This window comes from Mytilus californianus, unplaced genomic scaffold, assembly GCF_021869535.1.
Source record: "Mytilus californianus isolate M0D057914Y unplaced genomic scaffold, xbMytCali1.0.p SCAF_7, whole genome shotgun sequence".
Taxonomy (NCBI): Eukaryota; Metazoa; Mollusca; class Bivalvia; order Mytilida; family Mytilidae; genus Mytilus; species Mytilus californianus.
The window spans coordinates 70,470,134-70,614,312 of NW_026262723.1; the positions used below are offsets into that span (position 1 = coordinate 70,470,134).

Genomic DNA, 144,179 nt, shown 5'->3' on the forward strand with positions numbered 1-144,179 from the left:
TCTCTGAAACTGGCATTTTTTTTTGTTTTTGTTTTTTTTATTGACAACTTATTTTTTTTGCGTTTGGAGAATGTTTTTCAACAATCAGACATTCCTATTGAACCAACTGTTCTTCTCTTGTCGATGTGTTCCTTTATTCATATGAGTCAGAATTCATACAGAAGCTTCTCAGGAAGAACGAGAAGCTAACATTATCCTTCAACTTTACGTTCAGAGTTTGGGGATTATGTTGAACGCATCTATCCCCTCAAACTTGAAATAAAGGATACAACAGATGACAGATATATTCAAGTCTGCCTCATATCTGTGAATTACATTTAAAAACTGACAATGAGTCTCGTATGAGAACAAAACTCTACAAAAAAAGGGATGAAACAACTTCCCAATTGTGAACTTTCCATTTCTATGTAGCATCATTCTAGCAGCACTTGATACGGAGTAAATCTAATAGTTGGTAAGATATTCTAGATGCTGCGTTTCGTCGATAGAGGGTTGCTGCTTTCAAGAAAGCTATTGAAACAGATCTTGATATCTTTCACTACTATTTTCTCCTATAAGGAGTCGAATGACAATATCAAATATGTTGATTTATTTGTATATCTTGAATTTCTAAGGATGAAGTTATGTCAGGTTTAGGAACGTTTGTCAGATGTTCGGACTCCTTGTGTTTTTTTCCTATGATACAGGATAAAATATTTTGCCCCATAGCACGCATGTTTCCTTTCATATAGGACTTCAATAGCTCATAAAAGGTCATTTACAGAAAATTTAAGCAGATTCTAGATTTCTTTTCTTCCGATTCGGGACTGAAATAATGCCAATTCAAATATAAGGTAAGTTTGAGTCAGCCTTTTCCCGCCATTTAAAAAAATATATATATCTCGAAAAGGAGTTCCATAACCAATATTGTTTGCCTATTTTGTTCCTTAACTAATGCTCTTCTGGCTCGTAGTATCAATTTTAAATTCCAGATTATTAAAATTTCACCTGACTTCATTCTAATTACTTGTTTGCCAAATATGAGAAATTGGTAAAATCATCATTATAGGGCAATCACTCGTTCAATGTGTCAAGTGATACTTTCGGCTGTTTGACTTATTTCTAGATCTTGTCTTTCTTGCAATTTTTTATTGTTGCTGTGATAATTTAGGGGAAAACGTCCTGTGGAGACTCGATTGAAAATCTTGATATGCTGTTTGCTGTTTAAATTTACCCTCCAGCTATCATTTTTGTTAAGCCAAAGGGCAATAAAATCCAAACAAATTTGTAAAAATCGTTATAAGAAGCAATAAATCCTCTGAGTAGCCGACTGACGATATCGGTCTTTCGACTTATTTATAGATCTCGTCTTGCTGTTGAAAGTTTCCCTCTATCTTGTGCAGTTTTTTAAATATCCTATCGTCGTTCCGGGACAAACTTTTTTGATTATTTCGTTTATAAGTTTTGATAATTGAACTTGCAATTTAAAGTTTCTCTATCTATTGTAATTTCCAAAATGATTTGCAATAACCAACTAAAATAAATTGAGAATGTGTCTATGGGCCCAAGATGCCCCGCTTATAAATATGCATTAGTCAATGTACTAATTATTGACATTTTCTTTTATTTTAAAGTTAATGACATATATTTCTACATGTTTTCATTAGAAATTGCTTGCAGGTTTGAGTGCTCTCATTGTTCAATAACATTTGGTGAGGCAAACTAAGTTAGAGAACGGAAACCAATTTTGGGGACGGACAAGTGTAATACTTATTGCCCCTCCGCTACGGCGGGGGCATAACAATAGTAAGGATCGTCATTAAAAGGGCAATAACTTCTAATAATCCGCAGACAGTTTTGTTCAAAATAGGCATAATGTAGATCTTGACAAATCGGAAAATTTTGCGTCTGAAATTCTCTACCTATACCGCTTTTCACAATAGAAAATACTTATATTTTACCACTATGTTCTTATCTAAGCCTTGGTGGCAATGTTGGTTGGACGGCGGATCATCGGACACATTTTTAAAACAAAATACACCAATGATTGAGGAGAAGTTTGGTTCAGTTTGGTTTCAGAGAAGATTTGTTTATAAGTTAACAGACGACGACGACAGAAGACATGAAAAACAGGTGCGGATCTCTAATTTTGAAAAATTGGGGCCCAGCAAGACGTTAGGATTGGGATTGTAAAAAGTCTATGCCTTAACCATACATATAGATACATAAGCCACCCCCCCCCCCCCCCCCCACTTTTTGGATTGGAAAATGTCTGTTGACCCAAGAAAATTTTGTATGTGCCTGTTCCAACTGTATGCTTTGTTTGCTGTCAATCATATTTGGTTTTTGATTTTCGTTTAATTGAAAAATGTTTCCGTGTGTTTTCTAGTAAGAATTGCTTTACATTTTGTTATGTGAAGCCCTCTTCTAGCTTACTATACGGTGTGAGTTTTGTCCATTGTTGAAGACCGTATAGTGATTTATACATGCAGTTAGGATTCTCTGGTGGATAGTTGTTTCGTTGGGAATGAAACCACATCTTCTTATTTATACATGTTTGGACAATGTATAGTAAGGCTTCTTTCTTTCTCTCAAGAATTTTGAATACATTTGAAATTAATGACTTAAAGAGATTGGACATCTAACTTCAAGAAATGTTCTTTTTTTAAACAAATTTGGTATAAGCCTCAACATTAGACCTGTCGTATGATTTTTTTTTTTCTCTATTGAACAATATTTATTTACAGTAACCCATGTGTCTCTTATGGTCATGTTGTTGTGTAACAAGAACAATAAGGCTTCAAATATTCTAATAACCTGACCATGCATAATTACTACATTCATTATGACCTGTTTTAAATAGAATGTTACATATTGAAAAGTAAAGATGAAAACTAACTGACTGCCATATAAAATATCATAGAACAGTTATCCTTTTCAGTGTTTCTTACATTTAAGTTTTGTCATTAATGTCTAGTGCTTATAGTATTTGAGAAACGGACCTAATCACGTAATTTTAACCTTGATCACTGATCCATGAAATGAGGTCGATGGACATGTAGATGTTGCAAGGAACCCATATACCAAATATTGTTGTCATAATAAGTGAGATATTCACATTAAAAAAACTCATTCTTTTTTTCAAGTAGTCGCTGAACCATAAAAACGAAGTCGAGGAAAATGAAAATATGGTAGACAGAAACTTCCTAACAAAAGGTATCTGCATACATGTACAAGATATAGTGTATCCAGGTCTTCTACCTTCTGAAATATAAAGCTTTATACAAATAGTTTACACCAACACCGCCGATGGATAGTAATCCTTATGTCCCGCAAACTTTGACTTTCTTCGCAGGCGATACAAAAATAGGGGGTGTACACAATTTGATGAATCTATTTTGGTCTCTCCAGAATAATTTGAGTTCATTCTCATGGAAAAATATGATTTTTTCACATGTTGCAGTCACTAACTTGAGTATGCCACAATTGATTTACATCAACCTTCATTACCAAATCAATAGAAATGGCGATATGACATTTATGTGTGAGGGTCTATATACCTTTTGGCAATTTTCACTTTTATCATACCAAACTTTATAATTCTTTTAATAAAAAAATTGCGGTCTGCAAGTGTCCTAGAGTTTGTTTACATTTTGATGATTTTCACTTTTATTGGATTATTTTAATTTCTAAAGTAAACAATTTATTACACATCGAAAATCAAGTTTGCCTAAATGAGTTATGCACTTAATTTAAACTCCACCAAACTATGAGGAATGGTAGTCTTAGGGTCTGAATACGTTTTATCTATATGTTCAGTTTATTTGTAATTTCGGAGTTTTGGAATTTAAATGGTCGAAATCTAAGCAATTTATCATGCATGTATGCCCCAAATTAACTAAAGTACGCTTTCCTCATCTTTTTTATTCAGAGTAGTTAGTGGTTGGTGTGGTAATTTTAACTGACAATATTGTTATGGTTTTTCTGTTTTTGTTTTTATGTAATTGTTTTAATGTATCTTCTTTTACTCCATAGAATCATCAAGCATCTGAAAAGAAATTTAGTATACTTCAAATTAGACAGAAAATCGACTATAAGGAAGTTGTTTAGAAACCTAAACATATCCCCTTTCTTCAACAATACATCTAACAAATTCCAATTATATAGTATATTTTTATAATTTTAATTCTAATCTCTTTGAACTCCAAAAATACAGATAACGAAAAACATTTTAAAAATTAAATTCAATCATTAAGTTTTGGAAATGCTATTTATGTATAGTTTAAATCTCTGTCAATTAAGTCATCATATGATTGAACACTTTCATCTGACTTCGCTGTAAAACTACCTCTAGATTGCAAAGAAGAGAAATCTGATTTACTAGTAGTTGATTTGTGAGTTATAGATAGTAAAGAATGTACCGAAACATTGTCATCTGAAGTATAGGATTTCATTCCTATATCATCATTAATTGATGCAGCTTTTTGTGGATATCCTGAAAAATCCTGTATAGACCTAATTTTTTCCATTGAAGATGGTACACTGCCTTGAGCTAAAGAAGATTTTGGTGGAGATCCATAAACATCCTGCATTGATCTTATTTTTTCTGTTGAAGATGGTACACTGCCTTGGGCTGAAGAAGATTTTGGTGGAGATTCATAAACATTCTGCATTGATCTTATTTTTTCCATTGAAGATGGTACACTGCCTTGAGCTAAAGAAGATTTTGGTGGAGATCCATAAACATCCTGTATAGACCTAATTTTTTCCTTTGAAGATGGTACACTGCCTTGAGCTGAAGAAAATTGTGGTGGAGATCCATAAACATTCTGCATTGATCTTATTTTTTCTGTTGAAGATGGAACACTGCCTTGGGCTGAAGAAGATTTTGGTGGAGATTCATAAACATTCTGCATTGATCTTATTTTTTCCATTGAAGATGGTACACTGCCTTGAGCTGAAGAAGATTTTTGTGGAGATCCATAAACATCCTGCATTGATCTTATTTTATCTGTTGAAGATGGTACACTGCCTTGGGCTGAAGAAGATTTTGGTGGAGACCCATAAACATTCTGCATTGATCTTATTTTTTCCATTGAAGATGGTACACTCCCTTGGGCTGAAGAAGATTTTGGTGGAGATCCATAAACATTCTGCATTGATCTTATTTTTTCTGTTGAAGATGGTTCGTGGCGTTGATAAGATTCAGCTTCTTGTTGAGATCCATAAACATCCTGTATAGATCGTATTTTGTCTGGTGAAGATGGTGCTTGTCGTGGAGCTGATGTTGCTTTTTGTGGGGATCCATAAATATCCTGTATAGACCTATTTGATTCCACTGAAGATGGTACACGGCTTGGATAAGATGCAGCTATTTTTGGAGATCCATAAACATCCTGTATAGACCTAATTGTTTCGGTTGAAGATGGTGCTTGGCGTGGAGCTGATGCTGCTTTTTGTGGAGATCCATAGACTTCCTGTATAGACCTAATTGTTTCTGTTGAAGATGGTGCATGGCGTGGAGCTGATGATTCTATTTGTGGAGATCCTAAAATGTCCTGTAAAGACTTTATATTTTCTTGGGAAGATGGTACACGACTTGGATAAGATGAAGCTTTTTGCAGAGATCCATAAACATCCTGAATAGACCTAATTGTTTCTGTTGAAGATGGTGCATGTTGTGGAGCTGATGCTGCTTTTTGTAGAGATCCTGAAACTTCCTGTACAGACCTTATAATGTTATAGTGCGGGGCTGATGCAGCTTTTTGTGGAGAACCATAAATATTCTGAAGAGACCTTATATTGTCCAGTGAAGATGGTACATTGAGTGGGGCTGATGCAGCTATTTGTGGAGATCCATAAACATCCTGTATAGACCTTATATTATCCGGTGAAGATAGTACATTGTGTGGGGCTGATGCAGCTATTTGTCCAGATACATTAACATCCTGTGTGGACCTAATTCTTTCATGGGAAGATGTTACATGGCGTTTTGAGGATGCAGCTTTTTGTGGGGATACATGAACATCCTGTACAGATCTTATTTTTTCCTGGGAAGATGGTATATAGCGTCGGGCTGATGCAGCTTTTTGTGGAGATACATAAACATCCTGTGTAGACCTTATTTTTTCATGTGAAGACGGTAAATGGTGTGGAGCTGATGCAGCATTTTGTTGAGATTCTGAATCATCTTGCATAGACCTTAATTTGTCTTGTGAAGACATTTCCTGATTAGAAAATGAGAGCATCCTTGATTGTGACCCAACACTTACATCATCTGGAAGAGACTCTGACCTTTCTGAAGAAATTTCTACTGTTGGAGACAATAACTTTCTTGGTGGAGATCTCAGAACTTTTGGCAGAGGCGAAGTATCAGAGGTCAATGATGCACGACGTTGAGGTGGCAAAATCCTTGGTGGCGATCTATGTAACATAGTTCTTTGACCAGATAATGGCCCTTCATATGGAATTGGTTTGCTGTTAAAGTCTTTTTTCAAAGGTGATGTTTCATTTCTACAATAAATAAGAGTACACTTCGTTACGGAAACATGATAAAGATCTTGGAAATTAAACTAACTATAGTCTTTTTTCCCACAATTCGTATCTATCAATTGATTAATTGATTGGATGGTGTTTAACGCCACTTTCACCTCTATTGTGCTCTTTCGTGACAGTCAGTTTTTCTTGGTGTAGCAAGCCAGACTGACCGGAGAGAACCGCAATCTTTGGAAGGAAAACTGACAATCCTAGTCAATTAAGATTGGAGCCCATCTTCCATGACCCTACGTGCAGGATTGGAACTCACAAAATCAGTATTGATAGGCCAGTGATACAGTACTTTGACTACTTAGACCACCGACGCCCCTAATTCATACTGAAACAATTTGCTAAAATCATTCTTTAATTTCTTTTTTTAATTGTATTTGAGCATATAGTATTCAACAATTATCTATAAATTTACCAAATCTGTTCACAGCTAACTGAACTAAAGGTGTATATTCAATAAGCCCACATTTCATATGGCCCTTATTTCTACTAAGTTTAATTTTCAAATAAGAATTTAATAGCCATTATAACAATACATCACAGCTTTAACAATGACAAGATAGGAAATAGGTATTTTTATTGAAAATTCATGCATCAGCGTTCTTTATCATAATTTTCAACCAAATTCAAGGAAAACATATATGCCGCCATGATGTACATTTCAATAGGATTTTGGGACAAGAAATGTATAGTGCACGCATTGACAACAACAAAAATTTGAACATTATGTTTGTAAAGTATCCGATTAGGCCTAATTGTAGTTGAAATCTAGAAAATTTTCACAAAAAAACTCATTTTTCAACCAAATTGTGGTGTAACTGGCAAAAGCCTTGTAAGAAATAACCAGACAAAATTCATTTCTTTTCATTTTCTCAGACAAATATGCATCATTGATCAACTTGAATCATTTTACATGATGGACTACTAGTAATTATTTAGGGCCAAAAAATGTCTTTAAAGTTCAGTGTTTCTGCTGTTCCTTTGTTTTTCTCTTATAGTTGATGTGTTTCCTTCGGTTTTGGTTTGTGATCCCGATTTGTTTTTGCTTAATCGATTTATGACTATTGAACAGCAGTATACTACTGTTGCCTTTATCTAATACCTTATTAACCATTTTCTTTAAAAAAAATCATAATATCATCCGCAATACACATGTTTTAAGAATAACCTTCATCAGGTCTGAGCATGAACAAAAGTTGTGAAAGCCAAAAAAATATGTATATAATTATATATATTTAAAAAACAAATACTTAATGAAATAAAATGCTCCGCTGGGCGCAGCTTGATACGACCGCAGAGGTCGAACCCTGAACAGTTGGGGCAAGTATGGACACAACATTCAAGCTTGATAAAGCACTGAATTTGGATTGTGATTAAATATTTGACCCAGCATAGGTTTCTGACACAGAATGAATGTGGTCTAAGAACTTAAAAATTTTTAATCTACCTTTTCAAACCATATCATTATTATTTGCTTTCATATATAAATCAGAAATAACCAATTTAAAATGGAAAATTTTAAAGAAAAAAAAGGAAAAAAAGGAAAAAAAAATCCCTCCCCCAAATTTTTGAACCCCCTTATGATTCATCACCCCCAAACTCAATCCCAGCCTTCCCTTTGTGGTATGGTACCTTGCAGTACAATTTCACAGAGATCCATACACTTGAATACAAGTTATTGTCTGGAAACTAGAAAAATGCTTGTTTTTAGGCCCCTTTTTGGCCCCAAATTCCTAAACATTTATGGCAATTACCCCCAAACTCAAACCCAGCTTTCCCTTTGTGATATGGAACCTTGTAGTACAATTTCATAAAGATCCATACACTAACACACAAGTTATTGTCCTGAAACTAGAAAAATGCTTATTTTTGCCCGATTTTTGGCCCCTAATTCCTAAAATTTTGAGGCAATTACCCCAAAAATCAATCCCAGCCCTTCCTTTGTGGTTTGGTACCTTGCAGTACAATTTCAGAGAGATCCATACACTTGAACACAAGTTATTGTCTGGAAACTAGAAAAATGCTTATTTTTGGCCCCTTATTCCTAAACGTTTTAGGCAATTACCCCCAAACTCAATTCCAGCTTTCCCTTCGTGATATGGAACCGTGTAGTACAATTTCATAAAGATCCATACACTTACACACAAGTAATGGTCATGAAACTAGAAAAATGCTTGTTTTTTTTATTTTTTGGCCCCTAAATCCTAAAATTTTGAGGCAATTACCCCCAAAATCAATCCCAGCCTTTCCTTTGTGGTTTGGTACCTTGCAGTACAATTTCAGAGAGATCCATACACTTGAACACAAGTTATTGTCTGGAAACTAGAAAACTAGAAAAATGCTTATTTTTGGCCCCTTATTCCTAAACGTTTTAGGCAATTACCCCCAAACTCAATTCCAGCTTTCCCTTTGTGATATGGAACCTTGTAGTACAATTTCAGAAAGATCCATACAGTTACACACAAGTTATTGTCATGAAACTAGAAAAATGCTTGTTTTTGCCCCTTTTTTGGCCCCTAATTCCTAAAATTTTGAGGCAATTACCCCCAAAATCAATCCCAGCATTCCCTTTGTGATATGAAAACTTGTGGTACAATGTCAGAGAGATCCATTCACTTAAACTAAAGTTAGAATGCGAAAACCAATGTGTCTTCAGACGACGAAGACAACGAAGCCAGACGACGACAACGCCAACGTCATACCAATATACAAGCGCAAAATTTTTTTGCGGTCAAATAAAAATCTGAAGTGCAAATAAGAATTATAGATATTTAAAAAAACAACATTTATAAACAAACAAAAACCAACATAAGTAATGTGGACTGAGAGTTGAACCGTAAGGTTTAACAACTCTTGTAGATTTGAACCTCTGTAAGTAGTTACTTTGTTCACAAATATCAAGAAAAAAATGTCTAAAGCAAGGTCTTGAATATTGCATCAAACTGTGGCAGTGCACTTTATAAGACACTGTTTCTTCAAAAACGGAGCTATTGAAAGTGAACAGAAAATCGGACAGGTGATGTAAGATTGATGTCAACCTGCCTGTTAAAGTCAAGGAACAGAGTTAATCTTAAAGTGTCTGTTACTGACATATCCTTAACTAAATGTCATTAGATAGACATGATCAAAAAGGTTCCTTTATTTTTAAAAGAAAGGCCTTCATCTATTCAGTCAAAAATAAAATTGTACTAGTTTTCATTTTACCTTATGCAAGACTTTTAATGCTTTAATCATGAAGCAAAAAACAAGTGAAAAGGAAGACTAATCTGTTTTCTAAGAATGCCAAAAGCATATTTCATGAAAATTTGTCACTATCTTAAATATACTATATATATCTTTGTAAAAATTTACTCTCTTTACATAAATCTGAAAAAATAGCTTAAAAAGGTTTACTTCTTTTTTTATTACGATATTTATTGCTGGCTTTACTGATTATCATAGGGATGTTAAGGAAGATCATAAGTATATACTTTTTGAGATAGAATTTTCTTATACTTTGCCAAAAGGAAGATTTTACTATATTTTTGAATAATAAAAAATAATAAAAGTATGGGTCACTGTGCTATTTTCCAAGCTATGAGTTGTTGAAAATTGCCTAAATTTGGTTAGATTGTTCATGAAAAAACACATTTGTGTGCATAAAAAAAATTCTATGAGATAGAATTTTGAAATAAATTGTAAGAAGATAGGTTTTATAATATGTTTTAAAAAAAAAAAAGAAAAAATGGTGTCACCGAACTTGTTTTCTTGCTACAAGTAAAAATAAAAAATTTCCCTATCAGTCCAGTATATATTTTATACTAAAAGAGTTACCTCCCCTTAAATGGCTTATTTGAAAAAAATTATTCTAAAAACTCAAAATTTGATATTTGTTTAAATATTTTGAATAATACAATAAATCACCAAATTTTCTTTATATAAATAAACAATCTAACCATTAAATTGCAAATCTGTCTCCAAATTTGCAGATATGGACAAATAACTAGACCAATTTTGTACTGAGATTGTACAATCCAAAATGACGGTATACCATGAATCTACCTTAAAAATACTGAATTTATCTGTAAACTTGGACTTCTATTTTTTTGTGGTCCTCTGAAATGGCAACATCTTTCCACACCAGTATCCCTATATTAATTTGTTCTGTAAGGATGTATGTTGCAGTATTGGTAATAATATTGTTATGTTTTGTTACCTGTACATATGCTAGCTATAGTATTCTTAAATGAAGTTTACATTACAAGTTATGCGTCATCAAGGGAGAGAAAATTTTAATATCCACAAACTGAAAGTACCGAGATAACAAGAAAGCAAAATATATATTTTCTATCGGAAGGTATAATCTCAGCTTTTTTCATTTCTTTAAATCAATAAATATATCAATTCTATTAAATTATACACATAGTACAAACCTTGAATCTTTAGAAACAAGCGTCCAGGTGGAAGGTGGTGGCGGGAAACTTTCATATGAAGAACTGCAATAAACCAAATTTATTTTAGGAATTGCATTTTCAGTTGTTTCTTATTTCAAAATCCTTGGTAACTCCTGTACGAAATATTCTGCCTAGAACAAGCACAGAATCTAGTAGGAATTCTAACATAATTCCTACTAAATAACATAATTCCTACTATAAATAAAACTAAAATCAAGTAGGATTCCTTCTAGGAAAGTGTTCATATTCTTGTCAAAATGTAGTAGGAATCCGCCTGGAAAATGGAAAGCTGAAAAATTTATCTTAGCAGGAATTTTTAGTAGGAACATTGGGATTTCTACCTGGAATATTCAAATTAGCATGAATAAATTGGGAGGAAAATAAGATTCTGACCAGAAAACCTGGTAGGATTTTTCATAATTCCTACAAGAAAAATTTATTTTCTAGCAGGAATCTAACTAGAGGCTCTTTAGAGCCTATGTCGCTCACCTTGGTCTATGTGCATATTCAACAAAGGACACTCTCAAACATTGTAGCTAAGAATAGAATTCTTGTTTTGTTGATCTTGGATTAAGTCTATTTAGTTTCTCTCTATCTTCTTTAGTTTTTGCTCAAAACACAAAAGAGAATAAAAAAATCCTCATTTATGGGCAATCACTCCTATAAAGAGTGACTGATTATAACTTTGACTATATCGGCAAAATTTGACTTGTTAGTAGATCTTGCCTTGCTGATCATTTTTGTGATTTAAAGTGTCTATTTATCTATTATATTTTTTATCATATAAGGCAAAAACGCAAAAAAATGGTAACAATCGTCATTAAAGGGCAATAACTCCAATAAGGGTCGTCTGACAATTCCTAGTTATTGTCTAAATTATAGATCTTGTCTTGCTGATCATTTTTGCTTATTTAAATTTCTGTCTATCTACTATAATTTTTAAGGTATAGAGCAAAATGCAAAAAATTGGTAAAAATTGTCATCAAAAGGCAATAACTCTAATAAGTAGTCGACTGACAATTTTGACCATGAGACTTATTTGTAGATCTTGTTTTGCTGATCATTTTTGCAATTTAAAAGTTTCTCCCTTTATATTATAGGTTTCAAGTTAATAGGCAAAAGTGAAAAAAATGGTAAAATTTGTCATTTAAGGGTTATAACTCCTATAAGAAGTCATCTGACAGTTTTGACGCATATCAACAATTGTTTGAGCTCAACATTCTGAACATTTTTGACGACGGACGCCAAGTGATGAGAAAAGCTCACTTGGCCCTCTGGGTCAATTAAGTTTGAATCTCACAACAAAGAACAAAGGAAATACATTTAACGATTAACTTCTTGATATAAATATTTACTATTGAATTTGATGAAGAAGCTGCAACAAAACTACTTGTTATAAATGTAGATCTGAACTTCTTCAAACAAAATATAATTGATATTAAATTGATTAATAAATATATATCAGGCTAGTCAGAATAAAAAGTTAAAATACAAAATGTATGCAAACTACATGACTTTTTTGTACCTTCAATCTACATGAACTAGTGATTTTTGCTTACATTTCAATATTTCCCTGTTTATCATATATCAACTATGCAGCATTGTGTTCCCAACAATCTTTTGCCTTCCAAATTTTGAATTTGAGACCTGAAACTTGGTTGCTATATTACAGTAAAATTAATGTTAATAGCAAACCGGAATCCAGTTTAAGATAATTAAATACAAATCAGTTCAGATAATAATCCTGCTACAATTAGAAAGATTCCTGGTTGAAAAATTTTCTAGTAGAAATAAAGTAATACTGTTCAACCTAATAGCAGAATTTGTAGCAGGAAAATGAAAATTCCAACTGTAAAAACTTGAAATTTTCCTAGTATGCCTAAAAAGTAGCAGGAATCTTAGATTCCATGATCATTCTAGCAGATACCTATTATAATCTAGTAGGAATCCTACTACTTATTTCGTACAGGTGAATCATGTCTGTCTTTATAAAAATAAGAAGTGGTATGATGACCAATGAGAACACTATCCACCAAAGCTCAAATGAAGTGGATGTGAGTAGTTGTTGGCAACCATACTGCCTTCAACATTGAGGAAACTCATACTGTATAGTCTACTATAAATGGCCTAGATATGAAACAATTCATTGAGAAAACTAATGGCTTAATTCATAACAAAACAATTCACAAAAAACAAATATGACAGATAAGAACCAACGACAACGACAACCACTGAACTGAACTGAACTTTTGATTGATTCATTGACTGATTGGTGTTTAAGGCCACTTTCAGCACTATTGTGCTATTTAGTGGCAGTCAGTTTTTGTTGGTGGAGGAAGCCAGAATGCCCAGAGAGAACCACTGACCTTCGGCAGGAAAACTGACAATCTTAGACAATAAGGATTGGAGTCGAGCACACTAATCTGGGACTCTAAGGAATATAAAGACAAAATTTCATTTATTTCATATACCGGTAACTATCATGTAAGTTGTCAAGATAAAAGTCAAATAAGCATACATGGGCAATAACTCCTATGAGGATATCAATTTATATTTGTTCTTATGGAAGGACCTATGAATTTATACCGTTATATAAAACAAGCACAAATTCAGGATGGCCCTGCCTATAAATGCTCAGTTGGATATCTACATTTGTATGTAACTGAAAAGTATGATATGCATGCCTTTAGTACTTCAAGGTCATAATTTAAACCAAAACTAACAGGATATTATAGCTCATATTAGGCCCATGAAAATAGAGTTTTTGAGAACTACCATAAATTTTGCTCATGATAAAGGGAATCCCTAAATCATGAAATATAAATGCACAGAATAAAGAAATATGAATGCATAAAATCAACAAATATAACTGAATTAGATATTTATTTACAAAGTAGTAAAGTCCTAATATGTGCATTTTTAATGAAAATGAAAAAAAATGCTGTTTCTTTTTACAGTTTTTCATACATATTTCCTTTTTGAATACATTTGACACATTCAAATAAATAAAATAATTTCAGTGCAGTCATCTTTCATCTTCATATTTTATTTTCATATCATCTTTTATCATGTATGGTAAATATTAAATTTAAACTTATTTTTGGGTCTACAAAGTATTCTAATTTGAAAAAAAAACTTACCGTCTATCCATATGGAGACTTTTTTGTGGAGAACGGGACACAGCATATGAATGTTTGCTGATATACTGAACATCCTCAGCTGATTCTCTTCTTTGTGATTCTAAGTGAGTCCATCTATGAGTAGGATCAGAAAGATGTCCTTTGGCAACATCCATTGAATTTCTTGAATTATATTGGATGTCTGGTGTTTTTTCTCCTTCATGACTTGTTTGTAAATTTGTAACAGCTGCCTTCTGCATAGGATCTGACAAACGTCTTGCCGCCATTTGTGATGATTTCCTTGTATGCAGATTATCTTTAAACCCCTGATGTATGAATGAAGTTTGTGTACCATGTAATATATGTCCTCCGGTCATCTGCATTGTATTACTAGCATGCTTACCATCTCTTGATTGTTGACTACTGATATAAGGTGCTGTGTCCAACATATTTTGGCGCTGAGGTGAAGTTGATGAATGCTGAGATGTCATCTGCTTTGGTTTGCTAACAAGTGACCCAGTTTTTGATTGATAACTGGGAGGAAGAGGTACTGAACTATTCAAGTCTTGTGTTGAATATTGGTCAACCATCTGGGTAGTCATACTTGCATTCTGAATATTTTGTACTTTTTGACTTCTGACCTTCTGAACTGTGTCTGACATTACTTGACCTTGGGATGAAATTGATGAACGCCGTTTCACCATCTGCGATGTTTTACTAGCAGGATGTTCAGATGGGTATAAAAGATCTTGGCCTTGATTTGGATATGATGGATGTTGTCTTAACATATTAGATGTTTGACTAGAATATTGAACATCTGATATCTGTCTCCTACCCATACGAGTCGTTGAAAGACCCTCACTTTCACTTGGATGTGACTTGAAACTTTCTGTCATCTGTAATGTTCTACTAGCACCTGCTTTGTGATGAGTCACTGATTGAGATGAAAGCCTTGCCCCCATCTGCAATCTAGCATACTGATTCTCTATTGATTGCTGTCTACTTAGATGAGGTGCTAACATATCCTGACTTTCAGTTTGGGGAGGTGGAAGTCTTTCCACACTCTGCCTCGCATCTTTAACATACTGTTCATTTACTAATTGCCGACTACCAGGTGGTAATGTGAAGTTGGACGGACCTTTCAATGATATCTTTGGTATTTTTCGAGAATGCTGATCACCTTCAAATTGTCGAGATGAATGTTTTGTTTCCATCTGCAATCTAGAATTACGATTCTCTATTGATTGCTGACTACTTGGATGAGGTGCTAACATATCCTGACTTTCAGTTTGGTAAGGTGGATATCTTTCCGCACTCTGCCTTGCGTTAACAGCAAACTGATCATTAACTGATTGTTGACTCCTAGGAGATGATGTGAAATCTGAAAGACCTTTCGATGAAATATGTGATATTTTTCTAGCATGCATATCACCTCCTGAGTGTTGAGATGGATGTTGTCCTTCGATCTGCAATCTAGAATTACGATTCTCTATTGACTGCTGTCTACTGAGATGAGGTGCTAACATATCCTGACTTTCAGTTTGGGGAGGTGGAAGTCTTTCCACACTCTGCCTCGCATCTTTAACATACTGTTCATTTACTGATTGCCTACTACCAGGTGGTAATGTGAAGTTGGACTGACCTTTCAATGATATCTGTGGTATTTTTCGAGAATGCTGATCACCTTCAAATTGTCGAGATGAATGTTTTGTTTCCATCTGCAATCTAGAATTACGATTCTCTATTGATTGCTGACTACTTAGATGAGGTGCTAACATATCCTGACTTTCAGTTTGGTAAGATGGACGTCTTTCTGCACTCTGCCTTGCGTTAACAGCAAACTGATCATTAACTGATTGTTGACTCCTAGGAGATGATGTGAAATCTGAAAGACCTTTTGATGAAATTTGTGATATTTTTCTTGCATGCATATCACCTCCCAATTGTTGTGATGAATGTTTTGCCGCCATCTGCAATCTAGCATAATGATCCTCTATTGACTGCTGACTACTTAGATGAGGTGCTGACATATCCTGATTTTCAGTTGGGGGAGGTGGAAATCTTTGAGCACTCAGTCTTGCATTACTAGCATTCTGATCATTTATTGATTGTCGACTTCTGTGATAAATTATGAAGTCTGAAATCTGTGATTTATTTCTAACTTGCTCATCACCTCCTAATTGTTGAGATGAAAGTTTTGCTGCCATCTGCATTCTAGCTTTATGATTATTTATTGACTGCTGACTTCTTAGATGAGGTGGTAATATATCCTGTCTTTGATGTTGGCGAGGTGGGGGAGGTGGAGGTGGTGGAGGTGGGTATGGTGGAAGGCTTCCCTCACTCTGCCATGCATTAAAATCATATTGATCATTTCTTGACTGTCGACTACCAGGGGAAAGTGGTGGAGGCGGAGTTAGGGGAAGTGGGGGTGGTGGAAGGCTTCCCTCACTCTGCCATGTAGTCAAAGCATATTGATCATTTCCTGATTGTTGACTACCAGGGGGAAGAATCGGGGGTGGTGGAAGGCTTCCCTCACTCTGCCATGTAGTCAAAGCATATTGATCATTTCCTGATTGTCGACTACCAGGGGGAAAAAGTGGGGGTGGTGGAAGGCTTCCCTCACTCTGCCATGTAGTCAAATCATATTGATCATTTCCTGATTGTCGACTACCAGGGGGAAGTGGTGTAGGCGGAGTATAGGGAAAAGGGGGTGGTGGAAGGCTTCCCTCACTCTGCCATGCATTCAAATCATATTGATCACTTCCTGATTGTCGACTACCAGGAGGAAACATCAAGTCTGATGGATCTCTCGTTGAAATCTGTGATATTCTTCTACCATGCTGATCACCTCCCAATTGTTGAGATGAATGTTTTGCCTCAATCTGTAATCTAGCATTACGATTATTCACTGACTGGTGACTACTTGGATGAAATGCTGACATATCCCAAGTTTTAGGTGGTATAGGAGGCGTGGGAGGCGGGGGAGGTGGTGGAGCTGGTGGAGGTTTAGGTCTTTCACCACTCTGCCTTGCAACAGTAGCATACAGATTCCTAGCTGATTGTTGGCTACTGGAAGATGACTTGAATTGTTTTCTGTATAACTGAGCTGCTGAATCTAACATTTCCTGACTAGGAATTGAATATGGTGGACGACCTGACACCATCTCAGATGACTGGTAAGTTTTTGATCTGTAAGAATGATATGGCATACTTTTGGACCGTGTGGGTCCAGATGAAGTTTCGGGATGATACTCATTCGTTAATGGTTGGTTTGGAGCTGAATGATGTTTTCTTATCATTTGTGATGATCTCGGAAAAGCCTCGGCTGAATGAATATCAGGAGTTGACCAACGGACAGAACCTTTTGACTCTTTTGACTGTGCTCTGAAATTAAAAAAAATAAAATGAATTCACAGTTGATACTTAGCTCTTCCTTTATTTGCAAAAGATTGGCTAACCAACAAGATGACAACTCTTCTATCATGCAACTTTGAACTAGACTGATTACCAGGCTTGTACTAACATGAGCAACACGACAGAATGCCACATGTGGAGCAGGATCTGCTTAACCTTCTGGAGCACCTGAGATCACCCCTAGTTTTTGGTGGGGTTCGTGTTGCTTAGTCTTTAGTTTTCTATGCTGTGTTTTGTGTACTATTGATTGTCTGTTGGTCTTTTTCTTTTTTAGCCATGGCCTTGTCAGTTTATTTTCGACTTATGAGTTTGAATGTCCCTTTGATATATTTTGCCTTGAACAAAGGTTATTGGAACTCAATTGTCATTACCATGATTACTGGCCATATGGTTACCTATAGTTACTTACATCCACTTCATTTGAACTTTAGTGGATAGTTGTCTCATTGGCAATCATACCACATCTCCATTTTTTTATATAGGCTTGACCACGTTATATAGTAGTTATTGAATAATCAATTTGGTATATATTAGTAAATACTGAATAGCTTAGGTGACCCTTCTTCACCTGAATGACGTCAGAAGTTCAGGTTAACAGGTCACTGAGCTGTGCAGTATAATTAACATACAATTTTTTTATTGGTCAATAACTGTTTTTAAACACTTATGAGGTCATCAATTGGCATAAACATTTTAGAGATTTTTTTTGAAGCATTTACATAATTTTATAAGCACACAACATTGGCAGTCCACAGTGAGATAAAAAGTTAAAGAGAATTGAACTTGATAAAACATAAATTTACATAAAATGACCATATCAATAGATATATTTCATTATAAATGTGTTAACTCCCTTTCTTTTTTTTTACTTTTTGTAAGATATTTAAAATCCTCTTGTTTTTATCCATGTTGTGCCATTACAAACTTTGCCCACTTTCTCCCTACTTTTCATATGTTTCACAAGGCAAATGTTGAAATCAAAATAGCAATACCTAAACAGGTAAGTTTTGCAAAATAATCAAAGTCAATGCACCATGACTGAAGGTACAGGGCCAAAAAAATATACATGGGAATGAGATGTGCCAATCCTTATACAAATGCATACCAAATATCATAAGTGGTTCCCCTTAAACTGACCTTTAAATCACAAACTTTAACAAAACAAACAAACAAACAAACAAACAAATATTTTATTTGCCAATCACGGCACCCAAAATGAGTAGAATAATTACAATATAATTTTCAAACATAATAATTATAAAAGTAAATTAAAAATAGGTTAAACAAAGTACATAACATGATTCGTTTTGATTTAATTGATTAATATATTATATCTAAGTAACTGAAATAAGTAATTTGTAATAATAAGAATATATAATATGACCCATTATTTGTTATTCTGGACCCTTTATGGGACAGCACACCTTATTAATTAAATGTAAATAATAACCATGATCGTAAATGCATATATGATCATATATATCTATAACTCTATACAAAGTAATCAAATTGAATGTTGTATTCCTGTTTTTATTTAAAACCTCTAATAATTGACAAATTATAATCAAAATGTGTTTATCTTCATTTCCCATTAACCAAATAAAAAGAGATTTGTTGGCAAGTTTTGAAATATTTTTATTTCTACTAAATATGTTGCTAAGAAAGGGATTTCTAACATTAACCAAAGCTTTACATGTTAAAAGAAAATGAATCTCATCTTCTATTTCCTCATTACAGAGTTTGCATATTCTATTTTCTAGTTTTATATTAAAGTATCACCCTTTTTCTATTTCAAGTTTGTGAGCTCCAATTCTAAATCTTGTTAAAACACATCTTTGAAGATATGGTAATTTCAATAAGTATGGCTCAAAATTAAAGTTTGGTTTGAATAATCGATAAGTTCTAAGTTTATTTCCAGAGGTCTATTTTGTCTTTTATCATTGAATAACTCTTTCTTCCATATGTTACAATATTTTAAGGTAAATATAATTTCTTTTTCATCATATTCTTAATGATTGTTTTAGATGAGAGTACTCGATACTCTTGTAAATCAAACAATTTCAGGTTAGCATTAATACAACTAGTCCAAGAATTCTTCCCAGCTTTTGATAATGTATTTGAGAGAGAGTATGCATTTGTTAATAAGATATTGTTTGTTATATGAATTCTTTTCCAATATAAGATCATGATAGTTAAAATATCTAACATTGAGAGGGTGGACAGGGGGATATTCAATTCCCGCTTCCTGCCCCTGACTCCGGCTATCCTCCCCCTGGACTCCCGCTTCCCTCCTTTAACTTATCATTTCGTTCAGATATGCCTCTTTTCCCCCTTCATACAAGAAAATCTAGAACTGTGAACATACCTCCGTTTCTCCAACCAGTCCTTGCTGGTGAAGGGGTTGATCTCAATGATCCTCAATGAACATGAACATCGTCACATGCACACAAGTAACCGAGCGAGTATCTAGCATACCATACCGGAGGAGTGACAATGACAAGATGCACAGGGATATAAAAAAAATCTAAGTTGAAGGGTTATAACTTTGGGAAAACTCGATGGATTGGGTCTTTCTATCGAAAAAATCTACTAATTTTCAATTGTATCCAAAATACCCTGTCATTGGAGTTGTGATGTCAACATAGATCAAGATGCATACTGGATAAGCTCAAAATTATTGTCCAAATGGGTATAACTCAGGGAAAACTACATCCAGGCACATCATGAAGTTCTAACAACCTACTGGATTTTATGTGTACCCAGAAAGCCATGTCAGAGGAGTTGCCATCACAAGGTGCATACTTGATAGGGTCAAACTTTCAAAGTTCAAATGTCCATAAACATGGGAAAACTAATTGAACCAGAACATCTTATCTATACTGAAGTTTGCATGTCATGGTCAACAGAAACATATAATGCAAGATATTGGAAAGTCCACTATACTGCTTGTTTTTTCACAATAAACAAGATACGATCCCCTCCTTACCTTTGAAACTTCTTTTTATCATGTAATATATTTCTGAACCAATAAATTTTAAGTGAATAATTTTTCTTAACTATTTCCTGATATAGTTAAAAAAATTTGAAAAAAAAATATTGAAAAACAAAAAAGATATTAGGGGGAAAATGGAAACTTGATATGAAAATATAGAAATTTTAAAACTACGAACTTGTTTGCTTTTGAAACTCCTTTTTTTATTTCTGTGAGCACAACTTTCTGGTTTTAAAAACTTATAAATCTGATAATTTGTTGATAGAGTTTAGAATATTTCATTTTGATCATTTCTTATGTTTTCAAAATATTAGCGATTTAATTTAGAAAATAAAATAAAATTTTCTAAACGCTCGATTTACAGATGACATAACAGAATACACAAATACACAGATGAAAAGACTTGCCGTAAAGTTTGGAAAGTGCCAACCAAATATTTAGCTAATTAATAGGCTGACTGTTCGGGCAGATTTTTTGAGGTATCAACTTATTATCAAATGAAAATTTTTATATTTTCTTATAGTTTATTGTTCAAACTTTACAATTAACACCAATAAAAAATAAAGATAAAAGTTTAAAATCTAAACGTAATAATCTACTGTACTGACAGATTTATATATAAATACATAGATTGATTTTCATATTTCCGAATGTAGAACTGAAAATAACAATTTCATTCCAGACAATTATTTTTAAGAAGATTTTGAACTTTGTATTTCGATTTGAAACAAATTTCTTCACAAGTTAAGACATAATAAGCTACTGTCCTGGCAGATTTGTTTTTACTTTAAAAGTGAAAAGTATTCAATTTCTTGATTTTTTTTTTATGATTGTGTCTGTAATTTATTATAATATCAAAATAGTATATACCAGACAATCGTATTAAAGAAACTATTTCATTTATAGTTAAAAATTGCATTGTTTATTTTTGCCATTTATACAGAAATTTTACGTAATAGGCTACTTATCCTAGCAGACTTTTTTTGTGTTAACGAAATGAAAGTCCATAAAATTTTATTTTTTCATAAAGCTTATATGTTAAACTTTCCAATGAACAAAAATTTGCTTACCAGACATTCATTTTGAAGAAGATATTCAACTTTATATTTTGATTTTGAGCAAATTTCAACAAAATTTCTACAATGTAATGTAATATGCTACTGTCCTGGCAGATTTTTTTACCTTTAAAAGATGAAAAAAATATCAAATTATAATTTTTTCAAATGATTATTCCCTTAACTTCATAATAGTACAAAAATTTTATGCCAGACAGTTGTTTTGGAGAAATTATTTCAATTGTAAGTAAACTTTTCTCAGCATTTTCCACCATATTTTTCTTAAAGTTTAACTGTCCTGGCATATTTTTTATTTACTTACAAATTTTTTATTTTAAAAACTTTACAAATAATGTAAGTAATTATCCTGTTCTTTATCATACGTTTTAAATTTTAACCATATGTTGAGTAAAACGAAAGTTACAGATGAAAACGTATCGAAAATAACTGTCCTGGTTTTTAGACCTGTCCGTTGGATACAGATATAATATGATACGGAAAGTCCGGAAACGATCTTTTTCGCATGCAATCTTCTGCAAAAATCTCCAAACCCAATAAGATGGTCATAAAGAATAACAACACCTTTTATCGTGTAAGATTTTTGTTTAATACAGCACTGAATCGGTTTCCCTGTTTCCTCGAATTCTTCATGTTCCCGCCCCGCTCGCTCCCGGTTCCCCTCCCCCTTATTCCCCGTTCCCGTCCCCTTACTCCCGGGTTCCCGCCCCCTGTCCATCTCCTCAACATTAGAGGATAACGGCCTAATTCACCGAATATGGCCAAATTTGTTGCGTGCTTATTCACTCCTAATATAAATATGCAGAATTTTAGGTGCACTTTCTCGTTTTTTAGATCTTCACAAAGTCTATAGAAATAATTTAGTTATGTGATATTCTTTAACTTCTTTGAATTAAAAAAAACCCATATTTCTGAACCATATAATAATACGCGTTTCATTGTGTGATAAAAAATGTGAGAGTGGAGATATTAGGTTTATAATTAGTAAAATATTTAGTATAATTAAAGAAAGCTTTTAAAGCTTCTGAAAAGCTGCCAGATGCACTAAAAGTTACGCCAAGATAAGTATAATGTTGGGTATTTTGCATGTATGTATCTTTATATGAAAGCTGTACATGTTTAATACGGCAAGATGTATTACAAACTATAGATTTCGTTTCTTTTTAAATTAACTTCTAAACCCCAATTTTCACATTAGAATTCCAGCTTATTTATGCAGTCAGACTGAGTGTAAGCCTTTTTTAGATTCAGAAAGCAGTACAAGATCATCAGCATGAAGAAGACAATTTAATGAAATATTTGATAGCCATACTGGGTCACAGGTTTCACCTAATAAATATTTAAAATCATTTATAAACAATCTCCATGGAATGAGATGTGCCAATGCTAATACAACTGCATACCAAATACCATTGACTTATTATAAGTTGTTCCCTTTAAACAAACCTAAACACAAACATTAACTTGTAAACTATGAAAAAGTTTCAAAGTCAATGAACCATGATCAGGGGTGGGGCTATATAATCTCCATGGAAACGATACTTGCAAATGCCAATACATTTGCATACCAAATATTATTGACTTAACATTAGCAGTTCATCTTAAACTGATCTAATCACTAACTAATACATGTAAACTAAGCAAAAGTTTCAAAGTCAATAGACCATGACTGAGGGGGCGGGGCCAAATATTCTCCATGGAAATTAGATGTGCTAATGCTTATACAACTGAACACCAATTAACATTGGCCTACCACTAATGGTTCCCCTTGAACTGACCTAATCTCAAACTAATACATGTTAACTTAGCAAAATTTTCAAAGTCTATAGACCATGACTAAGGGGGCGGAGCCAAATAATCTCCATGGAAATGAGATATGCCAATGCTTATACAACTGCATACCAAATATCATTAACCTACCACTATTGGTTCCCCCTAAATTGACCTAATCACAAACTAATACATGTAAACTGTGAAAAGTTTCAAAGTCAATAGACCTTGACTGAGGGGGCGGGGCCAAATAATCTCCAAGGTAATGAGATGTGCCAATGCTAATACAACTGCATACCAAATATCATTGACCTACCACTAGTGGTTCACCATGAACTATAGACCTGATCACAAACTAATACATTGTTGACGGCGCCGCCGCCAGAAACAGCATACCTATGTCTTGCTATTTGACTCCGTCAAGGCGAGACAAAAATGGGTTCCTACTCCAATGTTTATAGAACAGTCCTGTATGATTAACAGTATCAAAAGCTCTTGTAAAGTCAACAAAACATGTATGATTATAATGATTTAGAGCCTTTTTCTGTGTGTTTGTCTATTAGAGTTTTCAAGACAAAAAAATGATCACTTTTCATTTTACCTTTAGAGAAACCAATTTGTTCTTGGGATATAATGCTGTGTTTTTCTAAATATTTTTCAAGTCTGTTATTTAATATTCTAGTAAACAACTTATCAATATTACTACTTATAGCAATTCCCCTGTAATTACTAGGTTCTTTGGTGGTCCTTAACTTACGTATAGGAGTTAAAAAACTTTTACATGTAAACTAAGCAAAAGTATCAAACTCATAGACCATGACTATAGGGACGAGACCAAATAATCTCCATGGAAATGAGATATTCCAATGCTTAAATACAACTGCATATCAAATGTCATTGACCTACCACTATATAGTGATCCCCCATAAACTGACCTGATCACAGACTAATACATGCAAATTAAGGAACAGTTTCAAATTCAATAGACCATGACTGTGGGTGATGGGCCAAATAATCTCCATGGAAATAAGATGTGCCAATGCGTATAAAACTGCATACCAAATATCATTGACCTACCACTAGTGGTTCCCCATAAACTGACCTAATCACAAAAATACACTGTTGACGCTTGACAGAGCCTCACATTCATCTGTCTAAACCTTGTACTGTGGATTTATTTGTTTTATGGGTACTAATTATTGTGGATTGAGAAATTCTTGTATTTTTGTAGGCATTTGAATTTGTGGTTTTACTAAATATTTGCAATTCGTTGATTATTTAAATTCGTGGTTCACCTGTATCAATGAAAATTGGTATCCCACGAATAATAATGATCTAATCCACAGTATAAATAAATTTAATATTTTGTGACACTGTTTGGTTATTCTATTTGTGTTACACTTACTCTGCTGGTTTCTCAAAGATTGGTTTGCCCTCTGCTCTCAATTTATCTTTTTTATCTTGCCACTCGCTGATTTTTTCATCCCACTTTCTCTGAAATTCATTTCCTTGAAACTTTGACATAAAATCTTCCCTGTCAGGTCTACAAAACAAATATATATTAAAAATTAATGTCACAGAAAAATTTGATATGTGGAATTTGTTGATCAGCTAAACCCTATCTATCCACTTAATCACTTTTACCAGCTAAATCATATCAATCACCTAAATCATAAATATCAGCTAAATCATATCAAATTCATTTAATCTACATTTAAGAAATGATCATGAGGGGTTTATTTTCAGTCATTTCACAAGGGCACCATGCCCACTTGTAAAATTATTTGATATTCAGACTATAGCTATGAAATGGGAGGGGATCAAGTTCTTTTTATTTAGGCATATGGTCCGTGGGACACGGTTATTGTCCTTTGATTTTCTTTGTCTACAGTCCCTAATGTTTTACATGTAAACTATATAAGCAAAAGTTTCAAAGTCATAGACCATGACTATAGGGACAGGACCAAATAATCTCCATGGAAATGAGATATTCCAATGCTTAAATACAACTGCATATCAAATGTCATTGACCTACCACTAGTGATCCCCCATAAACTGACCTGATCACAGACTAATACATGCAAATTAAGGAACAGTTTCAAATTCAATAGACCATGACTGTGGGGGAGGGGCCAAATAATCTCCATGGAAATAAAATGTGCCAATGCTTATAAAACTGCATATCAAATATCATTGACCTACCACTAGTGGTTCCCCATAAACTGACCTAATCACAAAAAAATACATTGTTGACGCTTGGCAGAGCCTCACATTCATCTGTCTAAACCTTGTACTGTGGATTTATTTGTTTTTGTGGGTACTAATTATTGTGGATTGAGAAATTCTTGTATTTTTGTAGGCATTTGATTTTGTGGTTTTACTAAAGTCTACATACTATCCAATAGATATTTGCAATTTGTTGAACATTTAAATTCGTGGTTCAGCTGTATCAACGAAATCCACGAAAATTGGTATCCCACGAATAATAATGATCTAATCCACAGTATAAATAAATTTGATATTTTGTGACACTATTTGATTATTCTATTTGTGTTACACTTACTCTGCTGGTTTCTCAAAGATTGGTTTGCCCTCTGCTCTCAATTTATCTTTTTTATCTTTCCACTCGTTAATTTTTTCATCCCACTTTCTCTGAAATTCATTTCCTTGAAACTTTGACATAAAATCTTCCCCGTCAGGTCTACAAATCAAATATATATTAAAAATTAATGTCACAGAAAAATTTGATATGTGGAATTTGTTGATCAGCTAAATCCTATCTATCCACTTAATCACTTTTACCAGCTAAATCATATCAATCACCTAAATCATAAATATCAGCTAAATCATATCAAATTCATTTAATCTACATTAGAAATGATCATGAGGGGTTTATTTTCAGTCATTTCACAAGGACACCATGCCCACTTGCAAAATTATTTGATATTCAGACTATAGCTATGAAATGGAAGGGGATCAAGTTCTTTTTATTTAGACATATGGTCCGAGGGACACAGTTATTGTCCTTTGATTTTTCGTTGTCTACAGTCCCTAATATGGACAGTGTATAACTTCCAAATTTTTTTCATACACCTTCCAAATTTATTTTTTTATCTCTTATGCATAAAATAGTAAGTAGGGGATGAAATTACATGTAAACATTTAGTATTTCTGAAGCTGTCAAACTGAATTACAGACCCCCTTAACATTAAATTATCCATAGTTTGAGTTAGAGCCAAAAGACTTTTCTATATTTTTGATAGAGTTTGTCCCAAAAGTAGTATACTACACTGTAAAAATCTTTTCTGGATAGAGTAGGTGAAATTTTTTTAATTTACGTTTTTTCACTAAAAGAAATGCACTACGAAATAAATAACTGTGTTCTTGGGCCTATAATTAAGCATTTTTAAGCCATTTCTGTTTCTATGCCTGAGGAGCTAGATGTCTTTCTATCTGACAGGTTTTCATGTTTTGATATTTGTGTTTCTATGCTTGTTTCATGTTTCTATAATCATATGTGTACCCTGAATCTAGAACAAAAGTAGATTATCACAGAAAAATGTGCAAAATGTGTTGTATTTATGCATGGTTCTGGTCTAACGGCCTGTTTGAAGGAAGTTAAATGTAAGGAGCTATGTACATTATAAAGAGTTCACTAAATCTATATAAAAAGCACTTCACAACGATATGTTGTACCTGTTCCCTTCTATATGACACCTTTTGTTCTTCTGTAGGATAGTAAGTGGTTCAAATATATGCCTATTGAGACTAAAATTACACGCAAGTTTTCCACTGAAAAGTGAGAAACTTTGCATCAATCAGACTATACTGTCTGCACAAAAAGTTGAATGCAAGAGTCCTCAGAGTCCTGTAGCACTCAAATTTCTTGTATCATGTCATCTTAGCAAAGAAATGCCAAAAAGAAACAAATTTCTATTTCCTATAGCTTCTATATGCATTTTTATATGTAATTTATGTGTAATGGCCTAAATTATCCCTAAATTACTTTTAGTCTTACATGGCCTAGGGACATTTTATACTCATGTGGTACGCTATTTGTAACTTTTCTTATCATTTAAAGTACATTTTAAAAATATATATGAAAGAATTATTTATAGCAAAATTACTTCACAAATTTTAATTTGGTGGACAAAATTACAATTTTATATAAGCCTCTCTAGAATCATTGGAAAATCTCTATTTTTGGGCACATGCTCATATAAATTTGATGTTTGAAGAATTGTTATAAATCTGATACATCAAATGAGTGTTCAGCTGCTTTAAATACATGCTACATTATATATCAAGGCATTTAAAAAGTATTTTTTTGCAATATCTAAATTTTGTAGGCCCTAATTTTGATATTTGAAATTGTTTGATTTAAATGTAAAAAATAACCACCCAAAGTTCAAATATAAGAATGACCATTTGGTCTTTGATATAAATTCTATTGCCATGATACTTGGTATAAGCTGTCTTATAATTCCCTAATCTTTAGTTAGTTCATGCCAAGTTTAAATAAAATTTGTCAAGACTCTTCCTATCCTATTAGGTCCAGGGACACAGTTCTGGTTCTTTGATTTTTGTTGTCTACAAATAGAGTCCCTAGTGTGGACAGTGTATTACTTGCAAATTATTTTCATACACCTTCCAAATTAATGTCTTTATATTTTATGCATAAAATAGTAAGTTTGAGGATCCGATGAAATTTGGGGCATGAATTTTCATCCATGTCCAGTGCACAATGTTAAAACAATATTGTCAACGTCGCGATATTTACAATGTTAACACGATATCGTGTCAACATCGTTTACATTGTATGAACTATTATATACTGTTTACATCATTGACATCGTTAACATCGCGATGTATACAATGTTGTAAAAATATCGTGTTTACATCGTTTACATCGCGTTATCAACAATGTCAACACTATATTGTGTCAACATCGTTTACATTGTAATAACTGTTGTATACTGTTTACATCGTTTAAATCGTATACATCGCGACGAATATGATGTAGTGTTTACATCGTTTACATTGCGATATTAACAAGATATATTGTCAACATCGTTTACATTGGAACAACTCTTAAATACTATTAACATCGTTGACATTGTTAAAATAGCGATGTATACAATTTATTATCAATATCGTGTTTACATCGTTTACATTGTAATGTGCACGATATGGTGTCATATGATTTATAATGTTTGAAATGTAATAAAATATTTACATCGTTTACATCAAGATATTACAATTTATTAACGATATTTTATGGATTACAAATGTGTCAATTTTTGTAATTGGATAACAACGTGGAGATGTCAGTATATATTCAGGAAACTGCCAGGGTATATACTACATTTTTTACCCTAATTGTAGACTGATAAATATGTCTCAAATCATAAATATGTCTCAAATCTAGTCGATATAGCGTAGGTATCAAGCCAGAGGACAACACTCGTCAGTCTACCCTAATTGGAACATCAACAACATCATCATAGCAAACGTTACTAATTGACGTAGTCTTATTGCGAACCCAATGAAAGTTTTCCACAGTGCCATCTCTATCTTGACCAGGTATTTAAACTTTTGCAAGTTCACCTGTCCTATTGAATAAATACAATAGCTATTATTGTTCTCTGTGTAGTTTATTCTCTGGGACCTTTAAATTTCTTCTATGAGAAATCTATCACTCATTGATTAAATTACCTGAGTAAAAAAAAATTCTTATATATAGACAAAAATACTTTTTTTATACTCATTAATTGTGTGTGATGGTGTATTTATTCAATATTAATAATATATTTTCATTCAGTTTAATATAAACTTTGATTCAATCATAAAAAGTTGATTTCTAACAAAAGTTTTATCAATGTTCCTATTGAAATTTGATTTTTTTTTGTTTAGTTATAGAATACATTTAAGAAGATCTTAATTTGAAACATCATTATTTTCAAGTTCTTATTCATGTCAAACATTTTTTTTTTAAAAAGGAACACTGTTGAAAGTTTTGTCAGAAATCAACTTTTTATGATTGAATCAATGTTTATATTATTGCGAACCCTATGAAAGTTTTCCACAGTGCCATCTCTATCTTGACCAGGTATTTAAACTTTTGCAAGTTCACCTGTCCTATTGAAAGAATACAATAGCTATTTTTCTCTGTCACGGCTGGTAATCTACACACGCAGAATCTAAAAAAAAATAATCTAAAAACTGCCAATTTTCATTATTTCATGCGTGAGGGGATCTGTTCTGATTGAGGACATCGTGAATGCGTGAGGGGAAGTGCAAACATATCTTTATATCGAAAAATGCAACAATCACTTCAACGACAAAATTATTTTATATCTCTTACTGTGTGACGTTTACATTCTGCCGTCAAACACGCGACTCTACACTAGAGTTGATGTGAACCTTGCCATTCAGTCACAGGCCTTCAAATATTTCAATCCTTTATTGGTTGATTTAAAATACATATATAAGTAAGCAATGAATGTGGTTGTTAAATTTGATAGATACTTTTTTATGCTTCTTTGTTAAATATTTATTTGTTTTTGTTCTAATTGAGATTGTGACACGGTGATGACTGCTGACCCCTATTTTGACAACTTTACCTATTAAGTCTGTTTTCTTCACGCATCGTTGTAAATATAATGGAATTTGATGCGACTTACAGTCATACAAGTGAGAGGTATAGCGCTATAAAACCAGGTTCAATCCACCATTTTCTACATTTGAAAATACCTGTATCAAGTCAGAAATATGACAGTTGTTGTCCATTCGTTTGATGTGTTTTATCATTTGATTCTGCCATTTGATTAGGGACTTTTTTTAATTTTCCTCGGAGTTTTCAGTATTTTTGTGATTTTACTTTTTTCAAAGAAAGGCAAGTAACTTGCACAGTTTTATTGAAGTTCATACTAAATATAAATTGACAATGAATATGGAAATGGCTGCAATGTAAATATAAGTGGTTTAGATTTATGATTGACTATAATTGCACTTCCTCTCACGCATTCACGATGTCCTTAATCAGAACCGATCCCCTCACGCATGAAATAATGAAAATTGGCAGTTTCTAGATTAATTACGACGTCTTTCAACTTCGGACAGCGTACACGCCGCCCAAAACGACATTCAATCCTGTTGACAGAAAAAAAAACTAAATTTGAACTTGTTGGTCTGTTAATAGAACCATCTCAAAATTGAAATGTCACTGAATGAAAATATATTATTAATACTGAATAAATACATCATCACACGCAATTAATGAGTATAAAAAAAGTATTTTTGTCTATATATAAGAAATTTTTTTTACTCAGGTAATTTAATCAATGAATGATAGATTTCTCTTAGAAGAAATTTAAAGGTCCCAGAGAATAAACTACACAGAGAACAATAGCTATTGTATTTATTCAATAGGACAGGTGAACTTGCAAAAGTTTAAATACCTGGTCAAGATAGAGATGGCACTGTGGAAAACTTTCATTGGGTTCGCAATAAAAGCTTTACAGAACTATTTGAGAATGTAAGAGAAGAGGCTCTCAGAGGGAAAATAATGACGTGTATCCGTCAATAATATGTTTTTAATTTAAAACCATGCTATTTACACATCCAATACTTAAGTAATGTCTAAAAGTGCCATTACAAATTATTGCATATATGATAGGATTATTTTCACAGCAAGTTTTATAAAAATCAATCACATATGCGGAAAATATCAAGTTAATTTTTTCAGTATTTGTTGTTGTAAAAAAAGCATAAAAAATACAAACGGTGTACATGAAATCTAAAACAATTATTGAAAAATATTAATGTAAAAAAAAAAATATTCGAAAAGATGAAAACTTGTATTTAAAAGAATTACACAAACTATTAAGAAATACTAAACATGTACTGAATATATATACTATGTGGTGAATGTTTTGAACAAATACCTGGTATTGGTAAAAAAAATAGGCAGGGATAATCAGTAATATATGTGTAATTTGGGTTTCAGACAGGGTATATAATGTGGCATTCCCGGCTTAGGGTTTATACGTTGTGAACGATGTAAACAGAAAGGTATAGACTTTATATACAACATAAACACGATGTTGACACGATATTGTCAACATCCGGATGTGTACGATGTGAACGATGTAAACATAAAGGTATAGACTTTGTATACAATATAAACACGATATTGTTAACATTGCGATGTATATGATGTGAATGTGTAAACAGAAAGGTATAGACTCTATATACAACATAAACACGGTGTTGACACAATATTGTTAACATTGCGATGCATACGATGTGAATGATATAAACACAAAGGTACAGACTTGTTACACAACATTAATACGATGTTAACGATGTGAACGATGTTAATACGATATTGTCAAAATCACGATGTATACGATGTGAAAGATTTAAACAGAAAAGGTATAGACTCTATATACAACATAAACACAATGTTGATATGATATTGTCAACATTACGATGTATACGATGTGAACGATGTTAACACTAAAGTTTAGACTTGGTACACAACATTAATACGATGTTGACGATGTGAACGATGTAAACACGATATTGTCAACTTCACGATGTATTCGATGTAAACACAAAGGTATAGACTCGATATACAATATAAACACGATGTTGACACCATATTGTTAACATTGCGATGTATACGATGTGAACGATGTAAACAGAAAGGTATAGACTTTATATATACAACATAAACACGATGTTGTCACGATATTGTCAACATCACAATGTATACGATGTGAACGATGTAAACACAAAAGTACACAACATATACATGTATATAGATATGATACAATGTAAATACAATAATGACACGATAAAGTAGACTTTGCGATGTTGACAATATCGACAAAACATCGTGCACTGGACATCTGTCTTCCCTGGTGTCCTGTGTATAAGTTGATGAATATCAATTTGATTACATGTGTCCCACATGAAAAGTTCTGATTGTCCCACAATATTTCATGAAGTAAAAGATTCTTAAATAAACAAGGTAGCTATTGTTTGTTTTGCTAAATAATCAAGAATAATTATTTCATATTTAAACTATTTATTTCAAATTATTTCATATTCAAACTATTTATTTTTTGTAAACCATCTTTTGATTAAATAATATGACATTTGTGAATTATTTAAATATATCAATAATGTTACGTTTATTTATAAAACAAATATCATTACTGTAATTTTGATTACATTTTTTTCTAAAGTTTTTTAAATAAATTTAGAAATAATGCATGCAATATAAAGACAACTTTAAACTTATTTACAATGTGCTGCGGGCGGGCCACTAAACACGCACTTGTTGACGGGTGATGTTTCCATAAGTCTTTGCACTTTTACCAGGGAAGACAGATGCCATTTACACTTTATCACTACTGAAGACACCCTTACACCCACAGTCAGATTCACATAAACCCAACAAATTGCTTCATTGATAACAAAAGCTGCTATCAAGAATTCTGCCAAGTAATCCTTTCCAGGAATCACAAATTTTTTCACTTTACCCAGTGTATTTAGCGTAAAGTGCAGTCAACAGGACTTGTGACCAACTATAAAGGAGAACAAGATATTCATCAACTTATACACAGGACACCAGTTCTTTTTCGGGTACCATATGCATAAAAAGAAGACGTCTGGTTCCATGCACAAAATTAAAAGACCTGGAATATTGTGTTTCAACAGCAAATACTACTCCGTTTATGGAGCATGTCACAACATACTGGATTGAAAGCAAAATGCACTATGGAACCATTACCAAACCAAAGGATCAATGACGACAAACCCCTCAAAGGATGGCACAGTAACTTGAACAATGTGATCTAAGAACATATACATTGTACACGCTTAAAGAAGAGCAGACGGCAAACGAAGTGACCATCATTCAGTACCTAGGCGGGGGAGTACGAACAAAAAAGAGAAGAAAATACAGGTACAACTCAATCAACACCTACTTTAGAACTCAAAGATTATCTTCAGAATGGGGAAGTTAGTGTTTGTCAGTATGTTAACACGTTGCCTCTCATTTGTTACACTTGGACTAAATTTGTTGCAATTGTATGATGTGTTGTGTTGTGATGTTTATGTTATGTATTGTGTGTGCTTTATTGTTTTACTTATGTATTATGCATGCTTTATTGTTGAACTTATGAATTAAGCTGTTTATTATTTGGGCTTAAAAATCTAAGTGTATTCAGGCAGCTGTTTAGCATGTGTGCTGAATTGCAACTCTTTAGTACACATTAATGGAGAATTGAGTAGTGCTTGATATGTGACATTTTTTGACTTAATATAATATTATATGTTTGATAATACTTCAATTGTACCTATTCTTTACAAAAAAAAAATGTAAGTATTCATGATTATTTGTTCATCTTTATTTCATATTTTATAATACACTGATTATTTACCTGTAACTATACCGGCTACGCATTATAAAAACAAATTAATCACTATCAAAACAATTTCTGATTGTCCCAACATTTAAGCTAATCCCAATTGTCCCACAAAACATATTCTCGATTGTCCCACAAAATTTCATTTCTTTTTTACCAGTAATTTCAAAAAGTGGGACACCCATTAAATTATCCATAGTTTGAGTATGGGCCAATAGACCTTTCTATAATTTTCATATAATTTGTTCCAAAAGTAGTACACTGTACTGTAAAAATTCTTTTTTGAATAGAGCAGGTGCAATTTTTTTAATTAACATTTTTGTCTAAAAGAAATACACTATGAAATAACTGTGTTCTTGGGCCTAAAATTTAAATAGCTCACATCATAATAAACGTGTGAATACTAAGTTAAATTTAGATTGATATGACCACAACTTCCGGGTAAATTACCTTGACCAAAACCTGATATGGACAGACAAATACACAAACAGGGAAAAAAATTGGCAGGGCATACAAATTTGAGCTTGTTAGATCAAGGCAAGAATCAGGGATAGGAAAACAAAATTAACTTTAAATAATACAAGAGTGCACACGCTGGAATGTCTCGCCTGCTTTACTGACAATTGATTTTATGTTGAAAGTGTTCAAGATAACTAAAAAACGGACCTAATCACTTAATTTAAACCTTGATCACTGATTCATGAAATGAGGTCAAGGTCAGGTGAACCCTGTCTGACGGACATGTAGACGTTGCAAAGAACCCATATACCAAATATAGTTATCTTATTACTCATAACAGGTGAGAAATTCACATGACAAAATAACAATAATTTTTTTTCAAGCAGTAGCTGAACCATCAAAATGAGGTCAATGACAATGGATATATGACCGACGTAAACTTCATAACATAAGGTATCTGCATACAAGGTATGAAGCATTCAGGTCTTCTACCTTTTAATATATAAAGCTTTATACAAATAGTTTACATGAACGCCCATTTAATCAATTTAATTTTTGACCCTCAATTAACAATTACATGTCCACCAATATTAAAATTTATAATTTTGTTTAATAACAAATTTTGGTTGTTGTTCTTCTATTGACGTATATTCCTTTTAATTTACTCTTTCATCTAATGTCCTACCTCCAAGCGTGAATGTAGAATAGAAACATGGTTAATTATGTAGTTAAATCCTTGCCAAAGTTGGGCGTCCATTTGGCTGTGTGGGATGTAAAAGTACGCACTGCCAGTCATGTCCTCGTGTAGGAAGAGATAGATCTACCTTATGTATTTACTTATGTTGACGTTCTGAATGTGCATGAAATATTTGTAACTGGACTATAAGCATTCAACAATGAAGAGTAAATTCATATGTTGCAAATCAAACTTGCAATTATGCTAATATAAACAGCCGGCATTAAACAAACCAATGCTAACAAATTTAGGATTTTTTTCTTAAAACTCTGTTCCTTTTTTAATTTCCAGTTATTGTGCCAAAATACTTCAGCATTTATGTCTTTTGAATACGGCTTTAATTTATTTTATAGGATCTAATCGAAACCCGACATCTTAAATTGTGTCCCCGAGAAATTAATTGCCGTAGACATTATTAACGTCACTGAGAACATAATAGCGCTAAAAGTTTTGAGACGTTCATGCGTCTTTAAAGTGGACATGTTTTGGCAAATAACAATTATCGGACACGTTTGGGGATGTGAAAATGGACATGTTTGGGCGATTTCGGATTTTAAGGACACTTTTGGATGAAATAGACACGTTTGGGGGAATCGGACATGTTTAGGGGGATGGACACGTTTGGGAGTGTTTACATATATAAAATGGCAATTTTTTTTCTTCTGAAATTAGCTTTATATTTGAATTATTTAGTAATATCATACCCTGATTTTTTCTGTATTTTTGGTTCCTGCAATGATAATAAAAATCTTTTGAAATTAAGAAACATTCCAACAGTTATGTATGCAATGTAACATGTAAACAAGCTATACAAATTTACACCATTAGAAGTCCCATATTTCTTAAAAGAGAAAGATGCATTAAGTTTAAAACCTATGTGATTTTTTTCTAAACATATATATATATCTGCATGGAATGAATGGCTTTATAATAAAAAAAAAAAACCTCAACAAAATAACTAAGCGAAACAAAATGTAAACAGTGATCTCTTTCAACTGAAAACAAAATAGGTTTCGTTAAAGTATCTTAAAGGAGTAATTTTATGAAGGCTTAAGTTTGGCCCTAAGATTTTGATGTTTTTTAATCAGGCCAAAATTCTACAAATTCACATAGAAATAGTTGTGATAAAGCTATTAAAACAAACTAACTTCCTTTTGGCACATCACAATTAAAATGATGAAGAAATGAAGTACATTATTTGTGTTGTAAATGTCAGTTTTCGTAAAATTTTCAACAATTCTTAACATTTTCTATCATAATTTACTTTGGCCCCCACCCCTTATCCAGAAAGTTTTTGTGTCTAGGGATTCAATATCACCATTGGCAACTTTTGGCTACAGAAATAATATTTTAGATTTAATTTTTTTGTATTTGTTTTTTATCTTTTATTTGTTTTCCAATAGTCAGGATTTTACACACACCAATACACTACCTCCTAACAAAGGTATCAAGGGGTTAAATATAGAAAATAATTCAGTATACAATATGTATCACTGACTAATTGATTTTTACAATAACATTTTTTAAAGTTACATATAAATTATATATGATTTTATTTGATTACTCTTTCTCAATAATAAACTTTCATGTTTGCGACCAAGAAACACATTCCCTTTGTTGAAAACAAAGTTTACAAAAAAAAGTTTCACAATATTTGAAAAAGACTGCCATAATTGAAAAGTTATTTGGCATTAAAAAATAAACTGCTTCGCTGTGGACACAATATTCAAGCTTGATAACAGGTCTGAATTTTGATTGTAATTAAATATTTGACATATTATAGGTTTCTGAATAAATGTAGTCAACGAACTTGAAATTGGTTATATGAATTGAATTTATATTCAATTAAAGATTTCTTGCTGTTGTGCAATACACTGTGCTGTTGCGCAATACTTAGTAAATCTGTTGTCAGACTATAAACAAATAAAGTTCAATTAATTCTCAATGTCATATTAGAAATTTATGAAAATGTAAAGGGAGCTTACATCAATAGATATAAACAATTCACCAAAGTTTCATGAGAATTGCTGACAGCATTTTTGAGTTATTGTCCGAAAACTGGAAAATCCCCCCTTTTTTAATGAATAAACCCCCATAACTCAGAAATGATAAATGAAAAATTTATAAAATTCTAAATGGAGCTTACATCAATAGATATCAACAATTCACCAAAGTTTCATAAGAACTGCTGAAGTTATTGTCCAAAAACTGGAAAATCCCCCCTTTTTTAATGAATAAAACCCCATAACTCAGAAATGATAAATGAAAAATATATAAAATTCTAAACGGAGCTTACATCAATAGATATAAACATTCCACCAAAGTTTCATAAGAACTGCTGAAAGCTTTTTTGATTTTTTTTCAGAAAATTGGAAAATCCCCCTTTTTTTATAAATAAAACCCTGTAACTCAGAAACGTAAAATCGAAAATATATAAAAATCGAAAGGGAGCTCATGTCAATAGATATAAACAATTCACCACAATTTATTGCAAGTTGGTGAAAGCATTTTTGAGTTAATGTCCGACATGTTGACGACGGACAGACGGACGGACAGACGGACAACAGTATACCATAATACGTCCCATTAACGTGTTCAATGGTTTCTTTTCCAACTTTACAAAAAGTACATAACTTGGTATCTTTTAATTTAATTTGGAAAAAAAAGGTATTATAGTTGCTATAATTCTATGCATTTTGGAAACAAGGTTGTAGCCAAGGGTTTCCTCAAGCTTATAATTGTAGGTCGGAAAAATGCACAAAATCATCATTTTGACAATATATTCAAAATGTGCTGACTTTGAAGCCTAGAATGTACTCTAATGAAGAGACATGTTTAATCAAGAAATAAATGCTTTTGAAGTAGATCCATTTAGAACCAAATTATGGCAATTTTGAAATTTGTATGATAAAGTTGAAATTCAAGGCCATATTTAGCCTAAAGTGAACCTTGTCCTTTAATGCTTCAAAGTGAGGCTTTTGCACAATACATGTTTATCATTATTTAAAACACTTACTGTTTTTTTGGTAGTAAAAATTATTGTTTCATAGCCATCATCCATATCCTCGTCATCTATAGGTCCTGTTGTGTCAAACTCATTAGTTTTACTAGTCTTGTCTATGTCTATTTCGTCATATATGCCAGATGTTTCAAGGTCATCATGTTGTCTGGTTGTGTCCATTTCATCAGTTAAACCTAAATCATTTGGATCTTTGTCTGCCTGATCTAGGGCAACATTAATGTCATCTCCTGGCCCATCTTGTTCAGGTTTTTCAACAAGTGGTAATTTGCTCATTGAGTTTTGAAATTCATCTTTAAGCGTCTTTTGAATGATTTGCCTGAAAACATGATTACAACTGTTAATTGTGCTTCTGATTTTACTGTAACTGAAATCATGCAGGTTCTTTTAATATTCTATTAAACATCTGCCTGTTAACAATAATTGTTGGTCATTTTTCTTTTGTTTGATGTGTTTGAGCTTTTAATTTTGCCCTTTGATAAGCCACTATCCGTTTTGAATTTTCCCTCGAATTTGGTGTTTTTTGTTTCTTTTACTTTTTTGTCATTTGATGACATAAAAAAACAAGAAATGATTGTAACAGGATGCTGTTATGACGTCTCCCAAACAAGATCCCCATATTAAATCATAAACTCCTAAGGACTCGCTCTATTATTCATTCAATTCATCTTGCAGAAATTGTACTGTTTAGGGTGGGGATCTTAACCATTTATATTTCATTTCATTTATCTTTTCATGTCAAACCAGAAAAATATAGTTTAGGGGTGGGGATTGTGATCACTTACAACATATTCAATAGACAGGAGGTGGGGATGACCCCTTGGGACTAACCCTGAATATCATTCAAATCATCTTGGCATATTAAACCAGAATATATATAGTTTTTGGTTGAGGATCTTGACCACTTACAAGATATTTGTTCATATTCAAATGACAGGGGGTGGGAATAACCCTTGGGACTAACCCTGCATATCATTCAAATCATTCTGACTAGACGAACAGAAATATATTTGGTTTCGCGGCAGGGATCTCTATCACTTACAAGATATTTGAATATATTCAAATGACAGGGAGGAGCCTGGGTGGCAGAGTGGTCTAAGTAGTCGAGCTTCTGTATCTCTAGCCTGTCAACACTGAGGTTGTGAGTTCGAATCCCGCATGGGCCAGGTGCAATCGACTCCAATCTTAATTGACTAGGATTGTTAGTTTTCCTACCAATGGTCGGTGGTTCTCTCCCGGTACTTCGGCTTCCTCCCCAATTAAAACTGATCGCCACAAAATAGCACAATAGTGTTGAAAGTGGCTTTAAACACCAATCGATCAATCAATCAATCATATGACAGGGGGTGGGGATAACCCCTGGGGACTTGTCCTGTATATCAATCAAGTTATTTTGACATAAAGAACAGGAATATATGATTTAGGGGTGGGGATTTTGACCACTAACAAGATATTTGAACATTATATAAATAACACATAGCTGAGAGGGTGATAGAGCAGATTGTTACCCCGAGGCTTCGCCACGGTTGACAATGCTTTTTCGAGGGGTACCAATCTGCTCTATCACCCTCTCAGCTATGTGTTATTTAATTTATTATACTGAATGTCCTATCATTATTGTCTTTTACAGAATAATTTTATTTTAAAAGTATTTTCTATGACGTCACGTACATAACAACGTTACGGGTATTACAAAAAACAACAAAAGTGAGGCAAGATGTTTTATTTTTTTATTTTGACAGTCTAATAATAAAATCTGAGCCAAAACGTAGAACTTAAGCATTGTATTTAATTACTTGATGTAAATTCAATTCATTGTCCTTTAAATTATCGATTTTTGATTGGTCTGGGCGAGAGGGTGACATTAAAAAAAAATTGTCACCCACTCATCCATGTGATAGAGTACATTAACACCCTCATATTAGCCAATCAAAAAATGGCATTTTAACGTGAAGTATAATAAATTCAAATGACAGGGGATGGGGATGACCAATTGGATATAACCCTGTATATCATTCAAATCATTTTGACATGACAAACAGGAATATATATATGGTTTAGGGGTGGGGATCTCAACCATTTACAAGATAAAAGAACATTCTCAAATGGAAGAGGGTGGGGTGACCCCTGGGTACTAACCCTATATTTCATTCTCAAATTTTATCAAAATTTTTGTGTAAATTAAAAAGTAATGTTTAAGGGCAAAGGTCAATTACCTTTAACCTTAAAGTAGGCCATATGATCTTATGATTATTACTGAAGACCCCATGTTTCTATCACTAACAACTCTCAAGTTTGAAAATAAAATTTTTAAAAATCCCATAGTGTTCTATAGTAAACCCCTCCCTTCTTTTGGCCCTTCAAAGAACCCCTTAAGGATGTACTTCAGTGAAATTATAAAAATCTAGAATTTAAAATTGATACTATAAGTCAAAAGAGCGGTAGTTAAGGAACAAAATAAGCTAAAAGTATTGATAGGTTATGGAACTCCTTTTTGAGAAAAGGCTGACTTGGACTTTTACCTTATATTTAGCATTGGCATTATTTGGGTCCCAGAAAAAACCCAAGGAGTCGGAACATCTGACAAAAATTCCTAAAACTGACCTGACAATATACTCAATAGACCCGAATGCACAAACAAAACCCTGATTTCACCACAAGACATGTTAGTCTAACATATTGTGGAACCCGAAGTAAATTCGACGAATGGTTTTGGAGAACTGCAGCAGACAAATTCAAGTTTGAAAACTCTGTGGAAGAGGAAGAATAACTGAGCAAAACCAATGTCTCCGAACTTTGTTTGGGAGACTTAAAAATATCACTCTAAAATTGCACCAAAAAAATTGCCACTGGATGTTAGGCAATGAAAATTCCATGCAGCAGCATACCATGCATATTTTCTATGGAGGATATAAAGTTATATAATAAAACAAGGAATGTGTCCATAGTACACAGATGCCCCACTGGCACTATCATTTTCTATGTTCAGTGGACCGCAAAATTGGGGTCAAAACTCTAATTTGGCATAAAAATTAGAAAGATCGTATCATAGGGAACATGTGTACTAAGTTTAAAGTCAATTGGACTTCAACTTCATCAAAAACTATACCTTGACCAAAAACTTTAACCTAAAGCGGGACAGACGGAAAAACAGACGGATGGACGGACGAATGAACAGACGCACAGACCGAAAATCGTAATGCCCCACTACTATCGTAGGTGGGGCATAAAAATGAATAAAAGAATTGTGGGTTATTTAATGTCACAAACAATATTTATCATAAAATATACACATTAAACAAATGCTACATAAGAAATCTATCATTTTGTTTGGCAAATAACAATCACATGATTTAAAGTGATGTTTTATGTCCTAATAAAACACATTTATGACTACACATGCTCTCCATGACAAAATTAATACAATGCATAGGAACATTTAAAAACAACCCAAATCAAAAGCATGATTCACCATCTTATTTAAAATGTAATTATAAGAATTTAATGCTCCTTTTTTAGAACAATATGATTGTGATGACCATTGACAGTATGAATTAAGCTGAGATGCTGAGATTATTATTGCCCATCATACAGTATGTACTCATCTGTCAGTCATACAATATGTACTCATCTGTCAGTCATACAATATGTTCTCATTTGTCAGTCATACAATATGAATTGAAAACTTTTTTAATCTAAGATTGCATGGTTGCAATAAACTGGCAATAAAATAATTATAAAGTTGAAATGATTGAAGAAGTTTAAGAAGTTCACAATTCAAATGATCAGAAACGCACTAGCTTACCCAATAGTGCTAACACGTTGCACATAAGATGCTCACATTAGATCTAACATTAGAAATCAACATGATCGCACATGTCATGAGGTTTTCAACATGCAAATAAGGTGATCATTTTGTGAGCACAAAACATTGCACATATGAAACTATAACCTAATTTGCATCTTCAAAAAACTCACTTGGAAATGCTCTGACAGGTGAGCTTTTGTTTCACGTGTGCATTTTACCAGACTGCATAAGAGCAGCTGCTCACATTTTGCATATGTGAAAATTAGTTGACCCATTTGATTTTGTTATCTAATTATCTCCAGATGATGATCATCAGATTCAACTGTGCCTGAAGGTCAAAACAATACGACTGCTTAAAGAATAGGATAAATTTCAAAATTTTAAATGAAGATCTTGAACAGTCATATGTAAATAAAATAATGTATACTATACTTTTAATTAATTAACACAGCATGTTATCTATTATTCTTTATTACTGCATGAGTTTTGATTTTTATATGTTTTGCTTGTTATTAAAAAAAAAATGACTGAAAATATTACATTACATTATGAAATTATATAGCTTGTGTAGTCACTTTTAAGTACATGATGATTGTCTTTTATAGTGCTGTATTTCAGAATGTTTTATAAAACAGGATTTATCTACATAGTACTTTAATATTTGAAGCACATATTTCAACAAAAGACTTAAAATTGTAATAAATTTGATAATCTAAAAACAAAAACAACAAGTGAATCTTTGAGCTACTGCTCACTAATGATACCCCCGCCCTGCTAAAAGTATAAGGTCAACAGGAAGTTTTTGAGTGATGAATCTATAAAACGCATCACACAGTATAGCTGACTCATATAAACCCTGAAACCAAATTTCAGAAATTCTTGTTATGTAGTTCCTGAGAAAGATGCGACGAAAAATATTCATGGGACGGAAGGACTGACGGATGGACAGACAGAGGTAAAACAGTATAAACTTTTTTAAAGCGGGGGTATAAAAATGAAATAGAAATGATAGATTTTTTTGGGCATATATGAACTACCAAACAGCATATATGAGCCATATAATTTGCATACCATTCTTACTGATGCATCTTATGTGATTCACATATGCAACTTCATGTGCTTTTGTTAGCAATTTCTCTACCAGATTAATTAAATTTAATTTTAATTTGTGCCAGACAGCCACCTCCTTTACGTCTGACAACAATATCAACAACTCAAAATTCAATATATTACTGTACTTTAAAATCAAAGAACTTTTTGCAAGAATAGTCATGTTCAGAAACAAAACTTGAACAAAGTCAGTTAAGGATTTTAGTGAATAAAAAAATGTCTACTTTTATCAAATTTTGACCATGAAGTTTTGTTGAAATTTTTAAAATATACTATAATTGTCTATATTTTAACTCAATAGAGCTATTTTAATAATTTTAGTACTTTCATTTATAGACAAACAAGAAATTAGGGTAACTGCTAATAAACCAGTATTGAGAAAAAGGATAAATCAAATTATCTCCCTTGAATAAATTGAAGACACATAATTGTAAGATATCATTTCTTTAAACAGGGTGGGAAATATTTCAAATATAATATAAAATAGTGAGGAATTTAAACATATCATATGTAAGAAGTCAAACTTGAAGATGTAAAAGCACTACCTAACTAAAGAGCCAGGTGAGTGTGTTGCTTGGACACCTAGGTCTATGCATGTGCATCAACAATGGACACTTTCCAACATTGTAAAATTAGGAATGGAAATGGGGAATGTGTCAAATTGACAACAACCCAACAGAAGAGCAGAAAAGAGCCCAAGGCCACCAATAGGGCTTGAACACAGCAAGAAAATCCAGCACCCGGAGGTGGGCTTCAGCTGGCCCCTATTAAAACAAAAATGTGTACTGGTTCAGTGAAAATGGACGTCATACTAAACTCCAAAACATATAAATGAACTAAAATTAAAAAAGATACAAGACTAACAAAGACCTGAGAGGCTCCTGACTTGGGACAGTCGCAAAAATGCGGCGGGGTTAAACATGTTTTGTGAGATCTCAACTAGAAAAAAGTATTTATGACCAAAATCTCTATTCTGTTGATCTTTAATTGCTGATCATTTTTTCTGTTACACTTTCTTTCAATTTTTTTACTTTTTGCCCAATACACCAAAAAGGGTACAGAAAAATCATCATTTAAGGGTTATCACTCCTATAAAGAGTCTATTAACGATTTCAGCAAAATTTGACTCATTTGTAGATCTTGTCTTGCTGATCATTTTTGTTACTTAAAGTGTCTATCTATCTTTTACAATTTCAAGATAAAAGGAAAAAAATGCAAAAAATTGGTATAAATCATCATTTAAAGAAGAAAAACTCCAATAAGGAGTTGACTGACGATTTCGGCCATGTTCACAAGTTTAATTGTAGATCTTGTCTTGCTGATCATTTTACTATTTAAAGTGTCAAGCTATCTTTTATAGTTTTTAAGATAGTAGGCATAAACACTAAAAATTGGTAAAATTCTCCAAGAAAGAGCAATTAGTCCAATACAGAGTTGACTGATAACTTATTTGAAGATCTCGTCTTGCTGATCATTTTGGCTTTTCAAAATTTCTATCTTTCTATTATAGTTTTAAAGTTATACAACTAGAGGGTCTTTAGAGCCTGTGTCGCTCACCTTGGTCTATGTGCATATTAAACAAAGGACACAGATGGATTCATGACAAAATTGTGTTTTGGTGATGGTGATGTGTTTGTAGATCTTACTTTACTGAACATTCTTGCTCCTTACTATTATCTCTATCTATAATGAACTTGGCCCAGTAGTTACAGTGGAAAATATTTTGTAAAAATTTTCAAAAACTTACAAAATTTATGAAAATTGTAAAAAATTGACTATAAAGGGCAATAACTCCTTAAGGGGTCAATTGACAATTTTGGTCATGTGAACTTATTTGTAGATCTAACTTTGCTGTACATTATTGCTGTTTACAGTTTATCTCTATCTATAATAATATTCAAGATAATAACCAAAAGCTGCAAAATTTTCTTAAAATTACTAATTCAGGGGCAGCAACCATACAACGTGTTGCCTGATTGGTCTGAAAATTTCAGGGCAGATAGATCTTGACCTGATGAACAATTTTATCCTCATCAGATTTGCTCTAAATGCTTTGGTTTCAGAGATATAAACCAATAAAATGCTCCGCTGGGGCGCAGCTTGATACGACCGCAGAGGTCGAACCCTGAACAGTTGGGGCAAGTATGGACACAACATTCAAGCTTGATACAGCACTGAATTTGGATTGTAATTAAATATTTGACACAGCATAGGTTTCTCACACAGAATGAAAGTGGTCTAAGAACTTAAAAATTTTTAGTTTACCTATTCAAACCATATCATTATTATTTGCTTTTATATATAAATCAGAAATAACCAATTTAAAATGGAAAATTTTAAAGAAAAAAAAGGAAACCCCCCCTCCCCCCCGATTTTTTGAACCCCCTTATGATTCATCACCCCCAAACTCAATCCCACCTTTCCCTTTGTGGTATGGTACCTTGCAGTACAATTTCAGAGAGATCCATACACTTGAACACAAGTTATTGTCTGGAAACTAGAAAAATGCTTGTTTTTTGGCCCCTTTTTGGCCCCAAATTCCTAAACGTTTAGGGCAATTATCCCAAAACTCAAACCCAGCTTTCCCTTTGTGATATGGAACCTTGCAGTACAATTTCATAAAGATCCATACAATTACACACAAGTTATTGTCATGAAACTAGAAAAATGCTTGTTTTTGGCCCCTTTTTGGCCCCTAATTCCTAAAATTTGGAGGCAATTACCCCCAAAATCAATCCCAGCATTCCCTTTGTGATATGGAACCTTGTGATACAATGTCAGAGAGATCCATACACTTACACACAAGTTATTGTCATGAAACTAGAAAAATGCTTGTTTTTTGCCCCTTTTTGGCCCCTAATTCCTAAACTTTGGAGGCAATTACCCCCAAAATCAATCCCAGCATTCCCTTTGTGATATGGAACCTTGTGGTACAATGTCAGAGAGATCCATACACTTACACACAAGTTATGACTGCAAGTTACAAAAATGCTTATTTTTGGCCCCTTTTTGGCCCCTAATTCCTTAACTGTGGGTACCATAACCCCCAAAATCAATCCCCACCTTCCTTTTGTGGTATTGAACCTTACGGTAAAATTTCATTGAGATCCATTCACTTAAACTAAAGTTAGAGTGCGAAAACTAATGTGTCTTCGGACGACGACGACGCCAACGCCAACGTCATACCAATATACGACCACAAAAATTTTTTTGCGGTCGTATAAAAACTGCATTTTACCCTAAGTACTATTTTTTAGCCATGTCGGCCATCTTGGTTTGCGGGCGGGGTCATGGGACACATTTTATAACTAGATACCCTAATGATGATTGTGGACAAGTTTGGTTTAATTTGTCTTAGTAGTTTCAGAGGAGAAGATTTTTGTAAAAGATTACAAAAATTTACGAAAAATGGTTAAAAATTGACTATAAAGGGCAATAACTTCTTAAGGGGTCAACTGACCATTTTGGTCAAGTTGACTTATTTGTAGATCTTACTTTGCTGAACATTATTGCTGTTTACAGTTTATCTCTATCTATAATAATATTCAAGATAATAACCAAAAACGGCAAAATTTCCTTAAAATTACCAATTCAGGGGAAGCAACCCAACAACGGGTTGTCCGATTCATCTGAAAATTTCAGGGCAGATAGATCTTGACCTGATAAACAATTTTACCCCATGTCAGATTTGCTCAAATGCTTTGGTTTCAGAGATATAAGCCAAAATCTACATTTTACCCCTATGTTCTATTTTTAGCCATGGCGGCCATCTTGGTTGGTTGGCCGGGTCATCGGACACAATTTTTAAACTAGATACCCCAATGATGATTGTGGCCAAGTTTGGTCAAATATGGCCGAGTAGTTTCAGAGGAGAAGATTTTTGTAAAAGTTAACGACGACGGACGATGGACGCCAAGTGATGAGAAAAGCTCACTTGGCCCTGTGGGCCAGGTGAGCTAAAAATGCAAAAATAACGTCATTAAAGAGCAATAACTCCAATATCAAGGAGTCTGACGATTTAGGCCATGTTAACTTATTTGGAGATTTTGTCTCGCTAACCATTTTTGTAGATGAAGCTAGCTCACTTGGCCCTTTGTGCCAGGTGAGTAAAAAAACTAATGTTAAAAGGTGCTTACATTTTTTCTTTTTTCAATGATTTGAGACGATCCACAACTGCAGCAGCTATACATCCAATTAACAATATTGGTACAAATATCAGAAATATTTCCAATCCAAGTAGTTCTACTTCTTGAGGGAAATGTTCTGTATAATAAATATATAAACCAATGAATTTTAAGAAAGTAGTGAGTGAGAAAGGGTTTTATTCCTGGAAAAAAATGTATGGGAGGGTTGGAATCCATAAGACATTTTTTTCTGTGGGAAATAGGGATGGAAGCAAATAAATACAATTGTTTACTTTTTACACATTGTGACTTGGATGGATAGTTGTCATACTGGCACTCATACCACATCTTCTTATTTATAATAACTCTGTTTCAAATGAAAATAAAAATAATGGGTGGTGAGGTTTCAAAAAGCTGTTGCCTAGCTAGCCTCTCCTCCTCACCCTACATTTTCCCCTGGAATCACCCTTAATAGTAAACAACTGTTTACATTTAAAGTATACAGAATTATTACCAACTGTTATGGTATTTAGTGCAAAAGAACAATTGTGCTAACTTGCTTTTATACTTCATTAAAATAAGTAATGTATAATTTCTATATTTTTTCGACATCGAAATATTCCTGCCCATTACAATTGTAATAAGGCAACCCTTAACAAATTCCTGGTTTGATGTTGCCTACACATGCTTTATAGGGTTGGGTAGGTAGGTAGGGATTTTTTTTGTTTTTGTTTGGCCAACAACATAAGTTTCATGTTTTAGACAAGAAAACAACTTTAAGAGCATGAAAAAAACTTTAAAAAAAATTGAAACGATTTGAGTCATACAATTTTTCAGGTAGGCTGCTTTTTAGGTGGGTACGTAGGCAACATCAAACAATTCTAATTTTATGTTTGGCCTAACCTATTTTAACATCATGCCGTATAAGAATGAAAGAATGTAGTACTGTGTATACACCATCTTTACGAACTGCACATGAATATAATCCTGTTTGGTTATCTGATGGCAATAGAGTAAGTTCGCTCACATAACCCTCCCCTGGCATCTGTGATGAAAAAAATAATATATTAAATTGAAGTCGTTCCAGCTGGTACCTGTGATAAAAAAAATACATTCTTTTGAAAACAAATTTAAGATATATTTCTGACATCTCAAAATCTAAAGCCTCTTAAGATGTAATTTTATACAATTTCCGAGGAATATTTTAAAACTAATAAATAAAGAATAATGCTTTAGATGGTCCCATAGAATATTATAATGTTGAAATAGCATATTTTAGCATTTATTTTTACGAAACAAACTTATTAAGTGCAAGTTAGTTTCAAACAGGGTTGATATAGGAAGCACTTACTAGATGATTGCTTGCGGGTGGTTACATTTTCCTAAGAATTTTGTAAGAATTATAAGTAAAATTAAAATTTATTTTAGGGTAGTTGGGGTCTAAAAACAGTGTCTCCAATTGCTCCACATGTGTTTAATTCTAGAACAAGCCCAAGCTACATTTGCCAAAGATCACAATAGGTTTGTGCATAAATCAAATAAAAAATAAACAAACATGGAAATTTTTCTTTCTTTCATCAACCTCAATTTTTTCAGTCATGAATGCCAAGTTCAGTTATGTTAAAAACATTCAAGAGTTATATTTTTGGGGTTCTCTAGTTAAATAAGACTTTCATGCTTATACAGAAAAAATTCCCAATTTCGATTCCATAATCAGTTTAAAAACAATTTGATTCTGTAGGCTGAAACTTTAAGCCTATGGTTTAATACAAAGTTATGTACTCTACAATTTCCTTTATAATGAAACTGGAATCTCTGTTTGGAAACTATGTCTGAAAAGTTCTTAATAATAAAATTGAGAATGGAAATGGGGAATGTGTCAAAGAGACAACAACCCGACCATAGAGCAGACAACAGCCGAAGGCCACCAATGGGTCTTCAATGCAGCGAGAAACTCCCGCACCCGGAGGCGTCCTTCAGCTGGCTCCTAAACAAATATGTATACTAGTTCAGTGATAACGGACGTCATACTAAACTCCAAATTATACACAGGAAACTAAAATTAAAAATGATACAAGACTAACAAAGGCCAGAGGCTCCTGACTTGGGACAGGCGCAAAAATGCAGTGGGGTTAAACATGTTTTTAAATATGTTCCAAAAATATGAAAAATTCACATGTTAACAATACCTAGTGATATTGGTAAAACACAACTTTTGAACAATTGTAACTGAATTTAGAAAAAAAATACCCAGTATCTTTTTTACGTAATTTTTCTGAGAGAGATTTTGATTCCATAATGATACAAAATCTATTTCTTATAAAGGTTTTTTTATTCACTATCTTTAATTGGTAGTATTCTAGATACTTAACTTGTGATTAATTTTCACTAAATTGCTCAAGTCGACGAGAAAATCTTCTTTAAACCATTCCACCATCGAGTTACCACTCTCCTCCTTATAGTCTGTGTAATCACAGCGGAACTTTACTTCACTCTCCTGGTGTTCATATGCAACACTCACACGTTCTATTTAAAAATTGAATCACACTTATAACACAATCCTCTTGTGTAGAAAACTTAATTGTAAATGACAAAAAGCTGCTATTTTAGGACTTGAATTTCAACATAAAAATTAGGAAAAAAAAACCACATAAATGCTTAGATGCATGATTTTTTATTAGTTGTTATTGGCTTTGAACTAGCTGTCAGTATCTGTGAGTACTCGAAGATCTGTACTTAGTGTCTTTTTTGTTGTGGGGATGTATTAATACCCTGCCACTTCCTGTCTGTGTTTTAGTTAGATGTTTTTCTGTTTTGAATCGATCTGATGAGTTAAGCCCTTTTCAACTGATTTTTTAGTTTGTTCTCATGTTGTACTATTGCACCACTGTCCTAGGTTAGAGGGAGGGTTTGGCACCAACAAACAAGTTTAACCCTCAACATTCTGTATGTGTCTGTCCCAATCCCCAAGTCTGTAATTCAGTGGTTGTCGTTTGTTGCTGTATATCATATTTGTTTTTTATTCATTGTTTTGTACATAAATCAGGCCCTTAGTTTTGTCATTTGAATTGTTTTACATTTGTCATTTCTGGCCTTTTATAGATGGCTATGCTGTATGGGTTTTGCTCATTGTTGAAGGCTGTACTGTGACCTATAGTTGTAAACTTCCATATCATTTGGTGTTTGGTGGAGAGTTGTCTCATCGGCAATTGCAATCATACCAAATCGTCTTATTTTTATATTCCCTAAAACTTTGTATTGCCATCTGCATGAAATAGGTAGTTTACTAAGGCTTTTTTGTTGATATGAATTCAACATGATGTCAAATATAAAAAGACAATGTTACTGGTTTTTCCTACTTCTTTGTCTTTTATAGATACTGACTACATGCATATTTTTCATGTCAGGGCCTTTTATAACCGACTATACCGTATGGGTTTTTCTCATTGTTAAAGACCATACAGTTGCTTTTAATTACTTACATCCACTTCATTTGAATTTTAGTGGATAGTTGTCTCATTGGCAATCATACCACATCTCCTTATTTTTATATTTACACAATATAATTGCATTATTATACTCATTTGAATCTGACCCCCTCATAATATCTTGAAACTGAACTGTTTTTTTTTATTTATATTCAAGCTAATTCTGAGACTTAAAAAATTATGAATCAGAATTGTATAAACGTATATATAATATAATATTCAAATATAAAACTGTAACAATGACCGTGAGTTTACACAAAATAAGATAAAATAAAGAATCGAAAACTTAATTTAATGTCAAAACATTTTTTTTTGTTTTTGTTTTATTTTGTATCTATACATCTATGTCTTTTTGAATCTTAGGCTCTTGAGTTTTCCTGATAAAAAGTGCCTGAAATTCAATATTTTTTCGTTTAAATTATAAAATATTTAAGTAACAAAAGCCATTTTTGGTTTTCAGTGCCAGTCTTTGTATGAATCAGGCAATTTAGAAGAATTTCAAAACATAGCCCAAAAAATACCTGCCAACCTAACCATCCTTTTCTGAGTTATAAATGGTAGGTCTTTAATTACTGCTTGTCTGGTAATTTGAGAAAGATCTAGATATAACTTTTGGTAAAAATGATAGCAAATTATGGAGTTAGCTCCCCTTAATTATTAATTTCTTGTGCATTTCGACCAAATTGTATCTTGAAATACCAGAAAAGGAAAAGGAAACAAATGTTATTATTCATGGACCCTTATACATTCTGAACTAAACTAAATGTATACTTGAGTGGGATTTTGTTAGTCATATGTTTTAACCACTGCATGCCTGATTCCCAGACAGATTGGCACTTTCAAAATACATAAATACAAATTAGGGCTGTTCCATAAAAACATACATGGGACCTAGGGAAGGCAACTTAAATTTGCCACTATGGGTGGGTGTGAAATATTGTTGTACAGGTTTAAATGTATGCAGGACTCTAAAATTGCTTCTATGGGTGGTCACTCTGTTTTCAAAGTGCCTTACCTGGTCACCATGCATGTTTTAATGAAACAGCCTTTATATTCATACCTGGATTAGTTAATCCTATAGATGATATGATTCCCATGTCATTTAAGATAGGTTTTGCATGCATTTCAAAAGTCTTATCATTGACTGTTATTTCATGAATGACTCCTTGAAAGCCCTCTTTTATTCCAATGACCATTAAATACATGAAAAGATCTTCTTTTTCACCTCCCCCAATGCAAACTGGAGTAGCTGGGTAATACTCATGTTCAAGAAAAGACACTTGAAATGCACTACCCTCATTGACTCTTAATTCAAGTTTTTGTCCACTAACTAGAAGACTTATGGAATACCATTTATAAATCTGAAAAGATATTTATTCAATAGACTTCTATAAGTATAATGCGAAAGTATTGCCTTTCTGTATTAAGAGGGAAAATAAATAAAGTAATCTAAGTTTCGAAAGTCATTGATATCCTTCAACTTTATATTAAACAAAATACTTAACAATATTGTTATAGAAGGTACTGTAAATTCAGAAATAAATGCATGACCCATTGGTGGCCTTCAGCTGTTGTCTGCTCTATGGTCGGGTTGTTGTCTCTTTGACACATTCCCCATTTCCATTCTCAATTTTATGCATTAGTTAATGTGAATCACTGATTTTCTGATAAAAATGCAAAATTTAATAATGGAATTGCAAAAATTTGGTGAAGGAAAATCACAACTGAAATTATGAATGTGAGATTTTATTATTGCAAACCTAATATAGTTGCATTTTTCGCATTAATAAAAACCATTGCAATAATTTCTGAATTTACAGTATAATATTTGATTTTCTATTATTGCTATTTTCTGAAAGTTTGCTTTGATTTTTTTTGTGATAGTATTTCATAACATGCTTGAGTGATACAGGATTTTCTCAGTCAAGTAGAAAGAGAATATATGATGTCATAAGCCTAGATCATTGGTGTTCCTAGGAAAGCAATGATAAACAGATTATCAATGGTTTTTCAAAGTGGAGCATGTTTCTCGGCTGCATCTCATCTCAGGGCTAAATCTTAACCATGGATGGGTTTACCGGGATTCACGCTTCAGACAGCTGATGATGAGTCCCAGTTTCCCGGGATCGGAATACCTCTTGTACATTTCCCGCTAAAAAAACATTGCAAACACAAGTTATCTTTCTTTGTTTAATACCTGGATGAAAGTGCAAACATGGCGCTTCCGTTTGTTGAAAACCGTGTCAAAATCAAATGAAATTTACGGATTTTACTAGAATTTGAAATAAGGGAACATTTTTTTTGAAAGAATATGGAAGAATTGAAGTCAGACTAATATACTTTTTTGACATTAAATGCCGTTTTATGTACAAAAACACTTGGAATGGACATTGTTCAGTGTAAGGAATTTGTACAACATGGTTAAATTTTTCAAACTTTTGCCGTTTTGGGTTAAAAATTTACGTTTTTGGGTCAAAAAGTTGAATTTCGAGAATTTCATCTATTTAATGCCGAAAATTTGCAAATTTTGATTTTTTATAACGAAAAAAATTATCAAAATATGAACAAAACTGTGAACATGGTGTTAGTGAATAAAATAAAGACAAAAATAACTACAGACAAGTTTTTATTGATATTTAATATGAAGATCTCCCACTCGTGTCATAATAGCAAGGGAAGCCATGATCCTCTCAGAGTAGCTTCTGTCAGAGCGGCTATCGGTGAAAGGGTTAAGGGAACACCTCATACTACTAAAACTCAAATTTAATCATATTTCATGAATTTAAATTTTAATATGTAGATGACAATAAGTTTCATTCATAATATTTTTATATGCATTATCATTTAAGAAGTAATATGTTTATAGATTTGTGACTCTATGATGTGCTTGTCTTATGTAACACATGCCCTTTAAGGTTCATAAAACCTCAACTTTAAATTCATCAGAAGTTTAGTTTACAGAATGTCTTTTGGCTTTTTAAAAAAGTTATTGAATCATATTTATAAACAAATCATGTTTAGAAAACTTACGTTGATATTCAGTATTGTCTCACATTTTTTTGATTGCCCAATTGAAACACACATTTTCATTGTCCCTTTGATAAGTATGATATACACATATGATCCTGCTGTTTTTCCCTTGTTGAAGAATAATACCCCATCAGTTGAAATTGCCAGAAAAACCAGTTCTACTTTTAGAGCTTCATTTGCCTTCACAGGTATTTTGACGAAGGAATTTCCTCTAAACAAAGAATAACCAACTATTCCATTGACAGAGTCTAAAATGACAAAGTGACACATAAATATTCATTTTGGAAGTCTTAAAATAAATGAATAAAAAATAACATTGACAAATGCATGTATAATTTTCCTTCTTTAATGAAAGAACCTTTAGATAGCAAGCTTAGATACCCTTGATATTATAAAGGAGGATTAACCTTACAATGAGGTTTTGCATCAGATTATGCATTTAACAAATTATAATTCTTGTACTCAAGACATTCAGTGACTCATATACAAATAATATCAGTATGCATTTACCACTGTGACAGCTTTCTTGTATTTCAAATGGCTGTTACAGATTTTTTCTAGTAAAATTGGTCAAATTTATATAACTTAAGGCTCTCAAGAGCCTGTGTCGCTCACCTGATTATACTTTGGTATTGGAAATCATGTAAAAATAGATTAAAATAATAACAGATACCCTAATAATATGATTGAGGCCAAATTTGGATTAATATTGGCCCCGTAATTTAATCAAAAATCCTGGTGGCCATCTTGAACAGTAAATCGACAACAAAGTAGCAACACTTCATCAGCACCTCATAAGGAACATTTATGCCATGTTTGTTCTTTGCTCCTCTAAAAGAAGCATTTGTATGTATTTCCCATAGGGTCCTTTGTTAAACTAAGTCCCCCATTGGCAGCCATCTTGGTTGATGGATTTGCTACAAAGTAACAACACTTGGTCAGCACCTCATACGGAACATTCATGCCATGTTTGGTTTCATTCCATTCAGTGGTTCTCTAAAAGAAGACATTTGTATGTATTGTCCTTTGGGTCCTATGTTAAACGAAGTCCCCAGCTGGCGGCCATCTTGGATGATGGATCGCCTACAAAGTTACAACACATTGTCAGCACCTCATAAGGAACATTCATACCATGTTTTATTTCATTTCATTCAGTGGTTCTCTAAAAGAAGACATTTGTATGTATTTCCCATAGGGTCCTATGTTAAACTAAGTCCCCCTCTGGCGGCCATCTTGGATGATAGATCAGCTTCAAAGTAACAAAACTTGGTCAGCACCTCATAAGGAACATTCATGCCATGTTTAGTTTCATTCCAATCAGTGGTTCTCTAAAAGAAGACATTTGTATGTTTTGTCCATAGGGTCCTCTGTTCAACGAAGTCCCCCGCTTGCGGCCATCTTGGATGATGGATCAGCTTCAAAGTAACAACACTTGGTCAGCACCTCATAAGGAACATTCATGCAATGTTTGGTTTCATTCCATTCAGTGGTTCTCTAAAAGAAGACATTTGTATGTATTGTCCTTTGGGTCCTGTGTTAAACGTAGTCCCCCGCTGGCGGCCATCTAGGACGATTGATCTCCTACAAAGTTACAACACTTGGTCAGTACCTCTTAAGGAACATTCATGCCATGTTTTGTTTCATTCCATTGAGAGGTTCTCTAAAAGAAGACATTTGTATGTATTTCCCATAGGGTCCTATGTTAAACTAAGTCCCCCTCTTGACGCCATCTTGGATGATGGATCGGCTTCAAAGTAACAACACTTGGTCAACACCTCCTAAGGAACATTCATGCCATGTTTGGTTTCATTCCATTCAGTGGTTCTCTAAAAGTAGACATTTGTATGTATTGTCCATAGGGTCCTATGTGAAACGAATTATTTTGGCAATAAACAAATCATCTGAACTTATTTTACTTTAAACTTCCATGTCTCATTTTCTTTCCTTTTTTTTCACATAATTGAGTTTACACATTAAAATCATGACAAAACAATAACAATTTTTAACAACTTTCAGCATGACAACAAGATCACTGATCTATACAATTTTCTTACAAGTTAGAAATGAAGGACATTCTACTAATTACGCTCCTTGGCTCTTCGAGGATGTTACTATAGCATTCATTTCCCGATGTACAACGAGGCATCTCATTTAAAAGAGGTCAAAATCCTTGACCTATGGGTATGACGTAGCTATACCTAGCTATAAATACTGCGGCTATTACCTGTGCCAATCATATTATTTTTCAAGCAGCGAGGTGTCTAACTCGTTATAATCTGTGACGACGTCCGGAATTTTAAGATTTTGTAAAACTGAGAACGTTGTTCCAGTAAAAAATGTTTTATAAACATTAGTTATCTTGAGAACTTATTATCCAAGTTCGTTAAATACAATGAATTTTTTCGTTGTTCGTTTTTCTAATCCTTGTTCTAAAAATACACGTGTACTGTGGTGTGTAACACACAGGTGCTTATCACGTAATCGATGGTGGCTTTTTAATAATTTTGACATGTTTTCGTCTAAATAAATTGATACATTATCGTAGTTATTTTAATACTAATAAATCTAGTATACAGAAGTATATGAGTAGAATGTCTTAAATTTCTTTATTTTCAAGGTAAGTGCAAAATGTACGAAGGTGTACTCGTACATTCTTGCTAAATAATGTACCCACGTAGTGACGTACAATTTATAGAAAATGTAGCAAATATATTTGAGATTTTATTATCACAAAATGTTGTGATTAAAAAACATTTCTTATTCCAATATAAGAAACTGTAAAGGAATATGCTAGACTACTTGTCGATATGTACACCTGTATGTGTGTTACTATAAATAGACAAAGTTAGTGATAATACGGAAGGCATTATGTGCCACTTCCAATCTAAGGTATCTGTAAACCTTTGCTAAAGATATGTTATATCAAATAATGTTCAAATAGCTAATTTTTAAAAGCTTATTTGTCCAAAGCAATTAATGAGCCTAGAGACTTTTATAAGTCCTTGGTGTGTCATAAATGTGACAACAGTTCAGAATGAACTTACAATATTGTTGAAACTATCAAGAATATGTACAGAATATGTATATCTGTAATATACAAAGCCATTTAAGGCTTCAAAATAAGTTCTTAGTGAGATAATAAAACTGTGTTACAGTTGAAAAATTTACAGAAATAATATTATGTGACTGATAATTAAAATATCTGAATATTGAGAGGCCAGTGGAATATCACGGCAAACATGACCAGAAATAGGTCGAAGGGGGAACATTAGCATTTAATGAATACTGTGAATTCATTTTTTTTCGTGGGTACCAATGTTCGTGGATTAAGGAAAATTTGCATTTTCGTGGATATTTGATTTCGTGGTTTTCCAAAAGTCTGCATATAACCATACAGCAAATTTGCAATTCGTTGAACATTTAAATTCGTGGTTTTCCAGTCTGCACGAAATCCACAAAAATTGGTATCCAACGAATAATAATAAATCCACAGTAGTTCCTTGTAGAGCATTTAACATGCCACTAACAAACAATTGATTAGGTAGAAACATACTGTAGAAAATAATAGTAAAACAATTATTATTGTTTGAAAAATCTGCAACAATGCAGTGTTTAAAAATGCAAACTTTTGTTGCATAATTCTGTACATGAAGTTAATCTCATGTTTTTTACTATGATTTAAGATTTTATATCTTTATCTTGGCAAAAATTAAAGCAGAGGAGCATTGCTCATTGTTAACATGAGTTCTTTGCTTTTGAAAAAGAATAAGTACAATATGATAATAATGTTGCAAATTGTGAGAAGTGTGATGCCAACATATCAAAACATACTAGTTGATATCAAATATTAAAAAAGAAAGATCATAGGATCTTCTGAAAAAATTATATGATTGACCTGCATTGGTCAGATGTAAATTCCTTTTTTCAAGGATAATTTTTATGATGTTGACATAACATGCATAGTGTTACCGACCATGCAAGGGCTGTATAGTCAGTCAAGGTATAAAATTATTTGACACTTGTAAAATGATACATTCATGTACATTCATTACCATATCTTTATAAAAGATATCCTCATATAGTTGAAATAAGACAATAGAGTTTTTCAGTCTTATATTTTGGCATTGTTATAACATTAATTATGAATATAACAAACAAAGCCTTAGAATAGGTAAACAGTTACTCTTTTCTGAAGAAATAGTTCAAAGTTATTGTTCTCATTAATCAGAACACAATTGTAGATCTTGATCTTGTTGTCTACAAGGTATCAGTAATAGTAAACAACTTTTTACTGTAAAATATAGTTTGAGATACAACTATAAAAATTATTTAGATTCTGCCAAGAAAGGAAGATTCTTTCCAAAAGTCCTATTTTGACTTGCAGAAAATATTGTATAAATGTGCTTATTTTGATAAGACAAATTGTGCTTTACAATCTCAGTAATGATACTTGAGATATGATAAGCTATAATATATATTTATTAAATTGCAAATGGTAGCAGCAACGAATGTTAAAAAACTATACAAAACAGGAAGATTTTTCTCTCAACATGCAAATTTTGCTTTGATGTTGCTGAGTGGACATGAAATATCTGACATATTTTCCTTTTTATAAAAGGAATACTATAATGTACATTAGATATGTGCATCACTAATCTTTATGTGACTAAGTGTTGCCTTGTTATAGGCTAAGTCATATCTCTGTAAACAATTGTATATAATGTTTAGGGGACTAATCTCCTACACATTTTTCGTGTCAGATAGCCAATACTGAAGAAAGTAGTATTACATGAATTTATGTAGAATTTATAAAGTTTCTATAATGATAAGCAAATGATAATATTGCATCTATGCATCTGTATTATTGAAATCCTTGATGGAAATGAAAATTGAAAATGTTGATCTTTCTAGACTCCATGAACTTGAATTGCCATATTGATGCTTTTGTATCATCAGTTTATAAGAATTGACATATTCATGGTATGATATATATATATATATATATTATATATCATTTATATATTTTTATGCTCCATCGAGAAATGCAAAGTATTCTATAAAGCATTAGAATTTGCAAAGCAAATTACAAACTTATATTTTGAATATACAGTGCTACACTGAATTTTCAGTTCAGATAGAAATTACTTTTCTTAATTACATGTAGTTATATTGCTCTAAATATAACATAGCCATATATAACATTAGATGTATATATATAGAAAAAATAGTACATGTAAGATGTATCATAAGCATATTGTACAAAGGAGCAGTTTAAGTCTTGACTGATAAAGGTTAATATACAGAAATAGTTATATTCCTTCAATATCCAACATGTGTATGGATATCAGGATGGGTGAAGGTCATTTTCAAATGTTACAGTTTACAATGAAGTATAAACTTTGTAACCCTTCTCCAGTTCTTTTTAAGAAAATTATCAGATTATCAGATGAGTGTGCACAGAACAGTATTACTTAAATCTTAGGATTTTTAAAACATGCTGGATCAAGTTTTAATTCTGGATATATTGATGTATATTAATTCTTATAACATATGATATTAAATAGCTACACTGTTTTTTGTAAATTTGTTTACACTTAATGAAATATCATAACGATGATACTTTTGAAATGATTTACTTCAGAATGGTACATTAGATGCAGTATGTATATGTAGACCTAGTCTGTATGAAGTGTTGTACTTTTAGATTCAATTTATTATCAATACTGTTTGATATATATTTATATTACTCATATACTACATACTCATTGTCATAAACAAACATGGAATGTAAATTTACTGAACCAGACATCAAATACTATATTGCAGTTGGTATATTCCAGATACAAATGAATAAGAAGAAATTTGTAAATATAGTCACTTTATTAAGTGTCCTGAATAAGAACTACAGTAGAGGCTGTTCATCTTTGACATCTACATGTAGTTTTAAATAAGTCAACCTTTACTTAACAGGTGACCTTAGTGTGACAGTAATCACCTATTTATGACTTTTTAATATGACTCAGAGAGGAGTTTTTGATTGCTAAGTTATGTTAAAGTTATGAATATTAACACTATTTGAAGCTTTCGTTGCTTACTTGAGCTTTTGAATCAATTTTTCTGTTCTTACAATATCAAAGACAGACTGAATTGCAAATGTCATGCAAAGAGATAATACTTGTAGAACTTGCAGTGACAGTTTTTAGCTAGTAAATATACTAGATATTTTACCATGGATTAATATTAGATAAATCATGTATACATAATATTGAAAGCTTCAGAATTCTAATGAAAATCTGTATCTGGCTGTGTTTACATCGTTATTTAAACTACTGTCTCCTGAATTTGTCTTCAAATTCTTGTTTTTTCATACACATCTGAACTACAGAGAGTGTCATGTTAGAAGAGTACAAAAATAAGGGCTAAAGAATTAAACACTTTCAAATATTTAAGAAAAGTGTTGCCGAATAATATGTCAGTAGATATTTAGATATACAATTAATGGTTTGTAAGCAAGTATCAGGCAAATGGTATTTTGAAACTTCAAAACTTGTTATATAGATATAGGAAGATGTGGTATGAGTGTTATGCTCTTTATATAGTTAAGAGAATTTGTCTTGAATGTATAGAATAAGTTATTATTCTTGAAAATAGTGAAATTCAGACTACAAAATATATTGAGAGAAATATACATTTTGTTGTGTTTTCATTTTCAAAATTACTTTAAATGTTTTTGAAACTATCTTTTATACCTGGACTAACAACACTGGTACTTTACCTTAATATTTAGATTATATTTATTATTAAGTCAGAGAGATAAGTTAGATTGACTACTATCTTAGTCTCCAGTATATTCTGGACTGATTCAGCAAATTCTGATTTGCTCTCTGTTAGTTGTTCAGGGAGCTACTTGTTTGTGCCAACACTTTGAATATGCTATAGTAACATCCACGAAGAGCCGAGGAGCGTAATTAGTAGAATGGACTCTCATCCAAGTATAACTTGGAATATGAAGGATGAGAGTCATTCTAGTAATGGAGCCTGAGGCTCAAGAGGATGTTACAATTTACCCACCCAGTTTGGAGGGTACTGTTTGCCCATCCCAATTGTTTTGGTTGCACAAACAAACTTTGAATCATGATTGGCACAGGTAATAGCCGCAGTATTTATAGCTAGGTATAGCTACGTCATACCCATAGGTCAAGGATTTTGACCTCTTTTAAATGAGATGCCTCGTTGTACATCAGGAAATGAATGCTATAGTAACATCCTCTTGAGCCTCAGGCTCCATTACTAGAATGACTCTCATCCTTCATATTCCAAGTTATACTTGGATGAGAGTCCATTCTAACGCACCTTTCAATTTAATAATTTTACTTTCTGAAGCATAGATCATACTTGACATTTACATTTATTGATCCGTATTATAATTCTACTTACCTGCTTTAAATATGACATTTGTGTTGTTTTTTGATTTTTTAGGAGAAGTAAATGATCTAGATCTTTCTTTTTCCAATGCATATTCCTTCAAATTCATTCGTAATGATGCTACATCTCCAGAAAATGCTGTAATAATAATTCTGTACTTCAAACAAAATTAAATAAAACTGAAAAAGTAGAGTGCTTGTAAATATTAGTTAGCTGTAAAATTAATGTAATAGAGGGTTGCTGTTTAGGCCAAATAAAAATATATGTGTGGTTCCAGTTACCGTACATTCTGAAAAAAATAGTGTCGGTATTTCAGCATTTTTCTTCCTTTTTTTTTGGATTGTCAAAATCCGGAAAAAAATCATGTGTTCACCAAGTCTGATTCCGGTATTATACATGCCCCTACCAGAAGTTCACCATTTTCTATATGTATGGTTGTAAAAAATAAACAGATATGTTACGTTTTTAGTTAATTTTGTTGCATTCTGTTAAGAATTTGTTGCATTTTTAGCCGAAGTGGATATTTCTTATGGAAATTCAGATGACAAAAGTCTGTGAATTTAATTATTGAAATTCACATTCCACAAAATGGGATTGTTGGAAATTAATTTTTCAGAAATGGAAAAAAAAGTTTAGGTCAGGGGGTTTAAACTAGGATCAGTCGGGTAACTGGAACCACACATATATTTTTATTTGGCCTTACAAGGAAGCTTTCCAACAAGAGTCTCCATATGGTAATGTTGAAGTCATCCCTTCTAAAGTTTTAGTGATGCCATCATGAATTGGATGTCCATTTATTCAATACTTATGCCTCAGAAAACGACCAATATTTTGTTATTGTCATAGCCACTATCTGGTCCTCTTTTCCTTAACTGTGGCATTATCTAACGGGACTTCCACCTAATATTAACAAACAATCCGTAACATGTAGGTGCTGCTAGTGAAACTGCTGAACCTTCCAGAGCATATGAGGTGACACCCAATTTTTGATTTGGTTCATGTTTTCTCAATCTTTAGTTTTTTACCAAATGTTTTGTGAATATGTCTTTTCCACCTTGGTGTTTTTTTGTTTTTTTTATTTATGATTTTTAATTGCTCCCTTGGTACTTTTCACTAAAGCATCATGTCAGACGACAATCATGAAATGATAGTTTGGTTAAAGGTTTTAGAATATCTGTGAAACAGTGTGCCACTTGTCAAGAACACAATAGTTGCTCACATTTGGCTATATCTTGTAAACATTTGTCTAAAGGGTCCATTATTAAATCTTTGATATATATAGATTCTACCACTGCATTGAGTGTGATACAATATATATTTATCCACTCGAGACAGTTAAATTTTCAAATTTAAAACACGAGGCTCGCTGAGCGTTTTAAATATTTAAAATTTAACTTCGAGAGTGGATAAATATCGTATTACACGAGATTTGGTGGTGGAATCTGTTTCTCTAATGATTTTCAAACAATACGCAGGCAAATTTATTCCTTCTTTTCGAATGATCTGCAAAAAGATGTGTTCTTTCTATGTGACGTCATCAGGCATGGTCGCCTTTTTTCATGCCGTCACAATAGGAAATTCAGAGGAAAGCAAGAAAATTCGACGTCATAATCGGATTTTAACCAATGAAGAACTGAGATCAAACGAACCACCCGTGGATTAAATTTTTTTTTTACAATAGGTGCAGAAAGGGATAAATTAAAAAGAATTAGAGAAAGGTATTTTATAGAATAATCTAGATGAATTCAAAAGAAATTTAAATTCAAGATATACTACAGTATTTAAGATGAGCTAGGTTTACTATATATATCTTGATTTATCACTGTTAATATTAAAATGCTGGATGCACACAATCATCTGCTGTGCATGAACTGTATGTTGTTTAGTTAAGAAAACTACAACCTTATAGCTTTATGCCAAAAAACACAATAAAAAACACTTTACTCACATCCAATTCGAGTAAATCCATCAAAGTTGATTTTTATTTTCTTGTCAGCCTCCAGCTTTGTTTCATATTTTTTGCCTTCATCTAATCTAAGAAACATTCGGTCTTCAGATAGATGTAAATATATGTTGTGCCATTTCTTTGCCTAGAATAAAGATATACATATATATATATATATATATATATATGAGCTCTTGATGTCCATGGGTTTTTGTGTTGTTAGGTTCCTGGATACAAGAAATAATAAAGGACTATAAAAGCATGTGATGCAGGTGATTGTTTTGAGGTTCAATAAACAACAAAAAAGGGTGTCAATTTTTTACTCGTGGGGATTTTGTTTAGGATTACTTATAACATTTAAATGCCAGTATTTGTTGGAAACACCATTTCTTTCTTAAAATTCAATACTGGAAGAGATATACCTCACAAAAAAACAATAAAATATATCATTGTAGTGCAAAAGAACAAGGTATTCTCCCATGGACTTGAAGGGTTCATGTTGCTTAATCTTTAGTTGTCTGCTTTGTGGGTTGTGGACTTGTTTGATTCTTTTTTTTTTTGGCTCTTAGCCATGATATATATTTTTTTTTAGCTCATATGGCCCTCAGCCTTTCTCTAAACTTAGTGTATGTCTTTCCTTGTCTGTTGTCCTTTGTCATAATTAACTTTTACAAAAATCTTCTCCTCTGAAACAACTTGATAGATTGGGACCAAAATTGACAACAATCTTCCTGGGGATAATGTGTATTTTCAAAAATGTATATATGATCCCATCTATTATCTTGTAAACTATGTTATACATAAAATGTGACAGGAGCAGCAATGTTCAAAATGTCTAGATCTACCAGGGAATAAGACTTACATTTTCCAACTAGGGGCCCAACCTGCCACAATGTGAAAAACAACATAAACACTTTGGGCATTTTAATAAAAATTTTAGGGGCCCAACCTGCCACAATGTGAAAATTAACATAAACACTATGGGCATTTTAATAAAAATTTTAGGGCCCAACCCAAATTTTAGTAGCATTGGCTACTAGGCCCCTGCTAATCTTTTTCCCTGTCTACCTATTTAGATAAAAATTGTAACATGACTCCTTATGGTAGTTATTGCCCTTAAAAGACCTTTTTTTTAATTTTTGGTTATTATGTTGAAATCTATAATAGATAAAGAGAAAGTGAAAATGGCAAAACATAGTCATTGCATTCCTTAAAGGAGTGATCTCCCTTGAATGACAATTTTTACCCATTGTTGTGGTTTTTTTGCCAAAGCTAATTTTAATAAGATAGAGAGAAACTGTTAATAACCAATATGACATTATGTTCGGTAGACATAGATCTACCATCAAGTCAAACATATGGAAATCATCAGTCTATACTTAGTCTAATAGAAGTTACACCCTGCACATACCGTGGAATGTAGATTTTTATCTAAATATGTCCGTTTTTTTTTTGTTTAGTTGTTGCTGAAACTGTAGTTAATAGAGAGAAACTGTAGTAGTAAACATAAAAATGTTCTGTAGGACAAGATCTACAAAAAAGTCTACATGGCCTTAATTGTCAATCTACTTCGGGGCTTCCAAAAAATATTTGAGCCAGCCAGACATTTTTTGTCTTATCCCCATTTTAATCCCTTAAGACTTAGTAACAAAAGGCAATCATCATATGGTATTCAGTGGGTATCACAATGATTGACATAAAAACGATATTAAACTTGACTTTTGATAAAAATTTGATGTTCTGACGTAAACTGTTAAATTGACAGTGCATCATTCTAAGTGTGCAACATCAGCGCACTAATATCCACCTTAGACTCTTTACTAGTGCAAAATTAAGCTTTCAAACACTTTACTTTTGTTTTTAAAAGGCACATCTTCTCAATACCGGATGTTGACTTGACAATGGTAAAACACTGACCAGAGATGAATACGTAAAATCTGTGCACATTTACAGTAACCAGGTTATACAAGAATGTACCTTCTGGTTGACTTTTACTTCCTGATGTTAAACCTTTGAAGTTTTAACCTTCCGGTGTTAAACTACTGAAGTTGAGGAGTTGCAATAATTACCTGTATAGATTCATCCTCTGTTTTCATCTTCACTATAGTACCGGAACTGTTCATATTGACTAGTACTTTGTTCTCATCAATAATTAGCTCAAGAGAATTCTTACATGTCATCTCATTTTTACATCCATTATATTCATGCTTCAATAAATGTGCTTTCTTGTTACTTGTTGGTTTAAATAACAAAAACAGAGAATAATATCCTGCAGGATAACCTCTTTTTTTATAAAGCAAATATCCATTTTTCAATGACACACCCTTGTGAATGGTAGCTGAAACAGAAATAATATCTAACTATACTGCAAATTCAGAAATTATTGCGTGCATTTATTATTGCGATTTTGTCATTTTAGACTAAAATGTGATTTTAATTTTTGCGATATTGAGAAAAATTCTGTTTTATTCACATAAAAAATTTCAAAATGCGAGTTTAAATTATTGCAATTATAACCCTGTCAAATTTTTCGCAATGATAAAAACATCGCAATAATTTCTGAATTTACAGTATTCTATTTGTGTCTTTTTTTTCAAAGTACTTTTCAATTTGCTTAGAGAAACTAAGTTAGTGGGGGATGGTGGGCACTCAAATTAATTTAATATGGGTGGTTGCATTTTCCTTATAATTTTATAAGAATTATAAGTAAAATGAAATTTTTGTTTATGGGTGGTGTTACAAAGGGTCTTGAAAAGGTGCATCCCACGCTCCCAATGTATTTAATTCTTGAACAGCCCTTATTCAAGTTTTGTATTTTCATATTTGTCATTCTGTTTTAACTTAGGGCTATTCCATTATTGCGAACCCAATGAAAGTTTTCCACAGTGCCATCTCTATCTTGACCAGGTATTTAAACTTTTGCAAGTTCACCTGTCCTATTGAATAGATACAATAGCTATTGTTCTCTGTGTAGTTTATTCTCTGGGACCTTTACATTTCTTCTAAGAGAAATCTATCATTCATTGATTAAATTACCTGAGTAAAAAAAATTCTTATATATAGACAAAAATACTGTTTTTATACTCATTAACTGCGTGTGATGATGTAGTTATTCAATATTAATAATATATTTTCATTCAGTTTAATATAAACATTGATTCAATCATAAAAACTTGATTTCTCACAAAACTTTCAACATTGTTCCTTTTAAAAAAAAATTTGTTTGACATGAATAAGAACTTGAAAATAATGATGTTTCAAATTAAGATCTTCTTAAATGTATTCTATAACTAAACAAAAAAAAATCAAATTTCAATAGGAACATTGATAAAACTTTTGTTAGAAATCAACTTTTTATGATTGAATAAATGTTTATATTAAACTGAATGAAAATATATTATTAATATTGAATAAATACATCAGCACAAGCAATTAATGAGTATAAAAAAAGTATTTTTGTCTATATATAAGAATTTTTTTTTACACAGGTAATTTAATCAATGAATGATAGATTTCTCTTAGAAGAAATTTAAAGGTCCCAGTGAATAAACTACACAGAGAAAAATAGCTATTGTATTCATTCAATAGGACAGGTGAACTTGCAAAAGTTTAAATACCTGGTCAAGATAGAGATGGCACTGTGGAAAACTTTCATTGGGTTCGCAATAAAATGTATGTGGGAGGGTAGGAAGGAACTTTCAAAATATCCCAACAACCAAGAACCATTTTTTAGATCATTTTGCATAATGGTAATAGATGCATATATACTGAAAAAAGACCCATGACCCACATTCAATAATTAAACTTCCCTTCCTACCCTCCCACATACATTTTAATTGAATAGCCCTTAGTGTGTGATATTAAAAGTTAAGGTCAGCCAAAACACTTTATCACCAGATTCAATAAAAAAAAAAAAAAAAAAAGTATCATTATGATATTTAACTCATAAAAAATTGGTCCATTGTTTTCAGAGAAGATTATCTTTGAATAAAAGTCTATGAAAATATCGAAAGACATCAGGTAAAATTAAAGGCTAACTGTGTCCTTTGATCTTGGTTCACTCTGGTTAACATTACTTATGAAAGGTGTGGCTACACGTTATATATCTTCGAATACATGGCATTTAAAAATATGTAGTAGATGAATAATACAAACCTGTGCAAGGCATTTTAAAACAAGTCATAATATCTGATCCCGGTCCAAAACAACTGGTTCCATTATATTTGGGAGCTGGGTAAGTACATGTCCTATCCCTAAAATGGTGTCCTATGCCACATTTGGTAGAACATGATGACCAAGAATTCCAGTTTCCCCAATTACCATTTACTGCAACATAAACATTAAAGCAATTTCTACAAGGAATTAAAACAGATAGTCAAGTTTACTGATGTAATTGTCTATGGATTCATTTATTTTCGTGGGTACCAATTTTCGTGGATTGAAGAAAATTATAGCTTCCCTGGTCTTGCGGTCATAAAAATTTTTAGCACAATCATTGTATTCAGACTTGATAATCAACCAATCAGAGTACTGGATTTGGTGTTTCGAGCACAAAGTTTGTACTCCGAGTACTGAGTATAGTTTTATGACCGAGAGCCCTGATATCTGATATTGTGGTTTTGCCATTGAGTCAGCATACAAGCCTACTAAAAAAATTTGTACTTTGTTGAACATTAAAAATGTGGTTTACAGTTACCCACGAAATTTAGTATCCCACAAATAATAATTTAATTTTGGATGAAACGCGTCTTCTGATTGGCTGACGTTGTTTTGTTTATCAGCTCATAGACATGATTTTGTCATATGACCGTGACATCATCAACGTTTTTTCATGGTTTACTCCGGTTTAAAATGGAATTTAGAATTAACTTATAAGAAATGACTGTAATATTTTTTCTGTCTATTCGAAATAACATAAAAAATGTGGTGCACACTTTAAAATAACCAGCTACGCGGGTTATTCAGTGTGCACCACATTTTTGATGTTATTACTTCATAGACAGAAAAAATATTAGTCATTCCTTAATAATAAATCCTCAGTACAAGATTTTCCACAATTGTAACTGTATATCATCAACAATAAACAATCAGAGCGTGAAGCAGTCTATAACGGTAAAATCTACTGGAAGTCAATGATTTTGCAAGCTCTAGTTTTCCTCCATTATGTAAAAGAATTACACCCACATGTTCTATCTTAAGTCATAGTGGCCATGTTGGTTGGCAGATGGAATTCTGACACATTTTTTTAGCATAATACCCTAAGGATGATTGTGGACATGTTTGGTTCCATTTGGCCAGGTAATTTCAAAGAAAATTTTTGTAAATATAAACGGACAACGGATGTCAAGTTATGAGTAGATCACTTGGTCCTTAAATGGGCCAGGTGAGCTTAGTATAATTAATGAAACAGACAGTTTCCTGATCAATAACAGATTTACATCAATGGAGTTAGAAAACATAATTTTTATTTTTTTTCTGAGACTTTATTGATTATAATTCAGAAAGTTGCAAAAATAATTCAGTCTGATAAGGGCTGTTCCATAAAAACATACATGGGACCCAGCACTTTGAAATCTCTACTATGGGTGGGTGTCAAGTACAGTGGAAATGTAATTGAAATTCTAAATTTGCCTCTATAGGTGGTTACCCCATTAGGAAAGTGCCTTCCCAGGGTACCATGTATGTTTTTATGGAACAGCCCAATAAGATTAAATTCAAAAAAAGTTATTTTATTATTATATAACACAGTTTTTAAATTTACTTTTAAAATTTCCCTTTCTTATTTTTTTGAGGTATGAGAATTTTGTTGTGTTGCTTATAATGTATATACTTGTGAGATTTTTATATGCACTATCGAGTGTGAAACAATATTTATTTTCTCGAGACAGTTAAATTTTGAATATTTAAAATTTAACTGTCCAGAGTGGAGAAATATCGTATTGCACAAGATTTGGTGGTAGAATCAGTTTCTCTAATGGTTTTTAGACAATATGCAGACACACTTAATCCTACGTATTTTCCAATGATCTGCAAAAAGATGTGTTCTTTCTATGTAACGTCATCAGGCATGGTCGTCTTTTTTGTGACATCACAATGGGAAATTCAGAGGAAAGCATGAAAATTTGACGTCATAATTGAATTTGGACCAATGAAGAACTGAAACTGAGATCAAACGAACAAGATGTTGATTAAATAAAAATAATCAACAGGTCAGAAAAAGGATAAAAACAGCTAAGTATTAGAGATATATAAATAACTGTTACTTACTTGGACAAGGCTTAATATTACACCGAGACTTGACTTTAGTATCTGACCTAGAACAAACAATTCGATTCTTTTTTGGCTTAATACATTTCCTAGTGCGTAATTTTTCACCATTACCACAGGACTTGGAGCATCCTGACCAAGTCGACCAGTCACTGTAAGATATCCTTTCATCTGGAATAAAAACAAAGACTTTTATCAAAAATGCTTATTAATTGTTATGTTATGTTTCATACTGTTAATTCAGAAATGAAGGCGTCAAATTATTATTTCAAATCCTTGACCACTGGCAAAAATGCAAAATCTAATTAATGCGATAGCAAAAATGTTATGAAGGAAAATCACTAATGCAAAATTTGAATGCAAGTTTTTATTATTGCAAACCTGATACTGTTGCATTTTTCGTATTAATAAAAACATTGCAATAATTTCTGAATTTACAGTAATTGGTAACACTCAACACTCAATAAACACAAGAAAAAGAAATATATAATGGATGGAATCAATTGTTAAATGTTTGCAGTTTTACAAAAACTAATCATTTCTTTTCAAGACAGCTTCTAAAGAACTGTCAGCCTGTTGACATCGTCAAAGATCTAAGTATGACATTATAAAATTATAATTATTGAAGGAGTGGAACCCAAAGTATGGGATTTATTTATGGATTGAGGAAAAACATAAAAGCCTTTTTGTGGAAAAATGTATATTTTCTGTATACATGATTTCCTGATTTTGCCAGAATCTGTATACAAACAAGCCTTCATGTCAATATACACCTAATTGAACACTTTAATTCATGTTTTACGATTACCTATGAAACTCCATGAAAATTGGTACCCCATGAATAATTTATCCATAGTATTCTTTAAAGCATGCAAAAGTAATAAAAGATTTATAGAGTTCAGGTCACCTGCAGTTAAGGTTAAATTCAAACTGACTTGCCATCACTCTTTATGGATTACTGATAAAATGTTATATGTTTTCTTTTCTTTATGATTCTAATTCTAGTAAAATTACCTGATTTTGTGTTCAAACACGACACAAAACAAACTTTTTTTTTATGTACAAGTAAGTATACCTTATGTCTTGGTCAAATGTCAATTTTAACGTAATTTGTAATGTGGCTTTTGTAATGAATGATGCTCCTTCAAGATATCAGTAAAAAGAGAGAAAAGACGCCAAGGGGGCAACCAAAAATCATATCTCCAATTAAAACAAACAAAACCATTGATGGGCAAAATGAACCTGACAAAAAACTGGGGGTTAAGTCTGGTGCTGATTCACACCGTTTAAAGAGATAAGATGGCTGTTCTTTTGATTGGCAAGTATATAGGACTGTAGTATCTCCAATACCATATTTGACTATTATTTATTTCACAATTCATATCAAAATTTGATAACATACCACACTTTACTGTTTTCTGGCACTGTGTTGTCTCTTCACTTATACCAACACAGGAACCACCAAACATAGCATACGGCTTGTCACATCGTCTGTACCTTGTTCGTATACCATTAAATCCACAGGTAACACTACATACAGTCCAGGTCTCCCATTCACTCCATCCACCCATTACTATATTGAGAAATGTAGCATATTTTGCAGTTATATAAGAGGGTCTAGATTAGTGGCCCTTTATTTCTTTATTCTGTACCATTTTTTTATTTATTTTGGCCATTATTCTCTTTCATTTATATTTCAGCACCCCATAATTCTCTATTCTGAAGGTTTTTTGGCCCATTTTTCTCTACTTTTTGGGTTTTTTTGCCCATAATTCTCTATTCTTTTGGTTTTTTTCCCCATTTTTCTCAATTCTGTATTTTGTTGGCCGTTTATTCTGCACCTTTTGCCCATTTTTCTCTATTCTGTAAACCCCACCCAGACCCTCATATAAGAATAAGGATAAATGATATGATTGCCCATGTGACAATTATCCACATAAGACCAAACGACAAGGATGTAATGGACCAACTCAGAATCCTTTAAATGACAAATCCAATATTTTTTAGATAACACTGAGATTGATTGATTATTGGTTGCTTAATGTCTAGTGGCAAATATTTTATGCATGTTCAGGACGTGAACAAACTAATAATAAACACAATAGGTAGGTCCAGAAATAGAGGCTGTCTGGGGTGAAAGTCAGGGAAATTTGGAATGTCACTGGAAAATGAAGGTATGTTGGATAGGGACAGAAATTTTACCTTTCAACCGTGAGGCCACATACAGACCTGTTAAAACGTTTAAACCCACTGCATTTTTATGCACCTGTCCTAAGTAAGGAGCCTGTTGTTCAGTGGTTGTCGTTTGTTGGTGTGGTTTATAAGTGTTTTTTCCTCGTTTTTTATATAGGTTAGACCGTTGGTTTTCCTGTTTGAATTTTTTTACACTAGTCATTTTTGAGCCTTTTATAGCTTGTTGTTCCGTGTGAGTCAAGGCTCTGTGTTGAAGGCCGTACTTTGACCTATAGTTGTTAACTTTTATACATTGTGACTTGGATTGAGAGTTGTCTAATTGGCACTCAAACCACATCTTCTTATTTATACTGACAGAGTTAACTGAACATGATTGCTAGATTTAAAAAAAATTATTAACCCGTTTTTAGTTATCCTTGGTCTTTAAGCGAGTGGGTTTATCTTTATATCTTTAGTTTACTCTTTTTTTTTCATTTTTCTGTTTGTTTATACAAAAATAAAGAGATGTGGTATGATTGCCAATGAGACAACTATCCACCAAAGTTCAAATAAAGTGGATGTAAGCAATTATAGGCAGCTCTATGGCCTTCAACAATGAGAAAAACCCATACTGTAGTGTTTGCTTTATTTTTTTATTCATTTTGTTTTGCCATCTAAATTTTTGTTTCTTCATCATTTAATCAAAGAGTTAGTCCAACAGTGTTTAAATAGTATTGAAATCATTGCATTTATATCAATTCATAAAAGTATATTCGACTGAAAATGAAAACCTTTTCTACATAAATCAACATTCTTGATTATTGTTTTTGTTTAATGTTACCTAACTTAAACATATCACAACCGATAGCATAAAAGCACTTTGAATATAAAAATTAGAAGATGTGGTGTGATTGCCAACGAGAAAACTCTCCATCAGAAACCAAATGTCATTTTTCATATATATATGTAATTTAATAATTTAGCTGTCAGTAACTGTGAGTACTCTCGGAACTGTACTTAGTGTCTTTTTGTTGTTGGGATGTACAAGTACAGGTCTGTCCACATCCACTCTGTGATTTTGTTAAATGTATTTCTATTTGTATCCATCTGATGAGTTAAGCCTTTTTGAGCTTTTTATAGGTTTGTTCTTATGTTGTACTGTTACACCACTGTCCCAGGCTATGGGAAGGGTTGGCACCTTCAAACTAGTTTAACCCCGCCACATGCTGTACGTGCCTGTCCCAAGTCAGGAACCTGTAATTCAGTGGTTTTTTTTTGTTGCTGTGTAATATACTTGTTTTTCGTTCATTATTTTGTACATAAATTAGGCCGTTAGTTTTCTCGTTTGAATTGTTTTACATTTGTCATTTCAGGGCCTTTTATAGCTGACTATGCGGTATGGGCTTTGCTCAATGTTGAACTGTACGGTGACCTATAGTTGTTAATTTCTGTGTCATTTGGTCTATTGTGGAGAGTTGTCTCATTGGCAATCATACCATATCTACTTTTTAAATTTAAACTTACCTGGGCAATTTACCAAATTGCAGGGTTGTACTTGCCATCTTTCTCCCTTGCATCTTAACCCTGTTATATTCTTACAACCTCTGAATCTTTCTCGAATACCTGTAGCACAAGTCTTTGAACACTTAGTCCAAGTCGACCAAGATGTGTAATAATCCTCTATAAAAGGGTTCATTGGATCAACGTCAGCCTCATCATCAGGTGGTTTATCTCTCTGGAATACCTTAATTATATATATAGACATATTAGTGTACTGTGGGTTCATTGGATCAACGTCAGCCTCATCATCAGGTGGTTTATCTCTCTAGAATACCTTAATTATATATATAGACATATTAGTGTACTGTGGGTTCAATGGATCAACGTCAGCCTCATCATCTGGTGGTTTATCTCTCTCAGTGGAATACCTTAATTATATATATAGACATATTAGTGTACTTGTAACAGTGATTTGATTCCGCCAGTGTACTTTATCCGGAGGAAGAAAATCCCCAGTGATTTTTATCCACCAACAAAAAATCAATAGGGTTTCTATCCGGGTCCAGTGTAAAACATCCACCATTCATTATAAGCTCTAAAAAGGTTTTTTTGAAGGGTAAATATATATAAAATGTGGCTTAATAGTGTATTTAAAAATTGCATAGCTGATTTATGTAAAAAGTGGAGAGTTTTCATCCAAGGAATGTTCACACTAGTGTTTTTGAACCAGGAATGATTACACTAGTGATTTTGTACCAGAATGATTGCACTAGTTATTTTAAGGGACTTATCATTTTTTATCTGGGAAGGGGGGGGGGGGGGGGGCTGGTCAAAATGCAGGGGGGATCAAGTTTTTTTCTGTATGTGGACAAAGGGGGTTCAAATTTTTTTATAAATTCAAAGTGGGGGGATCAATATTTTTTGCACTTGGAAATAAGTAGTTCACATACTTCAAGAGACAAAATGTCAAGAAGAACATTACAACAGTCAAATCGAAATATATTTTTAACACCATTCATATACAATTAAGTAAGACATCACAAGACTTTGGTGATGTAGGAAGCTGCCATTTTGTGTCATTTTGCCCTATATAAAATGCATAGGTGCTTCATAATCCGAATAATTCAGTTGTTATATTTCACTCACGTCGATCACTAAATTAACAAGCATAATGGCCAATATATCTTTTTGTTTTCATTACAAGAGCCCTTTGGGTCCATTTGTACCTCTCACTCCCTCAAAATTTGTACTTTTTAGGCTAAATATCAAAAATTTCAGGTTACTATCACACATTTATGTATGAACTGTCCATATAAAAGTTTAGCGACTCAATGGAGGTTTCAATAAGACCATACGTAAAACTTAGGTTTAAGCAGCATTCAAGAGAGGGACATATAAATAATGTGTTGTTACTGTTTCAAAAAGTTTACTTTTTAATGTATATTTTTTACAGAGTTACTCAGAATCAAGTTTTCTTTAATAGCCCAATATAGGAAATTAGAAAAAAAGTCAAACCAAGCTACTCAAAGCACTGGCTTGCTCTACCTACTAATATTCATGGAACAGGCCTCATGGAAGAGCCCTATTTCAAGGCAATTTTCCCTCAAATAAGTTTTGGGACTCAATCCACTGAGAATATTTCATTTTCAATATTTCCTTGAAATAACATGATAAGTGATTTGCATGTTAAAATTTTGGCATGTTTAATAGAGGGGGGGGGGGGGGGGGGATCACATTTTTTAAATGTTTTTACAGGGGGGATCAAATAAAAATAGTGAAATATTATGGGGGGGGGGGATCAAGAAATTTTGTATGTATGATTTCAAAATGACCAGCCCCCCTCTCAGGTAAAAAATGATAAGTCCCTAAATCCGGCGGGATTAATTACACTAGTGCTTTAGATCCATTCATTGATGAAGTGATTAGTACTCATTTTGAACACACGATAACACAATAGTGCTTATTAACAAATGAGATTTAAATAATTTTTCTATGCAAATCTATAAAATCATATGCTTTTAAATTGTCACTAATTGTAATATTTATATTTATTGGACTGCCGAAGTTTTTCTATGTATTTGCTTTTCGGTCGACTTGGATATTAAATCATATCTTCTATGTTAATATCAAAGGATGCTTCAGTAATTGAAACTTTATGTAAGAACAAATCCGCTCTTAATCAGTGTTCTAGAATTCCCATTTCCCGTCACCCGTGGCAAGTTGATTTAGGTCACGGGAAAGTGGAAATTCAATACTTTGTTGTCCGTGGGCAAGTAAAATCAAATTACAGAAAATTCCTATTCATGCAGATCAAACGGTCGATGAAACAATTGTATTCATTTATTTCAATCAAAGTCTCAAAGCAAGATCGTTGTTGTTGGTGTAAATCATGTAGGGGTTCTAAAGTCTAGGGGAGAGAAACGTGCGCACGTGTTTCATGATCGCTGTCATAAATACGCTTGCTATCTAAGCAAGGGAAATCCGCCATTTCAAGCATTCATCTGATCTAGACTAAAAAAACTAATAACCGGAATGCAAATGGTAACAGATAATATCTGGATCTCAAATTCGTGATTTTTTGCTTGTAATATTATCACTATTTTGTGCCAATACATTTGAATTACTGATGTTATGTCACAAATAGACATGTGTCAAACTAAAATTAATATATTCCATCAAATGTTTTGTATATCTAGATGAACATGACATTGAATTATGACAACACAATCATCATGAGCTAGTTAGACAAACTAATTAATTAAGGTGGTACCCAACACCTTGACTAATATTAATTTGGCTCGTTTAATTTTCATAAAATTTTGACAAAATGTTTACTTTGACCCTTTGACAAAAATATAAAAATTTCAATAAATTTGAACCAACCACTTTATCAGAAAAATTTCGTTGGTTATATAGCAGTTTGACAAACACTAATTTTGATCATTGAGAAGCTATATATTTCCTTAACAATAGAACGTGATTAAAACGTTCATGTGATTTTTGCAGAGTTATCTCCCTGTAGTGTTATGTACCACCTTAATTTCAAAAGAAATAACAGAGTTCATAATTTCAAATTGAACTACATGTATAAACATGCATTGAAAGGAATAACAAAATAATGAAAACATTTTCAAAATAGTATAAAATTAAGGGAAATATAGATTCTTACATTGATACCAGTGGATTATCGGATTTATCCAATCGAGATAGTTAAATTATCAATTTTAAAGTCTGAGCCTTGGCGAGGACTTTAAAATTTATAATTTAACTATCGAGATTGGATAAATCCGATAATTCACGAGTAACTATGTAAGAATCTGTTTCTCTAATGATTAAAAAATACATTTTCATTTTTTGTTGAACCAAAACCCCCTTCGAGTGCCTTCCACATTTCACAAAGTTGTCAATTTCATTAACACCTGTTGGCATATTTTGAGCTGATAAATGTTATGATCCTTAAATTCATCCAATCATCTTCTGAGATCACCGGCAACCACACATTGATTAAATTTTTTTATACAATGAGTGCAGAAAGGTATAAATTGTCAAAGAATTAGAGAAAGTTCATTAAACTTGTGGGAAAGTGAATTTTTTATACAAACTTTCCCGTGGAAAGTTGCAAATGTATAAAAATCCTAGAACACTGTCTTTAAATTTGGTTTGCATCAAGTTCAATGACCTGATCATTGATAAAGTATTTCGAGTTATAAAAATATCCTCCTCATCATCATCAATATTATTTACTAGATTGACTCAGATTAATTAAATTGGTTCCTTGAAAATCATTTTAATTTTAACCCATTTGTTTATGTTAACAATAAACCGGTCTAATATAAACAAAACCACGATATCAAGATCGATGCTTTCACACTATTTACATCCAATATTCTCTAGTGAAAAACAGTTCCCCGGAATAAACACACGGCGGAATGAAATTACGCTTACATACTGTGGGTTAATTATTATTTTCATGGAGTTGGTAGGTAAATGTAAACCCCGAATGTAAATGTTCAACAAATTACAATTTTCTAAAGGCTTGGATGCAGATTTTTGCAATAATGATATGTGTAAGTTGTTAGGAGTAAGACGATTTCATATCTTTAATACTACTGTAGCCAGATTATATTATTCAATTCATGGATCAATAAGGTTAACAACATGAACTGTACAAATTTTACTGCACTGGATGCGCATCATTTTGAAAGAATTAAAGTTTATCATTATTTTAAATATTTCACGAGCATGTAATGATCCGATCAGACCTGCTACCATTAAGAAATACAGGTACATACTCTGCGCAATGCCTTTTTCTTTGCTTCTATTTCCTCACTCTGGAATTTTTGCATAGATGCAGCTGTAAATAATTAAATTATAACAATAATCAAAAATACTCAAAATAGTCTAACCAAGGAAAAATTTACAAATTTGTTTGAAGTTGACTTAGATTCTCTAAAAACAGTAATTTTCCACTCCACCTTCATTTCCCATGCAAACAACAGATTTGTCACATTGGTCATTTTCACTTTATATACTATAAATTCAGAATAATTATGGCAAAACATTGCAACTGGAAAGGTATCACAAAAAAAAAATTCATATTTTAAATTTTGATAACATTATTGGTATGTAGAATTTCTTGAAATCCTAATGATTTATCTTGCATTAATGTGCACATGTTTCTACCATCACATTAATAAATACACGAAAAAATATCTGAATTTACAGCATACAAAACATTCGAACCATGGCAGCTATTCCTTATTTAATGACGGTAATAGATCAAAAACCATCAAATTATAATCTTCAAGCAAGAAATGAAAAATAAAGTTAAATGACATTTGTGTCATACATGGGTCTGACGAGCTGACCCTACAGAATGCTAGAAATCCATTAATTCTTTTAAAACTCATAACTATATCAGGATTATTTTACTATACTTTCTTTTTCATCACATTTTCTGTTTCCAGTTACTGTTGCAAGCATATATGATTTTGTTTGGAGGCATTTGTTATATAAAAAATGACAAACATTCAAGTACTATATAAGGCTCTAAAGAGTAAGTATTTGCCCAGAATACATATATTGCGTAAAATTTGTCATTCAAGGGCAACAACTTCTACTTATAGCACATTTACAATTTCAGCTGTGTTGACTTATTAGTAGATCTTGTCCTGCTGATTATTTCTGCTATTTAAAGTTTCTCTCTATTGATAGTTTTCAGGATAATAAGAATTGTTGGGTCAAGTGTGCTGATATCTTTAATAATTACACTTTACTGCATATTTATTACATTGGTAGCTATGACCTTGATTACCCAGTTAAATATAAATTGATAATTTCACATTTGAATTTACATCAAAACAACTTCTGATTGCCTAGAAAAAGATCTATAGTTGCTTGTATTTTCTACTTTATTTCCATAAAAAAAGAACACTGCCAATATAATAAAAAGTGTAGCTAATAAATAGAATTCAAATATCAAAAAATATTCAACTTGTGACCGAAAAACACTGATATATGCCCTACATGCATTCATGAATTAATTTGTTGTTCAATCATTCACAGAATATATTTTGATATTTGATATTTGAATTTTTCGATAAGTTATTCTATAATTATCAAATCTGTCAACATGCAAGGTTGATTGATATTCTTTATATATAAATCACATCCATGTTCAGTTACACAAGGATCAAGTAAAGTTGTCTCATTTTCATATTTGTGACTAGTTTTCATTTTTTTACATCTTTTTTTAACAACATGTAAGTTTGCAATTAAAATGCATATCCAATATATATTCAGATCTCATGAAGCTTTTTTTTTTATCTTATACTGCACAGTAAATCACTTTGCTTGTTAATAAACAGTGGTTGAATATTTGTATGAACAGGGAACCAAGCTAAAAGAAAAATTCATAAAGATATCAGCAGAAATGAAAGGCATACTGAGATATGGGCCGATCAAACAAACAGATGCAGTGGTTGTTAACGGACAAAACAACAGATGAGGTTATTAATTTTAAAGTCTTAAATCTTACCTGTGCAGTTACCATTCATCGGGAATCTTTCAACGGTTTTGCCTTTGCAAACGGCTCCATCTACTGGTTTGTCTTCGTTACAGACACGGAATCGCATACTTCTTCCTTTTCCACACACTGCTGATGAATTTGTAAAAGTGGACCACTTTGACCATACACCTTCACCTGTATCAAGCAGATTGACATTTTGAGACACAAGATTTAAGGGCTATTCCATTAAAATGTATGTGGGAGGGTAGGAAGGGAAGTTTAATTATTGAATGTGGGTCATGTGTCTTTTTTCAGTATGCATCTATTACCATTATGCAAAATTATCTAAAAAATGGTTCTTGGTTGTAGGGATATTTTGAAAGTCCCTTCCTACCCTCCCACATAAATTTTAATGGAATAGCCCTAAACATCTACATAACAATAAATGTGAATGTTGTTTTTAGTTTTCATTATGATAATAGTCTATCACATTCTAATATTATCATTAATATAACCAGTTGATCAGTTTTTAGAGGTAAAAGAGTGTTTCAAACTGCAATTGGATAAAACTTTTTTTAGCAATTGGTAGTGTGGTGAAAGGACAAAGCCTTTTAATTAAGCACATTTATAAAATATTTAACTTGCATTTATGTTGTTATTACAAAAATCAGCAAGTAGCCTATGAAATGGCACAGAAAATTGTGCTACGGTAAATCTTTTTTTGTTTAGGAAATATCTCCCTGTTTGGAGGTTATGAAAGTTGACTCCTATGAGATATACAGCTGAATTTTTCATAATGCTTTAGGCTGTGTTAAACAATGTTCTCAAAATATCATTAACTATATAATGTCGTTACACACTTAACAACTGTTTTTTCAGTGTTACCAGTAAATGATTTTCTTCAACAATTTACAGAAAAATTATCCTTACATTAAACTTATAAACCGTTTTACTGTGACTTGACTGTTAGTGTTACTCTCCACCTATTGCAACTTATTCAAAATTCTGACCAAATTGCAATTTGTTTTTAAAAAATCAAACTGTTCAATTGGTCAGAAATTTGAACAAACTGCTGTAGAGAATCACAGTCAAGTTGTGGAGGCGCAAGGTGATAAAATAAAGCATACTTACAATTGTATAAGACTTTAATTCCACTTCAATGTTATTATGAAAAATCAGTCTAACAGTTTGTATAGAAATTTTATTGTTATTGTCATGCTAAAGGTGATAGGTAGTAATTTTGAATTGCTATAAAAATGTCCAAACTAAGCTTTCATACAATTTTTCTTTCAAAAAGTCTTCTATATTCATAAGAATCAGACATGATTTGAATTAAAACATCTTATATTCAGTAAAATATATGTGAAATAACAATACGTTTTTAATTAGTTCCCATGGGAGATAACCTAAAACATTATTCTTTTGAATATAGAAGACTTTTCGAAAGAAAAATTGATTATCTCCAATGGAAACTTCCTATAAAAACGTTTTGTAATTTCACATATATTTTACTGAATATAAAATGTTTTAATTCAAATGATATCTGATTCTTATGAATATTTTTTAAATTATATGTAATAAAAGAAAATCATAGTGTGTAGTGGACAAAAAATTTTATTGGCACTACATGGAAAAAACTAGAGTCTCCGAACATCTGACAAAAGGTAAAAAACAGGAGTAGCAAGCATCCTTAACCCTAGAGGTAGGTGACATATCTAAATCATGTTTATCAAACTCACTTGGGCATGCACCTAAATAACATGGTTTTTCAATTATAATTTTCTGAGTCTTCAATCCATTAGGACACAAATGTGGGTTTAAACATTGTCTTTCTTTTTTGGCTGTTCCATATTTTCCGCATGGTACTGTACATGCATGAAAATTAGACCATGATGACAGAATAGGATTAACTTCACCTGAAAAACAAAACTCTACATAGTGACTTAGAATACAAAATATTGCATGTCTGAACATTGGTTTGTTAACTGCAACTCACAGAAAACAGAAAAGGAGTAAGTTCACAAAGGGTTAAAATATTGGCCCTAAGATTTTGATGTTTTTTAAATCAGGCCAAAATACTACAAATTTCACATAGAACTAGTTGTGGTATTACTATTAATACAAAATAACTTCCTTTTGGCACATCACATTAAAAATGATGAAGTACTGACTCCTATAAGTAGGCATTATTTGTGTTGTAATGTCAGTTTGGATCAAATTTTTAACAATTCTGAACAGTTTTTAGCCTAATTTACTTTGGCCTCCACCCATGATCCAGAAAGTTTTTCTAAAGATTCAATATCATCATTGGCAACTTTTGGAGACAGAACATATTAGATCTTAGGTTGTGGCCAAGGGAATCCTCAAGCTTTTAGGTCCAAAAAATGCACAAAATCATAGTATTTTGACAATATATCCAAAATATGCTGATTTTGAAGCAAAAAATATACTCTTATGAAGATATTTATTTTAACAAAGAAGTAAGGCCTTTGAAATTGATCCATTTTAGAACCAAATTATGGCCATTTTGAAATTTTATGATAAAGTTGAAATTCAAGGCCATATTTGGCCTTAAGTGAACATTGTCCTTTGACTATTTCTAGAGAGATAGGTTTCATCTGACCTTAACCTCATTCTTACAGATTGTTGACTACCCTGTATCAATTCTAATCAGCAGTGACACTTAAACTTCAATCAATATGATATTCAATGTAGGAAAATATACATAAATGAATATTAAAGTACCCAGTAACCCTAAAACATCTAAGACTTTTTTTTTACTGCTCACATATTTCTATGTACACATAGATATGACATGTATGGTTAACTAACATGACTAAGAATGAAAATTGGGGATATGTTTTTTTTAATCCTTCAAAATAAGAATGTCGTACAAATTTATACTACTTCTACCACATAGAATAAGGTGGGAAAAAAAACCTGTTAATTACTAGACTGCCTATCATGTGTAACTGTTAATGTTAATCTTACTAAGTGTTGAGAAATAATGTATAAAACTTACTTTTTTCAGTGCACACCAGCCCAACACATGGCTCTTCTTGGTAGGTTTTACCCAAACATTTGAATCCACCATCTGAAGGAGCAGGATGATCACATTCACGTGATCGGAAGTGGAAACCATCTCCACAATCTGGAGAACACTTTGACCAACTACTCCAGGATGACCATTGGCCATCAACTGCAAAATAATGTTTCATACAAAAAAATCAGATGACACTGTCACAGTGACATACAAAAAAATAAATCGGAAAAAAACCAAACATGTAGAGTTAACTAATTATTGTAATTAAAAAACTCATTACTTTTCCTATCAACACATGCTTGTATAAGTTCAGACATTAAAGGTCCTTAATTTCAGTCAAAAATTCCTCAACTATGTTACCCGCTTCAATAAACAACAATACAAGTTTAAATGTCTATAGGAACTATTAGTATATGATGCAGATCAAAAGATGACAAATATTATTGTATGTTTTAGAACTGAATGTATTTGTATCTTTATCTATTTCACAAGAGCTCCCAAGTCAAAGAGGACAGCAGTTCTTAAGCAGTTTATTAGCATTCACAGTTCTTACTTGACAGCTGTTCTTTAGCAGTTCATTATCATTCACAGTTGACAAATTCAAGGCAATGGTTAATTTGCATATAGGCATTCCAACAGCATTCCATAGTAGTTTCTTAGCAGTTTATTTAGCCTTCACAGTTATTTAGCAGTTATTTTTGATGAAAAATTTAAATGAGATACCCAAAAACTGCTGTCATCTCTGAATATTCATGAGAACTGCTATAATAACAGCTATCAATAATGAATATTCATACAAACTGCTAAGTTGTATATCCTAATATGGTTTTCTAAACTGCTAATAACTGCTATTGAATGCTATCAGATCTGTCAAAAGTTGGAATACAAAGGTTCACATGAATATACAGTGTACAAGATATGAATGCAAAAATAAAATTCTAATATTTTACGGCAAGTCTTGTTGAAATTTCAAAAAGTTGTACCAACTTATATTTGTAATTTGAGCAGTAACTGAGTACTATACCTGGCCTGAGACCCCTTATTAATTATGTCAGTGGCAGAATAATAGGAACAGTTAGAATTATAATTCACTTTAAATATCAGTGCTTATAAACCAAATGTACTACTAATTTCTCTTCTACTATATATATTTTGAACCAAAAGAAAACAGTTATCTCCTCTTTCTCTTTTGAAATTAAACAAACAAAATCTTAATACATGTAATATATTATGTTTCCACTTTCTGAAACAAACTTAAATAACATATATTAACTTCATTAAATGGATTGTTTGGTCAATATTAAACAATCAGCTATTTGTGACCTAGCTTTCCCTAATATTCCATCCCCCTTTTTTCAACTCTGGAATATCATTTTTTTTTGTTTTTTTTTTACAAAATTATACTAAAATATTCATATTTGTTTTTCCAAATAACATCTTGCACTGGTAGTATATGCTAGTATTTTATTACAATCCTATCATCATTTGAATAAACCACAACCCCCCCCCCCCTTTTTTGGGCTTTCTGTATTATTTCTGTTTTCCCTTACACAGATATGTCAAAAATACACATGCACTATCTGTAACTTCAACTTACTGTTCTGCAGGTGTGAGAAATTATTCCATTTAGCTCAAATTAAACTTTATAATTAACAAAATATACAGTTTTTTACTAGCAAGTATTTACACACAGCTTGGAGCCAAAATGCACATTTGAAAATGATCAAATAACCTTCAAATAAAGGTTCACTATCAAGCTGAAAACACAGGCAGATCCAGGCATTTTTATAACAAAGATTAAAACCAAAACTGCTATCAAACTGCTATTAAACTGCTGTCATAACTGTTGTCCAACTGACAAATTGACAACAGTTTAGAAGGTATCCAGACTGCTAAGATGAATGCTAAGGGCTATTCCATTAAAAAGAATGTACCAGGGTCGGACGGCAATTATAAAAAATCCCGTTGGTTGTTGATGTGTTGAAGTGTTTATGGCCAGTGGTCCTTGGTGTTTAGAGAAACTCAGTATTGTTGGTTGTTGGTCTTCTTTGGCAGTCAGTTTTGTAACTGTCGGTTTCATTGTGTTATTTTTCGTTATTTATTATTATTTGTTTTTGCAAGGATTCATATAACCGATTGTTTTTGTCTCCTGCTCATATTGTGATATTTTGGAAAACATAACTGTTCCCGCGACTTACGCAGCGGCAGGCGCAACGTTGTATTCTACCTATGGTACCAGTTCCGGAAGTGCAAGAATTACTTCCCTTTAATGACAAGCACATGACGAACTATGTCAAATTCTAATGAAAGGACCTTCGATTTGAAAGAAAATAAAAATTAACTTTGCCGACCTTTTTAACCATCAGTATGGCCATTTTAAAGCCATATTACTATTGAGATCGTATACCCCTCCTGGGATTTTTCTAGTATTCCACAGGGTCCAAATACTGGACCCATTCCTATTGGCAATGGCAAAACGTTTTTCCCAGTTTTCAATTTGGGACAAAAACTTCCAAACGATCTCAAAATTTATTTTTATCTTTATTATTCATGAAAGCGATGCTCATTTTGTTCAACCGCTACCTTTAAACTGAAAATCGCCAACAAGTAATGTGTAAATACGAGTAAAATTGTATCTGACTGACGGCCCAAGACCACAATTAATGACCCCACTTTTCGTTGTTCACGAATATAGTTCCCTTTAATTAAAGTGTATTTTTTCTTAATTTTTTTTCTTTGCCTTTCTCATCGATTTCTTAGTTTTTATGGGGTGGAAGTGAAAGAAGAGAGGTAAAATAAATTTTTGGATGTTGTATTTAAACTGATTTTGATATGGAAAGAGTGATTAGGCCAAGTGCAAAAAGGTAATATTTACAGTTTTCGGAACATCTCTTGACTTGTCGATAGGGGTATGGCTGTGTAGTGGCTAAATTTGTAAGAGTCATTGGTTCAATCTTTCTGAATTTTGGATATATTTTTGGACTAGTACTATACATTACACACACAAAAGATTTGACAAAAATGCAAGGTGCAATTTTTTTAATGAGACAAAACGTTATAAAGAACTAATAGAGGAATTAATTGTGGTCTGTGGCCTGACAAAAACATCATTTAAGAACAATGGATGCCATAAACCGGAAATGAAGACGATTACAATACCGGATCAGATTCCGGGGTCGGATAAGGGTAATTCCTGGTTTGCCAATCAAATACAATAAAAAAAAAAAAAATTCCAGGCAGGTGACAAAATACATCTATGATGATGAAATATAAACACTAGAATAGAAAACCAAAATATATATGGAAAAGAAAGAAAAAGCATGAAATATTTTATACACAAACTCAAAATAACTTTTAGTTCACAAATTTTCATGTCAAAATCCAATGAAATGTGACAGTAATTTTCTTTATCATTAATAAATATTGATATTACATGTAGATGTTTTTACAGAGTATACATATATCTACAATTCCAAGAGGTAATTTCTTCTCAATTTTGAAGGGCCAGTAAAAAATAAGTTAGATATATTCCAGTAAAAAATGGTTCTTGTATTATCATGAAACGACTTCCTGTTGGTTGGTGTTAAGATACTCAAACTGCTATCAGATGGAATACTAAGAACAGCTGAAAGACTGCTAAAAATATGAAGAACTGGTAAATAACAGCTAATAAACTGCTAATGATAGCAGTTCAGTTTGACTTTGGAGTTTTTGTTTAATCAGATTTTCATTTGGAAACTGTATGAAGTTAAAGAATTTAAGATTTCTTTTTGTTAATTTGATTTCTGTCTTTATATTTTACTATTTTTCCAGATTCACTACGGAACATAATTGGTACTCTTCTATTCAATAAAATATTAGAAATTCTTTTTTGAAATATTCACCTTAGATTTAAGAAAAAATTGTATTTTGTACAAACAATTCTTAAGGTGGTACCATAACACCTCGACTAAAATCAATTTGACTCGTTTAATTTTCATAAAATTTTGACAAAATATTAACTTTGACCCTTTGACAAAAATATAAAAATTTCAAAAAACTTGAATCACACACTTTATCGGAAAAATTTCTTTGGATATATAGCAGTTTGAAAAACAATAATTTTGATCATCGAGGATCTTAATCTTTCCATAACAATAAAACATGATTAAAACATTCAGATGAATTTTACAGAGTTATCTCCCTGTAGTGTTGTGTACCACCTTAACTTCGATCAAGTACAATTTAGTACAGGTTATTTCTTTAATACTACCTGGACATGCTCTCTGGTATTTATAACACTGTAAACTGGCCCAATATTTATCCTGAAAATATAAAGTTATATAATTATACTTCTAAGAAAGAGACCAGAACATTTCTTTTTTTAGGGCTATTCCATTAAAATTATGTGGGAGGGTAGGAAGGGAAGTTTAATTATTGAATGTGGGTCATGGGTCTTTTTTCAGTATGCTTCTATTACCATTATGCAAAATTATCTAAAAAATGGTTCTTGGTTGTAGGGATATTTTGAAAGTCCCTTCCTACCCTCCCACATACATTTTAATGGAATAGCCCTTATTCAAGGTACATCATGACTCAAGTACTGTTTATTCTTAAATTAAGCTGAATATTTCGCATATTAATAATCTAATATCCCTACCAATCCACAAGTTGTTTCTATCATATCACCGGGCGGGCTCTAACCTTCATAGCAGGGACAAGATACATCAAATTATTGTCAAATAATGCATGAATAATGAGTTAACTTTTTTAAACAGTAAAGAGTGCTAACCCCTTTTGATATTATATCAAACCGAACAAGAATATGTGTCCATATGATAGGGCAAGATACCCTGCAGTCAATGTGATCACATTTCTTGGTCAAAATACTAATTTGGAACATTTTAACAGCTAGTTAGCTTAATAATGAAGTTTCAAGATGAAATGACCACAAAATATCCTTAAGTTCCTTAAATCAAAACTTTAACCCATACCTTTTCCTTGTTCAGTGAACCAATGGCTTATTTATATATTAAACAGTTCATTTCATAATCAACATGTGTACTAACATGTAGTTTCAAGTTGATATGAGCACAAACCACCTTAAACCAAAATATTAATCTGATATAGGACAAAATGTAGGACAGACAGATGGACTCACAGATCAAGAAAACTTAGATAAATATAATTGTAAATCAATGAATATTATTAGTTAATGAAAGTAATAATGATACAATGAAAAATGTATATATTATCTGGAAATTATTTCAATATAAAAATAAGAAGATGCGGTACGATTGCCAATGAGACAACTCTCCACAAGAGACCAAATGACACAGAAATTAACAACTATAGGTCATCAAGTCTTCCAAGGAAGTTGTATGTCACCTATCATCTCCAAATTATGTATAAAAGCAAAAACCGAAAAATTCCATGGTTTGGTATGGAATACCCAAAAGTCACAAATCTGAAATAGAAATAGCAGGTGCAAAACTTCATGTCTTGTTTCAACAGATATGGTGCAGCAAATTAGCAAAGTGATAAAAGCATTTAGTTTTGGCTAAGTACATATTTTGGTATGGGGAAGCCACAAAAGTCCCTCTGAGCTTATATTCAAATAGCAGGTGCTTAACTTAATCTCTGTAGAAGAATATGTGCAAGTTTTTGTGAATTCTGTCAAGCTTTTTGCAAGGAGTTAACAAAATATGGCACAGAGAATGTGGACAAACCAGAAGTTATCCCTATGTGTCTCCTTAGTTGCCCGACACTCTCAGCAGAAACAAAAAAATAAATAAACAAAGTCTATTCCCTTGACTAATTCAGAGTCCACGAAAAATGGTGGTCCAAAGTTTTTGACCACCAAAATTTTGCAAAGGACCAACACAGTTTTGGTATTTTGATGTAGAAATAATAGTGAGGACCAGCAGATTTTCTTCAAGAAATCCATGGAAAAAAAGTCACTTCAAAAACTCTGCTAATTGACATGTATTAGAAGATAAAAGCATCAAAGTTTTACTGTGACTTGACTGTTAGTGTTGCTCTCCACCTATTGCAACTTATTCAAAATTCTGACCAAATTGCAATTTGCTTTATAAAACCAAAGTGTTCAACTGGTCAGAAATTTGAACAAACTGCTGAAGAAAACCACAGTCAAGTCGTGAAAGTGTAAGGTGATAAAATAAAGCATACTTACAATCCTATTAGACATTAATTCCACTTCAATGTTATTATGAATAAACAGCTGCGCCATGAGCGCATGATACGCCTGTCGTCTTGTGTGTGAATTTTTATGCAATAATCATAAATAATTTCTGACATACGGCCTGACATGCGAAAACCCCCTTTTTTTCAAAAAACTCAATATCTCTAAAATAAAATTTTGAATCAAAATCAAAAAGTATACAGATCTTTAGATTAATATAACTAAGAAGTGTGTAAAATTTTAAGCAATAATCATAAATGGTTTTTGAGATACGGCACGACATGTGAAAACCCCCCTTTTAAAAAAAAAAAATCAATATCTCAAAAATAAAATTTGGAATCAAAACCAAAAAGTATACAGATCTTTAGATTAATATAACTAAGAAGTGTGTAAAATTTTAAGCAATAATCATAAATCCTTTTTGAGATACGGCGCGACATGTGAAAAACCCCTCCCCCTTTTTTTACAAAATACTCAATAACTCAAAAATAAAATTTTGAATCATCACCAAAAGGTATACAGATCTTAAGATTAATATAACTAAGAAGTGTGTAAAGTTTTAAGCAATAATCATAAACTGTTTTTGAGATACGGCGCGACATGTGAAAAACAACACCCCCTTTTTTAACAAAATACTCAATATCTCTAAAATAAAATTTTGAATCATCACCAAAAAGTATACAGATCTTAAGATTAATATAACTAAGAAGTGTGTAAAGTTTTAAGCAATAATCATAAATTGTTTTTGAGATACAGCGCAACATGTGAAAAACCCCTCCCTCTTTTTTTGCAAAATACTCAATAATTCAAAAATAAAATTTTGAATCATCACCAAAAAGTATGCAGATCTTAAGGTTAATATAACTAAGAAGTGTGTAAAGTTTTAAGCAATAATCATAAACTGTTTTTTAAAAACAGCGCGACATGTGAAAAACAACTCCCCCTTTTTTAACAAAATACTCAATATCTCTAAAATAAAATTTTGAATCATCACCAAAAAGTATACAGATCTTAAGATTAATATAACTAAGAAGTGTGTAAAGTTTTAAGCAATAATCATAAATTGTTTTTGAGATACGGCGCGACATATGAAAAAAAACACACACCTGTTTTAGTTACTAAGTCCCGTAACTCAAAAAGTTTGTTTACCATGATACATCCCGTTAAAAATTGACGGGCGTATAAAAAAACAAACACCTGATTTAGTTACTAAGTCCCGTAACTCAAAAAGTTTTAATAAAATCTTATTTTCACCAAAAAGTATACAGATCGTTTGACCATCATAAGAAACAACAATGTTAAGTTTCATGAAATTTTGATAAGTCATTCTCAAGTTACGGTGCAACATGTTTACGCCGGACAGACAGACAGAGGGACGGACACCGGACATTTGTATACCATGATACGTCCCGTCAAAAATTGACGGGCGTATAAAAAAACAAACACCTGATTTAGTTACTAAGTCCCGTAACTCAAAAAGTTTTAATAAAATCTTATTTTCACCAAAAAGTATACAGATTGTTTGACCATCATAAGAAACAACTATGTTAAATTTCATGAAATTTGGATGAGTCGTTCTCAAGTTACAGTGCAACATGTTTACGCCGGACAGACAGACAGACGGACAGCAACATTTGTATACCATAATACGTCCCATCAAAATTTTGACGGGTGTATAAAAATCAGTCTAACAGTTTGTATAGAAATGTTATTGTTATTGTCATGCTAAAGGTGATGGGTAGTAAATTTGAATTGCTATAAAAATGTCCAAACTAAGCTTTCATACAATTTTTCTTTCGAAAGGTCTTCTATATTCATAAGAATCAGACATCATTTGAATTAAAACATTTTATATTCAGTAAAATATGTGTGAAATTACAATACGTTGTGAGGAAGTTTCCATGGGAGATAATCAATTTTTCTTTCGAAAAGTCTTTTTTATTCAAAAGAATAATGTTTTAGGTTATCTCCCATGGAAACTTATTAGGGATCACATCAAAAGTTCAATGTAGGATAAAAAAACTTAATTAACATAGTTTTTTCACTGTCCCCCCCACCCCCCTCTTAACTTAATTTGAGAAAAATTGATTGACCAATATGGATATATGTAAAATTGATTTTGGATAAACAAAACTTTCAGCAATTTTAACCCCCAGTCCACCCCCAAAGTATTTGATTTAAGTTTTTTATCCTACATTGATCTTTTGATGTCGTCCCTTAACAACGTATTGTAATTTCACACATATTTTACTGAATATAAGATGTTTTAATTCAAATGGTGTCTGATTCTTATGAATATAGAAAACTTTTCAAAAGAAAAATTGTATGAAAGCTTAGTTTGGATATTTTTATAGCAATTCAAAATTACTATCTATCACCTTTAGCATGACAATAACAATAAAATTTCTATACAAACTGTTAGACTGATTTTTCATAATAACATTGAAGTGGAATTAAAGTCTTATAGGATTGTAAGTATGCTTTATTTTATCACCTTGCACTTTCACGACTAGACTGTGGTTTTCTTCAGCAGTTTGTTCAAATTTCTGACCAGTTGAACAGTTTGGTGTTATAAAACAAAATGTAATTTGGTCAGAATTTTGAATAAGTTGCAATAGGTGGAGGGCAACACTAACAATCATGTCACAGTAATAATAATAATAGATGTAAATATGTGTATTTTGAGATCTTTGAAGCAAGAGAGGGGACTGCCTTCTTACTGATGTGATCACACCTTATCCTTGAAAACATTGCTATTCAAATAATGAATAATAAATCAAGGACTTAGCCATTTTAAGGAATAGTTGCATACAGCCTTTATTTGCAACTGCTGGCATACAAGTGAAAGTATTTGCAAATACTCTTATATCTGTTTTCTGAAACTAATAAGATTCAAATTATTGAATAAAATTAATTCTTATAACAGAGCATGGACTTTCTTAAATTTATCAATATAGATTTGGTATATTTTTGTATGCAAGTAACATACATCTGTATTGTTGCACAATGATGAGCACGTTTGAGTTGCTTTGGAAGTATGTGTTATTCAGTCTTCATGATAAACATTTTAATCCACAGGCTGCACGCTCGATTTTACTCAAATCTAAGTGAAATTCAATTGGCCACTAGTGATGCAGGCATTGAAAGCAATTTTACAACCCTGGACTTGTTGGCCTGTGATTAAGCATGACAAGTGGAACTAATAATATTGTATCATGATGTTACAGACTCACTTTTTGATATACCAATAAAGCACACACAATTTCGATTTATTTCTATACTTTTGTATAATTAAGACAAGATTCAAACATGAAAATTTAGACATCTAAGGCCAAATAAAAATATATGTGTGGTTCCAGTTACATTCTAAAAATAAATAGGGTCGGTAGGTCGGCAATTTTGAAATTTTATTTGGGATTGTCAAAACCCGGAAAAAAAATTGTGTGTTCACCAAGTTCGATTCCAGTATTATACACGCCCCTATCGGAAGCTTGCCATTTTCTTATGTTTGGTTGTAAAAAAACAGACATGTTACGTTTTTAATTAATTTTATTGCATTCTGTTAAGAATTTGTTGCATATTTAGCTAAAGTGGATCACTTCTAACAGAAATTCAGATGAAACAAGTCTGTGCATTTAATTATTGAAATTGATATTCCACAAAATGGGATTGTTCAAAATTTATTTTTCAGCAATGGAAAAAAAAATTCTAGAGTCCGTTGGGTAACTGGAACCACACATATATTTTTATTTGGCCTAAGGAAAACAAATTAACGGATTTCTTCTGACAGCTATGTCAAAGGAATATAATATTCTTACCTTTATATCAATCTTCTCTATAATCTTTAGTGATTCGTATGTACAGTGATGATGAAAACATGTTTCATTCAAACTTGGATAAAGTTCTTGAATCTTATGTATGAAGGTAAGTGACTCTAGTTCACCTTCTTTCTTCTTAGCTGAAATGTTAGTTTGGTTTTCTTATCCCTTAAATGCATTATATTAAACAAAATATAAATTGTTATTTATAATAAACACAAAAATGCCACCAATGCCAACGTTTGCATAACTGTAAAAAAAAAAAAAAAAATTTCGCTGATACTTTGACTCACGTCCAAGATCTTTCTAGACTTTGCTATGATATGTTTTCATGATTTCCTATATTTGTTGATTTAAACTGTAAATTCAGAAATTTATTTGCGATCTTTTTATCCAATGTGAAAACTGTTACAGTATAATGATTCACAATAACAATAACTTGCATTCATAATTGCAGAATTAATTTTCCTTCATTAAATTTTTGCAATCACATTAATTAAATTTCGCATTTTTGCCAGTGGTTAAGGATTTGCAATAATAAATGTCCCATTAATTTCTGAATTCACAGTATTCTTATAAGAGAAGATCTTCTTTAAAAAGTGTATTATTCAAAACAATTGATATCTGATTTCTTTACAACTGAAAAAAGTCACGAAGATTAGTTGATTTACAGTATAAAAAATTATGATTACACAAGTGTTCACCAAAGAAGCAGCGGCTCTTTTCACAAAAAATCTTAAGAGTAAAAGTACTCGTAAGTCATACACATTTCAGTATAACTTACAATCAATTTTAATCGTAAGATATTTTGTGAAAAGAGTCGCAGAAATTTTTTTCATAGGATTCCTGTGATTTGTTGAGGATTTGAAAATCTGAATGAGGGTCATTATATTTTAAACTGTAAAATTAATACTGTCATCACAACAACCTAAATTTACTGTTTTGCTGCATGAACTGTTTGAAATTTTGTACCTGTTGTCTTAGCTTCAGAATAATTTGTGGAATGCAACAGTTTAAAACTAAATTGATTTTAATGACTTAAAATTGCAAATTACTCAGGAATTTAATTGATCATGCTGAGGAAAGAAAATAAACTTGAAGTTTCTACATGTGTTCTAGCTGTTTATAAATTTTCAATGCACTTCCAATTTATAATACAAATTTTTCTTCTGACTATCAATGGACATATATTTTGAATCATCATTTTTTTAGAACCATACTTGTAAAGACAAATTTAAGGTACATAATACCACACCTAATCCAGTACATCTTCCTTTGCATAATCTTTTTTCTGAATTAACACCAAAACACTGCAAGCCATTATTCATTGGCACTGGATTCATACAGGACCTTGTTCTTTTGACTTCTGATAAATCACCACACTCTACCTGACATTGTCCCCAATGAGTCCATGTTGTCCAACCACCATTAACTACAAGATTGTTGAAAAAATTCCTCTTAAAAGTGTAGGATTTAATAATGTCTGCCAGACATTTTTTTTTTATAGTAAATATTGTCCATGGACAATTTACTTATTTTATTGTATCCCAGACACTATTTCCCTATGAAAAAATGTCCCAAGCTGTGAAAAAGTGTCCATGTGATCAGTGGACACTTTTTACCATTAAATTTAGTCCTTGAACAGTAAATGTGATAATGTAGGATTTAATCATGTCACCCGGCCATGAAATAATGTTTAACTCTATCACATTATTTTGTATCTGTACCTAATCAAGCAATATTTACTCTGTTTAATCTGTACTTCCCGTGGAGGAAATAATTTAATAACAACTGCTATGAAATATTGTCCTGTGAGGAGGACACTATTTCATAACTGTTGCTGTAAAATTCTGTCCACTTGAGAGACAAAAATTAATGGCAATGAACATTATTTAATACTTTAATTCTGTGAAAAAGTTGCTGTCCAGACGGACACTTTTCACAGGACACTATATTATGTCTTCCATTAAAAGAACATTGACATCACACCAATGCAAAAATTACATTTACATTCCCTTTAAAAAAAACAATATGCTTTATGGGCTACCAGGTATTAACAAAAATGTGTTGACATACAAATTATTCAACACAAATGCCCAAAATGAGAATTAAATAAGTAGGTATAAAAATCCATTATTATTTTAATGTTGAGATTCCTACAACTTTATGTTTGATTCATTACTGCAGATTCATTATTTTTCGTGGGATACCAATTTTCGTGTATTTCATGGGTCCAGGTGAACCATGAATCTGAATATTCCACGAAGTACAGATTTTCTGTAGACATGTAAAGCAGACTTTTGTAAAACCACGTAATTAAATATCCAATGAAAACTGGTATCCACCGAAATAAATGAATCGATAGAATTATCATTCTTTACAGTGTTTCAACAGTATGTTTATCAAAATTTGCCATTTGATGAATTAATGACATTCTCCCATTTCATTTTAGGTGGGTGATATATCTGTCATTTTAAAATCATATTTTTTCTGTATTGGGCAGTGTTCAGGCAAGATGTAACAACAACATGACAACAAGAATTATATATATAGATCTATTCATAAAATTTTAGTTTCAAGAATATTAGGATTGAGAAAATTTCAGGCCTTGCGGTCATAAAACTTTCGAGTACGATTATTGTACTCAGACTCAGACATCAACCAATCAAAATACTGGATTTGGTGTTTCGAGCACAAATTTCGTACTCCGAGTACTGAGCAAAGTTTTATGACCGAGCGCCCTGAAGTAAAAATATTTCTTTTGACAGAACAGGTAATCAATTATTATTCGAGCATGAATTTACAAGTTTTTGAACATTAGAATTATTGAATCCATCAGGCAATTATTGATAAAATCAAGTCATTGATCAAGTAATATGTTTTACTGTGAATTCATTATTATCTGTGGTCAATACCAACTTTCGTGAATTTCATTGATTCAGTTGAACCAAATTTAAATGTTCATGCAATGAAGTACAATATCATATAGGTATTTATGCAGGCTTTTGTCAGAAAATCTGCTAGTTCTCACTTTTATTTCTATTGCAAAATACCAAATTGTGTCGGTCCTTTACAAAATTTTGGTGGTTAGGACCTTTTGACAACCAACATTTATGAAATCTGTTTTATAAATTAAACCTTGTGCGAAATCAAATATCCAATAATATACATTTTTCCTGTAATCCACTAAAAATGTTACCCACGAAAATCAATGAATCCACAGTTTTTTTTTAAAATGTCTACATTTTTTGTTGTCTATGATTATATGCATTTGTTCTATTATCATTGTGTCTGTGAGAACAAATCAAATACTAAATGCAGACTACACGAATGAATTTTATTTTTAAAGGACAGTCGCTCTGGTAAACAACCTAGCTTAACCAGACTGAATATAATTTTACCAGACCATTTTTTTTTTACATCTAATTGTATATTATCTGACAAAATACAAAAAACTTATGATTTGTTGTGCCCTACTCCTTCCCAAAAATGCACAAACACGAAATCATGTGACAAGAGTGTAAAAGTGATGAAAGTTGTGCACAATTGCTTGAATGTATTTCAGTGATAAAGAAAAGTAATGTCACATTTTATTGGATTTTGACATTTTGAAAATTAATTATTTGTAGTTTGTGTATAAAATATTTCCTGTTTCTTCTTTCTTTTTCATATATCTTTTGGTTTTCAATTCTAGTGTTTATATTTCATAGCTGTAACCTGCTTGGATTTTTTAAAATTCATTTATTGTATTTGATCGGCAAACCCGGAATTAGCCTTATCCATTCCTGGAATCCGATCCGATATTGTCTACATTTCCGGTTGATGGCAGCCATTGTTGTTTTTGTCAGTCAGATATGTTTTTACTCGGATTTACACATTACTTGTTGGCGATTTTCGGCATAAAGCTAGCGGTTGAACAAAATAAACATTGCTGTCACGAATAATAAAAATGAAAATGAATTTTGAGATCGTTTGGGAATTTTGCTAGAATGCTAGAATAATCCATGAAAAAACAACACCGGACATTCGGACCAGAATTCAACAAATTTTTACCAGACCGATCCATTATTCACCAGATTTGTCCAAAGGTCCGACGAATTTCGTGTAGTCTGTAAATGACATAGATATTACTTTTAAAATCACAAATAATCCTTACTTGGACAAAGAACTTCTTTACGGTCCAAAAAACACTTGTAAGACGACCAGAAGTTGGCCTACAATAAGAAAATATTTAAAGAACAGTTAATGAATTGTTAAGAAAAAATAATGTAATGTTATATATATAATTAGTGTGTTATTATACTCATTTGTGCAGAACTTTCCCTTTGTCTGTTTATATTAGTGACATATTTCTTGGAAGGTGATCTCTGATTTTAAATAGCTGCAGTGAACACAGAGTGTGGTTTAATATGAAGTACCGACCATTCATTTTGTGTGTGTTTGTTGAGGAGGGGGTGGGGGGTCTTTAATGACTGCAAGCAAATTGTCTGAACAGTACTGAATTTACTGCAGTGATTAAGTCTGAAAATTAACTAAAAGACTTAAAATGACAAACTTTTCTGATTGGGTTCCATTAATATATCCTCCAGAACTAGAAATTGAAGAAACAACAGACACCACTTCCTCCGCCTCATTTTTTAGACTTATACCTCGAATTTGACATCAGTGGTCATCTCAGTGGTCATCTCAGTACCAGAATCTATGACAAAGAGACGATTTTAATTTTAAAATTATAAATTTCCCCCACCTTAGCAGCAATATACCAACTTCACCTGCATATAGGATATACATTTCCCAACTCATTCAGTATTCAAGAGCTTGTAGCTGCTACTCAGACTTTATAAAACATCACCAGTGTCTGAGCAGAAAGTTGATGAACCAGGGTTATGTCAAAGAACGTCTCGTTCTTTTTCTAAAAAATTCCATTGGAAGATCCTAAGACCTTGTTGATAAATGTTCTGTATCAACTTCACAAATAAATTAATACATGATGGACTTGAAGTACAGATTCTAGGTACTGACATTGTTTATCATCTTGATCACGTGTTATAGTGTTATTTTTCTTTTTCTTTGTATATTTTAATGTTTATTGTTTAGTCCATTTTTGGTATATACTTTTGGCAAGTCTAGGTACATCCCACCATTGTGTTATTGTGCTATGGTTATTTTTGTATTCTTGTCTTTCATTTTACGTTAATATGTACTTTGTCTACAGAGAGTCTATATGCAATTTTGTTTTTCTTTGTTTAGTTATTTTTTTTTTATAGTGATTAAGATTATAACACAATGTTGACTGCTGTACACCAATTTTTGACATTTTTACCTATTATGTCTGTTTGTTTTGCATACACATTTTGTCAATATAATGGAATGCTATATGACTGTCATACAAGTGAGAGGTTAATTAAGCTAGCTATAAAACCTGAGGTTTAATCCACCATTTTCTACATATGGAAATGCCTGTACCAATTCAAGAATATGACAATTGTTTTCCATTCGTTTGATGTGTTTGAGCTTTTGATTTTGCCACTTGATAAGGGACTTTCTGTTTTGAATTTTCCTTGGAGTTAAGTATTTTCATTATTTTACTTTCTTTTTTAACATTGTATTGTTCATGCAGTCTTTTAAGAGCTGTTCAGTTCAAAATGACAGTTTCAGATCAAAATTGGTTTACTAGCTAATAAATATAGAATTAAAGAGATTCAAATGAAAAGATGTTTAAAACTTTATTTAATAATTATATTGGTATCTGTACTCACCTTGGCCTCTTCGCTTATACCAATTACCCATCTCATTTCTGCTTTATCACCTACATCTTTTTCAGTACACACTTTAATGCCTTCAGTGCATTTTCTCATAAACTTTTCCCTATCCTCAGTTCTAATGACAAACAAAGCTTCTGTCATTTGATTGATAAGAAATTCTGCCTTTTCTTTCTTGTCCTCATCTGTAATTGTTACTGTTTCAAATTATTTAATGAAGATTGAAAAGATGATACTTTCAAAATTAGGGTATCGATGTAATTCTTTTGCATAAAATTATAAGGTAAAAAATACTTCCTATTGTCATTATGTACTTATAAAACCAAAAATCACTTCAATGAGTACAACCTTAGGCCATTGAAAATTAATTGTTGGTTTCCCCTATCACAAGAAAATTTTATAGGGTTAGCTGGCGGAAAAACTTTTTTTTGGGGGGGGGGGGGGGGGGGGGGGGGCAAAAAATCAAAGAAGCACATGCAGTTTCACTATATTGAGATTTTTTCTTAAATCTATAATTTGATATTAAAATTGAGAATGGAAATGGGGAATGTGTCAAAGAGACAACAACCCGACCATAGAGCAAAAATCAGCCCAGGCCACATACGGGTCTTCAACACAGCGAGAAAATCCCGCACCCAGAGGCGGGCTTCAGCTGGCCCCTAAACAAAAATGTGTACTAGTTCAGTGAAAATGGACGTCACACTCAACTCCGAAACATATAATAGAAATGAAATTAAAAAAACATACAAGACTAACAAAGGCCAGAGGCTCCTCACTTGGGACAGGCGCAAAAAATGCGGCTATTTTAAACTTTATGAATGATAAATGAATCATTTTTAAAGAAATTATCAGACAATTTTTTCCTCATTGATAATTGTCTGAAAAGAGAGTCAAGTTTGCTCTTTTTTTTTTAATCTATTACAAAAAGAAATGACCTGGGAGGGTAAAAACAGACCGGGAAGGGTTAGGGGAAACCAACAATCTTTTTTGCATGGCCTTAATGAAAAAGTCATGCCAAACAAAATGTGAACTCTATCTGTAACTTCCATTTATTCACCATTGAACCAAAAATCAGCTCAATACATATAAGCATATCGGAAAAGAAAGTGATGGAATGTTAGTAACATTTGCCCTGGCCACCACAGGGAGGGGGTATAAAATTAATCCCCATAACAATAAAAAAGGTTGTTTACAGAGTGGAATAAATTTATGAACACAAAATGTAATAAACCTCTCTTTAGCAAATATTCTTAATCTTCAGAATTTTGTATCTCCTCCTCCTTCAATACCCCTCATAATTTGATAAAGCAGCATGAGAAAAATTTTGCCCAACACCTTCTTTGCCACTGACAATTTAATTGAATTTCAGAAGAGACCATATCTAAATATCAATGCTAATGATCATGATGATCTTGAGATTTAATTTCCTAAAACTTTGCAAAATAATAAACTTTGAACAAGTCATAAAAATATATCTTGTACTTTGTGTTATTCCAGAAATTAAAGTTTAAGTCTCTTGCGAGTTATTAAGATTGAATATCATCATCACTGATTAAAGCATTCATCCACCCTTTAATATAATAAAATAAATTTCATTTTTTTTATTTTACCTTTAAGTTTTGAGCTGTAAAGCTACTTATTTTTTGCACTGCATAATCTTTGAATAATTACCTTTTGTTTCTATAGAATTAACTGTTACAGTGAAGCAAAGCAAAAGTAAAACATAGCAGCAAACCATTCTGAAAGTGAAAAAATCTATAATTTGATAATGAGTAATCAATTCAAATGTAAGTCAACAAATATTTGCTTGTTTCATGCTTTCCAGCAGAACAAAGTTGGGTCTAAGGCAGGTATGTTATTAATTAATCTTTATTTTGAAAAATATTTTACATAGACTTCATGCATTTGGGATATGTTCTGGACTTTTAACAAAAATGTTCATAAAATGTGGTAGTATCTATCAAAATTAAGGGTTGGTAGGAAGGCAGGGAATATATATTAGCATTGAATGTTTTGGGTTCTATAATATTGAATAGTTCATGTACACATATGATTTTATCAAGATGTGCATGTTATAAATAAAATTAAGTGTCTCTATACACAAAATCCATTGGATGTTGGATGTGTACTGATTGTCATTTTAATCTTAGATAGTGATACATGATTTTTTATTAGTTGTTATTGGCTTTGAACTAGCGGTTAGTACGCTCAGATCTGTACTTTGTGTATTTTTTGTTGTCAGGAATGTATGAATGCCCTGCCACGTTCAGACTATGTTTTTGTAAAGATGTTTTTTGCAGGCTTTTATTGTTCGATTTTTACAAACCAGATATTCAAAGACACAAAATTGTCTAAGGTATATTTGTTTATTTGGTCATAGTTTTTGTTTTCTCTTTATATGAACACAGTGGTTACCAAGGCTTTGAGAAATCAACTGGACATAATTTTGGTCCAGTAAACTATTCTTCTTAACTGGACCAGACTCTCTTTTACAGGACATTTACACATAAGATTTGAACAAAATATTTAAAAATTTTACTGGTAATTTGGTCCAGTAATTAATGCATATCAATTAACTGGACCAAACCAATTTTTACTGGTCTTTGCCCAATGTCCGGCAACCTTGGGAATGACTGTGAACATGTATAATAACTTTTTACAATTTAATTTGGTTGAACTATATAGCAAATTTATGAATAAAAAATAATGCTTGTGTTTCTACATTCATCAGTAAATGAAAACACTCCACAACAAAATGTTATTTAAAAAAAATCAATAAGCCTGCAACAAATTTGCTTTTGTAAACCTTATTGCTATTCAATGGGAATCTGTGCCACTTGACCCTAGATTTTGGCGTCAAGACAATTTCTCTAATGACGTCAAAATATCATGGAAATGACTGGGATGACCAGTCATGGGAGACAAATAGCAATAAGGTCTATTCAATTATTTGGTACCAAGTTGATTAAAATGCTGCTGCTTAGCAAGAAATGACCCCACAATATTTTTTGAAAAAAAATTTAGTTTTATGAAATATATAGTTTAAAATCCCAAGTGGTGAATAAATATAAATTGGCCATGAACTGTACTTGTTGTTCTATTTTGGATTCTATTGCATTAATCAAACATTTAAGGATTTCAACAAGTCACTATTAGTAACCTCATGTGACATGTCAACTGTAGATACATGTATATAGTAGCCAATAAAAAAAAAAAATATGTTTATTAAAAATTTCAAATGTTTGGGTTCCATGTTGAGAATTATAAGGATAATTGATAAAACAATCTTTTTCTTCGTTGTTTGTTGAAGTTTTTCAGTTTGTTAGTTAGGTTAGTTGCACCAGTTAACACATCAATAAGGTTTATTACAAACCTGTTTGTGCATTTTTCATTGTTATTCAACGTAAAAAAATTATCTAAGATACCTGGGACGATCTCATTTCATAAAAGATCTCTTTTGTTTACTTATTGTACCTCAAACTTATTAACCCGGGGGTAGGTCTTTAAGTTGAGGTTCAATTTTCTAAAAGTTAATCGAGCATGACTAATTAGATACACCCTCTTAAAATAATGGAGTCCAAAATGGGATCAGGAAAAAACAGGGAAAAAAAACCAATAATTTACAATTTCAGAGAATCAAAGTGCTTTTTGGTTGATTTAATATCTCCGGTCAAAAATCAGAAGGTATTTGAGTGGAAACAAACCTGTCCGAAACCAGGAAATTTTGGCTGCAATAGGAATTTATTTACAAAATAAGTGCATATCTCATTTACTTATAGGGGTTGTTATTGATTGTAAATGCATGTCATTTTGTTTTTGGTATTTGTCTACCATGGAGAAAAAAGAGGGGGAGGTGGTAATAGCTTAACTTACGATTTTGATCATGGTTTAACTTTGTTCTAGTACAGCATACGTTTAACCTCTAGCCAATGCTCTATCTTATTAAAGTGTAACTCTAAAATTGTTATCATTTGCTTCAGGTCGATCCACTTTGCATCTTGTCTTGAATGTGCATGACATAATTGCCACTGGACATTAAGGGAGCAATCAATTAATCAGCTTCATTCAGTGATGTATAATCAGTAGTCTTCAGTTAATAATTGTCTCAAACATTTTTCCAATTTTTATATATTTGATTTTTATTTATATCTGATTTTTTAAGCGTAAATTTAAGCATTTCTTTCCTCATATTTAAGTTATACCCCCGTTTATGGGTCATATTATGCGTTTCCAAGTTATAGGGTTTTATTCATTAAAAAAGGGGGATTTTCCAGTTTTCGGACAATAACTCAAAAATACTTTAACCAGTTTGAAACTTTGGTGAATTTGTTTATATCTATTGCCGTGAGCTCCCTTTCAATTTTTATACATTTTATGAATATTTACCTGAATATAATATTGTGAAGGATCTTATGCATCAAGGTCTGTTCGATTAGAAGTTGTGAAACAAGCTGTTTAAATAGCTAATTGTTGGAAGAGTTTACTAACTGTTTTAATATGGTCTGGTCTTTATGAATCTATTTCATGATTACTGACAAATAAAAACATCAAATATATATAACAAGAAGTTTTTGTGCAGAAAATTTATTGGTCAGTTCTAAATGAGGTCTGTATACAGGGTTCGACATTAACTTTTATACCAACTTGTCCAGTTGGGCAAGTGCCCTATTACTTTTACTTGTCCAAAAGTGAAATCTACATGCCCAAACTTTTACATGCTATTTTTGTGGTTGTAATGTAGTACATGCAGATAAAATATAGTTATCATGTATATGGGGTGTAAATTGATTATGGAGTATGAATATAGGAGGGAGGGAAAAGATCGACGAATATACAGGAATTGGATCATTTACATAGAGATACTTATTTCATAATAATTAAAATTTATCTAAGAAATGCCATTTCAAAAAACCCTTCTTGATAAACTGACAAATTTGTTAAAGTTTAATTTCATTTTCTCTTTCAAGCTTTTACGTTTTTCCATCTTAGGGAAATACACTTCCGATGTCAAATTCTAAAGTTAGAACAACGAAAATAGACCTCCGCTTTCCATTGGTCGGTGGGAATAACACATGCGTCAGAAACGCCGAGTGGTGTCCCGATTGATAACAATAATGACGAAGCAACGCCGCAGCCACCTCAGTGATTGGCCAATATTTTTAAACGTCATCTATTTTTGGTAAAATGGGGAAATCAGTGCGAACAAATGACGAAATATATGCATTGAATGGGGGTTTAGACCACTTTACTTGACCGTATGGTGTTATCACTGAGTAATCTATAGACAAAACAACAGACACTATTGATTTTGTGAAATTTTAATCATATAACACTTTTTTTTTCACTTGCCTGATCGGACAACCAAGATGATGTTTTTACTTGTCCGAGTATGGCATTAACTTGCCCCGGGCAATCGGACAACCGTAAGTGTCGGACCCTGGTATAGGGTTTTGATTCACTCATGCATTTATATAATAAAAGATCGTTATTTGAAAAGTTGGAATTCAAAAATATAAATTTACCCTTTAATGTTATAAAACTATCCTACGGTGTTATTTTAATGCTAAAAAAATTATAATGAATAAATAATTAAATGATGTACTGCAATTTAATCGGTCCGTTTCCAATGCAATTAGGTAACTGTTATTTGTATATATCAGTCTGAGTACTGTTTAACTATCATTTAGGTTGAATATATTTAGACTCGTCCAATTCAGAGGAATTAGGCTTCGATCTGCAAGTGATTTTTTGTACTTTTCTTGTGTTTTTGATGGTTTGTAAGTCAGTAAAAGTTCAATGATTAAGTTAATATTGACATTAAAAGACCTCCTCACAAAAAGGACTTGGGGATCTCAACAACATCCTTTTTTGTTTGAAGGTCTTTTAATATCAATATTAACTTATCATTGAACTTTTACTATTACGAAAAATGTTTGCTTTACTTACCTTATTATCAAATGAATGTTATATTTTATATCATCAGAGGCAGAGTTAGGGGGAGGGGGTGCCTGCCCCTCTTATGGAGCCACATATATGATAAATGCTTAAGACTTTTTACAAAATTTGTATCACTCTAAAAGTTGGCCTGCCAGGGGCCCTCTTTTTTTCAAATGCCTGAATCCAAACCTGATCATTCATTGAATGATTTTTCATTATTATCTTTTAATGATAATGCAATTCAGCATCCATATCTCGAAATGGAATTGGAGTTCTTTTTCTTCGGGAGCTACCATTTGATTTTTATGGGGGATGAAATTTGAAAAAAAGGCAGGACAGGAGTTGTTTTGAGTTAAAAAAAAAAAAAAAAAAGGGCAGGATAAGCAACTTGGCAAAAAAAAAGGCAGGATGACAATTTAAGGCAGGACAGAGATTACAACTAACAAAAAAGGCCAAATATTTCATCCTAGCCCCCCCCCCCCCCTCCATAAAAATCAAATGATAGCTCCCTTAGTGAACTTCACAGAAGTCAAGACGATTTGGGAGAGTGGGCAGAACTGTTGATATGACCTGGGAACAGTATATCTAACGTCATATATATGTTCCTGATATGACTTGGCCTGTTAAGAACTGAAAATAAATGACTTTGCACAAGACAGGATAAAAATGAATATTTTGCAACACAAAATGCAGGAAACAAATGTGTACAAAACCCGCGGGAAAACATGCATAGCAACACTCCAACAGATGAAAATAATTAATATAAAATGATCAATCCGGAAAAAAATCCTCCTGCAAACCCCTCCCAGAATATCAAATGGTCATCCCCTTTTTAATTTAAGTAATTTAGCGTATCTGTGTCAGAGAAGTGAATAAAACTGTTCAATATTGCAGAATATATACCTACTTTTTGAAACAGTTACCATATTTCATAAAGCATTTGACCTGAATCACGTTTCAGCTTTGTTTACGCCGGAAAGATCTAGAAGTGACGTCATAATCGTAGCACCTTCTTTTTACATTCTTTCCTCCACTATCTGGAGTACCACTACTTGTGTAGTACAGTATAGTATTGATAACAATGGATAAGCAACTGTACTGGTAATAAAGCAACAAAAATGCACGTGAAGGATAAAATTACTGTAAAATACAGGTATGCAGACCCGTATAATTTCACTGTTCTAAATTCTGGTATGGAGGTTATATGAACTACCATTTGATTTTTATGGGGGGGGGGGGGCTAGGACGACATTTGAAATTGAAAAAGGCAGGATAGGAGTTTTGAGTTAAAAAAAGGCAGGATGAGCAACTTGGCAAAAAAGGGCAGGATGACAGTTTATGTAAAAAAAATCCAGATAAACTAATGAAAAAAAGGCAGGACCGAATAGAGTGAAAAATAAAAAGGCAGGACAGAGATTACAACTAAAAAAAAATGCAGGACAAAATTTTTCATTCTAGCCCCGCCCCCCCCCCCCCCCCTTAATTCCCCCATAAAAATCAAATGGTAGGTCCCTAATTTAATTAGTACTGCATGCAAAGAAAACGACTGCAGCTAGGGGAGTACCATCGGAGCCGGCGGCAATACCCTCCCCTCCCCACTATTTGGCGAGATTTTTTTTATATTATTGAAAATAAAAAATGAAATTGAGGACACTGACTAACTACTATAGTACTATTCCGTAGGCTACTACTATATGTTGGTCCATTTTTTGTAGTATTGCATGGCCCTATTACTGGCTTTATTATATGGCACTCATACCACATCTTCTTATATCTATTTACTATACAAATCCTTGGTAAAAATAAAATTGGCCTTGAATTTTTTGTTTCAAAGTCGAAATTTTGACATTTAAAATCTCAAAATTTCGTATTTAAACTTTGAAAATAGTATTCAACATGTTTAAACTTTGAAATTAGTATTTAAACACAGTTATTACAATTTTAGAAGGAGGAGACATGGACGCAAATTACTAAAGCGTCATCCACACATTTTGGCAATTTATATTCAGAAATTGGTTTTGTTCTAAAATTATGTTATGGATTAGCATTTAATATTGAAAAGTTTCATTCGGAAAAAAATGCAAGTTATTTTGTACTGTTACACCACTGTCCCGGGTTAGGGGGAGGGTTGGACGCCCGCTAACATGTTTAACCCCGCCATGCACATTCTGTATGTGTCTGTCCCAATTGCAAGTCAGAAGCCTGTAATTCAGTGGTTGTCGTTTGTCGTTATAGCATAGTTTTCGCCTAGAAAACAAGATGTTAAGTGTAGCACTGAAGAGCTGAAGATGTTAAGTAAGCGCTGGAGAAATAAAGTCTAGCGCTCAAGATGTAAAGTCGAGCGCTGTAGGTATTGGGTAACAATACACAGTAAGGAGTTTGGTTTCGCAATTCGGCCCCGGTGAATTTGTCAAATAAGACAGTTGGTGTGCAATAAAATTTATTTTTAGATAGCTGAAGAATAATATATCTTTCAAAAGGGCTTTATATGAACATCAAGATTGTGTTTCGCATGTTTTATAGTAGTGAATTTTCTGTTTGACAGTCCTTGTATCACATCCGTACCGACATTAGGTCCAGAAATTATTAAAGCGTGTTTTTTTAACACTTTTTATACGCTCAAACTTTTCAATTCAATTTTATCGAAAAATTTTGTTAAATGCCAATGGTTTTTATTTGACATCTAGATAGCTAACTGTCAATGGTTTCAGAAAAAATGTCACTCAAATGGATTGAATTTCTACTTTAGACCATATTATGGGGACATTTGTTACATTTTTATCCCCCTTTTTGCAATATTTTGTACCAAATAAATGCAAATTCTTTCCTTGGTAACACCTACAAGAGATTATATTTTACCATTTTACCTATTGTAAATCAATTCTATGGAAGATGCTGTTTCCATACATATGCACATATATGACACAACAGTAAGCCTTTTTTGTTAGGAAGTAAGACAGGACTTTGAATCAACAGCTCTGAAAATTAAAATCTACAGGACTTTGCATCTTCAGTGCATCTTCAGTGCTAGACTTTCTATCTCGTTAGCTAGACTTTAAAACACAACTCTTTAGTATCTGTATTAGACCAACAAGACTCCATATAAAACTTATGTCAAAACCAGAAACAAGTTTAAATGACAACCACACTATACAGAAAGTTCATGAATTTTGACGGTTGTATCCGATTGATACGTAGCTATTCGTTGAAAATTTTATTCGACAGCAGATCTCAACATTGTTCCAGAATACCACAACTGATACCAGACCAGGATATCACAACTGATACCAGACCAGGATATCACAACTGATGCCAGACAATCTCAACCTGACATACTTTATAACATATTCAGCGTACTAAAATCAAATTCGTAAGAAATAGAAAAAAAACCTGTTAATATACGTTGATATTGATTAAGAAGAACACTTATATACTGACATATACCTTACGTATTTAAGAACTCACTGTCATTTTGTCAAAAACTCACTGATTAACTGGCCGCACTTACCAGCGAGGAAAAGTTGTTTCGATGTCATTTTAAATTACATTGGTCCGAGTAATGAACGAGACAAGCTCTGAGACTCATTTAGTTACCTATGGCATGACATTCTCTTATTTAACCAAATATTTATAGATTGACAATAAATTGATGAAAAGTCGACCTACCTAATCTATATTTTTGATATTTATTACCAGAAAAGTTCAACAGGAAGTGCCAGTAAACTTTTTTCTCGTTTAACCATTTGGTTGAGATTTGATGGTTTACCAGGCGTGTATAAGTTGTTTTTGTTTAAAGTAGTTTTGTTTTAATTCATTATTTTGCCTGTTACAGTAATTCAAGTATTTTACTATCGTCCAAGAATTGGAAAAAGTGGATGAAGCAATTGCGAACGGTGTATAAAACTAATTTAGCAAGACACTAATATGGATGTTATTTTGGTAGCAAGCCTTCTGAATATAAATCTGAATAGGTAAGTTGCAGGGCCAGTATTTGGCATCAAAGGCAACGGAAGAAAGGCGCTGGAAAATTAGTCAAACGATGTGAGAGCAACCGAAGTTTCAAAGCTCTCTATTGTCTTGGCGCACACGAGATTGTTTGGTAGTCTATTCAAATCGGAAATTGTTCTTACAAAGAATGACTGTTTATATTGGTCAGATTTACTAGGTGGAATTTTTAAACACCGGCTGTTGTTTTGTACAAATTTGTCTACAATGTTTGTTGTTTTATAGTGACCAAATTGACCGTTATGTAAAAATCTGTTTCACAGAAGAAGATGTAACCACAACATACACAATCACGTCCTCTTTTCCTCGAATGTGACTAACAAAATAAGACTTATCACCGGGCTTACACTCATATGAGCAACACGACGAGTGCCACATGTGGAGCAGGATCTACTTACCTTTCCGGAGCACCTGCAATCATCCTCGGTTTTTGGTGGGGTTCCTGTTGCTCATGTGGCTCATTCTTTAGCTATCTGTGTTATGTTTTGTATACTGTTGTTTGTATTTTAGTCTTTTTTCGTTTTTTGTATACAGTTAATTTAAAATTATGACCATATCAATAATAATTCATGTCAACACAGAAGTGCTGACTACTGGGCTGGTGATACCCTCGGAGAGAAAAACTTCACCAGCAGTGGCATCGACCCAGTAACTTGCGGTATGAAATATCGCATTCCGCAGGTGTGATTACAGCTAAGGATCGGTACCAGAGGGTCCAGTGTATAACATCATTAGCAGGAACCAACTTATTTGAAGATCTACAAATAGAAGCACCAAAGGCTATCGTAGAAATTGTTAAAAATCCTATAGGTTGCACTTTGTAAATACAGCTGTTTCTCAAACCACGCCTCTTTTGGGGAGATATTTAATATTCATAGGTATGTTAATTTGTTAACGTACTGGTTCCCATTGATGATCTCTGTGTTTCATCTCATAGAGACATCACTTGGGAATGTAACCAGTATAGATAAACATGGTAGCGGCTAAATTTTAATTCTTAGGAGGTCCAAAAATGGAGGTAAGGGTAGTATAGAATTTTAGTATAAGTTTAAACTCTTAGAAGTTCAGGGCATATAAATGTTGAAAATATGCCGCACAGCCCTATATTTTGACCTTTGAATAAAATAGTAGTGCATATAAACTTTCCGTTCTGGGATATTATTTTTCACGAAACTTCATAGTAAAAGTGTCACAGTTTTAGCCGCAAAGGGAGTTCCTATGGGAAATTGCATTGTCTGTATTTACAGAATTGCAACCTTCAGTTAAACGACGCGACGTTATTTCAGATTGGGGATGAGATGTGCCAGCGTATGTTTATTACAAAATTTATGTATAAATATATGTATATTTTTTTAATTTCTGTTTTGAATTTACTTTAAGATAAAAAAAAAAAACTATTTTATTCGTAATTCATATGTGTGTTTTCCTTTCAAAAAGATTGATTACGGATTGTGATTTATTTTCATCATTTGTATTTTAAATTGGCAGACTTTGAGGATTGATTATTTTCGTCTTAATTATTACTAACTTCTTCTATTTTGATGTTCAAAAGTCTGTACCTTCACCCTTTGTTAATACTAAACTACCAATTCTATTTTACCACTACGACAAAGCCTATCTTATAGTTTATTACGTTTCAGCTACTTCTGAAACAACACGTATTATTCTTGAATCTGGAAATTCAATGAATAGAATTGATCAAGATACATGTGGCCATCATGTTAAAGAGAAACTAAACTTAAGAGTCAAAATCCTAGCTTCACCTTTTATAATTTTCCCGAAAGGGTGTCGAAATTAACAACATTTCTTTTTCTGCATACGTTTGCGTAGAATTGAGAAAATAAACAAGAATTCGGCAGCAGCACCAGCATATAGATACAAATAAGAAGATGTAGTATGAGTGCCAATGAGACAACTATTCATCCAAGTCACAATGTGTAAAAGTAAACAATTATAGGTCAAAGTAAGTCCTTCAACACGGAGCCGTATAGAGTATATATCTACAATTGACGATATTACAGAGCTTGCGTTGCCTATGATGTTTCCCTTTATATATGTTTGTTACTTATAATAACGCCTTTAAACCAAGGGATCAAAGTGGTAGTAAAGTTGAAGCCGTCCCTTTGGTACACCCCTAACGGTTTTAGTGTAAAGACGTGATTATCAGTTTGAGAAAAGACAGGGTTCATATCCGTTTAATATTCACATGTTGTCATCCTTATATACTTGTAATATTTGGACTGGGCGTTAAACACTAAGCCATCAAACGGCTAGGTTTACAGAACAGAGAACAATGGTAACAAAAATAATGTGGTGCTAAAATAAGTTTCTTTCTGAAATAATTTTAAAAAAAACTAACATAATTATCTCTTGTGACCTTTTTTAGGACATTTTCATCTTTTCTATCTCGTGAAAAAAGTAGCTATATAATACACGTTGTAATGGGTTGAGATGTTCGTCACTTCTCAGCAACCTATGTAATGCAGCGACAGTTTAACAACATTATACTGAACAACACAAATAATGAGTCACACTTTTCAGTTATCTTCCTCGATTTGTAGTATTTGTTTAAAATATTTCGAAAACTTGGAACTTTTTTTCCTGTCTTTGAAACTAATCAATATTAAATAAAATCACTATCATAATTGTACATTTTGTGGGATTCTATCCCGTCATTTCATAGTAATTCATCTTCAGAACAATGATAGAATGCCGCAAAAGTATTCTGTTTTTGTTTATTAACTTAAGGTGGTTTCTAGAAATTGAAATGCAAATTCTACTTATGATATATTCATAATAGATAATCCACACAACTTTTATCAATGATAAAAAGAATTGACCAATTTGGATACTTACAATTCTACTGCTGGAATATTTACAACCCACGGTTGAATTAGGACCATAGCAACGAGGCAACAACACACATCTTTCAGCAATCTGTAAACTCAGGAACCCTACCTCCTAATTGGCTAAATGCGAACATCACTCCTGTATTTAAGAAAGGAAATATTAAAACACCAGAGAACTACAGACCTGTTTCTCTTACCTGCGTTACCTGTAAGCTACTTGAACATATTATATGTAAGCATATCCTTAAACACATAGAAAAGAACCATATACTAACACCACTCCAGTATGGCTTTCGTTCAGGTTTCTCCTGTGAAACCCAACTTTAAACAACTATGAACAACTTTATGACAAAGGCCACCAGACAGATATTGTGATACTGGATTTCTCTAAGGCCTTCGACCCGGTCCCGCACAAAAAACTGTTATCCAAACTCGAAAGTTATGGTATTGATGGACCAATTCTAGATTGGCTCAACATGCTCCTTACGAAACGATCTATTCGAGTCCTGGTAGATGGCGAAAATTCTGACTCTGTATGTGTAGCATCAGGAGTACCTCAAGGCACTGTACTTGGACCGCTGATTTTCCTGTGTCACATTAATGGCTCACCTGAAACTGTTAAATCTCAAGTCAGATTATTTGCCGACGATTGCCTACTAAATAGAAAAGTCCAAACACAACAGGACCACCAACTACTACAAAACGATCTTGTATCATTGGAAAAATGGGCCTCAAAATGGGGTATGAGATTTAATGCCAAGAATTGTTACGTGATGAGCATCAACAACAAATCATCTCATTTCTACAAACTAGACACCCACATCCTGCAACAGGTACAACAAAATCCGTACCTCGGTGTTATTATTTCAGATGATCTGAAAGGGGCGTCCACATTGCTAAAACCGTGAAGAAAGCTAACTCCACTCTAGGCTTCTTGCGACGAAACCTCCGTCACTGTCCAGAGGATTGCAGGAAACAAGCCTTAATAAGTCTTATCCGGTCACTGTTAGAATACGCATCAATAGTATGGGACCCTTATTTAATCAAGGACATTAATGCATTAGAACGCGTCCAGAGACAAGCAGTGCGTTTCATCAGTGGGGCTTATACAAGCAAAGAGAAAGGTAGTATAAGGAGACTTATGAACAAATTAAAAATTCCAACACTTGAAAACAGACATCGTCACAGTAGACTCACTTTTCTCTTCAAGGTGGCCGGGGAGTTGGTACCAGCTATCCAGCAAGATTCAGTATTAGTTAAGGAGAGACCAAAACGTCAAATAAAATCAAAGCAATTAAGTGACTATAAAACAACAAACATTGTAGAAAAATTTGTACAAAACAACAACCGGTGTTTCAAAATTCCACCTAGTAAATCTGACCAATATAAACAGTCATTCTTTGTAAGAACAATTTCCGATTGGAATTGACTAGCTTCTTTTTATTATTCATTAGAAAATTCTGTATGAATTCCGCCTCATATAAATAAAGGAACATTAAGTCAGCATATAGTCGAAGAAGATGACGATGAACAGTCTTTAAGAGGATCATCCTGCTGTTCAATATCACTCCTGCTACTAGGAACGCTTCTCTGTCCCTCTTCTGAACCTGTTTCCTTAATTGTTGCAAAATCAGCCTTAGAAAGGGCGCCTCAATCAGATTCTGAAGCTGCTGTCTTTAACACCCCAGTCTGCTCTCCTTGCTGTGTTGTTTAGCTTGTAACGGATGAGTCAACGTCATCGTAATATTATCAGCACTCGAATGCATTATCGCCAATTTCAGTGGACTCCTCATCAGATGATTTGTTCTGAAATCGGTACCTGTCTATCAGGTGTTGTTACATGTTGTATTGTTGTTGATTTTCTTTTCCTTGAATTCAGTACTGATTTATTCACTTCCAGTTTTTTTTGTGATGAATCCTACAGGTAGTAGATGACTCCTGAAAGTTTCGCTTCTTCCCCTATGTTCCTTTTGCACTGTTTATAATGGAATGTTTTTGTTCGGCTAATCAAGAACAAGTGATGAATCCTTTTTCTATTTATCCTGTTATCGGAGACGGTTGTACGGTTGCACAACGAACCTTGATATAATAACCTCCTTTCTGTATCAGTAGTGACCTTCTTAACATCTCTGATGCAGCCTTGTGTGCATACTCCGGTCTGTCTAAAAGGTTGTCTATATGATCCCTTGCTTCCTTTCTTAGACCAAATGCAGTGTCCACGGGAAATCTTGGATTTCTCCCAAACGTCCAAAAGAATGGTGAGTATCCTGTTGAATCGTGTCTGGTGCTATTGTAACAATATACCAATGGTCAAACATAAGCCTTTAGTGGTGACTAGGTGTGATGGCAATACAAGTTGTTTCTTCGCATCTTCTTCACTGTAGACTATACCCTATTCTGTATAGGATTTCAGCAATGATCTGCTGATGGTTGAATTGTCTCATCAATATAGGATCTCCGTCATTAGGTTTTTGCTGTTTCGCAACCATGTCTATCCAATGTGTTAAAATCTTGTCCTGTTGTTGAGCTCTTTTTCAATCTATAATGTCTGTAGTTGACGGTTCATTTACTACTTTGACATCTTAATCCTGAACTCAGTTGAGGTTGATGGCTAGACATTCGACAAAAGGTGCTGATATAGGTGTGTTACAGATGGCATGTACCGAGTCAATGTTGATGCTTGCTTTATCATCTGCTACTGGCAATCGACTAAGTCAATCTGCTTCGGCGTTGTTTTTTCTTTCTTTCAGGACGGTACTTGATGTTGAAGTAGTAGCTGGCTAGGTATTCTAACCAACGTTGACCTGCAGTATTTAGTTTTGTCGTTGTTAGAACATATGATAATTAGATAGTTACTTTATTCTCTAAAAAACTATAAAACAAGTTTACAGAGAAACAAACAATATCATTACTAAAAAAATACAATAGAGTTGTAAATTGGTTGTTGTCAGTCCATACTTTGATTGGCTGTCCAAAAAGGTAATCTTTGTCTGTAATGGCCCACTTCAATGCCAAAAACTTCCGTTTATGGGGTGGGTAATTCTTCCCTGTTTTCGTTTGACCTCTGCTTGAATAGCTGATACCCTCTTGTTCCTTGTACATGTATAAGGCTGCTCCTAATCCAATATCTAAAGCAACAGTGTGCGGCTCGAATGGTTTTGTTCAATTGGTACATCCTAATAAAGGTGAGGTAAGGAGCCGCTTCAAGGAAAGACCTGTCTCTTGGCCTTGTCAAGAGTTCCACGCTATGTATCCTCTGGCGATGTTAATGTCAGCCGAGTTATCACTTTGTCTGTCTTCTCTTGATAATCTCCTTCCCTACCTCTAGACAATATATGACTTACAAACTTGACTCGTCTATTATAGAAGAAACACCTTTTTGAGGCTAGCGTCAGGTTGACTTGTCTAATCCTCACCATCAGTAACATCTACCTTGCTAGGTATTAACGTGCATTTCAAGGACTTTAGGACGAGGAGTACATAGTCCATACTCGAGATTTTGAAAAGAAAATGGAAATAAATGTTGTCATCAATTCAAAATCTTTAATCAGCAAATCAATAATACTCCTCCAAAATACATACTGCACAGATTGGTCATATATATATATATACATTAAACTCTGTGCTATTCTTGTGAGAAACCTTGCATTTACTTTGAAAATCTGAATTATTTACTAGAAATCGCTATTGGATACCAAAGAAAAAGGAGTGTTGGTTTTGGACATTTTTTCGTTTTCTATTTTCCCTTCCAAATATAGACGTTTCAATTAAATAACGTATGCCGAATTTTATTACATTTTTTTTTAGATTTTTAGTTTAACTTTTGTCTGTGTATCATAGCTTGAACATTTTCCTGACAATTCCGAATACCAATATTATTAGTTTTCTTTGTAAAATAAAGGCATGTTATTGAGGTCGTCCTCCAGTGCAAAATTTGCAACAGATTAGACCTGTATTGTCGAAATGCGCTTATGGTGGTTAAAACATTTTCGAGAGTTTAAATTTCTTTTTTTTTCATAGGGACGTATTATATGAACTTTTAAAAGAAAGTAATTTTTAAAACATCTGCGTTTTTACATTTCTCTCATTTCGGTAAGTATTAAGTACCAATATGTAAATGTAAATTTTTTATCGGCCCATATTTTTCAGCAGACATTTATTATTTATTTATTTTTTGTTAGTTTGTTTGTGTGTATATGTTGGCCACTGTCCCCTTTATCGGTTCATTCATAGAGGAAATATCATATGGTTGATAAAAAGTAGCGGGAAAATGAGTTTGAAAATCCAATCGAAAATATTTTTGTATGTGGTGGCAATCTTATCCATTTTGAGAAAATACTCGTAAAGACGGGAATATGCATGATAAGAGCTATTGTTGGCTCATCAAATAAAAACAAATCAAACACTTGTAGTAGTTATATATTGACCTGATGTTACTGAAAAAAAATAATAAACTAGATGTGTCGGAACGACACGAATGGCCACGCTCGCAAAAAATCAATTGAGCGGAACCAAACGTAAACTCGATGTATAACTCGTCATAGTAGACTCACACACTAAAAATCAGTTCAATATATGAAGGCGTTGCTAAAGAAAATCCGTATAACTGTTCGTTGTTGAATGACGGAATGACAGAATGACGGAATGACGGATAGGGGTAAAACTATATGGCCCCGACAACTTTGTTGTTGGGCCATAACAATGCAATTTAGCTCTTTATTACTTTGCCGATGAAGTTTTTGTAATGTGATGTAATATAATAATAAGTTGACTACAGTTTGTACATGTATATATATATTACTTGTGTCCAAATGATTGTATATAAACTCACCATAGATACCAGGATTAAAATGTTGTACACTAACATAAAAGACTCATCAGTGCCGCTCGAATCAAAAATCTTTTTTTTTTTCTTGCAGAGTTTTTTTATGCAATTGCCAGTTGTTGACAATATGACAGTTATCAAAGATTCACAAAGTTAATTTGATGAAATTTGCCAACTAAAGAAGAATTAGGCTGTTAAACTCTTTTGACAGTTCACAAAAGGTATTCATGTAGAACAGCACTACACTATACTGAATGTTTTAATCTCCTTCAAATAATCACGGAAATACCCTTTGTTCAATGAAATAAACTTTTGTGCCAATATATAAAATATGAACATAATTATGTTTGTATGCCAAATCCTCTTTTATTTACAAAGCATTACCAGCTGATTGTTTACAATAGTTGAAAAAATTATGAAGATTCACATGTTTCGGGAAAGGATATAGTTTTTATTAAGTAAACAATAGTGTAACATTTATATATATATATATATATGGAATTTCTGATATAGAATATAGGGTTAAGCTTTGATAAATAGTAGTCACTTTGAAAATACATTCTAATTACAGCAAGTTCACAGTAGTCTACTGAAAATTGTATTTTTGCCATGAGATCATGTTCTATAGTAAATACTCGTAGCAAAAGACAATCCCCACCTAAAATATCAATCTTAACATTCTTTAAATGAGGTCTTGTTCAGTAGTTGTCGTTTGTTGATGTGGTTCATAAGTGTTTCTCGTTTTTGTCGAGCTCGACATAGGGAAAGTGATTCGGCGGCGGCGGCGGCTACGGCAGCGGCGGCGTTAGCTAACTTCTTAAAAGCTTTATATTTTAGAAGGGGGAAGATCTGGTTGCTTCATACTTTGTATATGGATGCCTCATTTTACGAAGTTTCCGTCAGTCACATGTCCAATGTCATTGACCTCATTTTCATGGTTCAGTGACTACTTGAAAAAAAAGTTAAGATTTTTTGTAATGTTAAATTCTCTCTTTTTATAAGTAATAGGATAACTATACTTGGTATGTGCGTACCTTGCAAGGTCCTCATGCCCGTCAGACAGTTTTCATTTGACCTCAACCTCATTTCATAGATCAGTGAACAAAGTTAAGTTTTGGTGATCAAGTCCATATCTCAGATACTATAAGCAATAGGTCTAGTATATTCGGTGCATGAAAGGACTGTAAGGTGTACATGTCCAACTGGCAGGTGTCATCTGACCTTGACCTCATTTTCATGGTTCAGTGGTTATAGTTAAGTTTTTGTGTTTTGGTCTGTTTTTCTTATACTGTATGCAATAGGTCTACTTTATTTGGTGTATGGAATGATTGTAAGGTGTACATGTATAGCTGGCAGGTGTCATCTGACCTTGACCTCATTTTCATGGTTCAGTGGTCAATGTTAAGTTTTTGAGTTTTTGGTCTTTTTTTTCTAATACTATATGCAATGTTTCAACTATATTTGGTGTATGGAAATATTTTATGATCTATATGGCAGTCACACATGTTTTATTTGACCTTGACCTCATTTTCAAGGTTCATTGCTCAGTATTAAGTTTTTTTGTTTTTGTCTGTTTTTCTTAAACTATAAGAAATAGGTCAACTATATTTGTTGTATGGAAGAATTGTTTGCTGTACATGCCTGCCTAGCATGGTTCATCTGACCTTGACCTCATTTTCATGGTTCATTGGTCAATGTTTAGTTTACTTGGTTAAAGTTAAGTTTATGTTACAGTTGTAATAAAGCTTTATATTTAGGACAATCAACATAATATCAATGATTAGTAAAGAAGGCGAGACATTTCAGCGTGTGCACACTTTGTTTATATAGATTAGACCGTTGGTTTTTCCCGTATGAATTGTTTTACACTAGTAATTTGTGGGGCCCTTTAAGCTTGCTGTTCGCTGTGAGCCAAGGCTCCGTGTTGAAGACCGTAGTTTGGCCTATATTTGTTTACTTTTATAAATTTTGACTTGGATGGAGAGTTGTCTCATTGGCACTCATACCACATCTTCTTATATCTAATTAAACCTGTACTAGAAATTGCACTCACTTCTAACAATTGTTTCTGCTCACATTTAATAGATTCTAAAGTCAGACAAGTTTTTTTGGAAAGAAATGCCTTATAGAATTTACTTTCGACTATATCATTATAATTCTAAACTTGATAAACTAATATCAAACTATAGAACGTATCTTTGCATGTTTCATGTACAATTAAACGTGTCTAAAATCAGGCATGTCTGTATATATCATGACTTTGAAAAGCTTGGTTCTGAAAAAGTTTACTTGATGAAAGCGATTCCATCGCAGCTAATAGTTTATACTGTAGATTTGATTTTTTTTAAAATAAATGATTCGCGAAGTTCTATAAACGTTCATATCAATGTTCAAACCATTGTATTTCCTCATTTACTTCCTCAATACATATGTTTTCAGTTAGATAACACAGACAGTTATGTTAGAAATATATACGTCCGATGAAACAAGTCTAAAGGTCAGTTTTTATAATTAATTTCTCTTGGGAATTATTACTTTGTGGTCAATCTCCGGCGCAGAGTTCATATCCGTTCCTTTCATGCGCCGCAATACTACACTTAATATATTGAGTGTAGTGTTACGTAGTATTGAACGGAACGGATATGATCTCCGCGCCGGAGATTGTTTTAGGGTCTCCATTCTTTCTTTGAGATTTTTCTTTATGTCAGGATTTTAATCAGTCCTGTGTTTTGCGTTATGACATGTCTGATTCATAAAGAAACAGTGTATAGATAGCATTTTTGTTTTCTAAAATAGAATAGATCTGCAACTATATACTTAAAAAACAAAAATAGTTATGAAATAATAGAATAATATTGATGATGATTACTCATGTATAATATAAGTTCTCCTGTAGACCACTTTTAACGTATTTGCAAAATTCAGCGCTTCTTGATTGTTGATACATTAAAATAGTAAAATCGGTTTCAGGGCGTATCTCTTTCAACTGAAAACTCTAGGTTGATTCTGTTAGGTGCCGATCTAAAACGTTCAAGAATTCGCATAAATAAACACTTGTTGTGTAAATGGGATCCATGAAATATGTTTGTCTCTTTTTCCCTTAGTAATGGCGTTGTTTGTTAATCCTTTTTTATTTGTTATTGGTCTCTAGGTAACATCTTATTTTTTATAGACTGACTAAAACATTTCAATAAATATTTGTTAATTTAATCATTTCTGTAATAGGCCAAATTATAATCTTTATGAAAAATTAAAGTAACATCTACCTTGCTAGGAATTAACGTGCATTTCAAGGACTTTAGGACGAGGAGTACATAGTCCATACTCGAGATTTTGAAAAGAAAATGGAAATAAATGTAGTCATCAATTCAAAATCTTTAATCAGCAAATCAATAATACTCCTCTAAAATACATACTGCACAGATTGGTCTTATAGATACATTAAACTCTGTGCTATTCTTGTGAGAAACCTTGCATTTACTTTGAAAATCTGGAAATCAAAATATTTACTAGAAATCGCTATTGGATACCAAAGAAAAAGGAGTGTTGGTTTTGGGCATTTTTTCGTTTTCTTTTTTTTTCCCTTCCAAATATAGACGTTTCAATTAAATAACGTATGCCGAATTTTATTACATTGTTTAGATTTTTAGTTTAACTTTTGTCTGTATATCATAGCTTGAACATTTTCCTGACAATTCCGAATACCAATATTATTAGTTTTCTTTGTAAAATAAAGGCAAGTTATTGAGGTCGTCCTCCAGTGCAAAATTTGCAACAGATTAGACCTGTATTGTCGAAATGCGCTTATGATGCAGTAAAATTGGTACCTTTAATGCTATTATACCAAATTATCTAGAATACGATCTACATAACTGAAGAGTGAGTACCATAATATAAATTTGTTATATATTTATACTTGAAAATTTTCACTTAATTATGAGAATGCAGAGAGTAATTGACCTACATTTTAGTCAAATTTCTAATACGCTTTTCACTTTCAAAATTAACATAGCTAAACATGTTTCACAAAACTAATTTTTTCATAATTATATATAAACATTTTACAAAACTTTGAATTTTTCGAAATGCTAAGGATGTTCTACCTCAGGAAAAGATTACCTTAGCTGTATTTAGCAAAACTTTTAGGAAGTTTTGGTCCTCTTCAACTTCGTACTTTGTTTGGCCTTTTTTACTTTTTTGATTCGAGCGTCACTGCTGTGTATCTTTTAGACAAAATTCTCGTCTGGCGTACAAAATTTCAATTCTGGTATCTATGATGATTTATTTAAATGTTATCAAAGTTCAGATATACTGCCTAGTTATCCTCTAAGATTAAATTCTCCGGAGTAATTACAACCTTAGTTGTAGTACACAATTGCTTAATAAAAGAACTGGAAACTTAATAAACACAATGTGTCCTTTAAATAATGGCAGTACCAAAATCACTTATTAATTGGCAACTGCAAAGATGGCACCCTTCGGTAAGGACTGCCCCCGGTCGGTACAAATCTAAGATTAGTGAAAAATAACAAAACAAAAAACTACGAATACGTGTTTCTATGATAACCTCCATCCAGTATTCTCGTTATCAAAATAAAAAAAAATCATTTTGAGATCATGAATCAAAGACGGCTTAACAGAACAGTAATGATAGTCGAATTGCTTTCACGAATTACAGTTTATGCACTGTGACAGTTCTTGAACAGGTTATTTAAAAACAAGAGGTATTTATATGTCATTCTATAGAGCGATTATCGCTACTTTGTTATATATGTTTTGATTTCGGTCCATTTTTTCAGCAGACATTTATTATTTATTTACATTTTTGTTACTTTATTTGTGTGTATGTGTTAGAAAAAAAATGCTCACTTTCCTCTTTGTCTGTTCATTTAGTTAGGCAATATCGTGAAACTTAGCGAAACTTAATTAATACATGTTAAACAATTGTCAACACTGTTGCAAATTTCCTTTCAAATGAAGTACTATTATTTCGAAAATATTTTGTGTGTATATACTAGTTTATAATGTTTCAAAGGTAAATGATAAAATGAAATTAAGTGTTTCAGGCAGTAAACAATCCAAATAGTATACCGTCAATTGTAGCACAAGGCTAATCATAAATGCTTTGACCAGTTTTTGCATGGGTGGCCATCTAATCCTTTTGAGAAAAATACTCGGAATTACGAATTATGATAAGAGCTGTTGTTGAGAACAAAAACAATAATCCAAACACTTGCAGTAAATATGTATTGACCTGATTTATTCTAAATAAAAGAATTGAAATAATGTAATGTTGCTCGTTATTACTTTACTGATGAAATTTGTATATTGTAATATTATATGATAAAAGGATTGCAACAGTTTGTACATATATCATATATATGTCCATATGCATATTTTTTTTCTACCACAGCTTTCACTCAATTTGCAGTTATTGTCAGTATGATTCATTGATTTTTGTTGTTTTACGCCACTATCAGCACTATTGGCTATATTGTGGTGGTCAGTTTATATTGGTTGAGGAAGCCGGAGTGTTCTACGTTATCAACGTTTTGTAAATGTCTAATATAGGAACATAATATGATTGTCGGCCAAATCATCTTACAGTTTACAAAGTATTATCATCTGATTGTGTACAATAATAGATGGATGGATTAATTGGTTGTCGGCGTTTTACGTCACTTTTAGCACTATTGGCTATAACGTGGCTGTCAGTTTTTATTGGCGGAGGAAGCCGCATTGTCTAGTGAGAACCACCTACCTTCGGCAGAAAAACTGACAATCCTAGTCTAGTAAGACTGGAGTCAAACGTACCTGCCACGTGCGGGATTTGAATGCTCAATCTCAGCGCGCATTGACAGGCTAGTGATACAGTAAATGAAATTCTTAGACAATCGGACTGCCAAGGTCCCTACAATAGTTGAAACCATGATTTAGATGTACTTGAATGTGGAAAAAGTTGAATTTTCCTTTACCAGTATTTTTCATGAGGTAACCAAATTGGTGGAGGAAGACGACGTGTCCGGAAAGATCCACCGACCTTTGGCCGGTAACTGACAATCCTTGTAAATTAAGCTTATATTCGAGTCGAACGCAATTGCCACTTGCGGGGTTCGAAATCACAACCTCAGTGTTTATTGGCTAGTGATAAATTAGTTGAACTGCTTAGATCTTTCGGCATCTGATGAAATTTCCCAAATAAAGATATAGAATTAGGCTGTTAAACTCTTCTTACATTTCGCAAATTCATGCAGAACAGCACTATGCAAACTGATTGTTTTTCGTTTTCTTTCAAATAATCACGGAAATACATTTTGTTCTACGTTATTAACTTTTTGTAATTGTCTAATATAGGAACATTCTGTGAAAGTACATTTATTCGTGGGGTACCAATTTTCGTGGTTTTCGTGGATGGCTTTATCCACGAATGTAAGTGTCCAACGAAATATAACAACTGTTGTCCAATTCCAGACATAGAAAGATCCCCATGTAGGTTTGATTACATGGATACGGTCATATAAGCCAACGCACTATGAACTAAATATACATTTTTTGTACAACTTCAGACCGGATTTTACCCATTTAATCTTTTAAAAATCTAAAATGTACGACTGTTAACCTTTTAATTCTCATGAGAAATAAGTTTTGATCGATGAAAGTCAGATTTCCGGTGATGATATGCGATAATGAAATTTTTATTTCATAATTCTCATACGAAAAAAAATATAAAGATTTCATTTTGGGCTTGCTTTTTCATTTCATAATAATTATTTCTACCATTCATAGTACATTTGTAGCATGTTCTTATATGTAACCGTTTTCGTTAAGTGACATTTTTATGACCTTTGATAATCGTTAATCTGTTGATCATTTGATCTGGAGTTAATAAGCGTCATAACTTTTGATTACACGTGTGCAATAACTAAAATGTTTAATCTGCATTTTCCTTCAATCGAGACAATGTGTAAGCATAGATGAATCAGCTTATTTCCAAAAGCAATTATTTTATTAAATTTAAAATGTTATGAATTTTGTTAGTAATGAAAGACGAACAAGTGAGTGAAAATCAACACCTTATATATTTTACAATGTCTCACAAATCATTATAAAACAACATATGAGTAATATCACGAATATTCGTTTCTGAAGTCATCAAATTCGTTACTCGATTTTTTTTCAGAAAGCTAAAATCCACGAATTTAAGAACCCACGGACATGGTTTTTTTGCTGAAACCACGAAAATTGATACCTACGAATAAAAGTACTTTCACAGTGTTACGACCAGAAAAATCGACTTTTAGTTGTAGCCAACAAAAAACATAAATCAATAATAAAATTTAACAAGATTTATTATACACAAGTTAACAAGAAGTATTACACAAATAGTAATGTCAATTAACTGTCAAAATATGAGTCCAATCTTTTATCGTTTCTTTATCCGGAAATCTTCTCGGGAATCCACACAGAATATAACGTCCAATAGGTCACAATCTAGTATGATGTAGTTTGTAAATAAAAGTGTCAATCCATCTGCTGAGAATATTAATGTCTATCGATGTCTAAGTCTATGTTTAGGGTCTGCATGTATATACTTGTAACGGAAAATTCTAGGTAACTGTAGATGTTTAAATTACGCATCTTTTGTTATGATCATTCTGGAAACGTTATGTAAGTGAAATAGAACTTTTAGAAAGTTCTAATCATTCAATGAGTATCTATGACTGTTCCAGTGATTTCTAAACTGCATAGTTGTAACACAATGTGTATCATTTTGTACACAATGTAAAAAATATATAATGTAAACATTCTTAGACCACACAAAACAAATTAGGTCAGCTAAATATATATGATAGTTATAATATCATAACACCTCCCCCCTTAAAAAAAGTTTTAGTGTAACAAAAACTTTTCATGAATAATATGTACAAAAATACATAGTATATACAGTGTTTTAATAAGATCTAGATAAAGCATCTGCTATTACATTATCTTTACCTTTAATATGTTTTACAATAACATAATATTCCTGTAACAATAAACTCCACCTAATCAATCTCTGGTTCTTGTTTCTGATTTTATGTATGAAGGTGAGAGGATTATGATCAGTATAAACAAGATTAGGATGCACAGTGGGATTTAAATATACATCAAAATGTTGAAAGTGCAGGCAACAGTGCAAAACACTCTTTTTCAATAGTCGAATAATTTTTCTGATGTTTATCTAATTTCTTAGAAAAATATGATATAGGTTTCTCAACATTATCATCTGTCTCTTGATATAAAACAGCTTCAACTCCTACATCACTTGCAATAACGGCAAGTCTGGAGTGATCAGAACTGCACTATTAATTAAAAGTGATTTGCTATTTTCAAAAGCATTTTGATAATGATCACTCCAGATAAATTTAGAATCTTTCCGTAAAAGATAAGTCAATGGTTGAACAACAGTAGCAAAATTTGAACAGAATTTCCTGTAAAATCCAATCATGCCTAAATATCTCATAAGTTGTTTTTTATTTGTAGGAGGAGGAAATTTGGTAATTGCATCCACTTTTGCCGTAATAGGTTTCACCTGACTTGGCCAACTGTATGCCCTAAATAATCAACAGTGGCCTGACCAAATTCACTTTTACCAAGATTAAAAGTCAAAACATTTGATTGTGACAATCTATCGAAAGTATCATATAAATGTGTTAAATGCTGTTCCAAGCTATCACTACATACAATGAGATCATCAATATAAGCATAACAACAGTCTAAATCTTTTATAACATTATTGATCATTCTTTAAAATGTAGCTGGAGCACTTTTCATACCAAACGGCATGACAGTATACTGAAATAAGCCATCTGGTGTTACAAAAGCTGATATTTCACGAGCTCTCTGTGTCAATGGTACTTGCCAGTAACCTTTCAATAAATCAAATTTGCTCACAAATTTTGCTTAACCATTGTTGTCAATACAATCGTCTATCCTTGGAATCGGATAGGAATCAGATTTTGAAACTGAATTTACTTTTCTGAAATCGGTCACGAAACGAAAGGTTTTATCTGGTTTTGGCAAAAAGAGACAAGGAGACAAGGAGAGCTCCACTCACTGTTACTCGGCTCAAATAATATCATTGTCAAGCATATATCTAATTTCTTGTCTCATAAATTCAAGTTTGAGTGGATTGAGCCGGTAAGGATGTTGCTTAATTGGAGAAGCATCACCTACATCGGCAAGTTTGGAGTCTTAATTTGACAAAATTTCTGAATTTTTCAATCTAACTGTTTGTTCCATAGTTTTCGAACTAAAACGTGGTTCAATTACACCTGGTTTGTCATGATTGTTCTCCAGTTTAACCGTGGCTAAAGTGGCAACTGGTTTTACTCTTACTTTCATCAGTACGCTCAAAATATGGTTTTAACATATTAATATGACACACTCTATTTTGTTTTTCGCCAACCTGGAGTTTTTACAATATAATTCAAATCATTGATTTTACTCTCTATTGTATAAGGACCACAATATTTAGCCTGTAAAGGATGTCCAAAAATACAAGTACCTTATCACCAGGCTCAAAAATTCTGTCCCTGGCATCTTTATCATACCACATTTTCATCTTGTTCTGTACATTTTTTGAGTTTTACTGAGCAATTTGACAAGCAGTATACAATTGTTCTTTTAATCTAGATACATAGTCGAAAAGATTCAAGTCAGTGTGTTCAGTAAGCCACTTTTCCTTAATCAATTTTAAAGGTCCCCTTACAGTATGACCAAATACCAACTCAAAGGGACTAAAACCAAGAGATTCTTGAACAGCCTCTCGGACCGCAAAAAGTAAAAAGTGAACACCATCATCCCAGTCCCTGTCAAATTGAAGACAAAAAGTTCTAATCATGTTCTTCAATGTTTGATGAAAACGTTCTAAGGCACCTTGAGATTCTGGATGATAAGCACTTGACCTATACTGAGCAATCCCTAACTAGTACACGACTTGCTGAAAAAAACCTGACATGAAATTTGAACACTGATCGGACTGTATAGTCTTCGGAAGTCCTATTAGCGTGAAAAATTTGATGAGCTTTGACAATAGTTGGTGTCTTGATATTCCTTAGCGGAATAGCCTCAGGAAAGCGAGTGGATATACACATGATCGTCAATAAATACGCATTTCCGGTCTTGGTCTTTGGTAAAGGTCCAACGCAATCAATGAGTACTCGGCTGAAAGGTTCTTCAAAGGCTGGAATAGGCAGAAGTAGTGCTGGTGGTATTTTCTGGTTAGGCTTACCAACAACCTGGCATATATGGCATGATTTGCAGTATTCTGCGACATCATTTCTAAGTCTTGGCCAGTAGAAATGCTGCAAGATCTTAAGGCAAGTCTTCCTTATATCTAAGTGTCTAGCCAAGGGGGTGTCATGGCCAAGACCAATAATTTCTTGCCTTAAAACTTTAGGCACGACCACTTGGTATACCACTCTCCATTCCTCCTCTGGGGTAGCATCAGGGGCCTCCACTTCCTCATTAAAATGCCGTCTTGATGTTAATAGCATTCGGTCACTTTGTCTGCTTCCTCCTGTGGTTGAGCCCTCTTGCGGAGCTGAAGAACCTCAGCGTCTTTATTTTGTTCTTCGACAAATTTCCTTCGGTCTAATGAATGGCTGTTTACGTCTGGCCATGGCATAATTACATTCTTGTTAACACTAGGTGGTCTTATTAGGGTCTTTTCTGAGCTACCAGGACCTTCAGTGTCGGCTAGGAAAGTGTCAGAAAGCTCCATGTAATCAAACTGGTCTTCTTGCAAATCCTCATTTTATTGTTTTCTAGCCATCGCCCTAGTAACAACACAAGCTGGATACAGTTCAGCATCATCTTCAGTAATTTACATCCACCACCGGTTCACTGGTAACAATTTGTTCAGCAACCACTTTGTTCCTAGCTAGATCATTTCCTAGCAATAATGAAACACCCTCAGCAGGGAGATTAGGACGAACACCCACAACAACTGGTCCAGTTATCAAATCTGACTTCAGATAAATACGATGGAGGGGAACATCTATACAACCTAACTCTACACCTTGAAACAAAACGGAGGCACCAACAGAAGTCTCCTCGGACAAAGGCAACACACCTTCTAACAATAAAGACTGAGAAGCTCCAGTGTCCCGTAAAATCTTAATAGGCTGAGGAGTAGTATTATTAACAATAGAAACAAACTCATCAGACATAAAGGGATTATAATTCTTCATGTAATCACAAAAACTGGACTTACAAGCCTGACTCGCAGGACATTCCAACGTATTGGTAACACGGGGTGTCGTACAGGCACTAGACTTGGGTTTATTATCTCTTTCATTCTTCTTCTGGAGTCTAAAACAATCAGCCATCAGGTGACCATTCTTCTTACAATAAGCACAAGTCAGTGACTTCTTCTCAAAAGTATCAAATTTTGGACTAGATATATTATAACTAGACTGACTCTTATTCTGTGCAACAGACTTACTATCAGTACGCTCAGTGCTTTGATTCTTGTAATTTCCACTCGAAGTATAAAAATTTTTACCTTTGAAACTTCTTTTATGTGAAAGGGTATAATTATCGGAAATAACAGCTGCATCATGTAAATTCTCAACAGTTTTGTCGTCTAAATGTGTTTTAAGTCTAAATGAACACATTGTTTGAACTCTTTTAATAAATCTATTGTCTTAGGTTATCAAAATTGTTATCTGTTTTCTTTGACGTAAGCCATTTATCAAATAGATCTTTTTTTCCCTACCAAATTCAACATTGGTTTGTGAATCAAACTTTTTATTAGATCTAAATTTCTGTCTGTATGCTTCTGGTACTAGCTCATAAGCTTTCAAAACTTCCTGTTTTACCGTGTCATAATCAGAACTTCGTTCGGATGAAAGTGCTGAGTAAATTTCAGCGGCCTTGCCCTCAAAAACACTTTGCAGCATTGTAGTCCAATAAGACTTTTGCCATTTCAAATTTTGAGCAATTTTCTCAAACTGTGCAAAATATTTATCAACTGTTTTTTTCACAAAATCTGGGAACCAGACGTATATTTTTTACTACATCAAATGTTCTAATTTCGACTGGACTTAAGTATTGCTTTCTTCTTTGACCATTTCAATTATCATTTTCTCCATCTCTAACCTTTCTTCTTTTTCCAATTGTTTTAATTTAAATGCATGTTCTAATTCAAGACGTTTTAATTTGATAGCATCAACATTTTCGACCTTCAGTTCAAGAGCCTATTCACCTAAAATGTTTGCGTCAACTAATTTGTCTATTACCAAAATTTTTATAAATAATTTGTTTTCTCATAGATACTCTAAAATCTAATTTCAGATGTTTAGCAAGCAACACTAATTCCTTTTTCTTTAAATTATCAAACCCCTCCAGGTCTGGCGTTTTCAAAAATTTACCGGCATCAAATGCCATTTTGTTTGCTAGTTCTAATAAAAATAATGAACAAATTTTTAATAAGATATTTACGTTATCCCGGACACGAGCCCCCAATTTCTGTTACGACCAGAAAAATCGACTTTTTAATTGTAGCTTACAAAAGACACATATCAATGATAAAATTTAACAAGATTTATTATACACAAGTTTACAAGAAGTATTACACAAATAGTAATGTCAACTTAACTGTCAAAATATGAGTCCAATCTTTTATCTTTTCTTTATCCGGAAATCTTCTCGGGAATCCACACAGAATATTACGTCCAATAGGTCACAATCTAGTATGATGTAGTTTGTAAATAAAAGTGTCAATCCAACTGCTGAGAATATGAATGTCTATTGATGTCTAAGTCTATGTTTAGGGTCTGCATATATATACTTGTAACTGAAAATTCTAGATAACTGTAGATGTTTAAATTACGCATCTTTTGTTATGATCATTCTGGAAACGTTATGTAAGTGAAATAGAAAGTCATAATCATTCCATGAGTATCTATGATTGTTCCAGTGATTTCTAAACTGCCGCCGAGGTCCCTACAAAAGTTGAATAATGCAGATGTACATGAATGTGGAAAAAGGTGAATTTTTAATGAGGTAACCAATAGTTTAATCAATTCATTTATATGAGATCTGAAATAGAGTATAGGGTTTATCTTTGATAAATATTTGCCAAAACCAAAAATAATACCCTACGGCATTTACTACGGTGAAAATAATATTCACGAAAGGTGCGAATCAAGTTCTGTCTCTGTGTGATACGGGTGCTCCAAGAACGGAGGAAATAACTTAGAGAAGACAATGTAGAACTCTCTGATGATTTAAAACATTTCTTCAGTGGTGCGAGTTTGCAGTATTTTTTTTCGAGTGGTGCGAGTTCTGTCTCTGTGTAACACGGGTGCTCCGAGAAAGGAGGAATTTACTAAGAGAAGAAGAAAACAATCTAATGATTAAACACATTTCTTCGAGTTAATTATATTTCTTCTTTTTTTTTAAATGGTGCGAGTTTGATAAAGTGATGCAAGTTGTAATAATTAGTGAGAGTGTTTGAGTTGGGCGAGTTGACCGTGGGCCGATACAAAACCATTCCCGCTGCTTATAAAACGAAGACGGTAAGGAGCCAGCTACGGAACTTTATTTGGGATTTAGTTAATAAGCTAAGCTAATTTAAGCAATTACCATATGAAGTTATAAAATACATTACATACACTAATTAGTTATTATTATATAATACTTCAGACGATCGTCGGCTCGGAGACAAACCGGCTAAAATAGTTTGGTCTCCAAATTTAATAGTATAAATAGTCATCTTTCTAATGAGGCGTTCTAAAACCACAGACATCAGAAGAGTATTTTACTTAAGATATGGAAATAAAATGTCTCATGTAAAATTTAAAGAATGTAATACAAACAGTAAATATGATAACAAAAATATTTAAAAAGGGGATATTGAATTATTATAGGATATGTTATTGAAATAAGAATTGTATATTATACTTATTTTTGATTTAAGAGGGTTAGGGTATATTATTTCACGTTTGTTTTAAGGGTATTTTAGTTTTTTACCTCCATATATTATATCTATTTGGACTATGGGGTACCATTGAGACTAGGATACTATTTGCATTGGTTGACCATAGTCATATATAGTGATAAGATTATCTTAATTGGTCATCAGTTTGGCTCAGAGGTCGGTGAATGTCATTTTCTAAGTGTAGTTTTTGGTAAAGCTTGTGGTAAAGGTACTTGATGTCAAAGACAGGAAAAAAAGAAGAAAACAAAACAAAATAAAAAATTAAAAATAAGAAAAAACAAAAAAAATAAAAAAAACAAAAAAAAAACCAATAAAAAAAACAAAAAAACAAAGAACTTAAAGCGAAATGGAGTTTGAAGACATTTCAAGTCAAGTAAGGTTTTGTATAGTGTCAAAAGACGCATGACTGTCTGGCAATTATATTTAATTCCTGGATCAGATTAGTAAACATAAAACTCGTTTGGAAACATGTTATATAAATAGTTGCTAAAGTCAGACAAGTTTTTTGAAAGATAATACCTGTATAAAATCTACTTTCGACTATCTTATCATATTTCTAAAACAGTTAAAAATAAATTCTTTTAAAAATGCAGAACGTTTGTATCTATATTTGTCTCGTCTACAAATAAACGTGTGCAATATTATACATGTTTATATACAGGTATCTTTGACTCTGAGAGGTTTTTTTGAAAAAAAGTTTCCACGAGGAAAACGCTTCGAACACAGATAATACTGTAGATTTGATTTAAACAGATATAATGATTCGCCAATTCACAAGTTAAATAAAAGTCCATATCAAAGTTCATATCAAAAAGCATACAACTGTAATTCCTCATTTACTTCCTCAATATATATGTTTAAGTTAGATTTCACAGGAAGTTATGTAACATGTATAATCATACGTCTGATGAAGCAACTCTTAGGTAAGTTTTTATAAATAATTTCTATTGATAAATATTGCTTTTGAATCTCTATTCTGTCCTTGATATTTTTCAGTTCTGTGTTTTGCTTTATGACATTTTCCCCCTCTCAAATAGAATAGATCTGCAATGGTGTACTTTACCTGATTAACTTTACAAAAAGAATTATAAAATAATTAAATAATATTGATAATGATTATTTATATATTTCATTCTATATAAGTTTTGTGATATGACCATTTTTAACTTCTTTGTAAGCAAACTCAGCGCTTTTTGAATGCAGATACTAATAGAACAGATTTCAGAGCATATTTCTTTCAGCTGTTAGCTCTAAGTTCATTTCTTTAGGTGACTACATGTATCAAAACGTTCAAGAATTCGTTTACTATAACACTTGTTACTAGTATGTAAATTGGATTAATGTTTTTTTTTCTTTCTTAGAAATGACATTGCTTGTCCTTCATTTTTTGAATAACAAAATTTGAATATTTAAATCCTAAAATAATTGTAAAATTTACCTTGCTAGATATTAACATGTATTTTCAGGACTTTAATTGTAACGAAGTTTAGGAAGGAAGATGATTTTCGAAAAATCCACAGTTTGTGATGTGACTTTCATACTTGAAGTTGAATATTAATACATACAGTAGTAATATACATACCCGGTAACAAAAGGAGATAAGTTGAAAACAACAACGTCGCAACAGTTGTTACATTGTTAAAAATAAATCGAGGAAAAGTGTCAACACCGAACGACATGCTCTATTGACTCGATATCTGGACAAATAATGAATAAATTTGTTACAGACGAATTATCATACGAAACTCAACAAATTCTTAAAATACAATAATATTTTATAATATAATAAATATCGTTGGTTCATGTTTGTCATATTTGTTTTTAGTAAATTGTTTTGTCATAAATTAGGCCGTAATTTTCTCGGTTAAATTGTTTCATGTAAAATACAACAATGAGAAAACCCATACCGTATAGTCGGCTATAAAAGGCCCCCCGACATGAAAAATATTCAACTGAGAAAACTAACGGCCTAATTTATAACAAAACAATTTACGGTAAACAAATATGACAGACATGAACCAACGACAAGTACTGAACTACAGGCTCCTGACTTGGGGCAGGCACACAAAGAATGTGACGGGGGTAAGCATGTTTGTGAGTGCTCAACCCTCCCCTAACCTAGGACAGTGGTGTAATAGCACATCATAAGAACAAAATATAAAAATCAGTTGAAAAGAGGCATAACTTATCAGATCGATACAAAGACAAGACGTGACAGGGTAAATATCTATCCCTCATCCCTAACATTGTTTAAATTTTTAGGTTAACTTTTGTCTACATAGCTTGTCATCAGCATTTTCCTGACAATTCTGATTACCAATATCATTACTTTTCTTTGTAAAGATGCATGTTATTGTGTTCGTCCTACAGTGCAAAATTTTCAGCCTTATTTGCTTGTATTGTCGGAATGCGCATCTGGTGCAGTAAAATTGGTACCGTTAATGTTATTCAGCAAATTATCTAAAATACGATCTACAGGACTGAAGACTGAGAACCATGTTTATTTTTTTTAAATATTGGTGAAAAATTTGTTAAGAATTTTTTACGTGAAAATTATCAAAAGCAAATGCAGAGGGTAATTGGCCTGTTTGTAAGTGAAATTTCTAATACGATTTTCACTTTCAAAAAAAATCATAGCGATACATTGTTTTCACAAACTACATTTCAAATGTTATCAAAGTTCTTATCCACAACTATTGTATGGTGCTCTATAAATCAATTTTAAAACATTAAACATTATATATTTGAAATATTTCTAACAAGCTTGTAACTTTATTAATATCTCAATCATCCCGTAAATTTAACTCATCCTTATTACTATACATTATATGAGTTAATCTTAAAATTTGTTTCAGAAATTATGATGCTTCTACTTCTTTCGATTCTACCACTGGTGTTAGCAAATACAAAATGCAACAAGTACTGTACATGTAGTGTGAAACAAAAACTAAATAGCACAATATACGTTGGAACATGTGATGGTAATTCAAAACGAAAATTGACATACATTCCAGAATTCCCAGATGGAACAAGGAAAGTCGCATTTATTAACAACGACTTACAGATACTATCAAAAGAGTCACTAGACAATATATCCTTGACGCGTTCTCATGTAACTGACTTGAACTTAAAATACAACAATATAAAATTCATTCACAACAATACATTCAGTGACATGATTTGGTTATGTGAATTGGACATTTCTGGTAATAATCAACTTATAAGTAGTGATCTAGCTTACAGCTTTTACAGCCTACCGAAACGTTACATTAATATATTGCTATTACAAAGAATGAAACTCAAACCCTTTGATGGCATGTTTGATGGACTTAAAGGATGCAAGATTCAGAAAATTGCCATGACCAACAATGACATTGAAACATTCAATGGGACATGGTTTGCACAGTTAAAAGAGTTGATCAGTCTAGACATAAATTCGAATAGAATATCAAATCGCAATTTGAATCTAAAAGGACTCTCTAGCTTAACCTCGTTACATCTGGGCAACAACCCGTTATCTGAAATCCCAGCGTTTTGTGATGACGAACTTTTTAAGTTAAAGAGATTACATCTTTCATATACACAGCTGCGGTCATTTGCCGACATGAAAGAAAAATTCAGATGCCTACAAGCGTTAGAACGATTGTTTTTAAACGGCCTCGACATAAAGCAATTGCATAACAATACATTTTCAGAGCTAAAGAGCTTAAAGGAACTCAGTTTGATGAAAATGCAAGGACGTAGCTTAAGAATAAACCCGTTTGCATTTAATAGCACGTCTTTAAAACAATTAAGCTTTTATATGACAAATGGGTTCCGTTTTTCCAAGTGGTCTGCACAAAGCAGATTTTTTGATCCGCATACACTTTTCGCTCAATGTAGGAATATTATTTCTCTTGATTTGTCACACAACTTGTTCGATTTCACACAAAAAGCAATTAGAGAAATGTTCAAACCTTTAACAAAACTACAGAATCTATACTTGGAAAATTTACAAATTAGTTATATTCCCAGGTACTTCCTTTACCAATTCCCCCAGCTAAAGGTGCTTTCTATGGTTAACAACAAGATATTACCGTGGACAGATGGTTCCTCAACGTTTAAAGAAGTTAAGGCACTACAAGAACTTAATTTGGGGAATAATAGAATAAGCATGATAAGTTCAAAATCTATACCATCAATAGTGCTTGATAATTTAAAGACAATTGATCTTTCAAATAACCATTTCACGTGTTCTTGTGACATAATGTGGTTTAGAGAGTGGATGAAATCAACAAAGGTTATCATAAAAAAAGCAAACGAATACAAGTGTGACAATTCGGAGTTTCTGATCAATTACAATCCGACTCCCGAAAACTGTAAAAATATCGTTTTAACTATTGCAGTGTCAGTTGGATGTCTCGTCGGTGTTATTCTATTTGCCACAATTATTGTCTACTTTTGTAGATGGCGCATTCGTTTCCAATTATACAACATCCGATCCCGCTATAGAAATTATCACAAGCTGAAACAAAACAATTTTGTTTATGCTGCATACGTTATATACTGCTATGAGGATTTTAAGTGGGTTAAAGACAAACTTATCAAGGAAATAGAAATAGAATATGGCTTCAAACTATGTATTCCTCATAGGGATTTCGAACTTGGGAAAGTTTTCGCGGACAATATCGTTGATCACATGAATTTGAGCAAAACGGTTATACCTGTTTTTTCTAATAACTTTTCCAAAAATGAATGGTGTCTCTTCCAGCTTGATGTGGCTCGAAGCAAACTTACTAAAGAAGGATCATTAACAATTTTCCCTGTTATGTTCGAGGAAGTGGAATTCAAAAATATGAATGCAGCAATTTACTCGTTCATAAAGTTATCCAATTATGCAGCTTGGAGCGAAGACAGTAAAGCAAAAGAACTTTTCTGGGACAAAATCAAGGATCATTTAAAGAATATTTAAGACAGATTATTTCATTTTAATTTCAACAGTTTAGAATAAAGAAGGTGCATACTACACGTGTGTCCTTAATGAACTAGCTTCACTAAAGTTTAAATCATAATCATTCCTAAAGTTTCCTTTGCCCATTGTTTTAAGGCCGTTGTGGTGAGATTTGAAACCAAGTTATTGATTATTAATATCACATGGAATAGTCGAAACAAAATATTTAAAAAAAATCATACAGCACCATGCGAATGGAAAGTATAAAAAATATGCGAATGGAAATTAAGGTGAAGGAAAAGTCAAAGCCAATTTAAAGAGTTAGTGAATGATATGCGTTTCCATACAATGCGAATATGAATTGCAAAATGTTTTACTGTGTACAATCTATATACGTTAGTCAATATGATAAAAAAAAAAACAGCCTTGGAGAAGAACAAATTCAAAATTTCTTGCATAAGTAAGTGTATACTGTTATGATAGTGGTATATTCGCAACAGCAGATTTAATACTTCTTTCATAGATTTGAAAAACATACGGATTAAAGAATGTGTACATTGAACTAACTTAACGAATGTGTTCGACAAATCCAATACACAAAATTTACAAAGTATTTATTTTAAAGATGCAGGCCTTATAATTCCTCAAATTTAAAAGTACTATAGCTCGCCATGAGTATTTGGTATGTGAGTACGTAACACGACAACATTTCAATAAGAACGAATATGTTTCTTGAACATGTAACCCACCTGAAGAAAACAGTATCTTGCATTTAAAATGAAATTTATAGATAAAAATTCCTTAACAGATTGCTTTTTAGAAGGTGACTGTGCTCGATTAGGGTTGTACTTTGTGTTGTTGTTGTTATGATATTGTAATTATTATGTTTATTTAGCTTGGCCTAATTTGTTTTGTGTGGCCTTATAGTTTTTTACAAAATATGTTATAACTGTGCAGTTTAGAAATCACTGGAACAATCGTAGTTTATCAAATGAGTATTGCAAAAACATCAGAATTATATATCTCATCAAATAATTTAGTACTTTTCATACAAAAATGAAGGGATTGGCATGACTGCCAATGATTCGACTATATTAAAACATAAGGACAAAGATGTGAACTAATTGCATGTCACCAATGAGCCAAACACATACCATAAACTATAAAAGGCATCGGTATAACAAAATGGAAAACAATTCAAAAGAGAGAAAAAACACGGTTTGATTAAAATGTATACATAAACAATGAACAATGAAGAAGAAGAATATGACAGACAGCTTTCAAATTTTAAGACCAGCACTGGATATTAGTCTTTTTTGTAAAAGGTTAAGTAACAAAAATATCGAAATCCACGGAAAATTCAAAACGGAAAGACCTTTATCAAATGGCAAAATCAAAAGCTCAAACACATCACACGAATGAAAACAACTATCATCTTCCTGACTTGTTACAGGTATTTCTTTATGTAGAAAATGTTGGATTAAACCTGGGTTTATCGTAATTGTCATAACATTGCAAGTAGCTGAACGACAAGAAGCTCAATAGTTTCTTATATCTGACTTTGACAACACATATATGACAAAGTAGAGTTTTTTTTACAATTAAGTAGATCAATGAAGTCAAATAGAGTTTTTTATTTTTAGTTTAAAAGTTTCCAGATATATTTAAATTCTTTCCTTGTTAAATTCGTAACTAACAACATTTTAAACATGTTATGATGCTGATGAAATCTGAATGAAATGAGTGGTAAGACCATATCCGACTTTATCAAATTTATATTCATTTTTATGTATACTTTTTTTTTTAATTTCAACGAATTTTTCATGTATACTATAATAAAGATACATTCATGTAGGAGAAATTAATATTTTTGACATATTCCTTTGGTCCATTTCATAATAAAGCCTAAATGTTTATTAAGAGTATACTTCAAGTATTGTTATACAAATACTTTTAAAAATTAACACAATTTCAGACATGTTCAACATGAGAATTCAAAAGTTCAGTACAATTCTTCTTTAACTCAAAACAAAAAAAGAAAGAAAAAATAAAAAGAATAGAAGTAGACAGTAAAAGTAAGATCAACGGAAAAAAATATTGCCAATTATATATATAAGAAATATAATTTAAATTTCAAACTCGGTACATTTGTAACTTTCATTATTAAAATATCATGATTAACTATTACTTTTATATCGTTGCATTCATTTCAATAACAATATTTTAAATGTCAAGGACTTCTTTTTTTTAAATGACTGTAGTTTAAATCATTTAAGGTACCAAATTTGTTTAGAATACTCTGTGGTCTTGCATTGCATTGCATTTCTTTATCTGTTCTGACAGCGACAACACATTTTATGTGTGTGTGGGGTTGGGGGTTAAAATAAAATGTGTGATTCTTAATTTCTTGAATTAAAAACATTTTTGAAAGGGAAGAAAACAAAATAGTTTGTTATATAGATTAAATAATAGAATAAAATATATATTATATTTAACGTTTTTTTCAAGTCTACCTGTACGTTATAGACAAAAACAGTATATTTTTCACATTAAATTCAAATTTATTATTTTTTTATGATATGAACTCCTTTCACACAACACGTGTTTCTGAAATAACCTTCATCATGTACGCACGTGAGAGGTCAATAATATAAACGTTTGAAAGCTAAAACAAAAGGGCATAAACAAACATCAACAGTGGATACAATTGAGGTTACATTGTACCTTACATAATTTTACATACAACACGTTTAAAATTCATTTAAAGCATACCAATTCCAATTGCCTTCGAGGGCATGCGCAGGCCATATACGTACATGTAGACGAGCTCCCTCAAGAAATGGGATTTATTGATGGAAGGATGAAATGATAGTGCTTTATTGTCTTTGATATCCAAAAAATAACAGTTTGTAATATCGTCATTCACTTTTTTTCGATAGTCAAACGCTCACAAATTTGACCAATATGGCCGCGCCCATGGATGTAAACACAGAAAAATCTAGCGAAGCCAACTTACTCACTAACTTACTTCTGCCTAGTTCCCAACAAAATACAAATAAAGTAACTAATACTGAACCCGGTATTGACACACCAATTAGACTTGGTCGACCCAAAAAAAGGGGTAATCCAGACAGTCCTGAGGACTTGCCGTGGACCGCTAGGCAAGTTAACCGTCATATCAGACGACGAAACTCGGTGGTGGACTTGAGTTCTATAACATCCAAGAAAACCCCAGGTTTCAGAAAAAAACTATTGCTGACAAAGTGGTTGAAGCATTAACTAGTCCTGAAGTGCTGGACCAAATTTTACCTGTAATTACAGAAAAACTATGTGAGTCAATTGAACTTTCCTTAAACAAAACAATTCAGGCTATGGTCAAATCCACTGTAGAAGAGCATATTGCACCTATGACTGAAACAATTAAAAAAACAAGAAGAGAAAATTGCAGAACAAAGACAAATGATAGCAGTACAAGCCGCAAACCATCTTTCCTTAAACAAAATAGAGATTGAAAATTTACACCGACTAGATGATTACAACTCAGAGATTGGCGATCCATACCAGAAAATCGGGGTCTACTTGAAAATCGTCTTGAAAATCAAATATTCCCGTAGAACCAGCCTTCGATTTCATAACATTCAGGTCCCGGTTGACAGATATGATAAAGTAATGCATCCAGTTAATACCGAAGACCTTATATTAGATGTTTGTAACAAAAAGCTTGATCTAGGAATCAAAAAATCAGACATTAGCAGATCACATGTCATCGGTAAAGTCCGAATTGGTAAATCACAAGTCATCGTGCGCTTCATTTCTTGTAGAAATCACAAAAAAGTGTTCAGTGCAAAAAAAAAGGTTTAAAGGGTGATCCGAACAAAATTTTCATCACTGAAAATCTTACAACCCATAGAACCAACTTGGTCAAAGAGCTAGCTGATCTCAAATACAGGCATTCCATACATGCTTACTGGACAAATGATGGCCGCATTGATGTTAAAAAGACTGAAGCTTCCATGAAACAGTTAATTCTTAACCACGATGATATTCGTGACTTGCTGAGAAGCAATGACCCTGACGAAAGTACTGGTAATAACACTTATGCACAGGATGAGAATAACCAGTGTGTTAAGGACCACGATTAACTATCGAGCGTAGTAAAGTAATATCATATGTCCTGTAAACTCTTTGTTTGTGTTTTTTCCCTTTACTTATGTCGTCATGTTTGTTTTGTTTTTGTCTGTATTTGTTCAGTACCTTTTATAGTTCATGTCCAGTGTGCGAATTGGTGACAAAATATTACCTCCCCTGTAAACAGTGCGCTCTTCTGACTAGAGGCGATCGGTAAAGAAAAACGGATGATGCCGTAATTGTTTTGCTTGTTTTAAATGAGCTAGCACAGACGAACTGAGACGTGTCAACATAATGTGAATATGATAATGAATCAGGTAAATTATTTGTTTAGTTTCTCGCCTCATCGTATCTTCATATGATAGGTAAATGCGTGAATTTTCGATTTTCAGTGTCGTCAGGGTTCAAACTTGTAATCATGCCATCCTTTCATTATTTTTTTTTAATACTATCCAATGGTTGGAACACCTTGATTTTCTCCCAATTTTTAACGTTGATCATGTTGCATGATATATATTTTTATCGGGGGAAAAAATTGATATGCAGCAAAGATTGGCAGTTTTTTATTTGTGTTGCTATGTGAAATAAAGGGAGATGAATTAAAGTAAAAGAAGGCACGCTTTTTCAAATAGTAAACAATTTAATTCAGATGCATGGTATTTTGTCAAATGATAAAGAATATCGTAGAAATTTACTAGAAATTCATCTAATTTATGCAATTTTCATTAAAGATATAAAATATGACATACTGAAAGCCGAAAAGGGGTAAAACCACCATACATTGAACAAATTAGGGAGGGGGGATGTCGGGTGAAAATATTACGAAATATAGATTATTTTTATCTGTGGTAACAATCATTTGATTTTCAGGGGGCTTTTCTCTGTTCAAACATTGGTCTAATATTTTCAGGTTCTCTTTGGATTGCCAAATAATATTATTATCACCTAATATTGAATGATCAAATTAGTTTGCAGCGATGTTCTGTATGGAAGGAAGACTGTCATAGAATCCAACAGTTCCGAAGGGGCCTTTAAACTAACTGCTTAACATCAAGATCGATGTAAGATTCAAGTGCCTGATCCAGTGCAAGTTGTAGCCAGTTTTTCCTTGTAATTGTGGCAGAAAAACCACTAGCTCTCAGCTGGGTAATAGACAGTTTCTGGCATTGAAAGGATATCAAACGGATGTTTTATGGAATAATCTCAAGTACATATGACGATCATATGCATAGAAATGTGGAGCTAGTCTCTTTCATGCAGCAATTTGTAATTCCCAATTTAAACTCCGAAAAGACAAGAGCAAAGAAATGTTCATCAATGAGAAACAGTCTCCGTGAATAAAATTATTCCAAAACTTAAATGTGTCATTAGTGTTGCATTATGTATCAGTAGAGATAATCAGATTACAGTAAGATTGCCCAACTGAAGGCTTTTGTCGGTAATGTTTTGTAAATCTTGAAGATTTCTTTAATCAATATTGTTGCCTCCATTGTCAGTAAAACCACGTCTTGCAATATTTTGTTTGTGGTTTGCACACATGTAAATTCTGAATTCTCATGTTTTAAATTTCTATTGATAAAGAAACTGAGCAACTGAGCTTTGTAGAAAGATGTCAAGATGAAATAAATGAGTTTTCCTAAAGTTTGTGCATTGCTGTTGGACTGTTAAGAGGCCATCTTCTTTGTGTCTTAATTTTGCAATTTCTTTCAATCCAGCATCGAAGTACGTTTTCATAAGAACTGGCTAGGTGATTTTTAGAAAATGCTAGTCACTGAGGGAAAGGAAAGACCCACGAAAGTTCATCTGTATATTCAATTTTGAACATTATCATATCATATGTTTTGGCATCAACGGCATTTAAAATAAGGCCGCAGTTTAAATTTAAAACTAAAGTTTCATGACTTTTTAAGCTATATTGGGACATATTTGACAAGTGTCCGACCTTCTCTTTTTTTTTGTGGAGGTTTGATCATAAGCTATGATTATCTTGTTACCAACTTAAAAACACTCCACAGGCTTGTTCATAATGTTATGATACGATCTGTTTGTCGTCTTAATTCCACATTTGGCACACTTGACATTTTTATCAAGGATGGTCTTTTGGTTTCAGTTTGCATGACATTGTAGTTCACAAAGTTTATGACAAAATAAAGATTTAATTTGTTTATTAATACGACATGCCAAATTATAGTCCGAGATTACCCTGACGTCCAACGGCTGTTTTGCAAGACAAGCTGGGGCCGTGCTTGTCTGGGAAAACAGTCGTTGGACGTCAGAGAACTAGCCAAGTAATTCTAAAAAAGCTCCTCGCATGCTACCTGCCTGATTTACAAACTTTCATCAGAGTCTGAATTAGGCCACCCCTTTCAGTGTGAAACAAATTTGGTTAATTATGTACGAAATCACTGAAGCAGGACTAGAGCGGGCCCCTTTTTTAGGCAGTCAGTGGGCATCCGCTTAGATTTCAACCATTTAACTGCAAAACGGGGGGAGGGGGGGGGGGTTATGATTTTTATGTCCGAGTCAAACAATTTTCATATATTAATGTTTTCAGATTTAACATATACTTTCCTATGTGTAGTGTTTGTATAAAAGTATAACCAACAAAATTCATCAAATTGGAGATCATCATATTTTTAAAGAAAAAACCCATAATCCCTTTTTTCTTAAAGTTAAATGGTCGTTCCCTTAGGAAAATTTCTGGAACTGCTACTGTTTATTTATAGATTATTACATGTCTTTTCCATATTGGCCCTGGTATCAGCCCTAGACTCCCATATCAAGCCAGAGGGCTTTAGCCCGAGGGCTTGATATGGGTCGTGGGCTGATACCACGGACCATATGGAAATTGACATGTAATAATCTATTTATCACATATTTTCAAGCAAGAGAAAAAAGATAGCATATACCAAATTATGTTTGATATTTTCAACAAAAATTCAAAAAAATATTTAACAAAAAAAATTTAAAAAATGTATCACAGTGAGTTAACAAAGTTCGAATCCCAGTGAGTAAACAAAGTTTTGTGAAAAGTTTAACAAATAATTAACAATAAATATATTAATTCCCAGAATTGTAATTATTAAACGACTTTAAAAAGTGTTACATTTCCAATTAATGCTGACGAAGAATACACCATATCGCTACTATGATTTGGAAATATGTTCCGCTTGAACTTTCGATGTCATACAACAATCGCTTTTTCATTGTGACGTCATATATTTTCTAAATTCTTTATGACGTCCAAATTTTACGGGAACTTTTGTGATTTCCACTGTTGATTTTTTACATTTTTTCTACTACAGCAGATTCGTAAATTTCTAAATTTCTTTTCATTGTGTTCTCATTTTTCATTTCTTGTATGAATTTACATACATCGTCATTTGATCTCTCCTGATCGTCTAACTGCTTTGGATGACAACTTGTTTACAAATAGTTTTTGATTGACAGGTTACCGGAAGTTAAACTCGGGGGCTCGATATGGATTTCAAGGGCTGATATCGATATTGGCCCCGAGGGCTGATAACCAACCTTGACTTCCGGCTATTATTGGCCATGCAAAAACGTACATATCAGTACAAAATATGTGATAAACTTTAATATGCACGTTAAAGGTTTCACATGCTGACTTCTGAATCAACACCGGCAAAAGTTTTGAATTATACAAAAGATAAGAAAAATTAATGCATTTTTAATTTGACTCGGATGAATATTTTTATTTTGCACAAACTCCAACATATTACATGAACTGACAATAAACATAAATCAAAATTAGAGAAATGAGTATATTCATATCAAAGAAATACCAAATAAAAATACTCATGATTTTTTAACAAAGACAAAACTATTGCGTAGTGTGTAAGTATTTCAATTTTTCATTTTTTTAACAGATTTGAATATGGAAGATGCGCATACCTGCACATCATAAAAGTGCAAAGTCTATTGTTTAACACACGTGGTTAATTTGGATCACATGTTTTCTAGTTCTATATTATAAGAATTCGAAGGTTCATATCATTTACATTCAACGCTTTTTATGGGATTTTTTTTCACTATAAATGTTGAACCTCGAGGTTACATTAATAGTAAAAAAAAAAATCCGATAAAAAACGTTGAATGTAAATGATATGAACCTTTAAAGTCTTATATTATAGGACTCATGTTTTTCAAACATAATATTTTGATCATAAATTTATATTATGATGGTTTCAATACCCTAATAATTTAGGTAATTTGTCACGTATATTGATTACACTATATCGAGTTGTCTCAACGATACACTTATCGGTGTGCTCGATCATACGAATTTACAGACATTGATATAGACAAAATGACCCAACTTTGAAAAATTATTGTGGCGAAACTACATTTTGGAACTCGTTAAAAATTGGATCCTCAGAAAGCTACATTATTAAGGTTTGATATATATTTAAAAAAAAAACGAAAAATATGCAGTCAAGATTGGCAGTTTTTTATACACCCTATGTTGAGCAATAAATTGTTCAATTAACAGAATAGTGCTGCAGTCTATTTTTCGCTCGTTATTTATGATAATGTACAAAGAAATTGATTGCAACTCCACCTCAGATGATATTGGCTTTTCTATTAAGGCTCTTTTGGTTTGTATGCTCAGACAAGTTTCATAGTTTTGGGTTCAAGCATTTATGATAATAGTTATCCAATCATACCGAACCTGCACATGGCTATCTATCCTTCGTTCCTCTTTGTATATCTTTAACCTGTTTAGCCCACTTTTGGTAATATCCTTTTGGTGTGGCTCGGTATTTTAATTATACATTATTAATATTATTGATTTTCTTTGATGACATAGTTGTTTGTTTTTATAGTGATTGAAGGAGACGTGACACGGTTTTTTGTTTTTATTAAATTAATAAATATTAGTCTTAAAACATGTTTTGTACAATTTTGCTGTTCAAAACCTGATCAATCGGCATTTTTCTGGTCAAAGAATCCAGCGCTTGTCATAATGAATGATTTTAAATTAGATAACGATCACGTGATCGTGCTTACGTCAGTGGTTACAAGCTGGGAAAATGTCTCTAACTGGACGATGTCGATACACTATTGACGGTATCGACAGCACTTTTCCCGATTACTGACAAACTATACAGTCAATTGACCTCATCAATTTGAGCCATGGTGTGTGGAAAATAACCAAGAAAAGAATATTAATTCTTCATGCGAAGAGTCCAACAAAGACGATTTTTCAGACAATACCGATCGGATTGTTACCATACATACTATTTGGTTTGTCTGAAGAATAAATTTAATAGACCGCTTTCTGCATATTTTTTATTTAAATATAAATTTCTAATTATTGATGATCAATTTCTTCTTTTTTTCTCTCTGTTGCGGTAATGTTATAATTATGTGTGCGCCAGAAGCAGAAAAAAAAAACGATAGTAAAAGTCAAATTAGGCGTTCGCAAAGTGTCCGTTTTTTTGGTTACATAGAGACTTTTAATATGTATAAATTATCACCAAAAGTTATGCTTATAATTTTTTTGGTTGAAAACCATACATCACACAAAGGATTTGTATAGGGAAAATCCTTTATTACACTAATTCTGCATTAGGATATTCAATTAACAATTTTATTACTTTCCCCCCTTTTAAAACAATTCAATTCAATATTTTATTTACGTCTCACCTTATGTATAAAATTACACAATACAAAACATTTATTGGAGGCTGTTGTTTTAGTGATTAAATGTTGACACCTATAGCATACTTGACCAGGTGAAAGGTAAGAAGGCACCTGTAGTGTGATTTAGTCACGTGTTATGTTATTTACCTTTTTAAACCATACATTTTTAAGAAAAACTATCTTATGTTGAAA

General features: G+C 32.6%; 3 protein-coding genes and 2 long non-coding RNA genes across 5 annotated transcripts; 2 read left to right on the top strand and 3 right to left on the bottom strand.

Moving 5' to 3' along the window:
- Window positions 1-4,150: 4,150 nt before the first annotated feature.
- Window positions 4,151-48,062, bottom strand: LOC127710116 (uncharacterized). The gene is made up of 8 exons (XM_052215860.1): window positions 47,925-48,062; window positions 47,034-47,160; window positions 37,977-38,298; window positions 35,665-35,690; window positions 24,732-24,869; window positions 14,099-17,461; window positions 10,938-11,000; window positions 4,151-6,492 (listed from the first exon to the last, which is right to left on the bottom strand). Coding segments are annotated over exons 2-8 (6,156 nt in total). The 5' UTR covers window positions 47,036-47,160; window positions 47,925-48,062; the 3' UTR covers window positions 4,151-4,250.
- Window positions 7,906-8,703, bottom strand: LOC127710141 (uncharacterized). The gene is made up of 2 exons (XR_007986005.1): window positions 8,631-8,703; window positions 7,906-8,319 (listed from the first exon to the last, which is right to left on the bottom strand). It is a non-coding gene; the product is annotated as an uncharacterized LOC127710141 (long non-coding RNA).
- Window positions 48,063-49,380: 1,318 nt separating the features above from the next.
- On the bottom strand, window positions 49,381-82,118 carry LOC127709514 (uncharacterized). The gene is made up of 11 exons (XM_052215118.1): window positions 81,878-82,118; window positions 80,551-80,771; window positions 72,873-73,092; window positions 70,579-70,749; window positions 69,177-69,347; window positions 64,979-65,247; window positions 62,913-63,054; window positions 60,977-61,102; window positions 53,540-53,787; window positions 51,570-51,870; window positions 49,381-49,547 (listed from the first exon to the last, which is right to left on the bottom strand). The coding sequence occupies exons 1-11, from the start codon at window positions 82,071-82,073 to the stop codon at window positions 49,381-49,383; spliced, it is 2,232 nt and encodes a 743-aa protein (XP_052071078.1). The 5' UTR covers window positions 82,074-82,118.
- A 48,020-nt stretch (window positions 82,119-130,138) lies between these two features.
- Window positions 130,139-134,295, top strand: LOC127710125 (toll-like receptor 13). The gene is made up of 2 exons (XM_052215875.1): window positions 130,139-130,185; window positions 132,118-134,295. The coding sequence occupies exons 1-2, from the start codon at window positions 130,170-130,172 to the stop codon at window positions 134,211-134,213; spliced, it is 2,112 nt and encodes a 703-aa protein (XP_052071835.1). The 5' UTR covers window positions 130,139-130,169; the 3' UTR covers window positions 134,214-134,295.
- Window positions 134,296-138,498: 4,203 nt separating this feature from the next.
- LOC127710137 (uncharacterized) lies at window positions 138,499-139,680 on the top strand. Its single transcript, XR_007986002.1, has 2 exons — window positions 138,499-138,637; window positions 139,296-139,680. It is a non-coding gene; the product is annotated as an uncharacterized LOC127710137 (long non-coding RNA).
- The last annotated feature ends 4,499 nt before the right edge of the window (window positions 139,681-144,179 follow it).

Coding starts and splice junctions, on each gene's coding strand:
- LOC127710116 (XM_052215860.1), bottom strand. Junction 35,691..37,976: donor TTTTTACTACCAAAAAAACA/GTAAGTGTTTTA, acceptor TTATCATTGCAG/GAACCAAAAATACAGAAAAA. Junction 17,462..24,731: donor ATCTTTGAGAAACCAGCAGA/GTAAGTGTAACA, acceptor TTTTAATTTCAG/AGCACAGTCAAAAGAGTCAA.
- LOC127709514 (XM_052215118.1), bottom strand. CDS start 82,073: ATGAAACATTATTTTGCAGTTGATGGCCAATGGTCATCCTGGAGTAGT. Junction 65,248..69,176: donor TAATATTAAGCCTTGTCCAA/GTAAGTAACAGT, acceptor TTTCTGTTTCAG/CTACCATTCACAAGGGTGTG. Junction 61,103..62,912: donor TGGATTTACTCGAATTGGAT/GTGAGTAAAGTG, acceptor TTATTATTACAG/CATTTTCTGGAGATGTAGCA.